This window comes from Struthio camelus, chromosome 3 (genome assembly GCF_040807025.1).
Source record: "Struthio camelus isolate bStrCam1 chromosome 3, bStrCam1.hap1, whole genome shotgun sequence".
Lineage (NCBI taxonomy): Eukaryota > Metazoa > Chordata > Aves > Struthioniformes > Struthionidae > Struthio > Struthio camelus.
In genome coordinates this window covers 59,183,597-59,327,109 of record NC_090944.1, presented here as the reverse complement: position 1 = coordinate 59,327,109, position 143,513 = coordinate 59,183,597, and the positions used below count along the sequence as shown (strand labels likewise).

The window sequence follows — 143,513 nt, the reverse complement described above, 5'->3', positions numbered from 1 at the left end:
TATTTCACTATAATATGTTAAGCTAAAATCTTTGCGATATCAGATGTTGCATATAGTGCACTTAAACCTATTATTTCCCTGCATGCTTGAGTATACTTCTAATTTAGTTTTTGATTGGCTACATTTATTATTGTTTTACTTATTAAAGTGGTAAATACGTATTTTTGCTTAGATCTGATGTGACTTTTAAAGTAGTTCATTAATACTTTACAGTGAATTTCTTTTTTTCATCCTACAGCTACGAGTTTTGGTATAGCTTTGCCGGCTTGGATTGTGGATCAGAAGAATTCAATTTTGGTGAGTTAACGTACTTAGCTTAAAATTTTAAGATAAATTTTCAAATATTGTCCTTAAAATACTAGTCTGTGCTTAATCCTGTACCTAGTATTATTAACTATGCCTTTTGGCTAGTAATGCTTCAAAGAGGCACATTCAGACCAAAGTAAGTCTCAAGAGTCAAAAATGATTCAGTAGCTTAAATCTAACCTTTTTTGAGAGTACTAATATGCTTGGAAGTATATAAGCAAGGACAAAGTGGTAGCATGCCCTTTACCTGTGCTGCAAAGTGCATGTTTGCTGTTGCATGGAAACACGTGTACAGCTGTTTCTGTCTGATGGACTTCTGTAGTTCCATTCGGCTTACAGATCCTGTAATGATACAGTTTCTGAATATTCTTTGTGTTGCATTATACTACTACAATATACTTACCTACCTACTTTGTAATGCAGTAATTATCTCTGTCCACTGCATCACAGTTTAGCTGCCAGCTCTTTAATAATTAAAGCAACCCACCCAAGACAATGTGTGGATGACTTAAAAGATTACTTACACTGAGCAGATGTTCCTTATTTGAACCCTGCCTGACTGATTATATTACTGATAAGTTGTTCTTCAGAAATAACGACAGATACTATGCAATAAACGTGGATTAATCTGCGGTAGATTTCTGGTAATACTACCTGGCTGTATTTTAGAATAAAGATTAAAGAAGAACGGTATTAAGTAACTGAAGTACCTAATGCAGTATATTTCGTAATTTTTCTAGGTTTTGCTTGTATATGGATTGGCATTTATGGTTATTCTTCCAGTTGTTGTGGTAAGTATCATCTAATTAAGAAATAAAAGCTATCTCTCTGTGAAGGGAAAAAAATGAGCAATTCTGCTCCAAGAAAGCTTTGTTTATAAAAGGGTAGAGTATTAATGTGGGTGTTTTCTCTCATTATGGAAAAAGTGTAGCTGCTGAAGAGTTTCTATTTAAAAAATAAAAATAAAAAAGTGAAGTGCCATGATAGAAATACGACTGTGAGGAAAATACTAGATAGCTACCTATATACTACATATCTATATACTGCAAGAGCTGGAGACTGTGCATATAATTTGTCATGTACCACTTTTCATTCATCACATGGAAAGCAGTTGCATGTGATGAACTTGAGAGAATATTCAGTAGGGTTATTGCAGACCCAAGACTGAGATGTCTTTAACTGGTGGTACCAGAATGATTACTGCTTGTGGAACAAATTGTTGTTTTGATTTCTCCTGACTGCCTGTTTTCATTACTTTAATTTTTATTGATCTCTGTGCACTTACAAAATACCTACTCTTGAGATTCCTTTGCCTGAGGAATCAAGTGCTAAATGAGTGATATTTCAGGGGTTTGGTTTGCTCTACTGTATTGCTTTTGAACAATGTCCCTTCTCTGGTGATGGAGATGCGTTTGGGTTATGGCTTGAAGAGGAACTCAAAAGTTGACACTCGTAATAAACCTTAGTTCTCTTGGGGAAGAAGATTTTCATTTAAGAAAGTGTCCTGGGCTCTTGACACCTGCTTGTGTCTCTGTACGAAGGCTTGACCAGACATATCCCTTCCCTTTGGGAATCTTTATGTGTAACTGAAGATTTAGTGTAGCAAACTTCAAATGCAGTGATTTCAACAGGAAGTTGGTTAGGAAGCCTAAAATCCAGGGTAAAATGTGCGCCTACTCTTCCTCTTTCCCTCTCAAGTTTCAGTTGGTCTGTGTTGATGCTTTTTTGTACACATTCACTCTTAGTGATTTATACCAGGTTTATCATAGCTCAAGTGGAAGTACACATCCTTTCTATTATGAAGGAGTGTCTTGAGCAGAGGAAAAATCTGCCTCTTCTTGCCCCTGTGCCAGATGTAGACTTTTGCATTCAAACCTGTCACTACAAATTTGTTTTATAGTCAATGAAGAGGAATAGTTATTTGTATGGAGCAAGTTATCTTGTAACTTCATTCTAAAATAAATATGTAAGATGATTCATACCTTTAATGGGCCTGTTTCTCTTTTGTGAATCAATAAAGAAGCCTAACTTAACTACAAGAGTAACCATCCTGTATCTGAGATAGGCATCTAAAATAAGGCAAGGTTAGTTCCATCCTTTGAATACAGATGTAGAAGAGGGGAAAATATTGATGTGGAGTTCTTCGTAGACTTCCACTGACCTAAATAGCATTCTGTACATGAGTCGAGAGACCTAAATTGCATCTGCAAAAGCAGATGGAGCAGCCTCTTTCATGTAGATCTGGCTGGCTGTAGTTACTTTTTTTATTTTTTTTATTTTTAAAATTTTCCTTAGCTTGGAAAAAAATTCTAATAGCTATGAGATTATGATATGAATTCTTCTGCAGAAAAACTTTTAAAAGATGTTTACTTTTCTGTGCTAGGTGTGTTCATCTATGTATAGAGAAATCAAAACTACTTAAAAAAATTTTTTTTTGTGGAGAACACGCGTTTTCCAAGTATTAGTTAAATTTCAAAGCCCTTGCTGTGCTAGAGGGATTTACACTATTGTCTATTAATTTGATAGTAGTTAGCATCACTCCCTTCTACAATTGCCTGTTACTTTCTGCTTGTGATAAGTTGTACAATAGATTGAGATATATTTTGGATGATTTTATTATGTTATTGAGCTTTGTTTATAAGGAGGAGTTTAATGAACAGAATTCAGTTTATAACCAACCAGACCATTTTTCTTTAAAAAAAAAAAAAAAAAAAAAAAGGAGTATAGTCGCTGTACAGTTTGTTATATAATTTGAAGTCATTGGTATAACACTAATAAAGGAATTCTGAAGCTTTGGAAGAATTCTTCTGTCAGCCTGACCTGAAGGATGGCTTAATTCTGAAAACGTCCAGCAAGGACACTGGGCTATCTCCAGATGCCCCCTGTGAAAAGCATTTTCTGATTATGTGATTTAAATTTATTTTTCTTTTTGAAAATTTTCTCCTAATGAAAACAGTCTCTTATTTTGGTCTTCTGGTCTCAGTCTGCCTGTACTGAATTTGATTTGAATGCTGTGTTGCACAGTAAAGAATTACCACTTAGAAAGGACTCTTTTCACTAAAAAACACCAGAAATAAACCAAAGAGCCTGTCTGCATGTGTTGGGAGGGAATCCTCTTGTTTAAAGATTCTCAAAATTTGCATAAATAACTGCATAAATAACTACACAAATATATGCCATTAAAATTTTTGTTGGCAAAGATTTCTTTTTTTCCCCCTCCTCTCTAAAATTCATTCGACCTTAACATAGGTAAAATCAGTTGGAATGAGTCTAAATTTTTTTTTTATTATGAGGTTTGTGTTACCTGCTTTTGAACAAATTTGAGGTGGTCTTGCTTAGCTGTCCTGATACTTTGTGGTAGCTGATGTCATTTTGTTCTTATTTACTGTCTCAGGGTTCCTGGTGGTATCGATCAATACGATATAGCGGAGACCAGATTCTCATTCGCACAACTCAAATATATACATATTTTGTTTATAAAACGCGAAACATGGACATGAAACGTAAGTAAAAGGCCTCTTAAAATGTCAATCGGTTAAGTTAAAATGCCTCTGTTTTTTAAGTCTTTGTTAGGTTAAAATAATATTTCTGATACTTCAAGGGTGTTTTTAAAAACTTCATTTTATTGTTGGTGAAGAGTATGCTGTAAGACGACTTAAGTATTGCAGGGGTTATATAAATAGATATCTATGTCTATTTTAAAAAAAGTGTATGTGTGTGTATATATAGAGAGAGAGAGAGAGAGTATATTGGGAAAAACAGATGCTGATCTGTGTGAAGTCCTCAGTTACTGTGTGTCTACTAGGAATGTAACCTGTATGAATGTGTTTCCTTTTGTTGTTACCACAACAAAATAGGCTTCGGGATTTTACTAGGGACTGTCTAAGATTTTTATATTAGCAAAAATTAAATAGCAGTTCCATTTTTCTGTTCTCTACTGATTATATTAAGGCTACTTCTGTTTAAAAATGTTGCTCCCTATTGATTTCGTGTGGCTGTGTTGCTCCTTCATAGTTTTTAATATATTAATTTTTCCTATCTCCTTACACTTAAAACAAACAAACAGAAACAGACAAAAACCACTGGAAAACCTTTTTTGTGGGGCAATCTGCAGAGCATTACGTTGGGCTTTATCTTGGCCTACAGTATTGTCAGATGCAGAATTGGATCTTTCAGCTGGGAGGTTGGCATGGCCTTGAAGCATTAGTGTGGTACTAGTTTAGTTTGGATGTAAATTGTGCAGATCAATTAAGAAGCAAAATGAAACAAACTCTAAAAGGAGGTTATCTTAAATAAGTACTCCTACTCCTTTGAATCGCACTGTTGTTCAGCCTTGGATTTGCCACAGTATTGCTGGAAGCATCCATTTTTGATGCATCCCTTTCCTACTGAACAGAAATGCCTCACTGATAATGAGAGGTGTAGGAAACTGCAAAAATACATTAGTATTCTAGTCGCAGCACAAACAGGTGTACGCGTGTGGGATTAGTTCAGACCCAGCTCACGCGCTCAGACTTGTCATGCTCTCATGCTTTTTTGCCTTTTCCTCCTCTGAACAGCTAGCTGTGAAGGGGTGAAAGGGAGAGTAGGTGAAACTTCTCAAGAAGTTTAGCTAGGCCATAGTAAACCCCTTCTTCTTTCTTCATGCTTGGAGTCAACAGCAAATTATTTCATCTTGAACCTGGTTCAGAACCCTAGACTTGATTTGTTTTGTGTCTCCTACAGATTGATAAAACGTTAAGCCCAAGTTTAATAGGCCTTATTTAAGGACTTGAAGTCCTCAGGGAATCCTAAGGTCAGAGGCAAGTCAGGTTGCTTCACTGAGGTCTGTTGTGCAGATTGAATGTGAGCCACGATTGAGGTGACTTAGATAAATCACATGCTGATCAGGTGAGGATTATGTTTGATTGTTGATTTCATGGTGATGAGGTGCCAGTGCCAAAACCTGAGGCTTAAGCCTGGAAAATCATAAAATATGAACGTAACCAAATTGGGCTGGAGAAACAGTGAGACTTTCAAAACTTCTTTTTCTTACGATCCACAGTTGCATTGCAAACAATAGGAAAGTATACTTCATTAAACTTTTTTCAATATGCTCTGTTCCAGAAGTAAATGGATAATCCAGAAAGGAAATGAAAAATGACACTCAGGAGCTTGGCTTATTACTAGTAGGTGGAATTTACTGAGCACTGCAAGCAGACAAAATAACTTTGGCTTACTCGGAAAGGAACTTCCTAGGAACTTCCTTGTGTCAGGAATTGGTTTATGCCGCTTTTGCAGTGTAGCAGTAGCATCTGATCCACTAAATGGAGAATGTGGATACTCATGGTCGTTAGGGACAAGTGGAAATAAGTTTTATGACGGAGCGTTGTGAAGAAATTGCTCAGTGTCACAGGATATTGCTGACATTTTATCTGTCTGCATCCCGTTATTTTTGCAGGGCTTATCATGGTTTTAGCAGGAGCATCTGAATTTGATCCTCAGTACAATAAAGATGCTACGAGCAGACCAGCAGACAACATTCAGATACCACAGGTTAGTTATTTCAAGATATGTTTTATAAATAACTGACCCCTTCAGGGGAAGATAGAGATGTCGTTTCTTGTTGACCAACCAGACAGAATGCAAGTTCTCAAGGCATTATTTGTTGTTAGAGATGCAACTGTATCAAAAAAAAAAAAAAAAAGTGATAAACTACATCAACCGGTTATAATGCTCAACCTAAATGGAATCAATTAATATTTAGAGTGCTGGGTTGTCTTTTTTACAGGGAGGGAAGAGTGAGCTAAATATAGAATTAAAATGTCAGTCCTTGCCAGTTTTGAGGATCAGTGTAAGGTGATTGCTATTTGATCAAGTTCTTTAGCTGTAATTTAAAACTAATATTCAAATCAGTAATGTAGATCTGGTTAAATATATTAATACTGAAATCAAACTATTATCTAATGTCTGAATTAATAGTCTTTTTAACTATTATAAAAATTCCTTCATGAATGTCAGTTCCCTTGTGGTGGCCTTCTCACTTTCATTCAGTCTTCCCAACAGAGATACTATTATGCACACTATGACAAAATAATTATTGCTAGCAGAATTTTATCAAGTCTTATTTATCAGAAACTGACATTCAGGTTTTAAGAACTTTCAAGCACAGCATGCAAAATGCTCCAAGTTTTATTGTGAAATATTTTGAGTTTGCAAGGTGGGAGTAGTAGTTCCCCAGATTTAAACTTTTATAATCACATAGATGCATGCACACAATTGGATTTTCAAGTCCTAAACCTATTTTCATGCCTAAGATACCTCCTTACTTGATTGTCTTTGTGTCCTTTACAAACCTTTCATCCTCTTATAGACTTCAAGAGAATTGTGGTTAGGTGAGACTTTTCAGCAGGCATTGTGCTTGGGAGCTCAAAAAGATCACTTTGATCATCAGCGCTTCTCCGGTGCTGTTGCAAGCATTGGCATTGCGCAACCCCTTCACATTTAATCATCCTTTGTTTAAAAGGCAGTCAAGCCTCCTGTAACCATATCCTATTGATAAGTTGTTCCAGAACTCACTCTTCTAGTGATTAGGAATCTTGTCTGTGACCAATTTTTATCCCTGTTTTTATCATCATTACTCTTGGGTTTAAGTAATTCTTACTGTGTATATCCTTAGTGCATTCATAAACAGGAGCAATAGCCTGTTTGTTTTCTTTTTGTCTTCATTTTGCTAAGCTAGGAAAGCTATGGTCTTTTAATCCCCTCTTTCTTGAAAGGCTCTTCATTTCCCTTTCCTGCTGTGCTGAATGGAGTACTGTTCCCAATTGAGTGTGTGGGTTTTTTTTTTTTTTAATTTTATTTTTTTTCATCTGGCCAGAACTGTCCACAACATGCAACGTTAAGTCTTAGCAGTGCTTTGAACTATGGCACTGCTATTTCTTTGTTGGTGCAGGCAATAACTTCTAGTGTAGTGTTTTCCACAAATGTATCATATGGGTGATGTGGGATAACTGGTGTGGGATCACTAAGTTTTCCAGATTTCTCTTGTCCTATACACCTCAGCTTTCCAGCTAACAGGATCTCAGCAATTCTTGTTAGTATACAAGTGCATGACCTTGTGTTTTATACTACTAGATTTTGTTCCATTTCTAAAGCTCCAGTCCTCAGTGTCATCTGTGTTCTTTTTTCTTATTATATACCCGTACAGATCTCGGAAGCATCAGTACAGAAAGGCATTGCCAGTAATTTTTGTTAGTTTGTTCTGCTTTTTCAGACATGGTCACTGTTCCCTGTCTTTATTTGACTGTTTTATCATAAGCACAGTATCAATACTTTTTGTAAAAGTTTTTTCTTATCAACGTTCTATTCTTCTTGCCTGGTCTTATACCAGGATGTATTTATAAACAGCTTCTTGTTAGAAGGCCTTGGACCAGTCTTTCCCTACACTTGAAAAAAGGTCAGTGTAGCCAGACTGTTGATATCCTAACTTCCCTTTGTGGCTGGAGATTTTGGAACCTCAATCTCTCCTCAGGTGACTTGACCTAAAAAATGAAGCTTCTGGGCCATACATTGATTCTTATAAGCTATGAGCTCCTGCTACTCAGCTTTGCAGCCTCTCCCTCTGTGGTCGCCTACAAATTCAGGTGTGAAACCTGTTTGAACTGTGCATCTTGGTCTAGTCAGGTTCGAGTTAGGTCATCTTGCGTAAAGAGCACTATGCTTTTTCCAAATTGGTGCTGTTTATTTAAAAAAACAACAGCAACAACAAAACTTGATCTTTTGCCTACCAGAGACTTTTTAGGCTTGTAACCTTCCTCTTCCTGTGGTACATGAGCCTGCTTCTGAGGAAGCAGGCTGGATCTTAGATGGAAACATCTCAAGGTGCTGCTGTAGCTAGTTTATATTGAGTTTAATATGAATATCTTACCAATGTAGCTGAATTTAGTAGACCTTGGCAGTAAAACCGTATTTTTAAAGTATTGCTTTATCAATATAAAATTACTCAATGCTCATTGAAGGCAAGTTTCTTGTATACAAATCTCTTTTTTTTTTTTTTTCCCTTCTCCTTCCTCCCATCTTTGAAACAAGGCACTTACAGATACCTTCTGGAACTGGGTTATAAATGAAGTGGCCAGTGTTCCTCCCTGTGCTCATCTGTGTTCTATACTGAACGTTCCAGAGAAAAGTTACTTAAAAGGCTTGCTTATGTGAAAGTAAACCTTTTCTCCTTGTGAACTGTTCTCGCATATTTGTGGCTCCAAAGTAGCCATTTGTGTTTAACTATTTTATTTTAGCTAATCAGAGAAATTGGTGGCATAAATTTAAAGAAGAATGAGCCTCCGCTTACCTGCCCTTACAGCCTGAAAGCCAGAGTTCTGTTGTTGACGCATCTTGCGAGGATGAAAGTTCCCGAAGCTCTTGAAGAAGGTAATGGCTTCTCTCCTAATCAAATGTTCTTGGAAATGAAGCACCAAATTGCATGCTACAATGTTCATAAATGTAATTTTTGTCTGTTAGTTGCATGGACCACTGTTCAGTAATCTATGCACAGTGCATTTAGTTTTTCAATTTGAATAAGTCTTTAAAGCAATTATTTAGCACTTTCTCGTCCTCTTGATAGCCTTGCAATACTAATATCCTGCTTTTTAATGTTTTTTTGGCTGCAGATGTGATTTCAATCATAATGTCTTTATCCGACGTAATAGAATAAAAAGCTAAATATTTCAAAGTGAAGTGTATTTGCTTCTCAGGGTAGAGAAATTCAAGATAAGCGTTAAATTGCTCTCTGTAGCATCTTTATTCATTGTGGGTTTTTTGATTATTTTTTTCCCCATTATGTATAGCAAGGGAGATTAAAACTTTCAAATGTGAATTACCTATGATCTTCAGTTTTACGTGTTTCTGTTTTTCATGCTTGTAGGTAGGTATAAAAAGTGAAATGTTTCTGAATGCAGTTTTTATTTTCATCTGTGAAACTAGTAGTTTCCTGGGCAGATCAGCAAACTTGTGATGTTCTGTATTTTAATGCAAATTGGAAAAAACCCAAGGTCTTTTAGCTCAAATTTCCTATCTTTTTTTAAAGAGGAGTGATCACTAAATGTTGAGCAACAGCTGCTCCTCTTCCTTGCTTCTCCTACTGTTTACACCTTCACAGATCAATATTTCAAACTAGATGATAGTCTACAGATCTCTCTCAGATTTTTTTTGAGTTGGGGCATTCACTTCAATTGAAATCTAGCAGGAAAAGACGTGATTACATTGTCTGTGCCATCCTGCTGCAAGTTTTTCTTCATTTGGTGCTGTGGCTGCTTGTCTGGTATATAAGACTTGTATTCCCCTTTACCCCTGGCTCTCCCTATTTTGTTAGGGAATGTTATGGATGAATATGTCATTGAGAATAAAATAAATGGGTTTTTTCAATAATATGATAATGAATAGAAATGAAGAATGCACCATTAAATGCCCAGTTCATGTAAATTATCCCTTTTTTCCTAGTAGAAGTGCAACATAATTGCAGCAAGTTATGTCTTGCAGATCAACAGTTTATCCTGAAAAAGAGTCCTGCGCTGCTTCAAGAAATGATTAATGTGATCTGCCAGCTAATAATAATGGCTCGTAGCCGTGAAGGTAAGTAAAGAAATTGTATCATTAAAACTAGTAAATACCACTCTTTGTTGTATCACTTCCTAAAGAGTCTTTGATTCTTGTGGGAAAACTTATCTGTGATACTTAGAAAACCCTGAATGCACTTTTGCTGTTGCTACTGTAATGAGGGAGCGTTCCGTTTTCAGAATTGAACTGCTGCTGCTGCCAAGTCTTGCTCTGAAATCTTGAGTGTCTACATTCAGCTTGTACTTGTTGCAATTAAGTTTCTCTTTCAATATTACTGAAAACCTTTTCTTGTTTGGTTGGTTGGTTATTTTTTAAGAGCTGGTCTATTTTGATAGCAAAGCACTTGGTATATGCCACATTGATCTTTGTAGTCATCTGTTTCTTTCCGCAGATGAGCATGTGCACTTCTTCATCGTTTCTTCCTATCCTGATAGAAGCATCTCTTTCTTTTCTTTTCTTTTCTTTTTTTTTTTGGGGGGGGGGGTGTGGGGGTACCATTGCTTCTTTCTGCTCTTTGCATTGCTCATATTTTCCCATTTTTCCCATTTCTGGTTTGTATGCCATTCAGCCTGCTGTGTAGGTTTTGTTCTGAATTTTTAGTGGCAGATGCTTTGTCATAATTGCTGTAAAAATCACAATTTAATTGAAATGTAATATTTTAATATTGAAGCTTTTCTATTTTTACTATAAACAATGATTCTTATCATAGCTCAAGATATTTGTTTTTCATGTAAAGGAACCAAGACCTGAATATAGTTTCTTCATGACAACAAACATAAACAGGGCGTGTGTGGGTATGTGTTGAGCTGGAGACTGTGTTATGTTGGCCATCACCTAATGCTCATCAGCTGGACTTTAGTAGACCAAAACCGCTTTGACAGATGTTGACAGCCTCCTAACAAGAATAGTTTGGGGGAAGATCTTTCCTAGCGCTCTTAAAAACGATGCTGGAAATTGTATTCCATAACCCAGTAAAATATGCTATGGTAAGAAGAGATGGGCAAATAGGGCTCTTACAGGTTGGTTTACAGGCTCTGTTTTATAAAGAAGTGTTGAATAAGTGTATTTGTTTCTGTTTCAAACCCTGTCTTTATCAGCCTATGAGACTGCTGGGAAGAAAGCTCAAAACCTAGGAGGAAAGAGTAGCTGGATTTTTCATTTATACAAACAGTCTTCACCTAGCATTAGTTTGTATTTATAAATGGGAATATAAATTTATGGAAAAAAATTATAAATCTGGCTGTGGATGGATATATTTCTGTGAATATTCTCCAGGCTAGCAGCATAACTATGCTGCAGAGAGATCTCCAGTATAGCTTTAAGGAAGGTAAACTAGTGCTGTGAAACTCACTTTGTTTAATAGTTTATTTCATAACAAGCTAAGCAGCCATTCTGGAAGCGGGTTGTTTGTGTGTGTGTGTCTGTGTTCTTGAAGATTTTCTAGTGTAACCAGATTGAGTCCACATATTCTAGCTAGTTTAAAAAAAAAAAAAAAGGTCTTCTATGACGACAACTTTTGTCTTGCTTATAAACTCTGCCACGTACAAAGTGTAAGTAGTTCTTTCCTGTTTATCTTGATGTACAGGGTTTTCCTATAAAAATATTCCAAACGTGTGGAAAATGATCTTTAAAATGGTTTACCTTTTATATTAGTCATCTAGCAAATACTTCCATTTTTGCAAACTGAAACCAAAATAATATGGCCAAAAATGTGTATGTGTGGTTTTTTTATGCAACACAACTGAAACCTTTTGAAAAATCACAAACATGTACATCTCTTCTTGTAAGAGCTGATATGAGATGCTTAATGGAGCACGTGTTTTTCTGCAACTTCAGTGACCTCCAAGTAGCTGTATTTTTTCCCCTCTAGTTCTCTATGTACATAGAGATACCTTTTAAATTTGTCAGTAAAGTAATTACTGATGAGTGCAATGTATTTAATAACCTGCTTTGAAGTAGTAGCAAAATTATTTTAGCATAAATTAAAATGAAAAATCAAACTGATTTTTAGAATAAAACTACAGGGCGATCTTAAATATCACTGAGTAGTTGCTTTGATTCAATTTTGTTGCAAAGAATATAACGTGAACTATTAAAAAACAAACCTAACCAGCTCTCCTAGTAGCAATTTAAAGAGATTGAGGTTGGAAGGGGGGACCATGATAATGATTCTCCAGTTCTGTGAAAGTGGATGGGAATGTATTGCTGCCATATGACTCATCATACGATGGAAGATGTGGAAGACACACTGTGTATAGTAGCAGTTACTTCCATGTCTCTGAAAAAAATCAAAATAGGAGTGCATCACTGATGCAGTTGAAGAATTGTTTAGTATTTCCTGAACAGGATTTCTCAAAATTCTTTCCAAAGTTTTAAAATGGCAGTAATCAGATGTAAGTGTACCGAAACTTTCATCTCACTTTCCTGCTGGTGCTCTCAGTGTAAAATATTGAGCTAGACGTCTGTGTGGAAAGGTAATACTGAACAGTTGCCCCGCAGTCATGCCAACAATAGCGGAGTGGAGGACTGAAGGTGAACCATTTCAGAATTTTGATCTTTGATCTAAAGGAAGACTGCCATTTTTGCATTCGTGGAAACAAAATGGGTATTATTTTTGTTTTAGCCGTGTCAGAGTTTTCTTTGCTGCTATATTTTCTCTAGCCTGGTGGAAAATGTGGTAATTGTGAGCTACCTTTAGATATACTATCTTGCGGTCTCTTGCCTGATTTGAGCGTAGTCTGAAAGACTTTATTTTACTTTCTCCTCCTGTCCCTGAAAATATGTTGCCCTGCTAGCGTGTATCCATTGTTTCGTGGCGATGAACCAGTAGCTTATAATCAGTGGGCCTGTGTTATCTTGATGGCTTCCTTGAGATCGTCCTTTAAGTGGATGGTGCCCCGACAAGCAAGGATTTTCTTGTTTAGAACATAGACTATGTTCTCGTAACGATCTGCCCAAAGGCTGGGCACCAGTTGAGCTGCCCATACAAAACGGGGAAGTTTTTCTTGAGTCCGATTGGAAGTTATAGCATAGCGTAGAGGTTGGCGTTTGACCCAGATGTATACCGTTCCCTCACAAGCAACTGTTGTTTGCATTTATCTTTGTGATTGAGTACTTTAGTGTCATACATTTTAGATGACTTGATGTATTGCACAGTGTTAAACATTTAAAACTTGGCTAAAAGTCTTGCACACTTTGGCAAGCAGAAGCTATCAAAATATGTGCAGTCATGACATTTGTTTTATGGTGGGAGCCAGGCGGGTATTGTTAAAAGCTCTAGCGTCTCTCTTCAGATGCGTTCTTTGGGAATATTTATGATAGTATTTTATGGAAGTTGCCACCAAATATGAAGTCTCGTGTTATTTTCAAGAAACGGAGATAATATTCTCCTACTTTGTTAAGATATGTACTTTGCACTGACAGATGGATGAGTCAGTGCTTTAAGAAAGAGAAGAATTTTCACTCTGTAAAGTGCTCTGTGTTTTGCAAAGCTCTAGGTAAATTTTTCTGAAGGCCGTTTTGTCAGATAATAGTTATAGTTCTTTTGTTAACTTGGTTTGCAGCGTTTTTGTGGTGGTGGTGTTTTTTTAATGCAAAAAAATCCTGTACATCCTTAGCAGCAGATAAAAAAGATTATGGGGTGGCAGAAGATAGGCTGGAAAGTAAATTTTCTGCTGTTTTGGTGTGGAAGAGAGTAAGTCTTTCCGTTATTATATTTTGAGAAATAGAAGTTAGGTCTTTGTTACTTAAGAGTGTTTTTAACCAGTTGATTTTTGTCCCTCTCTGGCGTTATCTTTTTCTTTGCTTTGCAAATAATCTTCACAGTGTTTGTTTGCTTGTTTATTTTTAAAATCCTGTCTTGTAAATTGGTCTGGTAGCTGATTATATTTATAGCCATGTGTCATTCATGACGAGACAGGCTATTTGGGGAGAAAGAGGAAGGTGGAGTAGAGGAGGTGCAGTGATCTTTCATATGCTTTTAACATGCCATAGTAGCTGCTTAGAAATTTGCAGCAAAGTAAAGATGTAAGTGAAGGAGATTTAAAAAAAAAAAAAAAAAAAAAAAAAAGGTGCCTCCAATATGTTTTTCCCCCCTCCCTTTGGTCATATTTGCTACCTCTTCATATTACCTCTGTAAAATGTTTTAAAGTTAAGTTAAGCTTGCTTTTTATTAAGGTATGTGGCCATTTAACTTCAATTCAGACATTCTGCACTCTTTGCTTTGATATCTTTTTGGTCAGGTGCTGACTATAGCCTCTCTGAGTTCTGATCCAGATGGAGGTGAATCTCTATCCAGATAAATCCAGAGCTGTAGTTGCCTTAGTACTGTGGGAAGCTTGGTTAAACAGCCCTTCCAGAGTGGGCATACGCTCTGTGAGAATAGAGATACCTGTGTGTCCCTGTTGTAGTATCTTACATATACCTGTACCACTCAGATGTATCTATGTCAAATACACACATGTGCATGCACAAACACACACACACACACACACACGTGTGTGTGTGTTTAAAAAAGTGTATGTGTATAAATATATGCATATATATAAATATATATGAATACATATGCATGTGCGTGCATGCCAAATATGCCTATACCAGTGAAGGTAATGGAAAGCTCATTGTTTCCGTTTTTTTTTTTTTTAATAGGAAAATACATATGCTGATTCTTAGATAAAATGACAGGCCTCTTAAATTACAGGCGTTCTCAGTAATGCTTGTTTAAAATTAAGGTAATTGATACATAGCACATGAAAGAAATCTAGAAAAATGTTTAAGTAGCTTAAATCCCTCTTGAGCCTCTCAAGAGGTTTTAACTCATTTTTCTCTTCTGCCAGAAAATGTATAGACAGTAACTTGAACGTTGCAGATACCAAACTTGCAGGAAGAGTTCTCTTCTATTGAGCTATTGGAATATTCTGAAATGAGTTCTCTAAAGAGTTTTGAAAAGCCAAATGAATGGACAGTTGTCTAATTAAGTTAAATAGCACTCTGTGGAAACTCTGTGCGTGCTTTGCCTTTTCACTTCTTTGCAGGCCATGATGAAAGGTACTAAATGACTTTTTTTTTCCCCTTTACTCTGTTCTGGTTAAGACTTTCTGCTTGCATCACTTTTAATTGTTTAGATTATGTAGAGCGTATACCACTTCATGCCTTAAAATATTAAAGGAACCTATAGGTAATCTCTAAAGGAAAAGTCATATGTTTGCTCAAGACACATCTTTAAACCTTTAGGTTTACTTATGAAAGCATATATAGTTTCAAGTTACATTTGGCAGGAGTTGTAAGATGTATAGCGCTCAGAACATTTTTCTCTTTTTTGCGATGAGTAAAAGTGATTTTAATGAGTAAATCAATGAAAGAAAAATACGACATGGAAGTTTTGTGTTCAGGTAACATAGTAGGTATGAAATTGATGTTATGCAAAGAACAAGTAGGGGAATACAAAGGGAAGAAGATTTCACTTAACTTACTGAAGTCCAGAAACTCTTTATTTTAAAGGAAAGCCTCAGAGTGTTCACGGATACGAATCTGCGTGAACTCAGATTTTGTGAAGGATACGGAGGATAGTCCTTTGATGTTGAGCTCCTCTTTTATTATTGCTAATGTAAAATCATCTAGCTATGACATCTGCCTACACAAAGTCCCAGCTCATTTCTTGCTTCAGAACCTCCTTGCCTTTGATTTTTTACAGCTATCTTTATTGCTTTCTAACATACCTAAACCTAAGCTGAGTATATTACGTGTACAGTTTTCTCACACGTGCTAGGGCTGCAACCTTCATGTGCTTCTCTAAAGATGGTTTTACAACTCTTTCAAATCTCAGTGTTGTGTAATAAAAGATAAATATTTAACGACAGGCTTATAAATAGACCTAAATGCAGGTTGTACTCAAATACATATAAAAATGCTAAAACAGGCTACTTTTTTTGATTAAAATTAATTTAACAGAAGTCATGGTGTTGTTATCTATTGTGAGTCGCATACATACATTGTGCCGTTATTTGCTGACACAATGTTAGAAGGAAGTCTTTCCCTTTCTAGTGTTCAGCTGTGACAGACAGCATGTCTCGAAAGGGGGGGGAAAAGCATCTGCAGAGCTATGTTACTGCAATTCTTATAATAAAATGTCTACCTGGTCAATTTATGTGCTCAACATTTTAAAGTCTATCTTTCTCTTACTTATTTGACTGAGAGGAATACTGTAATCTGTAATATAAATATACGTTGTATAAGTTTAAGAGGAAAAAAATAACAAAAGGTGTATGTTCCTTTCTCCCCAAGAAAGGGAGTTCCGTGCTCCATCTTTGGGCTCTTTGGAAAATTGCATGAAGCTTTCCCAGATGACTGTCCAAGGACTTCAGCAGTTCAAGTCTCCCCTTTTGCAGCTGCCGCACATTGAAGAGGACAATCTTAGGCGGGTCTCCAATCATAAAAAGGTATAGAACTGCACTTAAGGTATAGAACTGTAACTTAAAAAAAATTTTTTTTGTTACTCCTTTAACCTGACTTTGTCTGTAAGGAGTCAAGGTCATTGATTAACTTGGAATAAAAAAGCAAGAAGCTTTTCCGGAATTCAGTACAATACCTCCTAGATCTGTGTGCTTTTTATTTCTTTAAAGTCTGTCCCTTTTAGAAGGTGGGAATTACGATAATAGATCTCATAGCTGTTGAAGAGGTACATTTGATTTAACAAAAAAAATCACTTTTATTGCAGAGTGCTAGCTCCTGTTTGACGTAACTCTTTTTTGAGTACAGCTTGAATATATTTTTTTGCTTATTTGACTTTACGTTTTTCTTAGCTAGTTTGAGAGGAAATGTATTTTGACACTAGCACAGAGGTGTTCATAGAAGGAAAAACTATATTGGTTACGATGTCAAGTATTTCAAATTTTGAAGTCCTTTATGCAAAAGGCGATGGAGGGGGAAGCCATTGCTACGTAGTTGGGTAAGCGCTGATATTCGTGGAGTTTCAGGTCAAAAAAAGACTGTAGGATTACGGTCTGACCGCTTGCTTACATTCCTTGACTCCTGTTGCACCAGCAGCTTCCTTATTCAAGCCTTCCATGTTGGTTGGTTGACTATAGTCCATCTTCTAGGAATGCCTAATTAGAAACAAGCAGGTGTCTTCTAGTAGAATCTGTTGACTTTTTGTGATAGTCTTATTACAATGGTTAATCATGGTCACTGTTAAAAATATTCTTTGTATCTCTTGCAAGCTTAACTCCCAGCCTTAGGTGGTTTGTAAACATTTCTGTGTTAGTATTAAGATGAAGAACTCTTTTTTTTTTTGAGTGCCATACAATTTCTTTTAACCCCTCTGAAGATTTTGTTCACTGGAATCAAGTAGTCTCTTCCTTTTGATGAAGTAAAAAAAAAAAATTGCGCTCCCATAGGTTTCTTTTTTAATCATCTAGTCCTATACTACAGAGAGAGTACAGGCAGGTACACACTGTTTTAGAAATATTTTTCAATATGTGCAATATATCTTAAGTATAGAAATCAAGAATTCAGCTATGTCATAGTCACCCTTGTCCTTCCTTTTTTTTTTTTTTTTTTTTTTTTAAATGAGAACGATTTATTAGGCTTCTCAGCCATAGCATAGCACAGAATTCTCATGTATTGACCTTTTCAAAAATACATTCCCACAGCTTGGAGGTATGATCAGTCTAACCAGATGTATGGCTTTGTTTATGTTAAAACAATTACTTTTCTTAATGGGCTGAAGCAATCAAATGTTCAGACCAATCTGTGTTGCTTTATCCTTTACAATCTTCTCTGTGTGGAAATCTTAAACGGAATGATTTTAGATTTGTTTCCAAATCAGTATACAAAACTAAATAATGTATAATCTGGTAACATATAAATCTCAAAGCACTGAAATTCTCTAGTTAAATGAAGAACCCAGTTAGTAAGATTTCTTGCCTTTGGTTTCTGAAAAAGCTAGCTGGAATAATAGTTTTCTAAAAAATTATTTTAGTTTTTAGTGTGTCAATGCTCAAAGCACTATTTATTAGGTTAGAGTGGAACCTCTTTGTTTTACTCTATGCTTGCTATTCTTTTTTTTTTAAAGAATTTTTAAATAAGAATAAATCAAATGCTGATATGTTTTTGTTTTGGGTACACAAGTGATTTATTAACATGAGTTTATTTTGTGGACTGTGTTCTCTGCTACCATGTGACTTCCTCTTTCTTTCTTAATTCAGTATAAAATCAAAAGTATTCAGGATTTGGTGAGTTTGAAAGGTTCTGATCGTCGTAATTTGCTGCATTTCCTAGAAGATAAGAAATACGATGAAGTTATGGCTGTCCTTGGTAGTTTTCCATATGTCACTATGGATATAAAACCACAGGGTGAGTGGGAGGTCCTTTTGTTCTGTATATGTCATCCTTCTGACATTTTGATAATCCGTTGGCAGTAATCTTTTGGAGAACTCTGAAACACAACTCACTGTTATTTATGTGACCTGGAAATGACTGACTTTTTTGAGTGGCGGGCTCTTGTGCATTGGATTTATAGTCTGAGAAGATAAAACGCATTAACACATTTTACAGATTCCCAAGCCAGCAGTAGTTTCTCCTAGAGGAGCTTATCTGGTATTTCATCAGTTGAATTAATATTCCTTGGGCACTGTGGAATTCTGGCTGAAATATCAGTTTTATCAGCTGTCTTTAAAAAGTTGTAGTTATTCCAGAGTTTACGCTCATGTTTAACTCTAGCGTGGAGAGTTCATTTTGAGATTTTTTTGAATTGGAAACCCTGATGACTAAATATCCATGGAAGTATTTGTATGGTTTTTGTATGAAAACTTTGTAGGGTTTGTGCAGTTTTTATATATGGCAGACTCTGTCCAAGCTATGCTTAGCTACATTTCATCTGCACTGTTCCAATGTTTTTCTTCCTCCCTGGAGATGACCTCTTATTAAGCAGGTCCTGTTAGGCATCCTTTCAATGGGAGGTGACCTGGTTCTTCAGTCTCCTTTCAAGTAAAGAAGATCAGTGTTATTAAATGTGAGATATTTGAAGGGTTGTTCTTATGTTTATTTTTAATTTTACATTATTGCTGTGCTGACAGTGGTCAAATTCAGCATGTGATATATTTTGTTTGGGTTGCTTATCTTATAATTTGGTATATGCCTAGTCCTCTATATAAATGTGAGTAAGAAGCAAATATATGTTAAACTTAGTATTTCTAAATGTGTGCATTTTTTAAAATGAAAGAAAGAAAGAAAAAAATCTTTACCTTGTTATAGCATAAGGTTGTGCACAGCCCTGTTGCTCAGTCTACTTAAGATTCAGTTTTTGAGTACCTTCCCATAGTTTGGCAAGCAACCCTTTTCTGTGTATAGTCTTAATTTGTCATGGGTTTCACTGAAGTGTGAGATGGAGAATTAAACAACGTGTGTATGCTTTTCTGTTTTCTCCATATTACCATTTTATAAAATATGTATGTAAAAATAGTAAATAGAAAAACTACTACTTGAGAAACAGTTTTCCACACTCAAATATAATCCTATTTCTCCCCAACTTGGGACATTATCCTGTTCATAGACTGGAGATATCAGCTGCTCAATGGCCTTCCTGCGGGTTTTATATTTGATGCTTTAGTTAAAGTAATCATTGCTGTACTTTATTATTTTCCTTTTTCTTCTACTTAAAAAGGAATTAAATGCATGATTGTTAATGTGGCATTGAAATTGAGTTGTTAATCATATGAAAGTCAGGAAAATTGAAGTTATGATTCCCAGAACAAGTATAACAAGGTCTCTTTGGTCATATGTGGTATTTTATGTTACTAAAATTTTATGCTTTAATATATATAATGCACAATGTTATGGAATTATGGTTCCCACAGCCCTCATAACTTTGAATTTTTTAAGTTTCATGCAATTAAAATTTCAAACTCAGTGTTGCTGTAGTATCGTTTGTTGAATTACTAGTCTTCATCCTCATAATATATTTGAGGTTAAGAGACTTATTAAATAACATTTTGAGATATTTTATGTTAAAAATTCTTGAAATTTTTATGCTTATATTTAGACATTTCAGAAACAATGTTTAATGGAAAACGTTAAGGTTTCAAAAAGTTTAATAGATTTTTTTTATTTTTATTTATTTATTTTTTTAACATTAGTTTTGGATGATGAAGATAGCAACAATATTACAGTAGGTTCACTTGTCACTGTTCTGGTCACGCTGACGAGACAGACCATGGCAGTAAGTATGTTCTGTTCTTTTGGGGTAACTGCAGTTGTATGTTAATAAACAAGCATCTCTTCTTTGAGAGCTAGTCTAGTGTTTTGTAAATGTAAAGATAAAATCAAGATTTTTGGATCAAGCACTTCTGCTCTTGATTCTCTCTTATTTCCAGTTTCTGAATGAGAAACAGTTTCCATGGGGTTACATCACAGTTCCATCTGACCCGTTGCAATTGTGTAGGGAACAGTATAAGGATAAGGATATGGCAAGTGATATTGCCCTGACATTTATAAATAGTAGAGAAAGAGACATTCAGAAACTAGAATAGAACTAGAATAAATTATTCACTGAAGTCCTTAGAATAGTGCTCGCAACTAATTTAATTTGTTGTGAGCTTATAAGGAGGCAAAGCCATTGAATTTGGACGCTTGCAGGAAAAAGTCCAGCAGAATGCAGAATATGTGTCACATGGTGTGAAGGAGGTACACGTGTGCTATATGAAGCAAGTAACCTGTTTGCTGAATGAGTAGCAACATGGCATAACCAAAATCATGCTGTGTCGTAATAGTTAAATATCTGACTTGTGCGTCTTTTCAGCTTAAAAGGTAGTAGTAACTTTCTTTGGACCAGAAACTTAATACGCAGAAACTATTAGGTAAAAGCTCATTTAAAGCCTGCGGTATAAATTATTACATTGGTACTGTTCAGATCATTGTAAAGGTAAACAGGAAGCCTGAATTATGCCTCAGGGGGAGGGCACATAAGCATGAGACTACTGCTTGGGGGTCTGACTCCACATTGAAGCCAGTTCAGCTGAGAGCAGTTTGTGTGCAACTACCATGTGTTCGCGTAGTGGGATTTCAGCATGTGCGATTGCTGTGGGAGCTCTGGCTGCAGGAGGGAGCAAGTAAAAGCTTTGTGATACACTGTACTGGACCTTAAACATGAACAGTTCTGAAAATTGTGAGCAGATTGAACTGTACTTAGAAATTAGTTAAAAGGTCTAACAGTATATAGAAAGCTTATTTAAGGTACTTTCTTTAGTGAACTCTTATTAGGCAGTTTGTCATTGATATTCATGATACAAAAACTACAGCTTGCCTTTTATATGATTTTTGTGTGTGTGTGTGTGTGTGTGTTGGTGTTCCATGTTTGTCATCCTTACAGAGAGCTTTATCTGACAGAATCTTTATGCCGTGCAATACGTGTAGATGGAAGAGCACATCAAAAATTTTCATTTGTACAGAAATGATCTTGTCTGCAGAATGCTAACATTGTGTTTTGTCTTAATGTTAAATATTTCTAGCTTGATTTGTTGTCCTAGATCCTGCGTAGCTGTGCAGCTGTTGAAGTTTTTAATGTTCTTGTAACTGGAGCAGATTTTGTGTTTTACTACCTCTCACTTTTGTGATACAGAATCTGTGTGCTATAAAGCAGGTAGATTTTTTGGAAGAGGACAGCTTGTCATTACCAAGTGTCATTTTAATGCTAGTGATGGAAAAATCCTAGACCAAATGCTTGAAAACAGTATTTAATATTGATCTGTTAATCCCTTTTTGTTTGTCTTTGAGGAAGAAAAAAATACCTTAATGAATAAAACCTTCCGACCTGATGTATATTTTATATACACTTATATTTTTATAGTTAGTTTGCTCTTTTGGTATAGAGAGACATTATTAATTTTCACATCTTTCTCTAATCAGGAAGTGTTTGAAAAGGAACAGTCTATATGTGCAGCAGAAGAGCAACCAGCAGAAGATGGGGTAAGTTAAGAATTAATGTTCCTCTAGCCTGAAACAAAGGTCTCTTCTTTAGCTAGAAGTTGTTAATTGTGTGCTTCTCAAACTTTTTTTTTTTTTTCAGAAATATATACTAAGTGTCTCTTGAACTCTTTAACTTTGGTTCTCAGCTTAAAATGTTTAAAGTGTAGCGAAAATGTCTGCAATTTAATGAACAGACTAAATATCTTAAACACTACTTTCTTACAGCAAGGAGACCTCAACAAAATTAAGAGCAAAGGATGGCAGCAAAAGAATAAAGGAACCAAGAAAGCTTCAAAATCAAAGAAAAAGAAACCATTGAAGAAAAAACCTCTGCCACCTTCCTTGCAGCCACCAAAACAGCTGAAGCAAAAACAAGCTAATGGGGTAGCTCATAGCTTCATTGATTATTTTATAATTTTATGTGCAGCCTACCACTTCTAATCTGATGATTTTTGTATCTGTTTTGCGTTTCATTCTACACCTGTACTGACTACAGAAACCTTCTGTAAAGCATATCTCCTAAAATAGCTTGCTGGTTTGTTTGTTTTTAACTTATAATTACCAAATAAATTACTGTGGAACCACCTCGGTAGTGTTTCTAGTGGCCCATTAAAAGTTGTGCCTAACTAATTTAGGAGTTTGGCTTCATCATCCCTGTTTATTAGTTCTTGTTATACTGTCTTCTGGTAGCTGAATTTTTGTATACCTGGTCTTTCTCCTCTAAGAGTAAAAGCTGAAGTGAGATGAGATTTTCTTTTGGTAAGTTAAGCAACTTTAATATCTTCTGGCTGCCACTGTGTGGTGTTTTTCTCCATTACATGAGCCATGTTGTAGGTACTTTCTTATGTCCTCTCTAACTTCTGTATGACTTGTTTGCAACGTGGCCCAAGAATCAAATACTGCTTTATCCTATTTGTGTTGCGGATGCCACATAGAGAAGGAAAATTGCTTCCCTGCTCCTCTTAGGATGTGAGGTGAAAAGGATGAATTTTCATCATAGACACACTGTGGCACAGGAAGTATGTAGATCAAAATAGGAAACGAGCCCTTCAGACAGGTGCTATGAATGCTGCACACTACAATGATGCAGACAAACTTAAGTTAGAGTTGCTTTTTTTTCCCTCCTCCCCACTAGGAAGTAGTTGTGAAGGAAGAAGAAGAAGAAATTTCTGATAAAGGAAGTGAATCTGAAGAAGAAGAAACAAACAGGGACTCTCAAAGTGAAAAAGATGATGGAAGTGACAGAGACTCTGACAGAGAACAAGATGAGAAACAAAACAAAGATGATGAAGCTGTAAGCCTTACTTTTTGTTGAAGGGTAATATTGCCTCTGGGGTTGAGAGAAAAGGCATTTTCATTTTCTAGCTCCCCTCAGGCTGAGCAACGCTAAGATGAAGGAATAATATCAGTTCTCCAGAGATTTTTTTCAGGCCTCGTTCTGGCGTAAGAGCACTGTCATTACAAGTCGTCTTTAGAGAGAGCAGCAAAGGGTCTTTGCAGAATAGACAGAAACCTTAAACATTACAGGAGAAAAATAGCTTAACTTCAGGGAAAGATTGTAGTTTTTCTTTCATCTTAATTGGATTTCTAACTGCTGTGGATGTTGTGAGATTGGCCCAAAGCTTCTCTTTGAACTTTACGTTTTTTACATGCAGTAGTTGTTGCACGTTGTAGAATGCATACTATAAGCATGCAATATTTGAATGAGATTGTACGTGTGCTTAATATTTAAAAAAAAAAAATTTACTGTTTGTTATTATTAGATCAGTCATTAGAAACTGTGGATGTAAAGGTAATTGAGAACGAGGCAGTGTGGTGGTAGATGGTTTCTGCGCTAAAGGTCTTACAGTGGAAGACTTAAGAGATAGCTGGCTGGAAGCCCAACACAGTGAGAATGAGCTTCTAAAGGCAAAATGATCATTAAGTTTGTAATCAGGGCTACTGTAGGTTAGCTAGTGTTTTGTAAGCAGTGCTGTAGGAGTGAATTTTGAAGAAGAATGCCCAAGTCCTGCAGATCTCTCTTGTATATCTGCGTGACTGGTCTGTTGGTTTATTGCTGCTTGACTTTTGCTTTTAATAATACTTTAATGGGTTTTCCTTTTTGTTTTATGGTATGTAGCTTAGTGCAAGGGTTTTTTTATACCTTTTTAATCGACTAAAATTTCTTTTTTTATGCCACAGATAGCCAGGGCACAGTAACTCTTTAAATTTTTGTCCTTGACAGGAGTGGCAAGAATTACAGCAAAGTATACAGAGAAAGGAGCGAGCTCTTCTTGAAACCAAATCAAAGATAACACATCCTGTTTACAGTCTTTTTTTTCCTGAGGTCAGTAATAGAAAACATTATGGTTGCGAAACGTGAGAATTTATTTACCAAAAATAACAACTTTGTATGTATTGTTACTGCAAATACTGTGCTTTTTAGTTAAGTCTTATTTATATGTGGAAAAAAGCTAATCTTAAAAAAAGAAAAAAACTAATTTCTCAAATCCCATAAAGTTCCTTCAGTTAGCTTTCCCATATCATTCTAACTTATCCTTCCTTCTCTCCAGTTCCCAAGAACTTGCAGACTTTTATTGTTTACAATTTAAGGGTTTGTTTGACAGCAACAACACTAAAGTTTTCTTCTGCCAAGCTACTGCATATACATGAATTCAAAATGAAGCCTTAAAATCCTTGTCTTCCTTTTTGTGCTATGGAACGTGAAAGCACAGTGGTGGCTCTAATAGAGTTAAGGTTGGGACATTACTTACTCTTGATCTAACTGCGAGAGGCTGTGAGAGGGGGATGTCCTGACCCTCCTTCTGTCAACAGTAAGGACGGGAGGGTTTTGGTGTCAGTTGGATCAGCAGCTCGGTTTGACTTGCTGCTTGTCTTCTAGTCTCAACACATCAACGTTGTGGCAGCACAGGCATACAGCTGTGGCATGCTGAGAGGCTTTTCAAAGCTGCCTCTTTCCAACACAGTGTAGACTGGCAATGGCATAAGCCAGTCATGGAACAATCTTTGCTATAGGGCGTAAAAAATACAAGATTGTGTGTAGGTGGGTGTCATAGAAAGCAGAAGGGGATGTATGTGAGAGTGGTGGCTCAGTACAGTAGGTAGGCTGAGGTGTCTTTACTGCAGCCTTTGGTGTTGAAGTTACATCAGTTGTTATTTATATAAACTGCTAACCAATTAATAGGTGTCTGAAAATCCATTGCAGCAATAAAACCTTTTTAAAAGTTGAGTTTTTCAAAGCATAGGTTTTGTGTTCCGAGCAGATGAGATAGGGAGCAACCTGGGAGACACCAGGTTGGAACCGGGATGAAGGAGTATTTGGCTACAATTTCCTTCCAAGCCATTGGTTTGGAGGGTTCCCTTCCCTGCTATCTGACTGGGGAAAGAATCTAGGATCTCTTCTCCCTCATGCTGCTTCCAATAGCAGGGAAGGGATTGTGCTTCCTCTTCTGATTTTTAAAGGGACAACTGAAAGGGGGAAGAACAGGCCGGGGGGAGGAGGGGAAGATTCTGTAACTCTTTGGTCCATCTCTTCACTCTGCAACGCTCTTTAAGCCATACAGGATGTAGACTTATTGCACGTGCAAAACATATCCCGTTGACACGATGTTTGGTCATACTGTTCCTGCTGTTTTTACTCTGTTCTGCCATCATTAGAAAGCAAAGTGTGTGAGGCAAGACTGTTTAGAACCTGTACAGAGGTGAGGATGTAATGGCAAGGTTAGGGTTGGTTTGACCAACATGCATGTCTTTTGTGATTTCTCCTTGATCTAAGGAGCCAGACAACATATACGTGAAACTGCCTTCCAGAAGGCTTTAGCCAAAAATTGTGCTGCCTTGTGACATGGAGGTTTCTAACAGCTGATCTTAATGCCATATTTTCCTGATGTTTAGTTAGGGTACCCTCTCATCTCTCAACACAACTTCTGGCAGCGCACCAGCCTAAGAGCAAAAGGTGTACTAGCATTCTGCTCTTCTAGATACCTGAGATCACGTAACATGTTCAGCAGAGCCTAACACCACCTTGCTGCAAAGACAGCTGGCTTAGGTCAGCAGTATAAACTTGGACAGTGAGTATGTATTGTGCCCATTGCAACAGAGGTGCTAACTACTAATATCTGTTCTGCTGCACTGAGGAATCCTTCACAGATTTTGCTTACACTTAGCCTGTACGAAGCTTAAACGTCAGCTGTGTATAACTAAGCTGCTAATGGATTTTGTGACAAAACCTAAATATAGTGTTATGAGTAAAAAAACCGAGACTGAACTGAATGTTTGAACTTGAAATATATATGTATATTATCTCATAATAGTGTGGTTTTAAACTTTACAACCTCTCATCATTGATTTCCTAAAAGTTGAATGCAGCTGTACTTAATACTGTAGCTGCAGCTGGAGCATATTCAGGTACAGCTGATTTGCAACATCTGAAGAACAAATGCCATAGTGCTGGGCCAGGGGGTAGATCATCTGTGGTTTATAGTATTACCTGTATTGTGGTCTTTGCCTGTTCAGAGATGCAGTGTTAAGGATGAAGTGCTGTAGTTGTATGAATTTCTGTACTTCCAGAACTTACAGATGTTTGAGCTGAACCTACTATACTGGTCCCCAGGAGACAGCCCTGACGCTGCTTCGTCTAAGTTTCTGGGCGGTTGATTACTCTGCCAATGATGCATCTTTAGTTTATGCATGTTCCTAAATAATTATCTTCTACTCCCACATCCATAGATGCAGAAACTGCACAGATTGTAGTTTTGACATTTTTAGGTAGAAACTGGCCCTAGTATTCCAACTTAACGAATATACTCGTTCCCTAGCATGCCAAAGCCTGCACCCATCTGTTAAAGGGCATATTGCCCTGTTAGCTTGCCAGATTCTCACAGACGTGAACTTTAAATTCCACCCAATGAGAGAGGGAAAAATGACACTCCTGCATAGTTGTTCTGTTTTTAAAAAAAAAAAAAAAAAGAAAAAGAAAAAAGAAAAAAAGGTAACTTGCGGTCAGAAGCTTTACTTGCAAGGAGTTTTCCCTTTAGATTCCTTTGGGCATTAGATCAATGAATTTTTTTTTCCCCCCCTCCACCCTCTGCTGTTATTTTTAAGTTGTGAAAATCCAGTAGACAGTTCTGATATTTGGTCAGGAAAAAAATGTGCATTGTCATTGAGAGGTGGAAACGTACGTGGTGTATAATAAGTCAGTGTGGTATTTTAATCATATGAAAAAAATATATTACTGTAAATGCAGATCCTTTTTACTAGGGCCAGAGTCCTCATAGGCCCAAAATGGCAAGTAGCCATTTCTGTAACAGATCTAGCTTCTGTAGTCATTATTCATCTGTACTATTTATACTGTTTGTCTCTCTATTCCTAGAGTCCCCTTGTCTAAGAAATAAACATTTTCTACGGCATTGGGTTCTTCTGTACTACAGCTGTCAAGCAGATGGGCAATTTAACTGTTGAAACTTACAGTTAAAGTAACTTGTGCCTTGTAATCACATGGGACAGTTAATCATAAATAAAATCATTTAGAGCAGTTGCAAAAAGGCCTTCCTTACAGTCTTACAAATTCTGGTCGTAAAGAGTTTATGAATACTTTCCTGTCCTGTTCTTGGTGCCTCATATTCTAAACACATGAAGGATTGTGATGCAGTTGCTTTTGCTTCCATGAACTGTAAAATGGGGCATGAACATATTGAGTTAATATGCACCCCTCTGCTCTGGGACTCATCCAACAAGAATGGGGCTCATCAGGGTGTTACGGTTGCTAGTGTGAGAGTCTTGCTCTTGTAAGTCAGTAGCTTACCAGCTGAATATTTCAGTGAGATGATAGTTCTTACTAGCATAACAAATAGCTACTTTCAAGGAAAAAGAGTCGATTTAGCTTTTGTAATATTTTACCTGCATTATTTAAATTTCAGGTTCCAAATCCTGGCTTCTGAAGTGTTCTGAAATTTTTGAATTTTTAACTACTTCAGTAGAGACCAGTTCTTCAAGTTGTATGCGTTAACAGCATTTGCTTCTCACCTGCAGAATTTGGAAGGGGTGCAGCATTGTTACTAAAGATCAAAAGCCTGTGCCCTTTCAGTCAGTATACTGAATCACTGCTTCTGATACTATCAGAAAAAGATTGTCACCGTCACACTAAAAACAACCACCTGATTGCGGCTGGTAGAAACATATACAAATTGACCTGGTTTAGAGCTTAACTTATAATTGTCGGAAGATGCTGTCTTTAGGGCTCCAGTTTGTCATAAACTTGATCAGTTACCAGACTGTCAGGGGAAGGTAAAGCTTGTTTTGGAACAGGTCAGTGATCTAACATTTGGGTTGTCTAAAACATGTAGTGTTTTATTCCCTTTTTTCCCAGAAGGATAAGATTACACTCTTTTGACTATTAGCTAGATACCAGTGTATAGTACTTCGTGAATATAAGTCTCTGCCTTTTCTTTTCCTCATGTTTCGTTTTCACCTTCCTGGTAGCATACGCTGTTCTGACTTCCTTTACGAAAAGGCTTAGATGGAGGAATGGAAACTTGATTTACAATACCAAACTTGATTTACAATACCAAACCAAATACAATAGGAGGTTTCTTGGTTTTGTTAAAGCAATGTTGTTGTTTGCCCAAGATGTGTACTAGAGTTAATCAAAAAGGAGTAGTGATTAAATGAAAAGCAGTTGATGCTCTCATTTGAAGAGCTGCAATCTTTTCTCATTTGAGAATGATTGTGTCTCTGCTGCTGAACTGCAACACAATTTTAAAAATCTTGACTCCAATTCCAGGGTATATTAGCATTCTTGTGCAATGTTTCTCTGTCTTTCATGCAGAACTGCGCTCCTCACATAATTTCACTTTTTTTTTTTTTTTTTAAAGGAACTCTACTTTAGTACCTTCAGTGGCAAAATGTGGCCATGAGACCCGTAGTAGTTTTAAAACTGTGTGTAATAGGCAGAAGTATCCTTTACAGTACTGATACCAATACTCTCTATACTTTGTACTTTTTGGAAGTGAAACCTTGATTTTCCCAAATTCCAACTTTCAGTAGTTTCCCCTTTTTTCATATGTCTGAAAAAGATTGTTTTATTGGGAAGGGTACTTGAACTGTCTGTAGGCATGTCTTGCTTTATATACTGACTGTTTCATCTTTGCTGGGTTTCTGAGGACCTAAGGTATTTTTGTGTGGAGTGGGTGTTGCTTGTTGCTTTTGCATGAAGTTGTTTGTTACACCCCAGTGGACACAGTTCTTCAGAATGGCTCCATATCTCAGACGATAACTAAGTCTGAAAATGCAGAATGAAACCTTTGGAGATCCACAATTACTTATAACTTGTTTCCTTTGTGTGTGTGGTATGTACCCTTTATTGTATTCATACATCATGAAGAGTTTAAAAACAAACAAAACAAAAAAACCAACTCCTGTGTATATGCATTGCAAGGACCAGTGAATCATACCTGCCTGTTACGAAATGATGCTTCTAAAATCTGTAAGACTTTAATATTCCTTTTTTTTTTTTTTTTTTTTTTTAATAAAAGGAAAAACAAGAATGGTGGTGGCTATATATTGCAGATCGGAAGGAGCAGATGCTAATATGTATGCCATATCATGTTTGTACACTGAAAGACAAAGAAGAGGTAACGTATTCAATTTTCTTCTTAGATATTACAGAACTGTACAGAAGGGTCTTATATTATGCAAGCACATTTAATTTATTTCAATTTTAATTTTTTCATACTTTTGAGATAGGAGACAAATTTCTCTCCTGTGATAGAAGTGCACAAGAAACTTGAATAATATGAAACTGTGAAACTTGGTAATGGAGAAAATAAGTTAAGAAAGCTTTCAGCTTTTTTTTACAGTATATGAGGCTAGTCTGTCTTTCCTGATGTCGAGAACTGATGAAAACCAGCGTTCATAGAAACGGATCGTTCTTAGAAAATATTGTTCAAATGCATGGTAAATTTTAAGTGCTTTTTTTCTGTAAAACAAATTCATTAGTCTTGGGTCATACAAACCTTTCTGAGGCTGTAAGCTTTTGCTGTGTTTTCACTGCTTTCTTAAAACTGGAGATTTAATGTCTTTTGTTCTTTCAAAATAGATTTTATGTTCCATTTCAAATAACAGTAGAGTTCAGCTAATACTTCAACAGACTGAGTATTTTAACCTGTTTAGAGCTTTTGAGCTTTAGCAAGCCCACAACAGAGTGAAATTATGTGGTTAAAATCTAGAGGTGCTTTGGTTTAATTCAGAGGAAAAAATGTGACTCTGATTCTTCTTTCACTGAAGACACTGCAGATAGGTATTCTACGTCTTTTCTGCAGATGTTTTGCTATGTAGTGATTTTCAGATAAATGTCAGTTGTAAGAAACTTAAACTGTTTAAGAAAAAAAATAATACTCTGTAGTAGTATTTATTGCCTATTCAGAGTACTGTAGTCAGTTACTTGTTTTAATATGCTACCTGAAAGGTTGCTCTAGTAAGGACTCACGGAGTGAATTCTCTTTTGTAGGTAGAGCTGAAATTCCCAGCACCGGGCAAGCCTGGAAACTATCAGTACACGGTTTATTTAAGATCAGATTCATACATGGGTTTGGACCAGATTAAACCATTGAAGGTAAGGCTTACCTGCATTATATACCTATATTACATATTATATTGCAGCTGACTTCATGTGGCTATTCAAATCCAAGACCTTTCTGTTACTTTAAGAAATCATGCTGTCCTAATTTTAAAAGTAGCAGCAAGCACCTCGTGATGGTGACTGCTAAGTGTGTTTTGCCTGATGCCAATAGTGGCAAATATATGCTGCATTAAATGAGGCTCAAGTATGTGATGTTTTCCAATGCATGCAGTTTTAATACATGTTTTCTCATATCTGTTCAGCTTCTGCAATATGATTTGCTCTAGGTTTTTATACCTTGAGTTCTGCCGTTCCGTTTCTGTCCTTAGTCTTAGATGCACACAGTTACGAGAGAACCTGACACGTCGTGTTTCTGGAAGCAGCTCTTCCTCCTTGCCAGCTGTCAATTTTGTGTGGTGGGTTGGGTTTTTTATTTGCTTGTTAATTGTCTCTGACTCTTCTTTCCCCCCTGCCCCCTTTCCTCCTTTTTACCCAATCAAAGCTGGAAGTTCATGAAGCAAAACCAGTGCCAGAAAATCATCCACAATGGGATACAGCAATAGAAGGTGATGAGGACCAGGAAGACAGTGAGGGCTTTGAAGACAGTTTTGAGGAGGAAGAGGAAGAGGAGGAGGATGATGATTAAACAATATTATTAATTGACTACAATACTTGCACACACTGCAAACTGTTGTTCTGACTGTGGAACTGTACAATAATCAAGAAACACAGTACAGAAGCTTGAGAAGGCTGAGTTTAATTTTTCTTTACCAATTATGAGTGCATTATGTAACTTCTCAGTGGAGGTCAAACAAATTTGTTGCCGTTGATACAACCTTGGAATATGCTTATGGCTCATTATAGCCTTCAAGTGCAGGATGGTGCATTTGTTTCAATTGAAAATAAAAGCTTTTTTATTATAAATGTCTGAAAGCGTGGGCTATGTATTGTCTGATCAGTTTAGGGTCCAATTAAAATAAAAGGTACTATTAGCTAGGAGCAAACGTTAAATCAGTTTTTCTGCATTAGGAATTTATTTTAGAAAACACTCTGGTATATTTGACGTTTCAAATTTCTGTTGATTGAAATAACATCTGCTCAAATTTCAAACTTGATTTGTTCTATGATGCTCATTTTGCTGTGATACTGCTCACATCGTTCATAGCTTTAAAATCTGTTTTACTTAACTTGATTATTATAAATTGTCATCATAACCTATTGCCACATTCCATGTGTTCTGGAGGGCTGCTTTTTTCAGGACTGTTGCCTTTTTGTGCCCAAGATTATCATGGAGATCACAAACTTTCTTAATTCTGTCATAAGATACTATTAATGGCTTAAAACATTTTTAAGCCTTTATTTCATCAGATCAGTAGAAGATCTGAGCTTTTTGATAAACTAGATGTCTGAGGGCAGTTTTGGGACCATGTATTACATAAGTTGGTGGCTTATGTGTCGTACCTTTCTAAAAGGTACGTGCTGAAAGCTGAAATAAGTTCTTAACACTGAATCTACCTGACACTATCAGAAAACGTTTTAAGGGTAAAATACAACATGCAAAGAGGGCATGTTTTGTGTCAATTTTGAATTCCCACCAATAAACTGGACAAAATTTGATGGATGTTTGCGTTTGTAATAGTGTGCATCTCTCTGGATTTTTTTTTTTTTTTTTTTTTTACCTCACTGTCCTACAGGGCCATAAACCAGACCATGATTCTATTATCCCTCCCCCTCTTTTTAAAAAAAAACAAAAAACAAAAAACCCCACTAATTAGAGAGAAGGGGATGAGGTTTGGGGAAGAGAGGATCATGGCTGTTAGTATCTTCGTATGACTTGACAAAAGCCATAGGCAGATTCTTCCTGTTCTCCCTCTCAATGAAACAAGTGAAGGTGTTTCTTTGTAAGCTGCGTTTCATCAACTCAGAAATGCATACGCATGTTCTTAAAGTAGGAGCAGGGGTATTTCTGTTTAGTATATATTGAACTATGAAAATGCAGTGCCATGAAACATGCGACAGATTGTCTTGCAGAGAAACTTCCATCCTATGAAAATTGCCCAAAGCTGGAATAGCTGCGCACTTATTTGTGACCTTGTTTATTAAAAAGGGATGTCACTTTAAATGCAGATTTACAATGATATATTCTTTGTAATTGCAATAGTTGTAAATAAAATTTGAAAATGTCCTAAATGTGATTATGGTATCTTTCAAAGTATTTCGGAAACACATATAATACAGGGAAAAACTTGTGTAAAGCACAAGCATTGTGTCAGGTGTTCAGCACTCAAGGATAAAGACTAGATTTAAATTAAATGGCTTTTATGCTTGCCACCTTTTAACTCCAATTTTTATTTGCAAAATACAATAAAGAATGAATTTTTTAAAAGTTACATTCTGAAGTCTTTCAAAAACTGAATATTACACTTGTGAGAAGAATACTTGAGGAAGGGTCTCACTATTATAAAGTGGGCAAAATGAATGCTAAACTTGAGTTAGTCTACCTGAGCAACACATAGTAAACTTCTGCAGTTATTAAAAGTTAGGTGATTATAGTTACGAGATAAAATTGATAATAAAAGCGTAAGGGGTAAGGAAGGTGAAGTGATCTGACTATTCTGGTTTTTAATTTTCACTATTAAAATTCAAGCTATATGCTTGCAAGGCTTAAATGTAGAGGAGGGTGTGAATCCATTAAAGTAATTTTAAAAAGTCAGGTATCTGGTTTGAACGCTGAAGTATTTTCTTCTTAAAGATGAAAGCTGACAGCTGGGATTACACTGAAAGTGCAAACCAACTATAACTGTGTTGTACTAACAAGCGCTAAATCTAATATTCCTTCAAATGCGTGAGTCTTCATTTTGTCAAGGGAACATAATAGAAGATACAAAGAAAGCAGTTGCAATGATATTGGACATCTTCACAATGTGAAGAAGGTATGCTGATACTTTCCTGTAAATATTGGCTATCGGTAGTTTTGGAAGTTACTGTGAGGATGTAAGACAGCTCTGAAATGGTGCTGAGGAGGTATTAAAAGCTTCAAGTAATTGAAAATATCTCAGATTGAAAATTTTTACAAATGTTACTACGTTATTGTCGTGTTAGTTGGTTTGTCACATGTGGGGTGGGTCTTATTTATACCCTGTGAATGTGGGTAGGCTTTTAAATAGAGTCTAGCATGCGTTCTGAAAGCAATTTAAGCTAATTATGTATATAACGATGCTTCCAATGGCAAACGAGCTGTATCTCTGTAAACGTGATTCCATCCTAACTAGAACTCTTGAATGAGAACTTGCAGTCTAGGTGAGACTTTAACAGGACCAAGAAGCATTTTACATTTGCTGTTGTACGTCTCTTGCTTTTGGGTAGGATTTTTAGGAATGAGTGCACGACATTTCATGCCCAGTTCTTCTGAAATTGTGGGCTAGCAACTGAAGACTAAAAAAAGCTGCAGAAATAGAATCTGCCCTCCTGCTGCACCCACTGTTCAACAGCGGCCGATGTGCGATCTTGAAACATCTGCTACTAGGATCATTTGTTAAGTGTAAATAGACTTACTTTTTGCATGCTCCTCGTGGTCTTCTGTTGTCCCTGACAGCAGGTATAGGTCCAGCTGGACTGTCCATACAGGCAGAGATGCTACAAACACCTCCCAGGCTTGCAGAAGGCATTTCTACAGGTATGTACTTGGACTTGGCTAGAATAAGGAGTGGGGGGTGATGCAGAGCAACTGGCCCTATTACTTCAGTTCCAAGTTACATTTTGAGATGGGACATGGTAACTTGCCTTTACCAAATGTAAGCGGTACGAATTAATTTAGTTTAGATCAATACTGCCAGTTGGAATACTGGATAAATCTGGAGAATACAAAGTGTAGGTGTAAAGAACAAATTATAATTGTGATTTGTTTCTGTGTTTGTTTCTGTGTAAAATGATTTAATCCCCTTCCTGTGCCCCTGTCCCCCAAATGCTGACAGTGGTCGGTTAATATTAAAGGAAGCTCCACACCACTTTCCAGGCTGCTGCACAGTCTAATCCCTCTCTAAATTGCAAACATCTTGGGGGTGGAAAAAACCCCTAAGCTATGCAGGAAGAAAAGGTATTTCTAAAAATTACTAAATGTAGTTCCTGCTCTTACTCCAGCAGGGGGAAGCAGGGGCATAAATTTCTTTAGGAAACACTGAGATTGTTCAAGAGGATATTTAGCACGCTTTTAGCTGTAAGTTTTGTTTTATTTTCCTTCTTTTTGGAGGTGGAAGGAGTAGATGAAGGTTTCTGTTATCTATTGGGTTTTTTTTTTTCTTGAATATACTTTGCTGGTACACGTTAAAGGGTATTTTCCTATCTCTTTGTCTGTGTATCTGTTTCTTTCCCCACCTCCTTGCTGGCTACTCATTAAATACTGCTGCAGGAAACCCATTTTAAGATTGAAATGACTGTAGGGTTATTTAAAAATAAAAACCTGACAGAGAAGGAAAGGTAGAGTTTAGTAGCTGGAATTGGGCTATCAAAGCATGCATTTGGGGACTTGAATGTTGTTCTGCATTAGTTTTTAGAAACTAATTCTAGTAAGGTGAACAACTTGCAGATATCTCCAATTCAGCTATATTTTAAGATCCGCAAAGGGAAATACATCAGGTGGTTGTACCATGAGAATACCTGAACCTCGAGGACCTGGTTTCTGATGAACGTGGAGTGTGGCAGTGGCCGCATCTTCAGCATGCTCTGGTCAGCTGAGCTGTAAACTGAGCAAAGACACTCAGTTATGCTCAGTTTATTTTTAAAATGTCCCTGGAAGCTATTGTCTTTAAAATCTGCGCAGACTATGGCTTTCCCTTTTCTTAAGAGTTGTCAGAAGACTTGACAAACTACTTGAGTGCTGTATTAGACGCTGAGCATGTGCTTAAATGCATTTCTAGGTATTAAGTTAAGCATGCGCTTTATTGGCTGTGGTATGTTAGGACCTTAGCAAGTCAGGGGAACAAACAGAAGTAGTGTATGAGGTAACTTTGGGGGACTTGTGTTCAGTATTGAACTCAAGACAGGATATCAGTTTTGCACATGCTTCACATCTGTGCGACATTTTTCACGGCTTGCACTTGATTTCTCTCATGTCAATGTGTAAACTTGTTTTAAGCTATAACTTGAGCCGATACAGACACTGTTTTGTTGGTAGAAGTAATTTTCTGCCAAAGTCTTTGTCACTCAGATAAATATTTGAGAGTGGAACTCTCTTCAGAAATGAAACTTAAAATACATTGCCGTTAATAGACTTTAAAGCTAATGATAATGCGCTTATCATAAACTATATACACTGTATTTAGTTAGAATTTAATTTCAAATTTATTGAATTGGGAAGCATTTTCAACTTTTTACTGTGTATAACCCTGCTGCGTGGACCACCTTGAGCATTTTTTTTAAACTCCTTCACCTTTACTTTAAAAAAGCACGAGCACTTTCCTATGCAAGCAAGGTAAGCTAGCTGCATAGGACAAAGCTGGAGACATTCGTGTGTCGTGGGGGAACAAATGCGTAAGATACAGTTGCAGGATCAGATTCCTAGATTGAGTTAGAACTATTATTTTGGTAATAGTAAAAAAAAGCTGGCATTTTATTTTCAGCCCAAAGGATGAATATACCCCACAAAGCAAAGGCTTTCAGGGTTTTTTTTTTTTTTTTTTGCTATGATTGCAGTTAGGGACTAGGATGAAACTGAAATATGTTGGGTGAAGGGTTCCAGTTTTGATGGCCATGAGGACTGGCGTTGGGAACCCTGCACTGGAGCTTTGTTGAAGGCAGACAAAGCAGAGTACTCGTGTCATGGTGGGCTAGTGCGCATGGACTTGTAAGATTTAGACCCTCAAAATACTTTTGTTTTTCCCCTACTAGGGAAGAAATAAGGGTTTATTCAGTATGTCTTACTACCCTGTCAGATTTTGGTGTTGCTGAACCTTAGTGGATATACTTGCCTTCAGACTTAACTGGGGCAAATTCGCCCATGACAGGTCGGCTATTCCTGTAAAATCCCCACTGGATTTCCCCCGTTGGGAATTTGGCTTCCAGGCTGTGCTTGGTGTGTGCAGTCCCTCCACGGGATCGCCCCGAGGAGGGGCAAATAGCTGCTCTACTCTGCTGCAGGCCTGACAGCACCGCACATGGGAACCACCTTTAAACGAACTACTGGTAAGTAGGCTTTGCCGAAATCTGAACAGGATCCAAAAATGTCCTGGTTTAAAAGTGCTTGTTCCTGTAGTCTTGAGTCAGTGCTGTTAGCTTTTGTATGTTTACCGGCTTTTGAGTGCTTGGAGGAGGAATGTTTGATGTTCTGTTGTCGTTAAAAACGAAGCAGTGTAATATCTTTCTAATCAAATGATTTAACCATAAACCGAGTGGGGAACAGGTCTGTACAGACCTCATCTGCTGTTTCATGCTCTCATTGGAGACCATTTCCAGGAATCCTAAATTATGCCGGAGCCATGGGCTGCCTTTATTTTTCATTTTAGCTCAGCAGAGAAACGTGGAGGAGAGCAGGGCAGGTACTTGGCAGGGAAATCCCAAACCAAGGGCAGCCCGGCTGTCCTCCGGGGCATTCCCGATTTCCGCGTGGGTCAAACGAGGCATGCCTCGGCGTTACTTCCGCCTTTGCCTGAGCATGAGCGTTAGGTGTTCCAAAGACCAGGCTAGTGGGAGGCTGCGTTTGACTTAATGTGTCTGAAAATTATGTATAATCCTCACTATGAAAGGTTTTCCTGGTTTTCAGGCATGGTTTTCTGTCACTGGTGGTGTTCATGCATGTACCACAGATACAGTACATGGTATTTAATAGTCATTATGCTTTAATCCACCCTAGTCTCTCTGACAGATACACGCAGCAAATGTACACAGGGATCAAAATGGGATAATATTCACTGATAACGCCAGCCTGTTGCTTTCCACAGCTGGGAAATGGGATAGCAGTGACAAAGGGGACGCTTCCTTGGCATTTCCAAGCATCTCCGCCGATATCCCGGATTTATTTGGGTACCATCCTGCCATCAAGGAGCCCCTTCAGGAGGGTAAGAGGTGTGGAAGGCCAGCAACACACGGCTCGTTGGGCGTTCTGTTTTTATCTTCGCAGCGCTCAATCATTTGCCTGTATCTAGTTCCCAGCTATGGAATTTGTGCTTTCTAATGTATGCACATGCAGTAAATTAAGCTCGAGCTGAATGGGCAGTTTACTTAGAGCTGAAGCTCCATTAATTACTATGTGTAAATCACATTAGATGAGATTAGGTTATAATGGCTGTAAAATACACACTGCCCACGACAGGGTGGCAGGGTTTGGGGGCCCCAGTGACAATCATTTCAGTTGTTTGAAAGGAAAATATGAAATGTGATGGTTCTGGCTTCATTTTACACTGTGGTTGTGGCCTGCCTGAGTCGCAGAGCTGTGCACGTCCCCCTGAATAAATTCGGATGAGCGAGGTGCCTGGTGTTGTCTTGCTTCTGCGTACCAGCATGGGCCGAGGCTGCCTGTCGCTGCGCCCCTGCCATGGGGCAATTTGGGCAATCTCCTTTACCCTCAGTACCTTCTCTTTAAACACTATGTGACAGAAACGACTGCTAGGCATAGGTATTTCTCTTTGCTGTTAAGTTCCTTACATAAGGCTTCATCTTGGCTGGATCTTTTTATGGTTCCCTCCTGATGCAGATTTGTTAGGTGCATTTGATATTTTTTCCTTCTTTTTTTGCAATATGGGCTGAACAGTTCATGCAGATGATAAGCTGCCCCATTACAGTTTATGTTCAAAAACTGACATTTAAGATATAGTATGTATGCTGAATGCTACTGGTGATTTAAAATACAGGTATTTCTATATGCAGGCTGCTCGTATCTTGGGAAAAACTTCCCCGGGCAGGCTGCAGGACAAGTGGTGCAGCAGCAGCATTTTGGGAGCAGTGAGACAATGCAAACCTTGAAAGCCAGAGAGGGTGGGATGGTGGGAAGAGCAACATGAAGGCAGAGACCACCGTGGTTATTGGCTCTACAGGACTGATGGGATTAAAAGAGAAATAACCGAGCTGAAAGCAACTTATTTTGTCTAATCCGTTCCCTCCTTGTCTCCAGGCAGTGTCAACTCCTAAACCAGCCCTGATCAGGGCATCTCTAACCTTTTTCTCCAAAGTGGCTTTCGTGGAGATGCCTTGGGTCGTCCCAGTTAGACGTCACGAGCACCCCCATGCCCAGCCCGCCGCTACAGCTCAGAGCTCACTGCCCATGTGGTGCCCAAGGAGCGCTGCCCAACCTCAGCCACTTCCACGCTTGTTGGTGAAAGCCAATTAAAGCGCAAAATAGAGCTATATTGTTGCAAACCCTAACATCGCTTCCAGGGGAAGCGTGGCCGCCTTGGTGAGACGTGAGCTGGAAAGATAGTGATCAATCAGTCTGGTGCTTTGAATCTTTTGGTAAGTGCAAAGTGTTAAATATTACAAGAGCGCCCACATGGAGGCTGACGCTGGCTTTTGTAATCCCGGTCTCGGTAAATTTGAAGTTGCAGGCTACACAAAAATAAAATGATTCAGCCTGCTGGCTGCAGGCCAGGCTTTTGGTATGCACATCATGACAACCAAAGAAAATGATGGAAGTCTCAAAATACTAGGAGAAGGAACATATAAGGAAATCCCTAATATCTAATCTTTTATTGGAAAAATAACACCACTAGAATAAGATTAGTTTTATTATAATCACAATTTCTGAAGCATAACTTGTGAGCAATTAATCAAGAAGGTTAGGTAACTATGGCAAGGTATATTTTGTTTTATTTTTTTCTTTTTTTTTTCCTTGGCGGCAGCTATCCCACAGCCAGAAAGAAAATTCGCTCCGTCTTTAGCACTGAGCACAGGCCACTTGCAAAGTTTAAACCTCCTTTGCTGAGTTAAGTTAATTTCTTGCCTGTGACAGCAAGTGACAAGTCTTGTCAGAGTTGCGTGTAGATTAAGGACGATAGAGCCATTCTTGCAATTCCTAATTTCATGCAATTGGAGTGCTTTGGGTCTATACTATGCTAGAATCAGTACTACCCAGCATCACCAATAAAATAAAACGCAGATGTAGATCATCCTCAGAAGATAACCGAATGATAAAATGAGGACTTTAATATATTTCTGATCTCTGATAGTATTTTTTTTTTAATACAAATGTTATATGGCTAGGAAATGTTTGTTTTGTCAGCTTGACAGATGTGTTTGCAGGTACTGTACCTGCCCGGGGTGGCTGAGCATTTGCATTTAATTCCAGTCCCAGGACAATCCTTCTGTCCCCAAGCTGTGCTCACAAACACCACATCAATCTGCAGCCTGCAAGGTGGCTCCTTGCCCTTTTTTTACAGTGATGACTGATTTCCATGAAGTGTTTGGGGAGAGGAGTCTGCATATCGGTTCCGGTTTTAGGATATCCATGAATTGCCCTATGCAGGAACTAATCTTTAGTACCAGTGTTGCATTTGATACTTTTAAACGCTGAAAGAGGAAGGAATCCCACCCCACGTACACATCCTTCAGGTTTTTCTGAAGTGGAGAACTGCATTTAGGTACCTATATCCATATTTATCACCTAAGTACTCTCTCTCTTTAGGGTTTTCTCTGTTTTTCCTTTTTTCCCATCAGTAGTTTTGTCTGGAAATGTTTTGAGTGGAATTCAAGGTTTTTCTTCACCTCTCTTTGGTTTCTAGACATCCAAAAGCCCAGGCAGAGCTCTGCCCCGAGCAGCTGTAACCTTAGGCATTGTGCTACTTGTACAGATTGACCGGAAAGCAAATCTGATGCTTTGGAAAGGTGGCAGCCCTGTTTACTACGTATTTGTACATCTGCTCCTCAGCTCATCCTAAATTAAAGGTTAATCTTCATTATATATCATATCTGCTTGTGTTTGGGACATGCTGGAACAGGCCAAGAAACGGACGCTGCACAAATTTGCTCTTGAAATTGTGTTTTGAGCTCTCATCCTTGGATTTATTTTGCTGTCCAGTTAATCATAGAATCGCCGAACGGTTGAGGTTGGAAGGGACCTCTGGAGATCAGCTAGTCCAGCCCCTCTGCTCAAGCAGGGTCCTCTAGAGCACGTTACCCAGGATTGTGTCCAGACAACTTTTGAATATCTCCAAGGAAGAAGACTCCACAGCCTCCCTGGGCAACCTGTTCCAGTGCTCAGGCAACCTCACAGGAAAGAAATTTTTCCTCATGTTTAGATGGAACTGCCTGTGTTTCTAGCAGATAACAATTGTTTAAGTAAATTGGTGCAACAAAAGCTTTTTTCCTTAAATGATGACTGTCTAAGCGAACGCATTATGTTTGGTTAAAAAAAAATTATTAAGAAGTACGTGGGAAAGAAGCAAATGTTCTTTGGCTTGGGTTCCAAAGATTCCTTTCTTCCTTTTTTGACTTCATAAGTAGGAAATGGAGAGAATGAAGATTTTCTTAGTTTTTAGGATCTAAAACTCACAATTCACTAACCTGTTTTCTGCTTTAAGTGTTTTCAGCTGCTGGGGCTATGCTCTTGGACTTTGGCATGCAGTGCTTCAGAAGGCTAGGCTCATCCAGCTGTGACCACGGTGATGGGTTTTATTTCAATGATTCTTATGTCAGCTGAACTGGATGTCAATTTTAATATGTCCTGCCCTTGGATGTTCAACAGTGTTTCTGTACCGGACAGCCAGGATTTCATTATGAAGTGTCTGATTCTACAAAGGAAGTCTCCTTAAAGAAAACATTAAAATGAACATTTTTCAAAGTAGAATTTAATCTTTGTATAATGGGAGGCTTATTAGCAGAAAATGAGGAAATGCTGGAAAATCTTGAGGTACACTTGCATTACGCTAGCATCTATGGGACAGTAAGGGTAACTGAGCAACAAAACTAAAAGTCACCCATCCTGTCAGCTGGACCAAGACTTCAACACTTTGGGCAAGGTCGAACGTGGAGGAGCCCTCGGGACGTCCCCTGACGGACATGGATGGAGAAGCAGCGTTGCGCTGTGGAGACCTCAAGCCAAGAGCTGCAAACCTGGCAGGGAGGCACCTGCTGCGCACGCCAGGCTGCTCCCAGGCTCCGACAGTCGCCGCTCCAAATACATGATGCACGGTTTTCCCAAACTGCCCCAATCCTGGCACCGCTCGCCACCCAGTGATCGATCCCGTTTCTTCTCCCTAAGTCTGTGAATGGAAGAGCCGCCGCGTTCGGGGTCTCGGGTCACGACTGCTAGTGAACGGGCTGTAAACTGCACCAAACTTTGCCAACGGGGAGGGCCGCCGCTCCTCAGCTGCACAGACAGATGGTGGGTAGGAAAGTTTCTCGGCTGAGTTTGTATGCAAATGACATGCGGCTCCTGACTGAAGATGGCTATCCAGCGCCGTTTCTAATTAAAATCTGTGAATTATACCAGCATATATAATTTAAAAAACAGCTATGCTGTAGTATGATTATGCATGGGTATACACTAAAAATAGCACTTGCCAAGAGGAAAAAAAGAGATAATTACAGCAGATTTGCAAAGGGACTGATTTTATTTTTTTTCTATTGAATTAAGGCAAATGACTATGCAAACACGTCTTTTTATATATGTATTTATATATTTTACTGCTTTTTTAACTGTGGAGAAAAATCTAGGGGGCTTGCACATTTTTATAAAAAGTTATATGCAGTTGTTATTAATGGCTTTCTCTTTGGTGAGTTTTGCTTTGAAGGGGTGGTTAATGAGATGCTGCGTTCCTATTGCAGCAGTCAGAAGATGGCAGCATTGTCCCTAGCTTTCCGTCTGTTTTTTTTGGTGTGCGAGCAGGTGTTCAGTCTATGGGAGACATGTTTCTATGTGATTTTTGTCACACTGGAAAGGCCCCAGAGCAGGAGCATTGTTTCCTCCATGCCTGTAATCAGTAGTGACGGGTAGATTTGGTTTGGTGATCAAACATGTGGGAGTGAATACCTCACTAGGAATGGCTTGCTTAGCCTTCACCCCCCCCACCCCACCCCAGGGTGTGTGACATACATCAGCTGTCATCACCTCCTTGCCTACTATCTTAAGTGGTATTTCCTCACGCACCCATGGGGGTGCCAGGCTTTCGGGGTGGGGGAACACATACCATCTGCTTTCGCACGGCCGCAGCAGCCCTCTGTGCTGGAGGGGGGACGGGGCAGGCTCTGCCGGGCGCTCTGGCCCGAGCTCCCGCAAGGCTGCTGTGCTGTGGGCACGTGGGTGCGTTTGACCAGCTGCAGGAGCCTGGGGAAAGAGCTGCCCCGACGCGGGGGGAAAATCGCACCCGGGCAGCAAACCCAGCAGCGCAGGCTCGGCATTCGCAAAATCGGGGCTATACGTGCTCCCCGCGAGCGCGCTGGGAAGCCCGAGGCGCAGCCTCTGCGCCGCTGGCGCACTGGGTTGCAGCCGATGACGAAAATGCAGCGGTGCTTCTCACCAGAGCAAGATTTGCTGGCCGAGGCGACCTGCTGTCAAGGTGTTTAATTGGGTTAGTGCCTGGGGAGGCCTAAGGAAGAAAACGGCTCTAAAGATGTAAGAGTAATCCAAGGAAAAAAACTCATCTAGATGATTTTGTTTTAAATTACTGTCATCTCTCCTGTAGAAAATCATGCTATTTGAGAAAGACCTTCAAAACAGAAACTGTTTAGATTGTTACTCCTGTTATCATTTCCTTCATCCATTTATTGTATTTATTTTATTATAATATAAAAATAGATCCCTTTTGTTTTTTTGTTTGTCTGAATATAACATCTCCCAGCTCACAGCCCCTCTCTATACAAAAGCCAAAGCTTATAGCTAAGATGCTGGTTAATCGATTCCTAGAAGTTTCCCAGAATTGGGGAAGTCACGTTTGTGGACAGGCAGCCCCTGGCAGAGGTTCCCACTAACCCTTCCAGGTCGCTCCTGCCTCGCCACCGCCGAGTGGAAACAGGCGGAGGACAAAAGGTGGACATCCTCATCCTGCTGTCCGAGAGGAGCCGCATGCGAGCGTACGGGAGGCTCGCTCTGGACTTTTTTGCCTGCCCGTGGGCTTGCCACGAGCGGCCTCGGGGGACGGCCTCAGTTGCAGTGAGGACTCGCTTCCTGCAGAGTTTGCAAATTCGTGCGCTAATTTATAGCTGCACACTAATATGCAGTTAGCACAAGAATTCAGAGGGTGGTTGAGTTTAAAAGAGGAAAGCGAGGAGGGTTTCTGGAAATCCTTCTGTTGCAGCCAACTTTGCCCGATGCAGGTACGCGTCTCCCCTTGCCTCTCGAGGCAGCTATTCTAATGTTATTTAAACCATTTTGATTTTCATGGTGATAAAAGGATGATTAAATTTTCACTGCAAAAACAACGTCTAACCCGCTGAGGTTCTGCAAGGTGCATTATACGAGCTGCTATAAAACACTCACACAAATGACATAAAAGCTCTCCCTGCTCCACCGGGGCTGCAAAGGAAGGTCTGAACACCCACATGGACGTTTCGGTTTGGCAGAGCAGGGCCTTTAGTCAGGGCTTTCTGCTTCCCTTCCTGTTTTTTGCTCCTCACAGGTGTGGCTTTACTTCCATATTTATTTATCGGTCTCCCAGGCTGGTGGTGGAGAGGGGGCCGTACGGCGCTGGGTGCTGCAGGAACAGGAGGGAGAAGCCTCCAGCCCCGAGAGCATCTGGAGCAGTTTCTGAGCTCCGCTTCTGCCCAGTCCCCAGGGCGTGTGGGGCCCTCTGGCACGCACCCTGCTCTCGGCTCTGTGCCCCTCCAGGTCTGCGTCTGCTCCGGCCCCCGCTGGTGCTGGCTGTGCCTGATAAAAATTGCAATATCAGGGCAGGTGGGGGGATGCAGGAATGAAAACCTCTGTCTGCGTGTTATTGTGGTTCTTGCAATAAAAAGCTGATGTTTCAGCGGGTTGCCTCACAAATAATAATTCTGCTATGTACTCAGTGAAGAGTTTCTAAGGCAGCCTTTCGATGCCGTATGCTTGTTAGGCAGTTTTAATAAAATTAGCAGCAGAAAGTCATGCAAAAAATAATCCTGACTGCTCCTTGATCTACATGGGATGAGACACAGTAATTGCCATCCCTGTCAGCATCTCCGGAGCAAGCCCACCCTCCCAGCATCTACCAAGCTTGTCTGAAGACCCCGGACCACGCAACGCTTGTGGCGGCATCCCTGTGCCCCTGGGGGAGGCCGCTAGAAATGCCCTTTTGGCAGTCAACGTGGGACCTGTCAGTCGTACAGTGACGTTTTCTAATGCAGAAGTCCAATGCTGGCGCCGTGCCTGTGCTGGGGTATCCCCATGCCCCATCTGCCTCTTGACAAAAGTGCTTTTTGGGTTGCCTGCATGGAGGGAAAAGTCTTCAGCTGTGCCCGAGCGCCATGAAGGAGGAATTGGCTGCTGAGCAGGGAGGCTGCAGCTGCCGCTCACCCGGTGGGCTGGGAATGGGGCTGGGGGTCGAGGGGCTCTTTCCTTGCACCTTCTTCGTGGGTCGGCGCTGGAAGGGTTCCTCCTGGGGCCCTCGCTGGCCTCTTGAAGAGGTGCCGGCAGCCAGACAGCCCTGCTGCTTCTCCTCTGCCACAGGACGTTTGGCTTTAAGGAAATCTCATTAGAAACTATTTGCAAATACGCGCGTTAGTGTGTTTTTACCCAAGCCAGCGTTGACAGGGTGGCAAATAGATGACCCCCCCGCGAGTGAAACCTGCAGGGGTTCCCTTTAGCACATCAGTGCCACCGTTAACGTAGGATGGACACAGCGAGCCCACGGCAAGTCATCGCTGGCTTGCACTGCCTTAGTGGTATAAACCAGCATATTAAAAATGACCATTTGTGTTAAGCACCTTAAGCTGAGCAAGGTTTCTTTGTTTCCTAGCCGTGGCAGGTTGCTTAGCCCCGCCAGGGTTTTGGCAGTGGTTTAATACACTTTATTTTGCCAGCCCACTTCGAGTGTGGGGGGATTTTGTCCAGATACTCAGCCTTTAAGGTATTGTCACTCTTGTTTAATGCTTAAAAGAAGCTCTGACTTGAGAGCAAAGGCACGATTTCTGCAGCTCAGAGGATTATTTGTTTTATCACTAAGGATGCTGTGTGACTTTATTGCCTTGCCGAGCTCTTTAACACAGCAATAAACGAGCTGTTAAAATATTTTAAAATCAATAAGTGTAATAAAGAACCAAGCAAGTTACAAAGCTGCTCCTGATATTTAGTGATTTGGGAAATAATCATGTCCTAAAGCAAGCAGTGACTAGGAGACAGGGAGATGACCTTGCAGGGGGACCCGGAGAGGGAGGTGATGGATGAGGCCGAGCGAGTCCCCGAGCTTGCTCCCAGGAGGATGAGGAGGGGGCCTGCAGGGCTGCTGGCCAGGGCACCGCCGGTGTTGCCCACCGGGGCTGTTGCCAGTCTTTTATTTGGGACTTTCCACCTGCCGGTTCCCCAAAACGCTCAGGTGTGTGCTGCGTTTTGGGCTCAGCCTCGCGAGGAAATGGCTAAAGCGCATCAGTAAGTCTCAGCAGTTTTAGTCAACTTTAAAAAAAAAAAAAAAGCCTAAACGAAACGTGAACACCGGTGATGCGCTGGGTGAGGACTGACTGGCAGGTGATGAGGGGCCTGGAGAGAGCCGTGTTATTTATTGTTTATAAAGATGCTTTGGTACCCCCTTGGCCCATCTGTTGTGCAAACGCAAAGAAGCGGCGGGCTGAGCTGGAGCGCGGCTGATGGGCGAGAGGCTGCTGGCCTTGCAGGCTCGCAAATCTACGTGACTGATCAGAAGGTGTCCTCCCTGGAGACCTGTTTTCTTGAAAGATGATACGGCTCTTGTAATTAAGGTAATTGTTTAAATCCATTCCTTTAAACCAGCTCTCACCATATCTTAACCCACTGTATCTCTACAAGCGCTGGGGGGGTGGTGGGGGGGATGAAGGGGGAAAGGGTGGTGGGTGGCACGTGATTTATTTAGCATCTGGGAAGATTTATAGGTTGAAGTCTTGTAAAACTGAAACGCTTAGTAAAGAAAGATGCAGGGAAAATCAGACACAGAGCACAACCTGGACGTGCAGCCTCCCTGGAAGCCCTGCTCCTGCCCGCGCCTTTCGGGCAGGGCTTGCTCTCGTGTCCCCGGCGCAGGCAAACGTTTGTTTAGGGCAAAAAGAAATGCTCCGGGCCTCCCACCTCGCTGAGCCGGTGCCTACGTACCAAGTAGGACTGCACGCGCTTCGGCTGTTTTGGGGTGTTTAATTTCCTTTCCCATTTACCCTGAACGCTTTCCGATTTCGTGGAAACCTGAATGGTTAATTGAGTGTAATTGTTTAAAGAATCGAATTATTTAAATTACAGGGTAGCGCTTGAAATAAAACGACAACCTGTGGGAGTTTATTAATGCTGGTGGCGCTTTTTTGGCCCGCAACAGCGAGCCGCGGAGAGCGCCGCCGGGCCCGGCCGGGTCGGTCCCAGGCGTGCGGCCACCACCCGGCCTCAGGGCTTTGAAGACCTGCTGGGACTAACCGGAGCCGGTGCCGGGCTGGAGGGGGGCTCCGGCGGCGGCGCCCGCGGGGAAGGGGACGCGGGTGCCGGCGCCAAGCGCTGGAGGCTGCTTCAGGACGGACAAACTTGTGTCCGAACCCCGGGGAGCTGCGAGGAAAAGCAGCGGGGGAAAGGGTCGGAAAAGGTATATTTACAGGGTATATTTATTTTGTCAGTTCTGAGAGAAAGGAGTGGGCTGTACCCAGGCAAGGTGGTCGAAGAGCCTATTCGGGGAGCGAGGCTTTGGCAGCCAGAGGCCTTGCTGAGCGCAGCGAGGCCGGGGTGTCCTCGCAGCCCACCGAGGGGAGCCGGCGAGCGTCTCCACCAAACGCGGGGCGCTGGGCGCCCTCCTCACCCCTCCCCGCGTAAACGCTTTGAACCCGCTAGGCTCGTCCTCCCGTGCTTTTTTGGCCGTTCGGTTAGGTTGCCCTTCAGACCGGCTGTAGGGCTTAAAATAGCCCTCGTTAGGCAACCGGCGCGGAGTGAGGCCGGTAAGGCCGTGTGACACCGCCAGCGCGGCTGGCCCGGACGAGGCGCCGCAGCTGCCACGTGTCTGCTGAGGAAATGGAGAGAGACAGGGACGGTGGTCAGAAACCTGAGCGGCTGGGAAGAGAAGGGAGGCTTTCTTAAAGACCTCGTCACGACTTTTTTTTTTTTTTAAATCATTGCTACTTTTCCCTGTTTTTCCTGTTAGGGAACTTACTGTTGAAACGTGCATGGGTTTCCACCTCCCCCCCCCCCCCCCCCCCCGGCTTTATTCTTGTAGAGGAATCCAGGAATACCATGCCGTTGGCCCCAATTTTTCCCAAAAAAGAAAAAAAGAAGGAGAAGAGGTGATTACAGGACTTGGCCAGGATGAACGCTGGGCTGAAGAGCACTTCTGTGCTTCCTTGCCCAGCCTGTTTGCAAGTACCACAGCTTTCAGAAACCAGCAGAAGACATAAAACAGTTGTTCCGGTTCTGCCCTGCTAATACATGTTTTCACACCTACAACATCTGCTGACTTTATAGGCATAAAAAAAGGCATCCTTTTTCCTCCTGGATCTACCGAACTCCTCAATTACTTTTCATTTTCAATTTTTTTCTTTAAAGGTATCAAGTTTTCTAACCGGAGGGAACATCCCAGCCTCCCTCAGCACCTTATTCAGCCCCGGGACAGGCACCAACGTGTCCTACCAGAGCACCAGCTGCCAAGCTCTTATTGATGGGAACAGTCCAGGTTTTGGTTTTCTTTGCGTTTCCTCTTCTTCCTTAGTAAATATAACAGGCTTGATCCTCATCTCATCTCCTGCGGAGACCAGGCAAAAGTAACCTCCCCCCCGCCAAGCCGGTAAAAACCAAAGTGCAGCGACCACAAAACCGGCAGAACCGGCGATCGCAGCAGCTAGCCCATGTGAGGAAGCGTTCACAGGGGTGGAAATAAAGAGAGAGGGGTGTGGGGTACATTTTGCCTTGCAGTAAATGCTGAGGAACAGCATACGTGAGCCTGTGAAGCGGGCAGCGGCGAGCTGTGCGACACTTGCACACAACTGCGACAAACCCCGTCGCCGGCATAATTTGATCTTGTACAGTCAATGGGGCGTGACGGAATTATGATGATTGTTATTTATTGTATGTAGGACAGGCTTTTTTTTTGTTGTTTTTGTTTTGCCAGTGCTGTGCTAAATAAGCAAAGAGCCTGTGCCGTCTCAACGGCGTTCTGTGATGTGTAGCTAGAAATGCAGCCAAAAGCAACTCCCGCAGCCTGCCCAAACGCCACGCCACGGCTGTGATAGCTGATATTTCTACATACTATGAATATCGCTGCCTGGCCATACCCGTAATGCTGTCCATACACTCTTTGGGCTCCAGACCCTGCGTGTTTGCATACAGGTGTGTGTGTCAGCAGTGCCCTACAGACACGTCTAGAGTCACAAAAAGATCCCAAGCGCTGTCCGTCCAATTTCCATATTAATTATCAAGCCTCAAGCGACTGGTCCTTCTCATCTGTGGTATCCCGTAAGCTCAATATTGGGCCACATTGCTGCACGATCGGGACAAAGAGATGATGATACAGTCTCGTTTCTATGGCAACAGAGGAGGGGTAGTTAAAACAGAAATGTTGCAAACACCCGCTCTGCTCATTGCAACGCAATTCACATTACTGCAAAAGATACTGCTGTTGGGAAAAAAAAAAAGTCAGAATGCCTTTACCTTTCAGCTCGTGGAGTTGTGAAATAAAAGCAAATGGTAAATTTTTCGGAGTTTAGCTGCGAAGAGAAAGGAAACACGGCACACAGGCCTTCGCTTTCTGCGTGTAAAATGTGTGTGTTCTTTAAAAGGCAGTGGTTGGCTGGTTTTCCGGACATGATGTGGTTGAAGCTGTCATCGTAATGGAAATTCATTGCTGTAGCTATGGTAAATCGAGTTTTCTGCCTGTGCTGAATGCATTAGTCTAATGAGATGTTTGCAGCTGGAGAGCTGAGCTGCTGGAGACGTACAGTGCGCTAGCGGACAGGCAGAAGATGGCTTTTGCTGGGGTCTGTGTGCATGTGCCGAAAGTCACCTGCCCTTGGGGTCCCAATGCCCGGGCTCTCTAAAGACACTGCTCAGTGTTGTAACGTAAGCAATAGGTAAGGGGAACGCATGCTTCTTTTCCTGTGCCTGGTTTCTGTTGTCGAGCCGCGTTGGAGCAGCTCTCGCTCTGCCGTGCACCCTGTGTGCGCGCGCGCGCGCGTGTCTGTGTGTGTGTGTTAACTTTGCAGTTCCCACGTTGGAGACTGTCTGTGGAAGAGGCACGCAGAGAGCGACGCTGCTGCCCTGTCCTCTCCTCACCAAACCCCACCTTTGCTCAGTCTTCCTGGCAGTATTGTCTCCCCGGGAGCAGTTTTTGTAAGGGAAGGTGCAGCAGGTTAGCGGGTGCAGCAGGTTGGCTTTGCGGGGACGGGGGAGTGTGTGTGCGTGCACTAGTTTCTGAAGACTTCTGACTACAGCGTACTCTGAATATGGAGCGTCTCCATGCTTTCTCAAACCTAAATCCAAGTGTTTCTCTCTCTATTTTTTGGCCAGGTAAATGTCTCTTCCATTTTAAAAGTGACTTACCTTGCAATGTATGTAGCAGGCAGTATTTACATCACACAGGTTTTGGTTGTTACTATGGCTCATAAAGCAATCAGTCTAATAATATTCCTTTCATATCTTCCAACCCTCTGCTAAGTGGAATTTTTTCCTTTAGGGAAAACTGAAGGAAGCAACACTGCTTATATGCTGGGATTGTACCTTCAAAACTAAGAGGCATCTCACTTGCGAAGGAGGCAAAGGAGCATACTGTAGCAGAGTTATTTATGTTTGTCTTCTCAGGTGTTTTAAAGATAACTTTGAGAAAGGACAAAACACCTGGATGAAATGCGTGTGCGACACCTGCTAGCCCTGCCGGTTCCTCCCTAACTTCCCAAGCCACCACCACCTCCCTCCGCCGGCTGCAGCCCGCGACTCGTCTGAAGAGGGTGAAGTCCGGCTTGCTTCAGTGAGTAATTCAGCAGTCGATGTGGGGAAGCTGTTCCCTTTCTGTAGCTGGTAATGAGAGCGGCTGCGAGCGTTGCTTTCTTTGCCTCGGTTTCATCTGAAAGCACCGAGCGGGCAGAAAGAAGTTGCTTTTGGTTGTGGTGCGTACGAGGCTTGCTACAGGAATATAAAGTTAAATCTAGCAAGCTGCAGAAGGAGCGCAGTTTAAATTCTCTGCTTGGAGGGAGATTTCTGTTTAATCCTGTTTTTATTTCAGGCGGGTGCTGAAGAAATTTTTGCTAAAGAATAGACCAACGGCTTTTAAAATTGCATAAGGGCACTGGGAGAAATGTAAAACACACTAAAAGAAGGGACACCAAAAAACGCTTGGAAAGAGCAGGGATGTCGTTTTTTGCGGGTGCAGGGTTGTGTTCTAAAAAGTGTCTTTGTGCTGCAGTAATACTTACAGCTTCTTCCAAAATCCTGTGCTGTGAGTCTTCAGCTCAGGCTCCACATACTGGGCTAAATCAGCAGGCAGTGAAAATCAGCCTGACCCCAGCCTCCTCTGACACCAGCTGAGGGTATGACCTTGAGATTTGAAAATTCAGTTTTTGCAGTCTTATTTAGATTAAATGTCTCTCAGTTCTTTCTAGCTACAGGTGACTTTTTTTTTTTTAATTAAGATGTCACATTGATTTTCCCGATAAGCCAGAACCCCTCCACCCCATTATAAAAGTTATTTAGCCCAGGCACACGTTCTCCAGATTAGAAAGCTTTGCGGTGACATATGCTTTTTAACAATGTATTCTGGAAGAGTGACAAGAAAAAACCTGCCACCAACAAAAAAAATACGTTTTCTGAATTAGATCAGACAATCTGCAGTGAATATACCTTGCCAAATGCCATGTTGATTGTAGCATAGTAACTCTGATATTTCTGTTATTTCTTAGAGCTATTGGAAGTGTTTTATTTAAGTACTTCTGTGTGTTTTGTGGAAAAGAATGGGAAGAAAGAGGGGATTTTATTTTAAAGCTGGGCAAACAGTGTCTTACCCCGGGGTTTCTCACACGCCAGTACAGCATAACTGTACAGATGCTTCATGTTGGCTATGTTACTTGAAAGATGAAGTTGCAGTTAAGATGCTTTTTTTCCTCAGCCATTCCCTGAGCTCTGTGCTTGCCACAAAAAGTGTTTTCAGTAGTTAAAAAAAAAGTTTAAAAACGAACCCCCCCCCATTGAACACCCTGTTGTGTTTTGTGGGTGGTACCCCGAGCCTCAGGAGGCTGAGATCTGATCTGACCGCAGATCTTCCTCTGACGCACCCCTCCCCTCACCCCAAATTTAAGGTAACATTAAAAAAAAAAAAAAAGGAAAAGAAGACGACTGTGACCCTAGGCTAAAGCTGGAAAGCGGGGTGCTGGATCGTTTGCCTTTCATCGCCTACGTACGCAGCTCACGTCAGCCCAGCTTGCGCAGCCTGGGACGAAGCACCGGGCTCTTGGGTTTGCAGGCAGCGCTCGTGGGTTTCGCAGCGGCTCCCAGGCCAGGTGGCCGGGAGAGCTGTGCTGGGGCGAGAGGAGACTAGTGACGGGGCTCCCTGCTGGTCAGCTCCCTTGTCCTGTCCCAGGCCACACCAACCCTGCTGTTAAATAGCAGTGGAAAATCAGGAAACCGCAATGTCATTTCTGTACTCCACGCAACTAACTTGTTTGCTCCCTCCACCCTTTCGTCCTTTCTTTTCGGGCAGTCCGCACAATTGCTCTGCTCTTGAGAAGGCACCGTTCCCGCGCTGGGCTGGCACAATCCGGAGGCTGCTGCTGTGCCGGTGACGCCCTGGGGTGTCCCGTGAGGAGGAGCCACCCCAAATAGGGGCACCCCTTAGCATTGAGTCTCAGCAGGAGGGAGGCAAAAGTCCCGCAGTAGAAAAGGGGAATATACCTGATTTCTTTGCAGAAAAATGCGCTCTGACTAGTAAGGTGCCCAAGGACTCCTGTCTTCCTGTGGGCTGCATTTGTGTCACTGAAGCTAACCCAATGAGCTATTTAACTATCACTAGCATTAGTCTGAAAACATAGTAGGTGCTTTAAACCAAGACACACTCCCCTCCTGCAAACTGCTGGGAAGCTGTGTAAACCAGGTGAATAGAAATGCGGTTCAGGTAAGGAAGACCATCAGGACATAGTTGATGAGAGTAAGACCAGAAGGATTTTTGCTGAAGATGGGGTGAAGCAAAATTTTTGTATTTGGTGGATCTGAATCAGGAACACAGAAGTCAAAAAAGCCCTGTTATCCCGGGTGGAATTTAGATCATTTTCATAGAGCATATTCAGTGGCATCATGATGTTTCTTGATAGAAAAACATAATAGCGAGAAGAAATGTCCCCCTTTCCCTGAAAAACCTGACCCAATTCTCTCCCTAAAGCTTTAAAATGGTGCAAAGGAGGAGTCAGCTTTATTTACATAAAACACTCCCAGCTGAATTCCCCAGCTGACCATTAAGAGCAGCTATAGTATTTAACAGGTGATGGTCATCACAGGTTTCCCTGCAGTGTGAATTAACAATAATTGGTTTGCTCATACAAAGAAAAATATTCTAGGTTCACCTGAAGTGGAAAAACGAATTACTTATATTATTTTTGTGATAACAGGCTGCCTTATAAGGAATTGGTTTCCTGCGCAAAGGAAGCAAAATCTTCTCTTTATTTTGCTGTGTCTAAAAAAAAGCTCATTCAAAATTGTGCCTCTGGGTGCCAGGAGATTACACGTTGCTCTATAGAAACAGAATCACAATATATGGGTGCATTAAGCTTACTTGTTAAATTTGCTATTGACTGATAGATTGCAAATTATTTTCAATGTTAAGCCAGCATCTTTGCACTAAGTTTTCCCACTGATGAGAATGAAGGAATTGTCAAGAGAAAGGGTCACGTGCAGTGAAGGTAGGGTTAAAATTTACTAATTAAAGATCTAAACTTCTGATATTCTTCTTTTTAATAAAATCTTATAAAGATGATAAAATTGTAAGTCGTTCATTAAGATTGACTGCTCCCTTTAGGAACTTGTGTAAATTTGACCAGAATAAAGAATTGCCCAGGGATGATCTGGATGTGTAATTATGTTACACTGAAGGATGAATAATTCCTCTCGAGCTGAAAAGCTCGTCGTTGCCCTGCAGTTTATTCTGACCCCATCGTTGAAGGTGATTCTCATCATACAGGAGAAATGCTGCTAAAAATGCCAGCCTTTTGCTCTCCACGTGTTTGGGTTTGTTGCCCTGTTCGTTCGTTTTGGGTGCAGGATGGAAGGGACAGGGTTTCCTTTCCATCCCTCCTTCACTCTCTTTCTCGCCTTAATGTATTTGCCAACTAGCAAAGCATGTTCAAAAGAGGTCCCAAAATGCGGTGCTTCCTGAGCAGGCTGTTTTCCTCAAAATCCTTTGCTTTTACACTTGCTTGTCCACGTACATTAGGACTCTGTGTAGTTCGCTCTCAAAAGGGACCTGGTGAAAAGCAGCCATTTGTGCCTTAATAAAGCAGCATCTGGATCCTAAGGAAGACTGATCAGTGCTCCGGTTGTCCGCCAGTGGTGGGGCCGGGGACAGGCCTCTTACCTGGCGTGTGGGATGCGCTTGTGCACGGGCGTTCTCCTCCCACCCGAAATGTCAGGCTAACAAAAGGTTTCGCAAGAGCCAGCTGCCGGCCTTGCTGTTTCAAACATTTAGGCACGTGCTCGGTGGGATTCCCCTGAGTATCCCCTGGCATTTTCTTGATTTACTGCAGGTGTGACTAAAATTGAGCATTCAGAGTTGGGTCTTAAATTAGTCTCGGCGCATTTTTTTTTTTAAACTATATTCCTTGCAGAGAGTCTGCTCTCACCTACATTTCTGCTTGTATGGACCTTGGGCATCCTCATAACTCTAATGCAGGTCCTGAGCTGCGATGCCCAAGTTTGGGATGGGGCAGGAGACAGCCCAGGGCTTCGCTCCTCCATTAACCTTGCATCTGGGCACCGGCACTGTGCACCTACCTACTGCTGTCCAGCAACCCCCAGCTCCCCAGTCAGGAGATCGGGAGCTGCTGAAAGCTGTCTTCAGCTTCCACGCGGATCCACACCTCTACCCTGAAGGTATGCCAGTTTGCTTTTCTCCACACATTGCGGCATTTTCTGGCAGGTGGAGTTGAGCATGGCTCTGTACGCAAGCTCATGGCGCAGAGGTGTCACCTGGGCAGATGGCTGAAGGTAGTAGAGGTTGTTTAGATGCTGTGACTGCCACATGGCTCTGCTAGCAGTGTACAAGCCTTGCTTTCTGGGAGAGAGTGGTAAAGGGTTAATTTGGCAGCACATGAAGTGATATATGCAATTCCAGTGTGACCTGATGCTCACAACATCTTGTGTGATCTCAAGCAGCACAAGTAATTTGTAAAAAATCAGTTATATTTCTCTTTGAATTGCTCCGTGGACGTGAGGAGCATGTGTGCATGCTTCTTTTGCAGATGGACCGTACTGCAAGTGCTGCCGTACCTCTGTATTGTGTAAATACATTTTCCTGCCACTTGCCTCAATCTCTCCATGTTTCTGATTGTGTGTCAACGGCATGAATGTGGTACCACAAAATATGGCTTGTTTTACTGGGTGGGAAGTGCAGAGAAGGTGCCAGATGCTTTCTTCTTCCACCCCTGCATTCCTGCTGGTGTCACAAGACTGACATTTCAATCCATAAAATTATGACGAGTGTATTTGTTTTCAAGACTGCAGCTAGATTTAATGTTCATAGCTAGCTGGAGACCTGAGAGTATGATCTTAATGTCTGAGGCAAAGGAAAGACATGAGCCTTTTCAGGCCATCCCCTGGGTGGAGGAGATGAATGTCAGGGTGTTTCAGGATATTCAGACTTCACCGCCTCCACTTCTAATGTATGCTGTGTCAAAGGGGACGTTGTCCCCTTCAGGGGCTGTGCTGTTGGGGAAAGAGCAAGACGCAGACTTTGCTTACGCAGCCGTCTCTCCCTACTTGTAGCAGTGTCCACTGCACGAGACAAGTCTCTACTGTTGCACAAGAGGACGCACCGTCAGTGTCCCAAGATGTAGGAGAGACGACTTGAGCGAATTTCCCCACAGCCATCACGAAGAGTATCTGCACGCTGCAGTGTGCATTTCCCACAGGGTTTTAAAGGTGAAAATATTCTAGCCAATTAAGGTCCCCAGAGGAAAATGCCTCCCTGAGGTTTCTACTGAAAAGAGCAGGTTGGCTTGGTGGTAGCTGTCTTTGAGCGGGGTTTTCTGTGGCACTGTGCCAGTTCCCTCCAGCTAGCAGGAGGGAGAAGCGATGTCCCTGTAACGTAAGAAGAGTGCTTGCTGACACAAGAGCCTTTGAACTGCATTGGCCTCCAATGATTTCTTCCTGTCAGCATTCCCGGGAGGACAGCACGAGCAGGTAAGTTTTTAACTCAAGACCTTGCCTTGCACCACAGACAGATTTATTAAGACTTACGGTTGCCATCCCTAGAGGCACCAGCTAAGATCTAGGAGCTCCATAAATTCACAGGCAGAGGGAACCTGTCACTCAAACACTTCAAGTCTATCTAGACGAGAGAGATGAAAGCCAGGAGAAAGGGACTGCTATTCGTCCCATTTTATAGGTGGGGAATCCCAAGCATGGAAGGAAGAAATGACTTGCTCATGGAGCTTGTAGAAACACTGAGGTAAAAACTAGCTCTCCTTTTCACTTCATCCTCAAGACAGACCCACTTACTGTGAAGTTCTCCCTTATCTCTGCCCCTTTCCCCTTGCTAAATACCTAAGTAATTGCATTTTGAATGTATTTCAGTTGCCGCCTTGCCTGTATCTCAGTCCCAGACTGTTTTTTGGATGTGCTAAAGAAGTACAATGGAAAATTTGGGGAATTTCTACAGACACCACTGTTTTTCCTGAGACAGTTTCCCTTCGAACCATATCCCTATCTGAAAAGCAAAGCTGGGCTAAACATAGTCCCTCCAGGTCTCTCACTGACCCTGTTATATTACTTCTCTGAAGGAAACCACTTGTCTCCCTGTGCCGATGCCACAAAATCACTCCCCCATGCGCTGTCTGGGTCCCTCAGCGCCTCTCAGTGCTGCCGGGTCCCACAGCACCTCAGGATTTGGGTCAGAGAGGATGCATTTGAGCATCAGACTGGGTCGGTCACACTGCACCTGTAAGTGGGGATGGAGACACTTTCCGGGGGGGGCAGATAGGGACAGAGGGGAGGGACTGCCAGCACGCATCAAAGCAGCCCTGCTTTGGGAGTTCCTTTCTATAGATTTGTTGTGTAAAACGATCTGATTTCCAAAGTATAAATCATAGGTTGACAGCTGTTTGCAGCTTTTGACACAACCAGGAGAGAGAGAAGTCTGAATCAGGGGAGAGAGAAAAGACTTAGGGAAGAGGTTTTCAAACCTAGCCAGAAATAATATTCAGACATAAGAGATCCTTAAAATGTGAAGTAATCACTGGATAGGGGAAAAGAGAGCTCTAGAGTCAAACCTGAAGGGCAGTGATCTGGGGAGGGGGAGGGATTCCCCACTGGGGACAGAGAATTGCTTCATATTTTTTTTCTTTTGCTGGCTACTTTTGTTTGGGGTGGAGCGATGCAAGGACCATTACCAGTCCAGGAGGTCACTCTGGCCTGCCCGTGATGCCTGTGGACAGCAGCGCCTGAGGGGACAGTGGGGCTGCCACCATCCTGGCCACCTCTGGTCATCCCCCCAGACAGCCAGGCAAGCACCTCAGCTGGCTGATGCAGCCGTCAGCTGTGGTGGGGGCTCAGCTCCCATCGCTGGCTCTGCCTAAAAGCCGTCACCACTATGCCCTCAAGCTTGGATGAATTTACTGAAAAGGAAGCTTTTATTTCTAACTATGTAGCTTCTGGAGCATTTATCTCCAATAAAGTGCTTTGAGAAAATGGTGAAGGAGTGTAGCTGTGTAGGTGGGATGATGTGTTTCTTCACCTTGTCCCTGACACCTGCCCAGAAATCCTGACTCGCCTGTGCTGCACTTATGAGACAACTGCTTCGGTCCTGTCACACAGGGGTGGGCAACCTGGTGGGACCAGCTCTGCAGACCTTGCTCCCAGAACAGTCACCAGTACCTCTGAAAAGAGCTCAGGGCTTGGTTGGTGATCCCTATGGGAAAGTCCTGCAGCATGCAATAGGGATAGCAGAGTGCTATGGAATTTAATGGTAGATGAGGCCTTTTAAAATAAGTATCTCCATGAGTATGTGTGTGCCTACAAACCATCTTAGTGAACTGTGTCATAGGGATACAGGATTTTTCCTTGCTTTCTATCTGAAAGAGTAAATGAATCAATCTGTGTTAGTGGATATATTGCCCTTAGGAAGACATATTGATTAGCTCCATGTCTTGTGGAAGACAAAGGTCCATTTGGCATGGCATCTTCAAGATCTTACATAGGCAACTGAAGGGGGACTTCAGTAATAAGATACTTGATTCATTTTTAAGGTCTGTTTACTGTAGAAGATGTCTTTCCTCTGCCTCAGAAGACCACAGACCTTGCGAGGGCACTACCTTGAAAATGCCAGGTAAAGCTTCTCAAGATAACATCCTTGAGAAAAATTTGAGTGAAAGGTGCAACTTCATTTGCACCTGGGCAAATACCCTTTTTTTTTGGCACCAGATGCGATCACAGGAAGGGCTTACCTTTTGGTGCCAGGAAAACGGAGGGTATAGGGGGTGTATCATCTTTTCGAGGTAAGCATGGTCCATTCCATCCTTGGGAAGCTGCCAGGCTGCCGAGAAGGCTCCGAGTTACTCAGTGACAATTCGTAGGCCTGCTCTGTCTCCGGGGGTACAAGGCAGGGGACGGGAGCGGCTGCAGTGCAACAAATAGGGAACAGCAATATAACAAAGAACGACCTGAATACGGATAAGTGGTACACACTCACACAATGAAGAAATAAATAGAAGGGAGAACATCTTCAAGAAACTGTTTATGATCATTATTTATGTATATGCAGAGACTCAGTACCCTGGCCCCTGTTGCCTGAGAAAAAATCGTTCATAGCATTTATCTCCTGATTTCATCTGGCAGCCTCCATCTATTTCCCTATAAACGATGAATGAGAGATGTGCCTAGTAACTGTCTCTTATGGCTCAGTAAATACTTGAATTTATTTGCATATTAAGTCAGCCACGTTTATATTGCACTCGCTAAATGCAGCAATACACAATACTACACAGCGGAGGCTAGTCGGCCATTAATGCGCTCAGGATTTATGTGAATGACTCCCTTTAACGTTAATGGAAGTTATCTACGCAAATCGCCTGCGCTTCCAGTGGGGGAATAGCCCGTAATGTATGTAAATACATATTACTCGCTGTGGTTTATTCAGTTAAAAGGACACCCCAGCAATCTGAAATATCGCTCTGGTGCTGATACTCGCTTTTCCTCAAGAGATGGGAAGGGAGGGGGTGCTGCTCCGATCGGAGATGGGGCTCTCTTTTCTGTCTGACCCGCATGCCTGTTTTTGCCCTCTCCTTTCGGGGGCTGCCCTTGGTTCTCGCGCCAGGAGTGAAGGCAGGGGCGGTGTGGCAGCGAGCCGTGCCGAGGGCTCGGCGGCCCCGCGGGGCCCCGGCTGGCTGAGCCCTTCCTTGCAGAGCTTCCCCCTAGCACGGGACCTCATGCCGTGGCCGAACGGGGCTCCGCCACGCAACCGATGCAGATTGCCAGCGTGTTGCGGTCAGGCCGCGGGAAACCTTTCCCGGTGCCTTCATCTTGGGCACGTTTTACTTGTCAGCTCCTGCGCAGGTATGCAAAAATTGGATCTGTCGTGCCCTGGCTTCGAGAGCTTTGCAGAGCTGAGCACGGCTCCGCCAGCCCGCAGCCCGGCTCAAACCCTTTTCACTGCAGCTGCAGGAAACGTCTGTGGTGCAGGCTGAAGCCACACGCAATTAGCCTGCCTTGGGGACACAGCCTTTTTGTTATGAATCTGTCACTCAGCCCTGCCACCCGTCCTCAGAGTGGCTCCGCGGCTATTTGTTTTATTTCCTTGCAAATGCACGCCTGATTTCAGGCCGGGCGCCCGGGCCGGTTCGTGGCTTACTCTCAACGTCAGGTGAAGTGTGGTGGTTTTGACCGAGTTTCGCAATGAGTGTTAGAGGCAGCCCACAGCGCTGAAACTGAAAATCCACAAATCTCCGTAAGGTGAAGCTGCATCGTTTCTCAGAGCTGAGGTTTCGATCTCAGCTCGCCCTTTCTGCCTCTCTCGGGGCCAGCCCTCCTCCTGGCGTTGGGTCAGAAACGATGTTCTCCCCTTTCGGTTGTGCCATCCTCCTCCGTCAGCTCTTTCCAGCATGGTGCTGCTGTTCGGGAACAGCCTCCGGTTTTCCTAACCACCAGGGGAAACATGAGCAAGGGCAGGGGGAGACATAAGGTAGGGTGCAAGAAAACCTTGTGGTAAGAGGATGCGCTCCAAGGGAGCCTCTGCCCACACGTGGGTGCCCGTGGCCCAGCTGCCCCCAGCTCTGGAGGCGCCGTGCAGCTCCTACGGTCCTGGGAACTACTTGTTGCTCCTCCTTTGATTGAATTGACTGGACATGTGTGTTTTGCTTCCGCAGTTGCATTAGGCCGCTGAAGTTAAACCTCCCTCTCAGGACATGGAAAGAAAAAGCAGAGAATAGACACCTCTTGTTTTTTTTTAACAGCTGACTAGAGGAAGGTAAATTTGATCTGAAACCAAAAATCAAACCATTAGGCTAGTGGGACCTATGTTATTGTTATTGTCTTATGTCACAATGTTATTGTTTCAGCCTGTCTTGGGAACTCCGGCTGCAATTAATTCACGAAAGGGCAATAGTTTGCTAAATTTCAGGAAATGAGGGAGGAGTTCCCAGCAAGAGCAGGAGCAGCCTAGTCTCTTTGCAGTAACTGGCGCTGAAGGCAATAGCAGCGCTTTGGTTGACCTCATCTGCACACCTCTGCGCTGGCACATTTGGGTAGGGATGTGGCAGGAGCGCTGGCTGCCTGGTGCTGCTCGCGCGTCATCCCTCTTCTCATCCCTCGTATCCCAGCCGGCCACAGCCATCGCTTTAAATCGCTTCCTAATACTGGAGAGGAGCTTATTACATGGCTTTACGTCGCTGAGCCGCGCGTCTGTGCCAGCATGCCGGCGTACGCAGACGCAGGGCACCAGGGAAAGCCTTCTCTACGGCCCGGGGATTACGTCTGCGTGCAGACAGGCGGGATAAAAACCAAATGTTTGGAGGGAAGGTGGGAGATATGATCGCTAATGATCCTTATCTCAGGCCAGGCCTGGGCACTTTGTAACTCTGGGCAGGGCCATTTAGGCCTAAAAGGTGACATTTCTGTGGCACGTCTCTGTCGGGCAAGGACAGGGTCCCCCAAGGTGCAACTGGGCTGGTGGGAGCGCCAGGCACAAACAGTATATTCAGGCAAACCCCGAGCTTTGGCTGGGTGACTTTGTTTTGCTGTCGCTGCATCGTGATGCAGCCTTGGAGAAACACCGTGGGCTCCAGCCTGGCGGCAAAACTGCAGTCGTGTCTGAATCCCTCCTCCCAGGCCCAGCCGGGAAAACTGGGGAAAAGCCAGCAAAAATACGGGTTTGCTGCTGCCGTCTGGCCCTTAGGCTGGGGGACGTTTGGTCCGCGCAGCTCTGTCACCTCACAGTGCTTCCCGGAGTGGCTGCAAACGTGTGTATTTGCGAATACGGGCTCTCAGGACCCCCTTCACGCCCGGGCACAGTGACGGAGGCGCGAAGGAGCTCCGACGTTTTACGCCAGCTGCAGATTTAGTCCTGCGAGACGGCGGGTTTTGCGCAGCGCGGTACCGTGTGGGAGGGAGCCGTGCCCGCAGGGGCTGGCGAACGAGCTCCGAGGCTGCACTTGAAGCTTTGGAGGTGTTTTTATTAACGAGAATATTAGAAGCAGCAATATTGGCGAAATCTCAGGTCTTTCAGGTACCTATATTAAATTTACTTGCTATGGCTGCCACATAAGGTTTCTAATTAAATGGGATTATTAAATTGGGAGGCAATATTGCGGATAGAATTATTGATATTTTATCCTTACCTGTAATTTTTATAAAATCAGCAGTGGAAGTCTCTGTTGACAAGAGGGACCCAGACCGAGCCGACAAAGAAACGAAATTGCTTGTCACTGCTAAAAAAGAAAGATCTGGTCAGGTGAGCGTCCGTTAACCTTGTACCAGGCCTTTTGTCTCTCTGTCATTTTAGATCACGTGGAATAACAGGGTGTCTCAAAGAAATGACTGATGCAAGTATTTATTTACTCTGGGAGGTGAGGGAGGCTTCATTGTGGTTATTCATAAAAATGACTGTAAAAATGTCATATCGGTTTTGCTGCATCTCTTCTCTCCCCTTGAATAAAACCCGCTCGCTTTGCAAGTCAGAAGCGTTTTCACCTCACTGCCAGCGTTGTAAACCCAGCCTGAGGTCTGAAAATCCAGCTCCCTCCTGCCAGCCCTTCCTGTCGCCCCTCACCAGTTCGCAGCCCGGGCTCACGCAAGGGTTTTGCTGGGGTGCAAGGGGCAGGCAGGCAGTTTTCCGGACGCGCAGGTGTTGAACGGGAGATGGGGGTCCAACTCACTGCCGGGTCTGCCCGGTTTCCGTCAGCGATCCCCAGCCCGTCGCACCGCCGCTGCGCTGACGGGGAGCGGCGAGAAATCACACACGTCCCTGCCGGTGCCCCGCGTTTTCCCGCTGCTCGTTACAAGGTGGCGCGTGCTGAAATGCTCTAGGCACTAGAAAGACTTTGCTGAATGTCCTGAATTTATATAAGGAGATTAAAATACTCTGGGTGCAAATAAACATTGATGCTCTTCACAGAGCCAGTGTAATTTCAGCTTGGGCTGTGGCGGCAAACATGCACCGTGGAGTTATCCAGGGCAGCTACCGTCCCGTTTTGTGTGGCACGGGGGTCTGGGGAGGGTATGAGACGCTGGCACATTTCCAAGGAGGAGACGGACTCCAGAATTTGAATTATTAGCTGATGCCCGCTCCACGCGTGACAAGCCTGAGGGATGCACGTGGCCTCTAGGGCCTGGGCTGGGAACAGCAACTCATTGCTTCCAACCCAGTAGGCAAAAATAACATTTTGCTGCCGCCAAGCCCTCGTGTTTCCCATCGAGTTATCTCTATCAGCGAAGGCGGCGTGTGGCCGCGCGTGTTACCACGAAGGTGGAGCTCACGGAGACCTCACAGTGGTGTTTCTTTGTTTTTTTGAATGTTTAAAACGCTGGTTTTAAAGACATTTCATTGACTCCTCTGTTTCTGATGCTGTTAAAAGATCAAAATTGCAAATTTTTCTTTAACCACATTGCCGCTTTCATTTGCCTCGGTACCTGAGGTCTGTTTGTATTTTTTATGCTAAGTGAAAATCCAGAGGAACTGGAATTGGAAATGACCGAGCGTGCCTTGGGCTCAGCGCTGTGTCCCAGGCTGTGAGTGGAGCTTTACTTATTCTTAGATTAAGCAGTGTTGCTGGTCAGAGACTTTTACTGATTATTGTTTGTAAGTAAGTCTGGGAAACAGAGCACAACCTTTTGTTATTATTAGGCAACAGAGGAATAAATGCCTGAATCAGCCCCTGAAAAAGTGACATTTGCATCGTAATCAGTGCGCAGGTTTCGTATGCTAATTCGGGGACAGTGGAAAGCCTGACACTTGTGGCCCTTTTGCCTGGTGACTGCTAGAAAGGGCAGCGCACTCTGGTCAAGGTGAGGATGTTAAAGCACCAGGAGAGAAATGATGCACTGAGAAGGCCAATAGTGTGCTCTATAAGGGAGTGCAAAATAAGAGGCAAGCGGAGGGACTAAGGGTGGTAAATGAAATAAAGTCTGAAATCCCTCCAGAGATGTGCAAGGCTCCATTTATCATACACTGCGGATGGCACCATGCCACAGCCCCTTGCGAGCTGCGTGCTAGCGTGGAAGACCTCTCTGAATGAAGTATGAGAATCTGATTGAAATCATCTCTTCTCAGAGATGATAAAGGAGTAAGAAAGCTTAGGGGGAAAAATAGGATAAACTCTGAGCAGAAGAAAAAGCTTGAGCCAAAGAGTTTGGGGCGTAATGGTGACATTGATGGTCATGGGTCCCATACGAATTACCATGCCAGAGAGGAATCTGACTCGGGGCTTTAAAATGCAGGGAGAGGAGTTTGCAGTGGTGCACTTTGCCTGTCTTACTACGGCTATCCTGAACACATTCGATCCGCTGGCATTTAGAGAAGACCTTTGCTTTCCGAGAGGGATACAATGGGCATTTTAACCTGCTGGGTTTTTTTTCCTTTGCTATTTCACAGAGATTTCATCAAGAGATAAGAACTAATCATCTTAGGCACTGTACTCCCCCCCCAAGAGCTTATAATGTCCCTGAGTTATAAGTGAGTGACGTGAGTACACACACAAAAGAGAAAAGGGAAAGGTAAAGTAAGGTGTGCTGGGTTACTTATGTCCGTGCAAAGTTTCCATCATTGGCAGGCAGACTGAGCTGTAACACTTTTGCAAAGATAACCCCCACAAATATTTTACCCGTCTCATGATCACCTGTGTTTTCTCACTGGCAGAAGAAAGGTATTAATAGCTGAAACATTTCATTGAACAATTTTGAACTTATTCTGTAGCGGGAAGATGTGACTAGAAGCTGGAGGCTTTTACGAAGGCTGTTGAGTATAAAATGGCTAGAGGTATTTTTAGGAATGCAGAGAAGAACACACCACCTTTCTCACCAGGGCACGTGTAGGCACCTTGAGCGCTTTTAAATGAGCAAAAGCTGAATTTGGCACGTGGTGGAGGTCTCTTTTTCCAGAGAAAATGGGGTGCTATCAGCTGTGACTGTGCTGTTCCTTCTCTAGTGATTTACATCCCTGAAGTGTCCTTAGATATACTGCGAGATCCTCCACTGCCACAGAGGCACTAAATCAGGATATGCCACAAGTGGTTGCCTGGTGTCAGGCTCAGGACTGCTGCGTGCCCGAGTCTGTGCATGAAGAGATTTCTCTTGGGGCAGCGCCAGGTATTTCTGTGGAGCTGCGGTGAGTTGTCTTCACTACTTGAATTATTGTCCCAATTAGCTGGAAGAAATGTAGCCAGGAGTGAAAGACACGGCCAGTCTGTGCTGGACACATGCTGCCAATTTGACGATAAAGACACAGAAAAAAAATGAAATAATGATGTCTCGGGAACCACTAAGCATTTCCGTGTGTCCCGGGAAAAAAAGCACAACACTCAGGGGGTGAGCATGCAGTATGATCTCTTCTCTGGTCACACAGAGCATTGTTTTGGAGGCTTAAATTGGATGGCAAGAGTGTACATGCCTTCTGTTGGTGCTCTCTGTTGCTTTCAGCAACCCGTGGTGGATTACATGGGGGCTGAACTTGTGAACGTTTTCCATATTGTGCCTGAAAACTTTCCATTAGCTGCTCTTTGAACTTGTTTGGAAGTATTCCTTCTACTAATTGGCACTTGGAAGGACTAACTAACTGAAAATTCATTCAAAAATACCTTTCATCTGTTCTGTAGTTTTTTTAAGGCGGTCAAAACAGTGAACGCAGACATTTACTCAGTAAAGTTTTGCAAAATATATTGCTCAGGGTGTGCACACCATGATGCACAAGCCAGCTGGAGTGTTTTTGTTCTGAGTATAAAGTTTCTAGGTGATGAAAACAGAATTGTTGCCAAACACAGTGTAAAACCAAGCTAGAAAACAGGAAATGGTGGTTTGTTGTAGGGGGAAAAGGTATCAAAACAATTCTGAAAAGTGAAAGTAGCGTGCTTATTTAGAAAATGAATTAGAGATGTAATCAGATTGCCTGACTGTGGCAAACTTTACTCTTGCATGACACCTGCTTTACTAACCAGCCAGAGTTAGCAAAGCTTTACTCCCCAGCCACAGTTAGTTACACTTTGCTAACAAGTCACGTTGTATGCTCTTACTTCAGTCTTCGTTCCAAGATATTTTGCAGTTTCCCAGCGTGTTTTTATCCCACTTATGTCTACTCTGCATCTTGGGGGCCCCCTGCAGCCTCTCTCAAGGACGGATTGCCCACGCAGACGCCCAGCAGCCAGGGCTTGCGTTCCCAAAGAGGAGGTGCGTTTGTCCTAAATCACAGCTGGTGGCCTGAAACACCATCACCAAGCTCCCCCAGTTCACCCAGTCATTTGGGTGGGAGGGATGCTGAGGAGGAGAGGGGTGACAAGGGCATATGGTGTGTGTGTTGACAGGGAAGGCAAGGCCCTCTGGCTACGCTGAGCACGATGAAGCAGCCGGGACTTTGTCACACCAGTGGCCCGAGCCCTTGCTCCGCTCCTGGCCGCTGCGATGGGCATGACAGTAGCACACGGCCTCACCTTGTTGCTTTTGAAATGAGCTTAAAAAGTATCTCAGAGAGCCCTAGTCAGGTAGTTAGGTTAATTTAGGTTACAGAGTTAGGGGGGGTGCTGTGTTTCCATCCTGAGGTCACTGTGAGTTTAGCCACAGATTTCAATAGCACCAGAGGTTTTCCTCTGAAGAAAAAATGACGGCAGCGGTGTGACTGTCCAGTTCCCTAGCAGTCCTGTATAACACATTAGACTCCAGCAAGTTATACACGTGCTTTTCTTGTTTCTGAACTTAATCATTAAATCGTTTTCCTTTCAGTTACATCGTTCAATTTCAATGTTAAAATGTAGTTTGAATACAAACATTTCTCCCGTGCACGGAAATAAAACCCTAGAAAGTCTTCAGAAGCTGTGGTCCCTGAAGTCTCTAAAGACAGAAATATAAGAGCTACTCCAGTCTGTGTGAGAAAAGAATGAATCTTTTATAAGTACTATATCTTGAAATGGAATATAAAAGTACACCAGGTCCCTGAGGAATAAAGATAACCTTATGTGAGAAATGTGTGAAATTCCTGCCCTATGTTTAAGGATAGATATTTCCCTATTGACTTTTGCAGTGTCATTTCTTCAGATTTAGGGGGTTAATTTATTTCCTGGGACAGATCTCCACAGTAGGCGTTATCAGCTGGTGCGACTGACCTGTCCAAGCAGGTTGGCATAGGAGAGCAATGGTCCTGAAGTCAATGGTGGATATTACTGCTGGACAGCAAGGAGAGGCAGACCGCGTGGCAGCGTGGGAGCAGAGGGACTGGCCACCCCACCAGCCCGCGTAGGGGCACAGCTCACTGCCGATAGCGTCTCAGGGCCAAACCTGACATTGGGAACCAGCTGGCCAGCAGGGGAGAGCCTCTGAGCTTTGCTTTTCCACCCTCATCTCAGTGATCCTGCAATATTGCATCTAAATTGATGGAGAGACGTTGACTTGTTTCTAAAAGGCTGCTCTGTATTCTGTGAAATACCTGCTGGGGCAGTACAGGGCCCCAACAAGAGTCCAAACTCCTTTGCACCTGCTGAAGACCTGAAGTGAGAAACCAAAGCCCCGAAGTGAGCAGCTCTAGGCCTCGCTCAGTTTCAGCGTTCAAGGTTGGGAGCAAAGTGGCTTAATGTGCTTTGTATTGGGAGCGATGCGGGAGTAATTAGTTACACCTGTGCAAACCAACATACCGCTGCATGTGCGTGTGGATACAGTTTGTGTGGGGTGGGAGAAGTAGTGGATGGCTGCTTTAATGCTCAGACTGCTTGTAGGGTGAATTTTAGTGGGAAAGGGCTTTCCCACTTTTTTTTTTTTTTTCAAAATGCACACGTTAGCGCTGGTAATTTCATTCAGCAGGCAAAATTTAACAAGGAAGGAAGTACAGAAGTTTTATTCCATATTGACAACTCGTGTAAGGCAGGGGATGATGGGAGCTGTACCCAGAACCAAGGCTATCTCTGTGTTAAAAATGTATTGAGTTGGTAAAGTAATTGAGGATGATACTAGGTAAGCAATAATAAAATGCTTAGAGTAGCATAGGAGGCAATATATGCCAGCAAAGAACATCCAGGCCATCTCAAGCTCCTCATCGGGACAATTTTCTCTCTCTACTGTAAAGTTTGCTCATATTCTTTGTTACGCTGCTGGAGGTCCTTTGGGATTTCCAGGGAAAAAGAGAGACTTTTTTCAGCTTGACTCCAGTTTTTCTGCCTCCTCTGACTCTTTTTCTACTAATTCCCGATCATTCCAGCCAAGTTCCAGGCAAGGACAACTACTGGCATTTGTGTCCAAACTTTATGTGATTAATTAAACATTCATGTTTAATTACATATCAATTACATTCATATATTTCCTCCTATGCTGCTCTATGTTTCTATATCTCAGGACCAGGCTGGGAGCACTCACCTAGGAAGACTCACTGGTAGCGTCAGACTTGGTGAGACTGCTACTGAGGGAGGCAAATCCCCTTTGCATTTCAAGCAGCTGTGAAGCTTATAAAGCCAAGCCTGAGGTAGGAAATACCAGGACTACGATCATCACCTCATGCTCAGTTCAGCCCACCTAGGCAGAGGCTCTGTTGCTCATGGGCATAAATCGCTAACGCCCGCAACACTCACAGTGGCCCTGACATGGCAAGTGTTATAGAAAGGCTGGGGACATTGTAGGCAGGGCCGGATAGGAAGCAGACAGTTGTCTTGCCAGCATTTTTGAGAGGGAAAGTGCTCGTTTTGCATTGGGCTTAAATCATAGCCCTTTGGATGCGTGCATAAGAAAGTGATCTAGTTAGTGGACACGTATCCAGTATGAGAGATCGGGATGGCGTCTCCCTGTAATGAATATGCACAACGTGGGGCTGCCGTGACGATGAGAAACTAGAACCTCACATTAGATAACTATCTGCTATCAAGGGGCCACCTGAGCACAAAAAATGCCCCTTTAATAAATAGAAAAGGAGGAGAGCTCCCAACCTTGTCCACTCTGCTGAATATTAGCATCCTGCCTGGCTCTCTTCTAGGCTGCTCCATCCAACTCTCCCCAAGGCAAATCTGCTACATGGGGCCAACCTTAGCAGTGTGGACACAAGCTATGCAGTGCCCCTGAGCCCTGGAGATGGGGGTTAGTCCCCCAGTCCTCTTTTACTTAGTAGTATAGCTGTAGTTAGAGAGACTCCTGTTGCATCCTGAGTGTGATGGGAATTCGAATTTGGAGCTCCCATGTGCCGGGCAGTGCTCCGGCAGGAGATGTTGGTCACCCTGCATGAGGGAGCCTGGTCAGGAAGTCTGCCTTCTCTCTGCTTTGCAGTCAGGCCACATTGACACAAGGTAGCTTTTCCAACAAAAGTTTTGTTGAAGGCAGCGCTCGCTTCCAAAATATTCACTTAGAAGAATTTTTGTACCTTGTATTTTCCAAAAATTTCCATTCAGCTCCTATTGCAGTGTGCACCAAACAAGTCAGTGTAACCATCCTAAATGCTTGCACATCCACTTTTTTGTAACACATCGGTGAGACTTTCTTTCCACTGGCTACTTCTATTTTTCCTTCTCCATGACTTCCTCAGAAATGTATATACAAAATCCCTCCTCAACTTCTTCTGGGCCAAGGACACCGAAGACGGATTCTGTGTGTTGAGAGGGCGAATAGGATCAAGACAGAGGGGGACACGTTGGGACATGGCCTCTTTTCCCTGTCCATCTATCTCCATCTGACTTGAACATGTTGGCCCTCTCCAAGTTGGATACCCAGTCCTTCTGCTAAATATAAGTGTTGAATTCGCGTTCCCTGGGAAGGGACAATGGGTAGCTGGTTCAAGGAAGTATTGGAAGCAATTCAAGGAAATTATCCAGGTATCTGGATATTTCTGTGAAGTGAGCTGGCAGCTTTGTGAGGCTTATCCATTCATCGTAGACACCGTCTGAAGACGTCGTATAAATGTAAAAACTATAGAAAATTGTAAAAAAGAAGAAAAAAGTCAAGCAGTCATAAAAGATGAGCATTCCAGACAAGGCAAGAGGGAAAAAATATGAGTATCAGGCAATTACAGACTCAGCTGGAGAACTGAAATGGCCATAATATAAATGTTGTTCATTTCACATTCATTTGTTCCAAATCTTTGCCCCTGAAAATTTATCAGATAGCAGAAAGGCTCTGTGGCTTATCGGTGATGAAAGCGTCTGGCTTCTATGTAACGTACAGAGGATGAGAAAGAAACTAACTGCTTTTAAAAGAGAAGCTGGTGCTTTCTTTGCTGGTCGAATGGTTGTAGATAAATAAGAATGCTTCGGGTGCCTTTAGTTCAAGGAAGGTTAGCTTGTTAAGTGCGCGAGCTACCTAGTAACAGAGCTAATGGCAGGATGGGACTTTTGGAAAGCAACCTGTAAATTACGCAGGCCACGTGTGACCAGTAACAACGGTATATGAACTAGCTGTTGCTTGACTAAATATGCGAAACTGGACCTGCTAAAACACAAATCCCAGTTTTGATTTAATTGCGTCTGCTACGGAATCATTCAGTTTCAGTATCACAGATTGAAGTCCCATGAGGACACACGCTCACACGTTTATGGAAAGATCTGTTCCAATGTCACCTAATTAATTAATAACAGATGTCCTGGGCATGTTTGCATCTCCAGCATTCAGGGTTTGATCTGAGCAAACTGGGGCTGGAGGGTATTGGAGCTGGAAATCATGCTTGGTAGTTCAGGGAGAAAAGAGGGATGAGCTTTACATTGCTATCCTTCCTGTCACTGGAAAAGTGATTTGGTCCCACACCAAAGATAGCCAGAGGCAGGAGAGTGACGAAGCATGTGGTGGGCCCTCAGGAGGTAATTTCAGCAGACTGCAGCCCTCCCTTGTCATGTGAGGATCTCCCTACACCTGGGGAGCATGCTGGTGTGCGTGGCAGTGTCCCATCTATCTCCTGAACAGAGGAAACATAACAACCCATGGCGGGAGCAGGGAAAGGACCTACCTCCTTCGGAAACTTTGCAGCTGTCAGCTGGGAGGGGAGGACTCTCATCTCAGAGGGAGCAGGTGGGAGATGAAGTGGAGGTAGGCCAGTGGGTGAGACTGGCAAACAATAATCTTGACATAGCTAGTTTGCAGGAATAACTACACTTACAGTAAGTATCAAACTGTTAATACTCAGCCCTCAGCCTCAGCTCTCCGTGCTGCCCCACCAAGTTTGCATGGGCAGTTTTGCACGGTTCCTGGACTACTCCTCCGTGTCATCTAGCAGCCTCCATTTTACCACCTTCTAGGATTTCTGCACAGAGAAATCCTCTGCGTCCTTATGAGGCTCTTTTTACCAAACTGAAATGGCACCTCTGCAGGCCCAGAAGCTGAGGCAGGAGGCCTCGGGGTACTGAGGGGAGGGACTCAGTAGTTTTGCTGGGACCTTATCTTGCAAGTTGTAAACTGCTATCTGAGGCAAAGACCTGTGAGAGGAACTCCACCCTCCCTGCAGCTTGTCGAGGTGGTAGACTTGACTACAAGTACTGTTTTTCTTCTCGTTTCTCTGCAACGTTACAAGTGGTACTACCAGTTGCACATGTTTGTGTACCAGTTAACATGTTTGTTTAAGAGAGACAAGCGGTGAATCACCTTTGCTTTCTTCCCAGCTGTTGTGCATGAGCCTGTTTTGCACGCGTTTGGTTTGACCACCACAGCGGAGCAACCCTTGCTACTCACATGGCTGTCTCACGCCTATTCTTTCCTTTGGTTTTCTCTCTCCTGCGATCTCTTGATCTCTTCCTCAGTAAAGTTTCATTTCCTCGACTGCCCGCCACAGGCTACTAGTCTGCAACAAAAGTGTCAGGCCAAATGAAGAAAGGCAAGCTTGCGAGGAGAGGCTGGCCTCTGCGGCTCCTGGGGGTCCCATTCTTGCAAGGATTTTCAAGTTCTTCTGGCTCATTAAGCAAACCTGAGTTAGAGGGGGCACACAGCTACTGCTCTACCTGCTGTCACCAGGGTGCTATCCTTCAAAAGAACACCTCTGCAAGGACAGCACTGTCACTACTGCTGAATTTAACTTAAAAAAAAAAATAACAACTCTGGCTGTAAGATGACACTGGCAACCATTTTTTTCTTTCTCTTGCTCCTAGTAACAAGGAGAGGGGCAAACACCGTTGGTACTTTTTATCTGGATTTTAAAGAAAACGGTACTTTTTGTCTTGATTTTGAAGAATCCTGTGCTATTTTTTCACCAGCTCCCTATCCCTTCATTAAGGCACACCGACCACAAGAGAAAGATAAGGGAAGGGTAGAGCACCGTGCTCTAATTATATTGTGCCTGATCCTTTCCCAGCCCCAACACAGTGACTGTGATAGGACCAAATGCACCTATGTTGGATCTGTTTATAGCAGTTAAAAAGGAAGCCCGCTGCAGAGCCCATTCGGTATGAGCGCTGAGACTTGCGAGAGTAAAGCAGCCAGGAAAATATTGCAATAGAAATGTTCCTGGTTTTCTGCTTCACCTGGAAATAGTTGTGAATAAAAGTAAATGCAAGAGTAAAAAGTTTTCTTTTTCCTTCTGATCCATTGGCAAATTATTTACATGTGCCCTGCGATCACCCTTACAATGTAACCTGGAGCACAGGCTGTCGTTTGGAGACAGGTGAGTAAGCATGGGCTGAAGCTAGCTGCAAGGTGGAATGTGATTTTCCAGAGGTGCAAGTATCGAAGCAGTGGTGTGCAAGCCATGTACACACTGGCTTGTGCACCTACTTCAGTACCCATGAAGCAGGTGACAAGCACAAACATGGAGCGATTAGAAAACCAATCCCAAGCAGTTTCCTGAGCAGAGGAATGGAGGAAGCTTGGTTTTCTATAGATCTGTGTCTTGTAGCTGCCCGATTCTGGTGTCTAAGAGGGTATTAGGCCTGATAAGAACCTTTTCCAGGGCTGAAGTATTTATATTCTGTCTTCTGCTCTCACCTGTGTGCATCCTCTGACATCTGATAAGTCAGGAGACTAAATCTGAGGGAGCACAAGTATGGGCCTTGCATCTCTGCTAGTCACATGTTCCCTCTAAACCTACAAACCTTTACACCCCTTCCTCTCGTGCCCAATCGGATTTGGTTGAAATGAGCCAACAGGTTCAAAAGTCATACTGGGAGCAAAGAAGAGAATGAGACGGTGGTTGCATAAATTCTTATTTTGCAGGAAAGGAGGCTGAAAAAATGCACACCACTGTTTTGCTCAGTGTATTTCAGGCACAGAAGGACTACACTGAAGGAAATCATCCCCATCGCACCCTTCAGCAGCACTGCCATCGCCCCTTGTCTCGCTCTCTGAAATGATAGCTCCAGGGCAAGGTAGACAAACAGAGTCTGCACGGTAACGGGTGCTGGTATATGTTGTTTTGGACGCTGCTACTACTTTCAGTTCTATCAAGGAGAGTTAAATCTCTACTGTGCTGTGGGGAGAAAATGATATATGGCTACCAGCTCCAGCAGAAGATTACAGCTCATTAGAAATCCATGTTTTTACAGCCTGTGAACAGCCAGAACAAAAACACATTCATTCCTCCTTGTATCACTTGCAGGCTTTGCTGCAGTACTACTCCGTATAGGAAGGAAGTATTCACAAATGCCTCTTTGCTAAAAGGATCATTCTCCTTGAGAGTGGCTCCAGTAGAAAAAAAAATGCAGCTATTATTTTCTCCAGCCTTTTCTAAACTCTTTGTGAGAATTTTTAAAACATGAGATAGCTGGCAAAATTCCACCACTCTAGAAGCTAAGAGGGGAAACTCACTTTTTTGTCCAAGTTAGATATGCCAGGATATTTTTCTCACTTTTCCTTGAGAATCAGCATGTGGCAGTGGTTGGGATTCCTACTGCAGTGCAATGCATGTCATACCTTTGTCTCATTGTCTAAAGGTCTTAAATTGTCTAAAATTGTCATTTAGGTGTCTCAATCCATTATTGAATTCTCCCCTATGGTTAAATCCAGTCACCTGAAAGAGTCACCCAGTGCCATTCGAGTTGACCTGAGGTGCCCAAGACATTTTGGCAGATGTGACACAGTATCTAAGGGAAATCACATCTGAAATGACAGGAGGCACCTGTACTGGGATGACTGATGAACTGACCTTGGGAATTAGGTGAGGTGAATCCCACTCTTGGTTCCTACAGCTAACATGGATATTTGCATTTTTTATTTCTTTAATGCTTGGCTTGGGAAAATGGGCCCTTCTACTCAGATCCTGTTGGGCAGACAGTCTCAAGGTCTTTATGTAGAGCGTCTCTTGGTGGGGTCAGGGAGGGCAGGAGAGTCCCTCAGACAAGCAGCTCCCTCTCACTTCCATCCCCCAAGGCAATAGGCAAGAAAAGAGGGGAGTTTGCGCCCTCACCGTAGAAGAACCTCATGCCAAGCTAGACATTATCCGGACCTTTCTCTGGTTAAGCAGTTGTGAGATGGGTGCTTGCTCTCCGTACAACGTCATTAGGCAAGCAAATCCAGACAAGCAGAGGATACGGGTTCAGTGCTTTATTAGCAAAATTTCCTACTGTCTGCTTCACTGAACTCCTACCTTTCATGTACTGTGCCATGCTGCTTTGGTATTCAGCATACACCATAATGAAGACGTGTAACGCCTCATATTCCTGAAAGCTATCCAAGAGGAGCGCTCAGGTATAAAGCTCTGCTTCCAGATCAAGCAGCACTTCTCATTTTGCTCCCCTGCTCTGCAGGCCATCCTCTCCAAACGGTCACAGTCAAAGAGCTGCCCTGCTGAGCACAGAGAAGGAGGGGCAAATATTCCCCTCACTAGCTGAAAAGTATTCACTCCCTTCCATTTAATAATGTGATTCCCCCCCATGCAGCTTTCCTGAACTGTTCAACAGCTGAAGGAAATCCACACAAGAGTTATGATAAGTTTATGTCTTTTCTACGTATATATATTGAGAACCTAGAACTGGGCGACAAGAAGCTCTGCAGGGGTCAAGAGTTGAAAGAAGGGCTACGAGTGCTGCCATCCAAGATTTCAGTGCCTGAAGAAGACTTCTGCACACAGCTTCCTGCCATGCTCAGCTGAGACTTGGGGACTCCTGAGTCAGAGCCTTTTGCAGCAGGGAGCAGCAACTGTACTGGGAGCATAGGGAATTCTCCTTCAGCTGCTGTGACATGGCGTATTTTCTACTTGACCATACCTTTGCAGCTTGCTTTAGCTTAAGGCACAAAGAGCTTGTTTCTTCCCTGAGCCAGAATCATCTCTGTGCCAATCCAGGCACAGGTCTGTGTGAGATCTGGTGTACACCAGGTTTAAATGATCATCCTCGGGAATTACCGATATAAAATTTAATGTGGTATTTTTACCTTCTGCCCTTGCAGTTACTAGAGCACAGATTAAAAGCTGCATTTATTGCAGGCTTTTATTTTTATTAAGAAAGTGTCTTTGCAGTCCATCAAACATACTCAGCTTAAGAGGAGATGTGCTGTAGATCTCTCAGCTATCAGGTACGGTTGCCAGTACAGTAAGTTGTGGTTAGTCATACAGTATACATACTAACACATGATGCAAGGCAAGTACAGTGCAAAGCACGTGCTGTTAGAAACCTCTATCAGTGCTGGTCTAAGGCCTGTTTTTCTCTCCGTGCTTACCTTCCACCAGTGGAGATCAGCAGAGGCACACAGGCTCTTCTGGCTCCTCTGCAGGCACCAGCAGGACTTCGGCTGCCCAGAGTGGGTAAGATCTTACCCTTTGTGCAGTGCTTGCCCGGGTGGCAGAGTGGGGAGAGGTGTTTTTCTACTACCACCTGCCTGGGATCTAATAGGGGAACGTGGAAGGTAGGGCTACAAATGCAATTGTCAGATTGTAGTGTCTAAAAGACAAGTAAGGAAAAGTTACTCTACCTCTAGTCCTACATTAAGTGAAAAGAAACCATAAACCTCTGGCAGTTTCCTGCTGTTATTTTTAAACTAAGAATACAAAAGTGATAGACTCTGACCGGGTTAGGCTGAAGGGTCAACGTGCCCAGGATCCTGTCTCTGGGAACCATCCAAAGCTAATGCCTCAGGAAGAAAATAAAAATAGAGCAAGAATATAGGGACTTCACCTTCTTTCCCAGCCTATTTGTACCACAGTGTCTTCCTGAACTGAAGGTGGTGTCTTTGTTAGTAGCCTGTGATTTGTCTTCCTTGATTTCATCTCTAAATGGTATCAGATTCTCTAAATTTGCCTGGAAGCCACCAAGCTTTCCAGAAGTCGCGCTGTGGGTTTATCAGAGGTCAGAGCAACCCCAGTTGCCTCTGGCACTTGGGAAGCCTTGCTGGGGCAACACTTTGGCTTTGCTGAGGTGCAGTCACACAGCCCTTGTGGCATTAGTCAAGTGCCTCAGAGGTTGCCACCGCTCAGCTGTTAGCTACTAGCCCTCTGCCTAAGCGTTACCACCATTCGTCTTTGGTTCTTGGCTCAGCCACTGACATGCTGCTGGTTCATGTTACTGAGAAGCAAGACACATTTCCGCAAATCCCCCACCCCTCTATGGGGTACAGCTATTCTGTCAGAGGAGAGGAAACGCTACTTTTTTGAACTATGTCCTTGTCCCACCATGGCTTTGGGCCAGGAGTCCCGTCCATGCTATTCACTGATCATGGTGCACTGACACGGCACTGCTTACCAAGCCTCGCTGTGAAACCCAGCCATGCAGCCACCTCCCCACGTTCCCCCACCACCTAGATAGGAGGTGAGTTTGTACATGATCTGTTCCTGGCTGGCCCAAAGGGAATAATATCCCCTAAAAACCCAGCCCAGGAAACAAGCACGCTCACCGACAGTCCTTGTGATCTGTGTGCAAAGGAAAACGCAGAATTGACTCTTGAGAAACCAAGGGGGCTGGTGCCCTGCTCCTGTCCCCATCTGGCAGGGAGGTAATCCCTGCTGAGTGGTCCCCTGCAGCTCCTAAGTCCCAGCAGTGGGTCACAGCCCCCAGCCAGCGACCAGTTTGGGAACCACTTCTTTTTGTCCAAACCTTTATTCAGGGAAAACCCAAACCCCTGTAGCGCGGGATGTAGGATCACGCTGGCATTGTCTGAGCTCACACAGCAGAGACTATATATAAGGAATACCTCCAAATACACCTCCAATACACCTCCAAAGCAGGAGGTGTACCAGGACGGATTCGGCTCTGTAAACGTAAATGTCTGGTGCTGTGAAAGCAGCACAGGGGACGCAAGGTGCCTGCACAGGGCAGGCGGGTTTGGCAGAGGGACTGACAGGGGAGCTGTGCCCTTCTCAAACAGCAGCTGGAGGCCGAGCAAGGTGTGCTAGGCACCTTAACGCCAGCAGGCACCTGTGCTTTAGCAATGAAACCGTGCCTGTGAGCTCAAAGGTTTCCTGCCGTTTCCAGAAGCAGGGAGCACTGGAGGGAACTGGCAAACTGTGCGGGCCAGGGTGCACCTGCAAGCACAACTGCATGGCCTGATCTGTCCTTCAGGGAGCAGGTATTGCTGCTTGGGGACTTCTCGACTCTTTCGTGAGACCTGAAGGGCGTCACTTATGGTCCCATTGGCACCAAAATGTGCCACATTAGGAGGAGCAACCTTCCTTGGTTTTGCCTTCCTTGGTCTCTGTGAAGCTCCTCTGCAAAAGCTCATGTTACCAGACTTGCTTTAAAGGAAACCAAAATGAAAAGTCGCGCTCCTGGCACTGGCTTTTTTTTTTTTTGCATCAAATCCAGTGCAATCCTTGTGCTTCCCAGCTGAGCTCCCTGCCCACAGCCAGCTGGTAACCCTCCAAAGGATTTTGGTTTTGGGAGGTGGAGGAGGCATAGCAGCCATCCCTCAGAAAGCGGTACAGAGAGGAAAATACACACCGCTCAAGAGAAGGGAAGCCACGATGCTCAGGACATGCAAAGCCTTTCCATTTGACTCCTGCTGTGTTAAGCCTGCTGCTTTTCACCCTAAAAGTGTCATCTCCACACATGCATGAGACTTTTACTTTGGTAGAAATCAAACCCACGTGGCAAGCTTTCACGTTGCTGCTGAGCTGGCTGAGTCCATCGAGGCAGCCTAACCACCACATCCCCGGGCACGCTGGTAAATCAGGTGCTGCAGATTTATCATATGGCACTTGCTCCAATCTGATGTTAGACGTTCGGCGTTTGCACGAGTGTTTTAGGAAGCCGATGTTAAAGACCAGACACTTTAAAGTCAATTTATAACTCCTGCCGTATGTAATGAATCTGTGTGAGCTGAGCAGATATCTCTAATGATATTAAAAGATCAGTTTTTAACATGGTGTAAATACATGCATTTACTGGAGGGTAGGGCTAGGAGCACTTTAGTTTTCTTATTCGCCAACAGACTGTAGATGCTACTGAAGGGATAAGACTGGAGAAATGAGTCACTCATCAGCCTGTCACGCTTGCAAAGTTTTGCCTAGGCACAGCATGTTTGCCTCTGAGGCACAGAGACCCCCCAGCTGCAGATACTTTTCATCAGGCGGAGGCCCCCTATCAGGCAGTTTCCCTTCACAGTAAGCGGGAGCACAATAGTATTTTCATTACCAGCAATGTCAATGCTGATCAGTCCGATCATACTGGGTTCTGAAATTATGAGATTTGAAAATGTAGTAATAAATTTGAAGATTTTGCAATTTGTAGATGTTGTAAACATTTGTAATTTTTTTGTAGTAATAAATAAACCTTTACTTGCCTTCTGCTTTTTGAGCTTCACAGATGCTCTGGGCTCACCTCTAAAGGTTTTTCTCTGTAACCAAGAGGGCTGGAAACCTGCTCTGTAAAAACGAAGAGCGAGGAACCCTCCGTTATCACTGGCCTGAGGGAGCATGAAATTGAAAACATCAGTTGTTGCAAGGCTTATCATAAAAGCATGAGAACTGGTAATACCTTTGCGTTTAGCAATGCATGCATACTGGGGCTGGGACTGTTCTTCTGTCCACAGTCAGGTAAGCAGATGCCCGGACAAACCAACATTTGAAAACATCCGCGTTTTTCATTTTTTCCTTTGTTAGCATGTGCCCTTTGCCAGAAGCCATGAAGAATGCTGTATATTCCCTTGATACTCTGTATGTGTTTGTATATTTGTTTTCTTTATTAAAACTTGGACAGAAGAAAATGGACCAGCTTCCACTCCATTACCCCTGCTCGACTTCATCAGCTGCACGGAGCTGTGATGAAACAACAGCTCTTGATGGAATACATCCAAAAGCCCACCACTAACACGCATGGGAACAGATGCTATAAAAATTGCAGAGAGCGAGTGTTATTGGCCGTTCTCCTCTAACGCGGCTCCCCTTGTGCAGGCAGCCTTGTGGCCCTGTGGTGCCCCCAGCTCAGGAGAGAGGCCTAGGAAAGGGAGGGAAGTCCATTTTGGTATCAGTAGCGCTTCCAAGGTGAGGAAGGGTTGCAGGATCAGACCCACGATTGCAGAATCGCCGAATCCTAGAATAATTCAGGCCTGGAGGGACCGCAACGGGTTATCTCCTCCAGCCCCCTCAAAGCAGGGTCGAAACATTGAATTCAGACCAGGTGGCTCGGTGATCGTTCGGGTTGTTCATCAGTTCTTTGGAGATGGGAAAATAAGCACGCACTGGAGACACAGAAGCGCTAGCTAAAGGTGATGGGAAGGTTCCCACTGATTCTGATCAGGACCAGATTGTGCCTTCATTGTTCCTACCTGCTGGATGCAGGACTAAGACGGCAGCTATGGGATTCACCTAGTAGACATCTGCAGTAGAGATCCTTCCATGCGAGCTACTTCCCTGTACTGTTTTTGCCGTCAGCAGAGAGAAATGGCCATGACTAGCTTTTGTCCTGCTTTGGAGAAGCTGAGCTGAATGTGGTCAGGTGGATCACCCCCAGAAGTGTGTGCCTACAGCACATTCGCTGCTGCTTTATGATAGAAAGCAAAAGAGAAAACAGTAACTTGAAAAAAGGCTTGTGTTGCTTTGCCTTCAGATTAAAAAAACAAAACACAAAAAAAACTCAAAAAAAAGCTCTTTCTTCCCCTGTTTTGTGGTTGATTTGTAGCACCTGCACAGATGAGTCACTTGTCATCCCTGCCGCCGAGGCTGGACCCCGTTGACATGCAGTCTCCCAGAATACCAGGGAGGAAACGAGGACGGCCCCCGCTCCAGCCTGCTCCCATGAAAATGGCTGTTCACAACCTTTACTCAGCGCCAGCTGGCTCTTTGCCAGGAGTGAAGATCCCAAAGAAGAGAGGGAGAAAGCCCGGGTACAAGGTAGATATATTTTTACACACCTGCTCCATCTCCTGTTGCGCTTAATGAATTTTGTCCTAGGATTTCAGATGAAACGCAAGAATTGAGACAAAGTTACGAAAGCGTAGGGCAGCAAAAGGAAAAGAAACTAGTTCCTCTTCTATTTAAGCTGATGAAAAAATAAATATTAAAAACAAACATTAAAATTATTTTAATTTGAGCTGTTTGAAAATAAATCATCTCTCATTGTGTTTTGTGAGATGTCTGCACATGTTCTGGGAAGCGTTTCCCTTTGATTTTTCACTTCCCCCTTTTTTTTTATTCTGTCTCGCTAGAAAGGATGAGAAATGGAACAAAATGGAAGGAAAAGAAAAGGACAAAGAGGGAAATGGGGAAAAGAAAGGAGAAAATAAAGCCAATTTTCATAGAAAAAGTGAGACATTTTAGAAAGTACTGAGAATTCTGTTACTAAAGGAAAGGCTATTTTAATTATTTGTCTGATAACTTTGATGGAAAATTGCAACCAGCTCTCCATAATACCCAGGCGGGGAAGCAGGACTGACGAAATAAATAAACCATGATCCTAGTGCCAGCCTGTGCAGGCGGGGGGCTGGAGCTCTCTGCCCACAAGGCAACCTCAGCGCAGGCGGGAGCAGGGCCGGCGTCTCCCAACCCCACTTCTCCTTGGAGAGGACCTGCTCTGAGGGTCGGAGGACAGTTTGCTCCATGCCCTTGAAAGAGCTGACAGTGCTACTGGCTGTGACGGTACATCAGTGTCACGGGGATATTTGCCCAGCAGAAGTTGGACAAAGACCACAGACCTCATTTAATCTGGGCCAGGAGTGTAGATTTAAACGCTATCACCAGCAGTGAACTGGAACAAGTTTCTTAGCAAGGAAAATGTCATCCTTAGCTTTCATTGTCAAGATAAGAGGCCAAACTCAGCTCCAGCTCATGTGAGGCTGTGGAAGACACAAGCCAGGGCACAGCACAGGCTGTCATTGCTCCTCAGACCAGGCAAAAAAGGTGATCGTGCTGCTGGGAGGAGGGGAATTTATTCTGGAGAGTGAAAATGAGGCGCTTCATTGTGACTAAAATGCTTTGTTATTCTCTCCGTCTATTTCTGCAGCTAGGTAGGTAATAGTTTGTTATAGTACATGTTTGTTATTCATAGTCTTTGTTTTTAATGGGAGCAGTTACAGATATGCAGTCTGTTTCCCAAAGATGGCAAATTGCCAAGTGCTAGAAAACAACAACCTCTTGAGTTCCCAGCGCCTAAACAGAAGTACAAATAGCACAAATGGTGCCTGTATAGGGCCTTCCCCAGCCTTCCTTAAAAATTAACTCGACCCTGCATATTGCTAAAATCTGCACTTTGTCCCCCGGTACTCGGCCTTACCAACAGCAAATTTCAACACCCTAAGTCCTGCTGCTCCTCATCTCCATATTTTGTTCTCTGAAACCATACTCATAGACATGCTGGCAGGGAATAACCAGCCCATCCCTTGGCTGTAGGAGGGCTTTACCCTTTCCTGAGATAGCCAGGCCATGGGAGAGAGCAAGGTGCTGTGCTCAGTGCTGCCTGCTGAGCTCCGGACACAGGGACCGAATTTCTCATCTCATCGGGTCTTGGCTTTACCTGCAGCTCGTTATTCTTCTCTTTGCCTGTCCCTCCTTCTCATCCCCTGCCAGACCTTCTTCTTCCTCCCATCCTCCACCTTCGCTCTTCTCACTCTCTGCCATGCATGGTGGAAGTGTCTGCCTAGAGCTCTGCACGTGCTGAAAGCAGATCTTGCATGGCTAAGGAACGGTTCCAGCAGTAGTTTCCCATTTCTTCTGAAAAAGACTTCTAAAGACTTCTAAAAAACTTTAGCTTTGGTAACATGAATGATATAACAGCAGTGGCCAAGCAGAGCCAATCTGACAGAAGGCTCAGATGTCTCTCGTGGGATTCCTGCAAAGATTTATAGCAGTAGTCCAAAATAGGACTGCATGCCCAGGCTAAGACTGGGGGCAATTATTCCAGTATTTTATAAAACATGGGATATGGAACTACTTACTAAGAAACTATTTTTCACTTTAGTATTAGATTAAAACTCCGGAGCAGGAACATCTATAAAGTTTTACTTTAGTTCCTTTTCTTTAGCAGTAATTTAAACTATTACCAGGAGTGCTGGGTGACTTGCAGGATCTTTAGATCAAAACTGTCCAAATGCTTTCCAAGCCTGGCATAAAAATACTTTGGAGATGTGGTGAAAGTGAGTCCCTGAGACAATTAAGTGATTTGCCAAATATCACAATGAGCTTGCGTGTAGAGTTTCAGCAGACCCTGGCCCTTCCGCCCCTGCTTGTCTGGCTGCCCCCCATTTCTTATTCCTGCATTTACATTTCATCTGTAATTTGAAAAACATTTCTGGGAATTCATTCTGTTCCACCTCAGATGCGCTCACCCACCTGTGAAAAAGCCTTTCACCAAACATCATGTTATTTGTACACTGGAGAAGCCAACAGGGACAGTTAAATTTGTTAAAGCGCTGCAGTAACATTGCACTTTGGACTTGGAAAATGTCGGCAGCCCAAGCAGCTGTGATTTCCATCGCCCCCTTCCTCTTTCAAGGAGAATTGTTTTTTGCAACACTCACGTGCACCCAACGTCACAGACCAAGTCTGCCTGTCTTCAGTGAACAGGATTGGGAAGTCGGTGGTCCAAATCATTCATATCCTTTGGACTTTAATTAATTCATTCATTAATATGTGTCCAGGCATATCTCCAGCACCCAGAGGGCAGCAGAAGCCCAGCGCTCGGTCCCCACCAGCTTACAGATGCCAGGGCCTGCACCGATTTCTGCTCTGGGGCTGCAGAGATTTAACAAGGAGGCGATAGTGTGTTTCCCCTGGCTGCAGTGCTTGGCACTCTCCGGGAGCAGGTGGTCGGTCTTCCCGGCCGAGATGTTTGCCCAGTGTAAATCATCGTATTGCTGCTGGCTCTGCAAACCTGACGTGGTGTCAGGACCTGCCGCCCGGCGCCTCGGCACCATTGCATCCTTGCAGGAGCGGGGCCCCGTTTGCGGGCTGCGGTGGCACTGTGCTCAGCGGCAATGCGAGGGGAAGGGGGAGAGCGGAGGGAGTCGGTGTCACTCATTATTGATGGAGTCTGCTCTAAGATTGTAAATTCCGGCCTCCTGCATGTGTGAATGGCATCCTCAGTGGCATGGTGCTATTTCTTGGTGAGTGAAAGCTAGAAAAAAAGACATCCTTTCATAAATGATGGCTTAAGTTTCTGAACCTGACACTCATGATCTGTAACATCTGAGACATCAGGCCTCGTGCTATTTATTTGCATTATAGCATTTCTACGCTGTGGCAACATTTTCCACTAGGAGTCTTTGTGCATGGTGCACTCAGCTGAAGTGAACCACTCTCCATAAAAAACAATTTCTGAGCATGAGTCAAAGATTGCATTTTTTGATGGCTAACTGTAGCTTGATTTAATTAGCTCACTAATTGTATGACTTTCAGATACCATGAGACTTAAATGTGTTTTAAAAAATGACTCCACACCCAAGTGGCAGACAACCAAATTCTTTATAGCAACCAGATAGCTGAATTATTACAGAACAGATGGAAAAATACTTCTGAATTTTTAGCAAACTAGGAATTTACAGCCTAGATTTAAAATTATTTTGACCGAGATGTATATAACAGACATTTTTAATCACATGCTCTGTACAGCCAGATGACCCATTGCCTGTTTTCATTGATATTAAAAGCAAATATCTGTGTCTTCCTAAGGTGCTCATCAACAAATGGCATTTCACCATGCCTCACACCGGAGTAAAGACCTTTTCCCGGCTATCCTGTTTACAGCTCTGGTTATAAAATTTCATCAGCTGCTTTTCCAAAAAAATGTTTTATATTTGATGTAGAGCTATTTGCCATAAAATCCTACATTTGCCTTACATACAGCATTCTTTCTGACCGTCTAAATCTCCTTAGGAACATATCTGTTCGGGCAGCTCAGGAAGGGTTAATAGATGGATTGGTTTTATTTCTCCGGCTGTAGATAAGGGGCAGCTCCTTATGGCTGCCGGGCAAGACCTGGCACCCGGGAACTGCTGTGGAAAAGTGCTGCAGCTGTACGAGCGAAGTCTGCGCTCGGTTTTGTATAGTACTAGGGCTCTGTTAGCAGCATTGGAAGAATTAGCTGCATTAGAGGAGGTCACAGTGACAGAGACACCTGTGGGGCAGAGCTGGTGGGGCCGGCGCCGCAACGAAGCGGACCACATTCCTCCCTGTGGCACAGTCCTGAGGTGCAGCTAAATTATGGCCCCATCAGAGCAGCCCGAGGGCAATTTGCCTACTGGGGCTACTCCCGTATCATGACAAGAGCATCTGTCTGGCGAGATGTCTGTCCAGCCTGGGCTGAATGGACAACTGGGACCTTGCAAGCTCCCTACTGGGTTGGGTGAGGAGTCAAGCTTGCCCTGTACGGGACTGCACGGGTGGGCACAGGAGAGATCAGCAAATTCCCTGAAAGAACGAGGCCGGGATCCAGGAGACGGGAGAGGCGACTGGAAATTACCAGACTGAAGATTCGTCATAAAGATGGCCATAATAGGAAGGTGCAAAGCGGGGCAGTCTGAAGTTGCCAAGACCTCTGTAATCTTTGGTGCTTGATCTAAAGGGAAAACAGACCCTTTCTGGCAAGAAGGTGCTCTGGAGCTCTGCAGTGCTCGTTTCAACTCCCTTCTGATGAAGACCTTCGCTGTACCCCCAGGCTAGTGGTGGCCCCCATCCTCCAGGGAAAGGTATGAAGTTGAGTCCTTGACCAGACCCGGTGCATGGGCCCCACAGCCTGTGGGGAGGCTGCAGTTGTGCACCAGCTGCCACCTCATGGGCCTGGTTGCAAATCTGGAACATTTTACATCGTGGTATTGATCTTTTCTGGAAAGATTTCCCCCAAGACTCCCATCCTGTGATAACTGCTCATCCCAAATAGCTAGGGCTTGGTGCTGACCAAGTTCTTCCGGCCTCAATCAAGTAAATGGCAAGAAATCTCTGCACTTCTCTAGGTGCAGGTATAATGCAATGAGGTTTAGTGCTACCTTTCTGCTCAGCTGTTGAAACCCTGCATGGCAGTACCAGCCTGGCCCAGATTTTCATATCTATGTGTTTCCATTCACAGCTGAGGTGGCGGGAGAGGGTTTTCTGTCCAACAGTGAAAGCTAGCATGGCCTGAATGCACCTCTGCCCTCCTACCTAGAAGGATGCAAGCCCATGGGGATAGGGGGAACCCCAGCCTTTTCATGACTTTTTGTCATGACAAGGGACATTGTTCTACAAGCTGACAGAGAACTTGTTCAGAGAAAAAAAGCTGTTTTGAGAATATTCTTCCTCCTCTTTCACTTTTTTTCAGTGTGGGATGATAGAAATATCAGCTAGATTTTTCCTGGCTCCTCAGTAAGGGGGTGCAAATCATAGCAGAAGCCCCCACATGAGTTTGGAGGTACCTTCCCCATCTGCAGCAGCTGCCTACTGGAATAGGGCATCCAGGCAGCAGCAAGGACACATCAGCCCAAGTCCTCTCTGCATCTAATGTGCTGGGCCTGTACTGAAGTAGGCACACTTATTTTCTTCCCTAGATCCCCAATCAGCATTCTCTGATCTATTTTCCATGGTAGAAGGTCCACAAGACTCGGGGGGGTGGGTGCACATCTTGTCTTAAACCAACCATCGCCTTTTTTTGATGCTACGTGCATGAAAACCTGATGACATTTGACCTTCAAAAGCTGATTTGAATGCCGTACTGCGAGGGTGCCCCATAGTACGCTGACAGATTTGCTCTGACTCCTTCTTTCTCTCTCTCTCTCCCTCTCTCTCTCTCTATCTATCTTCCCTGCTTTTTTCACTTTTCTGCGAATGTGCTCTCTGTTGCCAAGCTCTCAGTCAGTCAGCTGGTTGACTGGCTTGACTTTCTGATAGAGATAAAGCAGTTCAAGAAAAGACATCTTTAAATTAAATACTTGGAGATTTGCGCCTAGTGATACTCAACAACCGCTCAGAGTTTCAGTGTCCAGAAGTTATTTTAGCAGTGTTTGTTACGGTACTGTCTTCTGTAATCAGGCATTGTTTTATTTTGTTCTAACAAAGGAATATTCTCTGCTAACCCTAATAAAAATGGCATTTAACTGTATCCAGAGGCTGTAGAGCACATACTGTTGCAATTAAATTTGCAGTAAACTGTTCATTGAAACAGCAAACTGCCAAGAAGGGGCTTCCAAGCTGATGAGTTTATACAAGCCTTGCCCTGTGTTTATTTGCTCTTGAGCATAAGCCTGACTATGCCTCCAAGAACCAAGAAGCGGAAGAAAGCAGGCAGTCTGGGGGATGCTGTCAAACCTGCACTTCCCCTTGGCCAAACGTAGATGGTTTTTTATATAATATATACACATACATAGATGCACATACATGTATATATTATGTATAAATACATGTGTGTATATATGTATATATTATATATGTATGTATATGTGTGTGTGAGCAAAAGTGAGCCCAGAAGCCTAGCATAAGGGCTAGTCAGAGTTTCATAGTGTCAGCCCACTTCCCCATGGAAAAATGAGTCATTGCATGTTGCTACAGACAAAAACATATCGTGCTGCCTCTCACCTTCTCACATGTGATAAACCCCAAACTGGATTCAGGCCTTGATTTTTGAGACACCTTTTTCCTCTCACTTACTTTAATCGCTTAAAAAGCAAACCAGCACCACCTCTCTGCCTCTGGTCTGTCCCGACCCCAATCTGAAGACAAGGTAGCTCTCTAAGGCCATGGCAGCACGGGCAGGTTGAACTGCTGTCAGCCAAGGATCAGCTCAGGGTCTCTAGTCCCGTATGGCTGCCACGTTGCAACCCTATGCCTAAGCATATACGTTTTCACAGAGCCGTGCACCTTCTGGCTGCAGCTGCTGTGCAGCTGGTCAGCCTGAGCATGGCCATGTTATTTTGGGTGTCCCTGCTCATTCATGGGGATGAATCCCAGCACAACCCCCTGAGCAGAAGCCCTGTGCCCACGTGTGTGGGCATCACCTCGCCTACCTCGGTCCCCTCGGCCTTTGCTGGGCTTAACTTTGCACTGGCAGGTGCTACATCTCTAGTGTGATGCTACAGCTGATCCAAAAGCAATTATTTTTAAAAAAATGCTCCATGCAAAAGAGGAATTTTTAATAGCCATGAACATTTAACCTGCAGAGCTCTGTATCACTGGCTATCTTTGAGAAAACAAACTGGGCATAATTCAGTAATGGATTGAATGGTTCACCCTGGGCTTGGCAAAGTATTGAAGCCAATTATTAAGTTTAAGCATATTCAGTCCCCTCTTGCCTTTCCCTGATTTGGACCCCTTAAGCTTCTGCATCTTACTTGCCTCAGCATGGAGTATCCTGAGTAGGAGCGAACAGGACATACTAGCATCACAACTACCTTCTGAATAAGTAAACAGGTTGAGCTACTTCCCCAAATGCTGGTACACAGTATTTCAGTCCTGCACCATTCCGCACCATAAACCTTAACAATTTGGGGACCATTGCACCCACCTTATTTCTTGCACCCATTAGGGAGGTAAAATCTATTGCTTATCTCAGGTACACCTCTTAAAAGTTTGCTCCCTTTCAGGCTTTTAGCCCCAGCCAAAGAAATTTCGCCTTCAGTGGCAGGGAAAGGGAGGCAGTGTGCATACACCCTGCTCAGCAAAGGAGAAGCTATCCTGAATCCCTTTCCATTTCCCAGGGGAATCAGATCCTGTGCCTGGGAGTCACCTCAGCCCGAGCTCCCAACTCCTGGCATGGGTGGAGGGGCCCGAGGCGGCTGGACCGATTCGATGGGAGAGGCAGAAAGTGGTGGGCATCCTCTTAGCCACAGCCTGCCCCAGGCAGACCACCTGGAGCCGACTGCAAAGAGACGGAAAAACAGCAAAGCCAGTTTAAGATAATTTTGCCAGACTCCCACTGAGAATTTGTAGGGGCTCTCTCGGGGCCTTTGCTTTGGAGACCTGCACGGCAGTGGTGGAAACGTGCCTTGAAGCCCACGTTGCCTTTGTGTGTCCTGCTTATCATCCTGGTTTGATACCAAAAGACACTTACTTATAGTACCAAATGTAGAGACTTTTGCTGAACGTCTTCATGTTGGGTTTGAATAAACAGTATGTGGAGTCTTTTTGACCTGTACCAGCAAGCCTGGCACTTCTAAGACAGTTTGGAAGTAGCCTGCCCCCGACAGCTAGCAGGGTCCTACAGGGGTCGGTGCCTGGGCAAGGAGACCAGCTTTTATTTCCATTGGGGTACACTGTACTGACCGCTCAGCAGATGCTCCTTTGGGAATACCCTAGGTTGCAGCTGCCGTGTAGAGCTGCAAGTTTGAGGAGGGCTTGGGGGAGATCTAGCAGGTAAAAATCACATCTGCCTCAACAAAGAGGGCATTTCTGTTTGTTTGTTTGTTTTGAGGGGTAACGTCCCAGCACAGGCTATTATGCTACTGAAAGCAAGAGAAACCCTGAATTCTCTCCCATTGAACCGTTGCTGGAATAAGCCGGTATCGGGGGAATTATCCAAACTCCCCCAAATTTAATGATAAAAAAAAACTCTTGTAGAAATACGTATGGTGCAAAATCCAACAGCCTCTCCCTTTCTTCAGCTTCCAAATTTCACTGTTAGACTGAAACAGAGTCACAATTATTTTAAGTATAACCATAAATCATTGGACAACATAAATCTTTATCCAAAATTACCTCTACTCTCCGCCAGGACTTGCTCAAGGTTTGGGTTTGTAGCTGGTGGTCTAGCTTCATTTCTGCCTAAAATATACTTTCTACATTATTTCCAGCCTGGGTGGATCTTGCTCTTGCTTCTGAGAGAAGCAATGCTCTTTTTAAGTTTAGCAGGCCTAAAAATTCATTTGCATTCTTAGCTTTGTCACTTGCAGCATTTTACCTTCGGTCACTGAAAAACAACAACAAAAATATCACCTGCCAGCAGAACAGCTTGACGTGGAATATATAAATATATAAAATATTCACTTGTGTGCCTGACTCTGCTTTCCCCTCACCTCCTTTTGTAGCAAAAGGAAAAATGAGGGTAATACTTTCAGGTCACGTTCATCATGTCAGCCTTTCATAATTATGAGGAACGGAACATCATTTACTGGTGAGACATGGCCAGATATTGGCAGTGTAAAGACATAGTAGTATCGGACAGTAAATTCTCACTGTGTTTGATTTTTCTAACCCAAACTGCAGGTTGCTAGGATTACTGGGTGTAACAGCGCAGCAGTTTGTATTTACTACCTAGTGATAACACGTTATCGACCACGGTCTGAGCTGAATCCTTTCCTTATTTACGCATGTGGCAGCCCAAAGTAGCCCCTTGGTGCCACTGAGTTTGCATGAGATTTACACCTTTGTAACCAGGAGCAGAATTTGGCCCTAAATTATGGTGTACTTAAAGACCCAGAATTTCCCCCTGCTCTGAGTCCTGTAAAATTGTTTACACCCGCATGAAATGGGTTGTAAAATGCCACTGCTCTGATTTGTTAGAGTTTTACACCCAGTTTGCTCAGGTGTAAAGAACTACCCAGAGGGTGGCATAATATTTGCTTCCTGAAACTTAGGGCGTTGCTCGCTGCTGCGAATCAATGCCAGCCTTCAGCTCCCATTACCCTCCACCGAGCAGGAAGGAGACGCCTGGCCTGGGAGAAAGTGATACAAGAGCAAATTGCTAACGAGTGGGAGTTCGTGGCGAGTGAGGTGCATGGAGCAGCACTGAAATACCTGGGGTATATTCTCATTTCCCAACCCGCTTATTTTTTGCAGCTGAAGTCTCGTGTGCTGATGACGCCGTTAGCAATCTCTCCTCCGAGAAGCACACCGGAGCCTGATATTAGTTCAATCCCTCAGGACGCAGCGACGATACCCACTTCAGCTGCCCCACAAGCTCTCACAGGTACGCAGGCCCAGGCGCTCCTTGGCAAAGGAGTGAGCGGGTACCTGGGTATACGGTATATGCAGATACGTGCTTTCCCGAACAGGCACAGCTCGTGGAAACGGGATGTTTGCAAATTGGACCGAATGCCAGGCACACAGAGCGGAGATGCTCTTCTGCAGGACCCTGTGTTTTGACTGTGCGTGTTGGAATAGACTCAAGTTTAGGAGAGACCCCAGATCCGTTTCTCTTGAATTATGAACAGCAACATCGCACGAATGCTACCATTTCGCACCTCACACTCGTGCTGCAAAGTGTGTTGTAACAGCCAGAATAAACACTGGTGTGAACATGAAGTATCTGTTAACCATTTGGGGGAAAAGAAGAGTGGAGGACCCATGTAGGCCAGACCGTAGCCAGGGTTAACAGCACGTAAAATCCAATCACTTGTAGCAACAGGAGACCTGATCCTTTCAAACTGCGTTTAGGGAAAAGTATACCAGAAGTGACATAGGTCAATGGGGTTAAACTGATGTAAATGAGAAGAAAATCAGCAAATAATTCACAAGAAATTTGGTTTACCCTGAAATTTCAATACGGAAATGAATTTGATAATATTAAGCACTAAAATAACGTCTAAATCCCATTTTTCCTTAACTGAGACGCACAGAGGGGAAGTTTTCCAGCTGCTCTGTTAGCAAAATGATACCAAACGTAGCGACAATAGTAATATATCCTGTTCTCATTTATCCCTCTACATTCAAAAAGTGCAAACCGCGCAGCAAACGTTAACCATGCAGCCTTTCCCAGGGGTGCAGCTCTCCCCGTTTCGGGAGGGGAGGACCACGACACGGCCCATCCGGGGGGCTGTGACAGAAGCCACATCCTGCAAATGTGGTGAACTTTGGCATGGCGTTATGCCAGGAAAGCTGCACCCTGACAGCTCCCTACAATTCATGCGTGCTGCTGCTGATTTTAGCTGTTATTTTATCCCTTCGTTTGTTTGGCACTTTGAAGGTGTAAAGTGCTAGGTAATGATAAGTATGATTGCTATTACACTCCTATTTACCCAGGATATACCGCTTGAGCCCCTTCTGCTGTTCAGTAAGAGATGCGGTAACGGCGTGTGCTGTGACATTTGTACTAGATTTTCATTATGGGGATGCAAACTGTAAATTATTTCCAACTTCACACAGCTGTCATCATGTCCTCCACTCCGCTTGATGTTTTTTGTCACATATCTGATTTCTGTCAGAGGATAATGTTATATTGTCTGGGAGATGACAGCTCTAGCGCACTCAGCCAGCTATTGTAATATGTCTCACTTTAGCCTGACTTTAGGCTTTGTCTTAGTCACCCTTAGTTACGGCTACGTTATCTCCCCTTCCTCTGAGATGGAGCTGGCCTCAGCCAAGCTTAAAATAAGTTCGTGCTAGCAAGATGAGAACACTGATGTTTTTTTGGCTCTTGCAGCCAGGCATTAGCAAAACTGCCTTCATGCAACTCTACCACCCAGAGGTTAAACGTGCTGTTGCCCAGACTGAGCTTTTGCCACGGCGGCGGTCCCCCGCGGCGCTCGCTCTTGGGGAGCTCTTGCAGCTTTGCCAAGGAGGGAAGCAGCGAGCAACCACGGTCTTCCATAGTGTAGCTCAGAGCGCTGCTTCTCAAAGCGGGGCTCAAAGAGTCTGTCTAAAACCACATAGAAACGAAAATCTCAGGCTAGAGTTTACCAGTTTGTTGTAGGGTCACCCCCAGGTAGCCGCTGCCCTGTGCTCCCTGGGGATTTGTTTTGGCCCTCAGTCACATGCATAGAGGTAGCCTGCAAGAGAGTATGGCCAGACTGCGCCAAGGGGAATGGCAACAATTCCTAAATGAATGAAAGAGCGCATGAAAAAAAATGGCAATGTATAAAGTTCGCATTGCCTGGAATGCTCTGCTCTGTAGGCCACTTTGTAATAACTTTGTCGGGCTTTTGTGTCCACAGTCTGCATTTATGTCAACAAAGAGGCTAACTTGGGGCCGTACCTTGACAGAAAAAAGGTGCAGCAACTCCCAGAGCACTTTGGGCCCGAGAGACCTTCAGTGGTCCTGCAGCAGGCTGTCCAGGCTTGCATCGACTGCGCGCTCCAGCAAAAGGCTGTCTTCTCCCTCATCAAGCAGGGCTACGGGGGCGAGATGGTGTCAGGTAAAGCATTTTTGTGAAGGGTTTGTGACCAATCGGAAAGCGCTAGAAATCTTATCCTGATCGCTAATCCTGGCTGTCCTGCCCATCCTGTTCACAGGAGCAGGGTGGCAACCAGCTTTGAACGTTGCTTACACCCCTGTAAAATGAACTGCTAAGGGCATTGCACTGGTGTCAAGGGAGGGCTGAGACTGCGTTGGTAAAGAGCAGTGGTGATTCAAGGCGGGAATATGGCTGGATCCAGAGTCCTGCACTAGTTATTGTTCTTCGAAACAATGCTCCGGTCAGCCCTGTGGCCTGGGTTTTTAATGCTGCTATATAATGATAAGCAGCATCACAAGTCTGCGTGAAGGCCACATATTGCTCTAAAGCAAAACTCGCAGGGCTGAGCTCGTATGCCCCCTGCCTGCAGTTCATGAGCCAAATCTGCTCTCAGCTGTAGGAACTGCAAAAGTCCTACAGCAATTTCCCGTGCAGCAGGACTACACAAACACATCACAGAGCTTTTGGTTTGGTCCCTGGGGCAGCAGGACGGGAGGTCTGGGTGACCTGGAGCTGCGGCTCTCAAGCTTTTCTCTGGCCCCCCTCTCTTTCTATGCTAGTTTGCTTCCCCCCAACCCCGTCCCTCAAACATGTAGGATATCGCAAACGTCGGGAGTGCACCAAGGTCCAACCACCCAGGCACTCCTGTCTGTGTCAGCTGGTGCCATCTGTTCCTGCCAGACAAAGCCACACCTATCCAGCTGCAGCAAAGCTGAGCCCAGCCTGCTTGCCTGCCCTCTTGCCATCCCTTTTTGCTCAAAGCAGGCACTATTTTTCGCAGTCCTGCCAGGAAGGAAGATCTTGGGTGGGCAGGAGGGAAAAACGGGAAGCAGAAGTAGGAGAGACAAAGGACAAGGAATTTCCCAGGAGCTTCTCATCCTCCTGGAGGGACAGTCCTCACTGTGCCAAGAGGAGCGTCCCACGTCCCATGTCTCCCGCGTCTTGTGCTGAGATCCCCGACTGGGCTCTCAGAGTGAATGCAAATTTTTTTTTCTTTTAATCACAGCAAAAGCTTTGCTTCACAGCACTGTTTTATCACGGGGGATGCAGTGGAAACGAAACGATGATGGGAATGCGGGTTCTCCAATGAGCTGCTGCGGACAGGCATGAACACGAAGCCCAGCACTGCAAGTCCAATCAGTTCTGCAGGGACCACATGAGCTTTGCTGTGCCATTGGGACCCTCTTGGGTGGGAACCCAGGCTCTGGCTTGCTGTGCAGCATATAAGTGATGCTTCCTCCTTTCCCTTTGTTTCCCTTTTATCCTTTCTAATCCCAGGTGAGCCTTCCCTAAGAGACATCAGAAATATTCTAAGAATAATCCAAATTTGTTCACAGGAATGTGTGACTGGTGCAGTACACCACAAGGCTTCATTTTTGCCTCTCTCTGTGCTGCATATATGATTTTCATCGTCAGTAGGAGAACCATGATGTGCACCAAGACTGCCAGACCCCGTTGTCTCAGTTTCTCTGAGCTGGCTTGGCCTCCAGCAACAGAATTAAAAGCACCCAATCTATGTTGCTCCAAACCCCCCATGCCTTCTAATCAGCCAGGAAGTCCCTAAATATTTAGAGGGGGTGAACAAACCTTAGGTCACTGAACGGCTCTGAAATTACAGCTCCCTTCTAGCCCAGCAACAGCACAGACAGATTTTGTTATGGACTTTTCCAGTTGCAGCACCTCTTTCCACGGTTCGACTTGCAAAGCTCCCAGCTAGGTCTTATCGCTGCTAGTGTCAGGCTGACTGGATGTGAAGCGTAATCCCTTATGGCAACTCAGGGCAGCAGGAAATCTCTGAAGCTATCCCAGAGATTATGGGGCTAAGGTTGCAATTTAGACTCATGACGACTGGAGGAAGTAGGACAGGAAAAAAAAAAACTTCTGGGTGATGGAGTGCAGGCAGCTTGTCATGTAGGCCTCTCTGCAAACTGTTTGACGGCTGAGCACGAGGATATGTCCAGCCACAGTTGCCCCTTCTGATGGCTGGGACCTATGCCCTTTCCAGTTCGTGGCTAAATGTAGTCACTGCCTGCATTGTCCAGGAGTTTTAATTTCCCTGCTCCAACCCTTGTTTTTACTCTTAGATGTATTGATAGAGTCCAGTCCCTCATTTTGTTATGCTGAAATAGATAATTTCTCTCAGATCCTCTCTGCATCGTGAAGATCGCTGCCGTGTTAGTGAAAGTCCTGGGTGCAATTGTCTTCCCATGGCACCATATAGCCAAGATAGTGGCTCAGGTCCTGATGGCTGCAATGCCCCACCTTGTAAGGGAAATTTGGTGTTCCCTAAACACTCCTGTGAGCTGCCTGTGCACCTATTTAAGTGTGAATTCACCTTTCTTGAGCATGAAGTACCAAAATGGCACCCGCCGTTCCATAACTGATTTCACCCGGACCGTGTATCCTGGAAGTGACACTCCCTTGCCTCTCCCGGTGATGCCTTGTCTGATGCCGCCTAGAAATACATTTGCCTTTTTCATCACTATGCCATTCTGGTGCCTCATCTGAGTGTGTCTTTCTCCCCCCATCAGTTCCTGTGGAGGCCTCCCCCCTCCGGTAATTATGCATAGCCTTGTGCTTTAAACTGTTATATTTCAAATCATTTTTACTATTCCAGTGCTCAAGAGATCATCCAGTCCTTTCTGTGCAGTATCCCAGTCCGCTGCTCCATTGACAATGCCTGGCAGTTTACAGCATCAACAACATCCTTTTGGATCCTCCTGGCCGTGGGGCCAGCAGGAATTGCCACTGCTCACTCCTCTCCAACACTGTGGCTCTCCTGCTGGCAGAACCTGCTCTCCTTTCTTGACCCACCTTTCATATGTAATCGTTTCCAGTTTAACAAAAGATTTCTCATGCTTTACTGAATTCCACATAGGAATTACAACTGCAACTATCACCCTTTCCTTGCCTATAAATGCAATTATCTCAGCAAATAAAGATCCCGGATTAGTCTGGCAGACCTCTCTCAGGTAAAACCTTGCTGCCTTTTATTCCATTCACAGTCACGTCTTTCATTCTTGTCTCCCAGGTTTTTTTTAACACCTTGGGCACTGCTGAAGTCAGCCTAATCACCTGTCATTGGCAGAACGTTTTCTTTCCCCTTCCTTAGACTAGGGTATTGTAATTGCTTTCTTCCCATCATACAGCACAGTTTTCAGCTGGGTGCACGTATCAGAAATCCTTGCACTGCTGGCTGTGCCAATCTGCATCTTTCAGCGTTTCTGGGGGAAGGTGATCTGGGTCACACAAACTCAGCTCCCTAAGCACTTTCAAATTGTTTCTGCTTCAGGTGGGGTAATTGTATGAAATATTTTAAGACAGGCAAACAAATACTTGTGTTAAATCTTTTTCCCTGCTCTCGGAAGACACCCATCCTGTTCTTCCTCCTGCCATGCCTTCCTGGGTATTGAATTGCTCTTGCTTGCTTTCCAGTTTCAGCTTCCTTTGAGGGGAAGCAGCATCTCCTGAACCTGCTGGTGGTGAACAGCATTGGATATGTCCTGCGCTTCCTGAAGAAGCTCTGCCGCAGCCTCTTGTGCGACAATCTCTTCAGCAACCAGCCTTTCCAGCAGTATAGCACCATGCCGGAAAGCCCAGAGGTGTATGAAAACAGACGGATGGAGGCAGGTAGGCTGCTTGATCAATTTGTGCTCTGAATTTAATAGGGCTGAAGAAAATATGTCTTCTTTTGGTCCTACGCTGCATATTCTAGAGAGCTGCAGGTCCCCATGGGATCTTTTCAGAGGGATCTTTTCGGCCAGTTATGGCTGATTTGTAGTATTTTTCCCTAGTGGTTAGAGAGGAAGACTTCAGCTGAGATCCACTGTGTTGAGGAGCCCAAGCAGTGCAGTGATAATTTTTTTGATGATTTTTATATATCTGTGTTTATTTTATTAATTTTCCTAAGTAAATAAGGCTTGCGTGGTCGTGTTGTCCTTCTCTCTATCAGTACTCCCCATAACTTTGGGCCTACTCAACCATACTTGACCGCAGTGCAGAAGTTTCAAAGACGTTAAGTTCCTGCAAGTTTCAGGCAGGCAGGTAGGCAGAGGGGAAATCTGTCTCCATCTAACTCAGGCCCTGTATTGGACAGTGAAAAATCCCCACAGACTACCAAGCTGTTTCTGCTTGCAGACCTACTGCAGAGCGGTCTTGGGGATGTGCCACCACCAGCCAGGTGTTTCCTGTGTCCGCTCACCCTTCTCCCCTATCCCCATGGAAGCTGTTCATTGCATTGACTTGCCGTCTCGTCTCCAATGGGATGTGATGAGGCTGGGCAAGCGAGGCCTTCTGCTGCACACGTGTGCACTGGTGAGCATAACCCAGCCCATGCTCTAGGGGCTACCTCAGTGTCAATAGGGAATGACCATCACACCTGGTGGGCTCTGACCTGGTACTGCCCCAGCACTTGGTTACTGGTGTGCTCCTCCTAACGCACATTGCTCGTTGGAGAGATAAGGTACAAAGCAGCACGGCCTGCCTTTGCTGGAAGGCAGGTCTCACCAGGTGGGGTGAGAAAGCTACTCAAAGCAGAGCTACTTTGGCAGCCCAGACTGCACCTGAGAGTCCTCAGCTGTCACCATCCTGCAAGGCACCTGCACTGAGCAGTCGCTAGGCTCCCATTTCAGACACACGCCCAGCCTTCCTTCGTGCATAAAGGAGCACCTCGTGCTCAAGCACCCAGTGCTGGGGCCCGTCTGCGGTGGCAGTGCCATGCAGAGGCACCGCTCTAAGGGAAGACACACAAATTTAGGAAGGTCTGCGTGATCCCTCGTTGGGGAAAGCTGCAACTGTAAGCAGCATCCAGCAAAAAGATGTAAAATCAAGGCCCTGAACCTCCACTTCACTTGCAGTCCTTCCTCTGACTTAAAGGATTTTGCCTTCTCTTCTATTAACAAGAATGCTGGTGTTTGTGGAGCGCACTCTCTCTGGTGGCTGCATACGGCTCTCGTACGGTCTAGTGGCACTTACTTGCTGGCAGCTGAGAAAAAGATGTTTGAGTGTCCACTGCTGTGATCCACAAATCACTTGTTTGCCAGGAGAAACTTAAGCGTGTGCGTTACACACCAAGGCTGTGAGTGGGTTGTGCATGCACACATACTGCCTTCCCTCTGCTGGGGAGCGGGATGGGAGAAGCGGCAGCGGCTCTTTGGATCTGTGAAACAGCTATGGGCCGTGGCCCATACAGGGCCCATACTGGGTTAACACTTGCCCTTCCAGGCTCCAGCTTGCTATGTTTAAGTGCAGTTTCTCTGCAAGAGACTGAGCCAAATCCCTGCGGGTGGGAGCAGCGGTCTGAGACATGGCAGTCTGCTCCAGAGAGAGCAATAGCGGTAGGGCAGCACAACCTGCAGTGATTTGGCAGGGGTGCAGAGAAAGGGAGTTGCCTGCTGCACCAGGGATGCAGGAGGGGGAAATACCTTGGTCCCGCAGTGAGCGAAGCACCGGTGGGGAATGGCCGGTGGGGAGGACGCTGCCAAAAATAATAGCAAGCACACATGTGATTTGGAAAGAGATCTCTCACAGAAGTGGTGAGCAACAGTTCCTGAACCAAACCCTTATTAGTGCAAAATCTCCAGCCTTGCTGCCATGGAGGGGTGAGGATTTGGCCAGTTACAAGGGCACCTCCCAGGGGAGCATCAGTCCTGCCAGGAGCTCAGCTATGCTCCCTGCCCTGGCCAGGCAGTGGAGGATCCCAGCTCTGCTGCTTCTGTCGGCTGTGGTGCTGCTAGCTGGTGATGAGCAGTGTTATTCCCAAAGCAACTCCAGCAGCTCTAGCAGCTTGCTGAGCTGGTGGTCCCAAGAGGTGACTGTCCTCTCACTGAAGGTTAACGGAAATACAGTAGGACGGGACCGAGGTCTAGACAACTTGTGCTTGCAGTTAAGGCCCGAGGTGGTCCTAGGCTGGCTCTGGCGTATCCCCCTCATGCAAATGTCACAGCATTTTTGCTATGACTGGTGACTTCCCTGGTTTCCCTTTGATTTTTCAAGTGCTTTCAATGTTTGTGCAAGAGCTAGGAGGCAGAGCTGCAAAGTGAAGTTCCCTTCCAAATTCAGAGTGTTTTGGTAGGGTGAGATTTTTTTTCCTTCTCATGCTGGACCCCTTCCCTTCCTCTCCCAGCCCAAAGATATGTCTTCAAGGTGGAGAGAGTCTCAGGCACAGCCCGCTCAGGCTGCCCCAGAGGGACTTGCAGTGGTGGGCTTTACGGTGGAGACACTTGTGTTCTCAGGGCCGTGCTGGGACGTGTTGTCTGCTCTCATACAGCCTGCCAAAGAGGCTGGTGGCAATGGATTATGGGTTTTTAACCCCCTCCTCCCCCCGCCATGAAACCCAAAACCGAGCTTGCCGTTTTAGCTGGCACATTGTCCTCATCAGCTGGCAGAGAGAGAAGGAGCCACCTCTGGAGAAAAGACCGGAGGTACTCTGTGTTGCTCTCTGCAGAAGCCTGACCACAGGCCAGGGGAAGACCGGCTGACCTTTTAACCAGCTACCTAGGTATCTGCCTCCCTGTGGTTTAGATACATCCAAGCACGAGGCGACAGGCGCTTGTCCATTCCGCTATCCTCATCTTTCATCTGCGGTTGCATTAGCCCTGGCACTTCCTGCGCAACACAGGAGGCTGACAGAGCATAGTGCTATTATACATCAACCTGTTGCTATTAGTTTGCAATGGATAATATTAGCTCCACATGAATCATTTCCAGCTCTTCAGGATTGAACAGCTCACAAAAACACACTTATATCATATTCGTATAAGGGACATGAAGAACAGCTAGTTGAGCCTGTATGCTTTAATCCTACTCCAGAGTCACTGGTTTTAAATTATTGTTTTGTTTTGCACTTATCTTTTCTTAGACAATTTAGATTTTTTTTCCTTTTGAAAAAGCTTTCTGACATGTCCAAGTTGCTGGACTGTTGAGTGTCAAATTCTGTCAACATGCACACTTCACATAGCAGCTTATCCCAGATTGGCTGCTAGTCTCGTTTGGTGTTTTAACATGAGCAGGATAGGGAGCTTAAAGTTAGTAAGGGGGCAGTCTGGTTTCAAGATGTAGAATATTTTGCACTGTGCCCCAGGGTGTAGGTTCGAGGGTTGGGGGCTGCTTTTGGTACAGTCAGTTAGTATGTAGTTTGGGCAATCTGCAAGATTACTGCCCAGCCCCAGGGCAGGCACAAAGGCAGTTAAGGAGATATTAGCTCCACCGCGGAAAGCCCTTGACATGGTGAATTTTGGAGACAGGAAAACCTCTCTCCTCTCCAGGGTGCTCGTGCCCAGCTCAGGAGCTGTTTGTTCACGGCTGTGCTGCCGTGAACATGGACTGGCCTACCACTCTTCACGGGGTGCTCACCAGGAGCCAGCCTGATAAGTTATGTTCCTATTCATAATGACATTCAATAGCTCCATTGACACCAGTGGAATAACTCCAGTTTTAGGCGCCAAGGCTCGAACCACTGAGTTTATCGTCAATGCTGCGTTGCCCGAGTCCCCTTCCCATCTCCATGGGAGTCTGCATTTCCCTGCAGCGAGGTCATGCAGGCAGAAAGAGGCCCTCTCCCCACCGGCGTGCGGCCAGCACAACAGGTGGTTTCCCTGTAGCTGTAGTAGTAAGAAGGACCCTGGGAGCTCTCCACACGGATGGGTTTGGGAGAGCCTCTGTTTCTGGGTAGATCTCATGTGGACAGTGCAGCGCCATAATGAAGCACCACAAGAAACTGTGCCAAGCCGCCACATTTTTCATTGTTGCTGTTCTCTAGCTTGTAATAGAGATGTTCTTTCTTTCAAAATCGTGTGCCTTTCAGCTCCTGTGTACCAATGAATTTAATACATGTATTGACTGCAGCGCAGTTACTCTTGATTTACATTGGCAGAAGTGAAAGGAGAAGCCAGCATCGTGTCCAGTCATATTAATCCACTTACACCATCCAGGAGGCACCTTTTAACCTTGCCCTGAAGCATATGACCCTAAGCCATTATTCACCTATGCTCACAGTAAACTGCCAGATGCTAATTGCTACATAAAGGCCAGGTGGGATTTGTTGATGTATGCATATATCACTTAGAGTGATGTTTTATGTGTCTAAGAACAATGCACTCACCAGGCTGCATGCAGCACTAGGCTCTGCAGTTGTTTTTGTCGGTGGCATGTCGCCCTCCTTGCACCTAAGCCTCCTGCGTTCTGCATGCCCTGCTAACGTGTGTGGTAATCTAGCAACCCTACATGTGGTTCAAGTGTCCCTCTCTAACCCGCTCCTAAAGGCAGTGACTTGCCATGTCTGGGGACATATTCCATGGCTCCTTCTCCCAGGCAACTTTGTCAGCTGTGAGAGGTCTTTTTGGCTTGTGAGAGCAATGGTGGGGAGCAGCTGTGGGAGGACTTCTGGGACTTCATCCCTGGAAATACCTGGCTTCATATCTGAATTTCAGTGATGCCTGAGATGTCACCTGGCACCTGGATTCAAAGCAGCTCCAGCCCTGCACCCCAAACATCTGTGTGTGAGTGGCAGTGAAGTTGAAGCTAAAATGATGGCAAGATCAGGGTTACTGCTACAGTTACTGCTGTAAAGTGTACATGTCAGGTGCTACACGGGTAGGAAGCCAACAGGGTAGGGATCCTCTGAAGTGCCCCCATCTGCACCCTCTGCATTCAGCTTTTGTCTCTCCTCCCATGCTGAGCCAACAGAGGTTTGGGTGCATGCAAGGAAAAAATATACTTCTGGAGCATGCACATACTGTTGATGTGCGCCTATGCAATGTTAGACTGTTATTTTTTGGAGGGAGCTATGTTTGCTTTAAAACTTCCTCTTGCCATCCTGATGGTGCGCACAGAAACAGAATCAGTGTTTCTCACAAACTCTGAGATGCCCCATGTGGGAAGCACCAAACCTGATAAGCATCTTCTGCTTTTTCCTTTCAATCAGTCCTTTCCTTGCTTTGCCCAGGGACTCATGTGGCCACCATCTCTCCTTGTCCTCACCAATGGGGAAGACAGGAAGGCCTGTGAATACGAAGTGCTCCAGCCTTGCTCCTCTGCCCAAGGCCAGGTCAAATGTGTATGCTGGAGGGAACTATTGTATGCTTAGGTACTGTATGATACTTCTGTCCACAGCAGAAAGCACCTCTTCCTCTGCTAGTGGCTGCAGGTAGGCCCCCGTACAGAGCAGAAGCATAGCAGGAGGTGGAAGCACTCTGTGCTACAACAATGCCTGGATATACAGGAGGACGATTTCCTCATGTATATAAGCGCTTGAAAAAGCTTGTGTGAGAAGTGCCATGGCAAGGCACTGTCAGAGTGGGACTAGCAGGCAAGACATCAGGTTGGGAGTCAGGAGCTGGATTTTGCCAGAGACTTTCCCACTGACTACATGAGCAAGTCACTCTTTCCTGCCATGCCTTTCTTTCAGCATCTGTCCAATGAGGGCAATGATTCTTGCCACCAAGTGCAGAGCCCTTCTAATACTGTGCTAGAAAAAAAGAATAACATGATAGAAAACTAAGTATTATTAAAATCAATACTTTCTGCTCAAAGCACTAAATAAACAGCAGCTCAGAAATTTCAAGCCCTAGGAGGGCAAGAAGAATGTTGTGTTTCCCCTTCCTAGTACTGTGAGTTGTTTAATCTTGTCTTGTTGCATGCTATGAGGAACAGTGCTCCTGGCTTCACAGCACACTCAGAATAAATGGCTTTTACGGCTATCAATAGCTTGAGCTCTCTTCAGCGTTTAATTACCTGCAAAGGCCATTTATTGCCTCATATATTCCCCTACCATGAACATTATCCCTTAAACAATAAATAAAATATTAAGGTCACACTTAAAGAGGGAGCAGAGGAACTGCACGAGCCATTCAGCCATAGCCAAGTCTAATATAGAATGTTTATCTCGTCTTTGGGGCACTTGAATTGACTGCAGAGCTTGCAGTGGGGCAGAGGAAGGGGGGGATGGCTGAGGGCATTTCCTCCTTCCTTCCTTCCTTGCATCAACCCTTTGCAGACCCAACCCCAGCGAGCTCAGAGAAGGGCATCCTACTGAGGAGACCCCCCCCTGAGGTCCCACTGGCAGCAGAGATGCAGCTCCATTCCCAGGACTGGTTCCCTGACAAGAAGTTATCAAACATGGTAACTCTGTGGCAGAGCAGAAAGAGAGGTGGAAATCAAGCTGGAGCTGCATGTTACCTGGTCATTCAGAAATCCTGAGGAGGGACAGGAACTGCTTAGGATGGTATGAGAGGTAGAAAGCCAAAGCAAGAAGGTAACTTAGAAGAGGGAGTCAGGCAGTGCTCCCTGCAGTGAGAAGATCTGTTAAGCTGTGAGGTGATTTCCCAAAGGTGGTAGTAGAGGGTAAACCCTTACCGGCAAATACCTTACGGCATTTGGGCCCCTTAAAACTAGACCAATAGAAACACTAATGAAATGTACACTAAGGGGCAAATCCTGCCCTGGCAGGAAGAAAGATAAGAAATGTATGGGATAGATGAAGTTCACCTATGGTATAATTTGCCTGAACTCTGTAGAACTGACAGAACAGGATGTGTTGGCCTTTCTGACCTTCAAACTGTATGATTGCTGTTTGTTAATCCCCAAATGAAGAAAAAAGTCCCTTTCTGTCCCTTTAAGTTTATAAAATTGTGGATCCCAAGGAATAAAGCTGTCTTACTTCCTTGGATGAACAGATAACCCTCCAAGTGACAGTCCAAACCAAATCCTTCTTCTCAGCCTCCTTCGGGCTGCTTTACCTTCTCAGTCTGCGGGGTAGGGGGAAAATACTTTTGAAAAGCTTCTCTTCAAAGTCAAGTGGTTAAACACTTTCCTCTCAGCAACCATGAGGAGAAGCACAAATGCCCTTCTTTATTCAACCAGCATTACTTTCAGAGCGGTGGCTTGTGCGGAGCGGGGCCAGCACGGGACCAGCTAACACAGGGAATGACAATGCTAGCGATTTCCCTGGGAGCAGCTATGGAGATTAGAACAAAGGAGCTAAACTGTGAAGCAGAATTTACAGAAGAGAAAAAAGATGCTTTTTTTTTCTGTATAAAAGGGTATGTACAAGGAAAGTGGATGAAATGATGGGTGTAAATGCATGGAGCATGATGGATGGGATCACATCCACTATTGAAAAGATACTTCTTGGTACAAGCATGTAATTCAAGCCTTACACGCGTAGTCAGATGGAGCATGCATAGATGCCATTTAGAGCCCTGGTCAGTGAATCACGGTGACTCTGTTTTAGCTTGACAGGATTGTAAAGACCTTTTCTGCGGAGCTATATGAGTCCTTTAGGAGGTGTTTGAAGTTAGGAGTTAGTAGTGAATGCCTTGATTTTAAATGGTTTAAATGAAAGTTCAGATATGAATTTCCATTTGTAAACTTGTTCTCAGAATGTTAAATATTGATACAAATATCTGCGGACAGGCAACAGGCCACAACTGGTGATGAAAAATTTAGCACCTGTCCAAGTGCAAGATATATTATCCAGTATGACCTACCAGATTTTTCATAGATGTGAGGGAGAAAAAGATGATCCTGAAGACCCTTACCTTGCGCCAGTTCATGCCATGTCAGATAACATTGCTTGTGAGCTGCATGCAATGTGTCACTGTGTGCTCTGAGGGCCCATGAAATCTGCGGGCAACTGGATACGTAGTTCCTTGCTTCAGGGTTGCTGTTGCAGCCAAGATAACAGGAAAACTGGATTTGGGAGTGTATGAGGGGAGCTATGAGGGTCACCAAAGCCACTGCTTGCTAAGTGAAAGACAGAACTAGGAATGTTTTGAAGGAGAGATACAGGCTTACTGGTGTTTCCTGATTGTGGATACGAAGGCTCAGGAGTCTTGTCGTATTGCGCATTCTCTAGTCGCTGAGATTGCTTGCTATGCGCAACCTGCGACAGGATTTGGGTTTGTATCTCTATGGGAAAGGAGTGCAGCCAGTTGAAAAGAGGTAAAGGGGAGTGTTGCGCTTAAACCATATTTATTTGACAGGTTTCAAAGCAGAGTTTGAATTTTTTTCCGGGGAGCTTACTGATTTCTTCTTGGATGTTCTTCAGTTTTTCAGCTCAGTTTCCCTCTTTTTTAACCTTTCTGATCAAAAGATGAAAAGTCTACTGCTCCTTTACCTTCTTTGTCTTTCCATTCCCATTTTGCTACCGAGCGAATGGAAACCTCCCGCACCACTACATTTCCAGTTCTGTGGAAATAACACATCCAATTTTTCTTGAAAAGTCTTGGATCCTGTTAAATCAGTGGTGCTCCCCAGCACCTCAGGATTTATTTATTAGCAGTAATTATGCAGAGTGCATGAAAGTGCTTTTTGGAACACAGTAACATGCAGCATCTGCCTTGAGATCATTCATCTGTCGGCAAAACGAGGGCAGAGCAGGAGATTAAATCAATTAAGCGAGTCACAGGAGCACATCACATGGCCACGAAGGCAGGGAGCTCGGTGTTTCTGTTGGTAAGGGCCACAGGGTGCTGGCAGCGGTGAGAAAGGTAAGGGTGCGAGGTGATGAGTATTACTGCTCGGGAGCAGGTCGAGTCAAGTGCGTCTTCACCTCTCACTGAAGTTAAGTCACAACAATAAGTTTGGGGCAATGAAGCTCTTTATGGCGGGCATCAAGGAAGGAGTGAGGTTGGAGGAGGGATTTAAATGAAAAGGAGGCAATGGCTTTGTAGACTTGAACAGGGAAGTCGAGGTGAGGAAAATTAGGAATTAAGGAATTAATTAAGGAATGAGCCCAAGGCAAGCCCAGCTTCCCTGGCAGCACAGGAAAGTCACAAGGAGCCATGGGAGCTAAGGGAGCTAAGACTTTAGGGCCCAGCCATATTGTATCTATACAGCAGGATAAACCCCAGCAGAGATATCAGAAAGACCAGCTGTGCTGCAGCACTGGACAGAGAGAAATGAAGACAGACTTTATCAAAAATCCTATACCTGTATACTAAAACATGCACAAGCTTATATTTTATATACACGCTACCTAATTTCTGGAGGAGGTTATTAGTTATTAATGGGTAACTAAGGGGTAGCAGTTTATTTTGCAGTTACCATGCTTTGCCCCAGACATCTCAATTAATATGTCTCAAATAATTTATTTTTCAAGCAAAAAATCAGTGTTAAATATTTTAAGTCAGTACTGACTAGTATAACTCAGGGAAAATCATCGTAGTGATAATAGAGCAAAAATGCGTTAAGTACTTAATCTGCACAGAATCCTAGTATATAGCATACATAGGAATGCATAGTTTCCAAATAACACAGTAGTTTTCATATAGTGTATTGTATACAGAGCTTTTTTTTGCTCCTATGTGTACATTGCTAATCAGTGCTGATTTGTAAGCATATGGGGTACATTATAAACTACCTGGCTAGAAAAGCACCTCTAGCTACTGCTAGATGCTGGAGACAGCAAAGATCGATTGCAGCCTCTCTTGTCTCCCTCTGTCAGTGCAGAGCAATTGCTATGCTAAAACACCAAACTATATAACCCTGATAAATTTCCTTTTTGTGATGTGCACTTTGGTGTAAAATAAAGCTAAGGGAGAAGGAAGGAGCATGAAGGAGTAGGTCTGAAATCAGGAGGAAGAGACCAAACGAAGAATTTTTTTAAATGCCACATCTCTAGGTCATTGAAGTCCCTTTGCCTTCACTCATGGATATTCAGTATCAACAATTTGCTTACACTGTTAGATAGGACTAAAATGTCTCCACTGCAACACTAGGCATTTATTCAATCATCCTCAAATACTTTCAAAAGATCCTCTATGGGTTATTTATACACACAAACACCTTTTATTATTAAATTTAATTTACTTGTCACCAGCTAGCTTGCAAATTTGCTCTACCTTTGTACTAAGTTTGGGCAATAAAACCATGTTGATCTGCTCCCAGCCAGTTTCATTTCCCTGTTCTACTGCATTAAACACAATGTGCTGTTGTCTAGGCTGCAAACACACAAGGGAAATTGTTTAAATAATGAAAAAAAAATTGCCTACGCTGAAGTCCTTGCAATCAGGACAACATTGGATTTTGTAAAATTTAGATTCTTGATGTTAACTGACTGGCAGCCTCTCTTGGGGGGATTTTGCATTCCAGTTACCACAGAATATTTTTTAGCAGCTAGAGCATAGCAAGATGATGCCTGTTTCAGTAAAGTGCTGAAGAGCATCTGTATGCACCAGCGATAGACACGGGGGTGCGAGAGCCGGCGCTTGGCTGGCTGTGCACAGCGGGGGTACATGCACCAGCATGCAGTGCTGACACCCCGCAGAAATGCCTGTGAAGGGGCCACATCGTATTTCCACTGTATTGCATGTCTGAACTGGCAATGGAGCTAAAAGAAAAGGGCCAGTGCTGTAATCCCAGAGTAAATCACAGCAGCCCGAGGCTGGAAAGTCTTAATCCATCACAGGAGGCTCTTATCTTTAGATAGATACATGTAGGCTTACTCTACGAGGACGATAAGATGCATGGTCCATTTCTGACTGAACAGAAATGCATGAGGGTGGTTGACAGACACAGAAAAAGTTATTTTTCAATCTTTTAAGAGCTGAGGTTAAAATAGAAGATAGCAGTTCAGAACCAAGACATGTCTTTCTAGTAAATACCATTTAGATCTCTCTGCTCTTTCCCTCTCCATTATCTCAGGTTTAGACGAGATCAAAAGGATGGTTAAACTCCACTGAAGTAATTCTCTCTGCATTTCTGCATTTGCTTTTTATTTTTTCCTCATTTTTTTTATTCTTACATGAAGGTTGAGATGCAGGTTATCTAACCCTTGCTAACTGGAGCTCATTAGACAAAATTGTCGCATGTCTTCTAAATACAGGCACGTGTTGTATCAAAAGCTTCCTGCTGGACAGTTAATACAACTTTGACCCTCTCCCCAGCACACATAAAAAAAGTAGGCATTTGCTTGGAGCTCCTCCTTGAAGCGTATCGCTCATTGAGCCACAGAGCATCTAGCGACTCACACAAAGCTTCCTAACTGAAGAAAAAAGAAATGGGCATGAGGTATGATGAAAGAGTTGCACAGTTTTGTACAGCTATGCTCCTAGCCATCTCAATGAAAGGAGGAGGAATATAGCTAATTAGGGAGCCTATTAACAAGAACCAGAACGATTAGAGTGTTTCTCTCCGTCGAAACACCAGAGTGAGAAACTTCCTGGGTCAGACCCTGCATCTCTTTTACTCGCTTCTTGGCAAGAGCGCATCAGTAAACTGAAGTTCAGAGTGGGGGCAAAATGGGTGACACTGGCCAGTGGGACTCAGTCTCTTTTCAGACTCTCAGCAGCTGGTTAAAACTGTCCCCTCTGCTGGCTTATGACTATGACAAATACCATCCTCGTGCGGGGAGCTGGAACCAAGCTTGGGAAGTATAAAATATAGGTGAAAGTAAAAACGTACAGGAACCTTTTAAAGGGATTTTGACGCTGCGGTGAAAATGACTGGGAGATGAGAAAAGACTGGCCCCAGCTACAACAGAGGTCTGAGGAAGCTATGATATCATGCTGCTTAAAATATAGAGTTCACATCTGGTCAACCCATTATAGAAAAAATAGGGTAGCACTTAAAAAGGTACAGGGAAGGGTCGGAGGGCAAAACCCATCACTAAACGCTATGAGAAACAGGAGACAAAAAAAGGAAGAGCGTGGGTGGAGAAAAGAAAGAAAGAAAGAAATCTATATTGGCTGAGAGGAAAAGACATTAATGGGAAATTTAATTAGAGCAAATAAAATGATAAAGCTTTGCAGGTGGTGGAGCAAGGGGTTATGAAATGACATTAGAGAAAAGTATTAGTCTAGAAGTAAAGGCAGGTGTCCCAGGAAGCTACTGGTGCGTTTAAGACGAAATCTCTGGTTTATCTCAGAAGTGCTGGTGAGAGTTTCCACGAGCATTCCCCATGCAATGAGTGCGGCAGGAACAGCACGAGGAGGGCACAAGCCCCGCTCCCTGGAGCACCGTGGTGGGTTACAGCGTTGCCGAGAAGCCGGGCTGAAGGGCTTTGCTTCTGAAAGGTTTTCTTGACGCTTCTTGGCAGATGTTCCCCTGTGTGGCTTCAACCAGAGCATCTGTAGATTAATAGCTGGCATTGTGGAGACTGAAAGGCAGACTGAAGACGCCCAAGTCTAGACACAGCTCATTAGACCGAGCACGAGGCGTTGAGCGTACATGCCCTGGTCTCCGGTCTTAGGGATGCCTCGCTCCCGATGTCTGCAGTTTATAATCCAGCTGTAACACTTAGGTTGGTGACCTCAGACAGATGGTTTCTGAGCTGTGTTGCAGGCTGGTTTTTCATCATTGTTATTAAGAATAACTAAAAATAAGGTAATTGTATGCTGTGCAAAACTGCTAACATCACTCTGAACACTGCTCCACAGAGGTTACTGCTTGCCTCAGCACAGCCCCTGCCAGCCGTCCCCAGGCTCTGTCTGAGGCTCAGGATATGGAGTTAAGACACTGCTGTAACATGTGATGTGTAAAAGCATACGCGGGTAAGCTGATCAGTTCTTTCCGTCTCACAAAGAAAGATGCAGCCTCTGGCATCTGTCCTTTGCATGCCCTGATGTGGGCCCCCCATGCGTATCTCAGCTGTCCCACCATGGGAAGGCTGGTGGGAGCAAAGTCAGGGAGAAGTTAGTGAAAGAAAGGGATTTATCCTCAGCTCAGCCTTCCTGGGCAAGACGTGATCAAGCTTTACCTGGATGCAGCTTCCCTGTGGGCGTACAGAACATACTCCGTTAAATGGGTATGGGCATCTATGGGCTTTCTGGTCCAAGTTTGCTGGTAAATCTGCCCCAACCTTAGGTTCTGCTGTCTAAGCAGCAGTCTGCAGGCAAACCCAGAGAAAGGCCTGAAGGTTTCAGGAAAAGCATAGCCAAGTAAATGAATAGGTGAAATGAATTGAATGGGAACTGTGTATGGAAGAAATGGATATGCAGGTCAGCCTGGCAGGAGGGAAAACAGAAAAAGGAAATAGAAAAGTAGCTGGCAAAATAGAACAGAGTTATGTTACTGACACGGGAAAGCGACATTAGAGTTGGTGCAAGGTCGAGATGTGGGAATGTGATGGAAGAAGCAGTGGGAAGGGATGATGGGGAAGAGCAGAGGGAGGGGAAGGAGGTGGGGGATATAAGGGAAGCCAAGGGAAGGGCCTAAGTCTGATATGTCAAGGGAGAGAATGATTTAACACAAGAAGAAACATGGGAGCAGGAGCAGGTGAGGAAAGTGGCATGAGACCTTGTGTTTGGCCCTCCTGGGAGGAGACAGGACAGACTGGAAAGGACAGGAGCATCTCTGGAGTACAGATAGAGCTTTTGCCTAGTGGAGGAAGGACAGGCTTTAGTTGATTTAATTTTTATTTTAGCTAAACTAAAGAAAAAAAGTGAGAGATTAGATCTGCCTAAGAAAATGTCAGCTAAGAATCATCCTTCCTGGGTATACTGTGCTCTCCATTTCCTGCTTGACTTGAAATTGATTTATCTAATGGACACAAATTTTTTTTTATGTTTCTGGATTGTTGCTATTCCCAGGTGCTATCGAAGGTCCCAAATATATGTTCTGTATATACGCAAACAGTATACCTCCGTGTGGCACACTGTAGTGACATACGAATGCCCCCAGAGGCAAAGGACTTAACATGTCACAGATGTGAGGAATAGAACGAGTATTCTTCATCCCAATGGAAAACTAGGGCCCAGAAATGATGGCTAACTTGCCCAAGGTCACCCCAGAGGTCTGTAGCCAAGCTGGGATTTGAGCTCCTCTCTCCAAGCTCTCAGGCTGTTGTTTAAGTCTCAGTGGTCCATCTTCAGGAGCCTTGCTGGGTTGCTACTGCAAGTATCCCAGCTAAGGAAACTTGTATGTTAGATTGGGAAAGCAGGTTATTTTTCTTTCCTCCTTTGCTGAGTTTAAGCTATGCTGGATGTAACAGCTTTGGACTTTCCAAACCGACCACCTTTGGGCCATTTATGGAAAGGAAAACTAATTCAAAATGACTTGATCGTCTCAGGTTGGTGCACAGTTGTAATGGAGACTACTGTGCTCAAAGCAAAGGCTCCAAGCAGGTCTTTCGTATAACCTGCTATATGACATTGCGTACTAATTTTTGGGTAGTACGTGCTCTTCTGCTGACTACCTAGAAGATAAAATACAGAAACGCAACAGAATACAGAAGGCTAAGCTACAGATTTATGAAACTGTTGCATTGTACACCGCAACAGAGAATTATATTTTCTTCTATCGTCTTCAGAAAATATGTTTTTCCCTAATTGGTCAAAGTGGGATTAGTAGCTGTTGAAAGCCATGCACTTTACAAGGCCCTCTGGGAGCTTACAAATGCAGATACTTTCATACAGATCATTGCTTAAGCCCTGATTTGTGCAGCTTCTTCTTTGTGATGCAAACTAACAGGAATATAGAGAAATACAACCCCAAAAGGCTTCCACAGTCTTTTGTGAACTTCCAGCCAGCAGAGCCCGTCCCTCCTGCTGCCTCTTGTGCCGCTGTAATGCAGGCTCTGGGCCACAAGCATGTGCCATCACCGCAGCCCTCCCTCACCCCATGGGGCTGCTTCTTAGAGTGGATAAGATGTTGATCAGAGGATCAAGGGTTAACTGAGGACCCCAGGAGGCCTCTAGTCCAATGTCCTGCTAAAGCAAGGTCAGCCATGGGATCAGACCAAGTTATTCAGGGCTTTGTCCAGTTGGGTCTTGAAAACCTCCAGACTGCACAACCTCTCTGGGCAACCTGCTCCAATGTCTCACTGCCCTTATATGGAAAACATTTCTCCTTATATCAGTCTGAATCACTCCTGTTTCAATTTTTGCTTGCTGTCTCTCGTCCTTCCACCATGCACCACTGAAGAGCCTGGCTCCCTCTTCTTGGTGACCTCCCTGTGGGTGCTGCGGGGCTGCTGTTAGGTCCCCCTGAAGCCACCTCTTTCGTAGGCTGGCCAAGTCCAGTTCCCTCAGTCTCTCCTCACAGGACAAGTGCTCCAGCCCCTGAACTCGCTCTAGTTTGGCAATGTCTGTCTTGCATTGGGGAGACCAAAGTGACGCAGTATCTGGATGCGCTCTCATGAGTGCCGAGTGTAGGGGGGTTAATCACTTTTCTCACTCTGTGGGCTGTGCTCCTGTTAATATAACCCTGGATGCTGTTGGTCTCTGCTGCCAGCGCTTCCAGCTGACTCACACACAGCTCGCTGTCTGCCACAACCCCCAGGGCCTGAGACAGTGTTGAAAACCTGGTAAGATCAAGGTAAATGATGTACACTGCTCTCCCTCTGCCCACAAATCCAGTCATTTTATACTAGAGCACAATAAGGTTGATCAGTCATGAATTAGCTCGGTTAATCCATACCAACGGTCCCCAGTCACTTTCTTCTCTTTCATGTTCCCACACGCTCTCCCTGCTTCTGGGATGGGGGCATGAAATGCACCTGCCTCCTCCTACCATGAAGTGTCAGTGGGATAATGAATCTCTCTGTGCAACAGAAGTCCCCTGGGCCTGCTTGCCACATGGGGAGCTCAGCTGGGGGTGGAAGGCCTTCGCAGAGCAGGGCTTGCAGGGCAAATACCTCCCTTTCCTACTGCTCTGTGGTGCAGTCTTCCTCTCTGAAAATGATTCATTCCAGAGGAATATCATTTATTCTACCGATGGAGAGATGTGAACAAGCATCACTTGCATTTGAGTCATGATGTCAAGCTTTGAAGTCTAGAGATTTCTTTTCTTCAAGCAATGGCAGTGCAGATTGCAAGCAACGCCCGGAGTTGGCACCCTGGCAGGGTCCCACAGTGACCGCGCGGTGGCACAGACCTGCAGGGATGGATTGCAGTCTGGTCCTTGAGCTCCTCACTTGAACAAACCGAGGGAAAGCGGTGCTGGGAGGAAGACAGTGTGGCAGGCACTTCTCTGTGGCTCCACAGAGAAACCACCCTTCATCCCACCCTGTCTGAAGGCAAAGAGTGGAGCAGATGTAGGGGGCAGGACGAGAGTGAAGGAAGCATGCACAGGAGTCGCTTCTCTCCATCACCGAAAATACACGGGTACAGAGAAAGCCCACAGTGAAAGATGTGCACTTTTAATCTGTGAAAAGGGGGTTAACCTAAGGATTGCCATGGCGGGCAAGGAGATGGTAGTATTACTACTTTGATTGTAGGTAAGCCCAGTAATGCCAAAGCTGTGAAGCAGATTGCTACAGCTCTCCAGGGAGGTTGTGAGAGGGAGGTAGAGACTGCTGCGTAGACAAGAGACCCAAGACATCCCCACCTGATGCCTTGAAATATTCATCTCTCACCAGTGTCTCTGCTGGAGCCTGCACTTCTTTCCTGTGAAATGCAAAAGTTTGACAAGGCAATGCAGTGTTAGAGAGTGACTTTTTTGACAAAGCAAATCTCTCACTTGCTTAGCCACTGTAAAACCACATCTTTGGAGATACGCAAACCCTGACTGCGCACTGTCCTGAGCACCCTGCTCTAGGTGATCCTGCTTTGAGCAAGGTGATCCTGCTTGGAGCAGAGGGACTGGGCTAGGTGATCTCCAGAGGTCCCTTCCCACCTCAGCCGTTTTGTAGTCCTGTGATTCTGCAAACTGACATTGCATCTTGTGTGTGGAGTTAGGCTGTGCGCATGGAGGCTTTGAGCATGTCCCACCCCAGGGTGCCCTCCTCTGGACATCCCAGTGCACAGGGCTTGCGGGGAGCCCTGCCTGTGAAGCATAGCTAGGCCAGGGGCAGCCAGTAGGCCAAGCGCTTTGATGCACACGTGACTGGTCACAGCCTGGGCTGCCAGCTAAGCAGTCTATTCTAAACTAGGATCTTTAGCAGGCAGTAGCCATCCTCAACTGTCTGTCTGTGCCTTGCCTTCCATGCCATCATCCTCTCCTTCCGGTCTAGCTGCTCCTCCAGCTTCCTCCTGCTCTGTTAGCTGGAGTCTCTCCATCTCTTTTTGAACTGAAGCACTTTAATGCTTTCTCCAAGCTCAGTTCCTAATGCTGGTCGAAGCGCTATGTTTTAGGTAATTTTGAGGCATGGCCGCTCTGGTAAAGGCGAGATTGCAGGACCAAGGAGTGCTTCCCACTTCCCAGGTTGTGGTCCGCAACCCAGTGTATCCTAACTCCAAACAGGAGGAGACAGCAGACCCTCTCCTCTCCCATCCCCACATGCCTTTATTTCCATGGAATAGCAAATGCCGGTGTGTGTGACCTGGGTACAGGCTGCAGCAGCTCCCCCCCAGACTGGTGACTTTCTGTGAACCAAGCAGCATGTGAGCGTGGCCCCAGCTGTTGACTGGCACATCCCAGCTAGAAGAGGTGGTTGCTCAGGGTGCATCAGCTGGTGCAGTTTTACAAAGCAGCCCGTGTTCAGTGGGGAACACAGAAGCTGACCAGCACTTTCAAAAACTCTATCAGTTAAGATGTTTAACCTCACATAGTTGAAAACACAGTCTATTTTTCCTTAATCTAACCATGACCTACATTTCCTCAAGAGCTCCTCCTGGTCAGGGAAGTGACTCTCTGGTTCATTGCTCTTGTAGCCTACTGATGAAACATGTCAACTTGAAGATAAGGAGCTCGTAAAAAGCTTGTTTTGAAACCTGGCTACTTGGGACTGTCCCTACTGTCTAATGCCAACATGAATGTCACTCTTCAGATTTTCCTTTCTTGAGGAACCCAAGGCACAGACAGGTGGAATTAATTGATCTAGCTCAAGAAAAGAGTCTCAGGCAGAGTAAGGACAGAACTGACATCATCTGGCTCCTCGCCATAGTTTCTTACACAACTCGCAGGTGTCCTTCCATGGGGAAATTCATCAGTGCAGGACTTATTTTATACATGCTACTGAGTCTGCCGTGAGCCAAAAAATCCCCAGTGTCCACTTGCAAATTTTGGAGTCATTTATATCCATAGTAATAAAAGCTGTATGCTGCTTATTTAGCAGGGCTCTTCTAATGTTCTGTTTGTTGTTTTGATAGTCTGTATCTTCTTCATATTGTAATCATATTAAAAGAGCATTCTTTTCCTGGAATAAAGAGGTAATGATTCACAAGAGGCATAATTATTCCATGTGGTGCAGGCAGGATGCTACCGAAAGAGCTGTCTTCTTTATGTGTAAGAGGCTTTTATTGCAAGTGTTCTACACAGTAATTAAATTCCTTTGAATGAGAAGGCTTGATTGGATTTTCTTTGGTTTACTGGGAGGAGTCTGAAAAGCAAGGTATTTAGCTCAATTGCTATACAATTTTGGCATCTGTTAGGGGCTAGGGAGAAAGGTTCAGAGTGTCTGATCCCCATTTCTGTTATGCTAGTATTATGTTAGCTGAACTCAGTATTATATTAGCTGAATTCAACTGAGTTACATTACATTTGTATTTGTGTGAGAATCAAGCTCAGAAAGCTCTGCTGGAAAGCAGCAGGATACCTGAACATATGCTGTAAGAATTCAAATTATGTGGGGGGAAAATGTTGTTAAAGGAAAGTTGCTCGTAGCTGCAAGGCAAGTACCTGATAGTGAGAAAATTTCATATTTAAGATGATCTGATGTTTGCTTTGTAGGGAGTCCAGCCTTGGCTCAAAATGGGGCAAAGCTTTAAAAGACAGCAGCAAACAAATGAAAAGTCAAGTGATCATGCAACAAAAGATTATGGCATGACACATGAGCAAGCATGGACCAACTTTTGAATATTTGACTTGTCAACCTAAATCATATTTGTTTAATATCAACTGTTGTATACAGCTGCCAAGGGTTTTTTAAGGGAAAAGAGTAAACATGTAAATTGAAAGAAAAAACATATAATATACAGCCTCATTGTGTATTAGCCATATGGTTTGGGGTCTGAAGCATAAATTATGCTACTCATTACTCGAAAAGGTTATGCAATACCTCAGAAGGAGAATGTGAACCCAGGCAAGGAAAGACACCTGACATTGTGGAGGTGTCACTGGGGGGACATGGAGGATGCCAGATTTTACTCTTGCTCCCCTCCGAGATTTACAGGACCCCCAAATTATGGCCCCAAGGGAAAGGCAAGGCTTCGAGGCAGGTCAGGTTGTTGCAGTGGGGAGCCTGGTGGGTGCTTTTCTTTCGCCTCTTGCCCCTGGCCACAGCTCCCCGGTAGTAGGGAGATGACGTGCATCCCACCTGCACTGGTGGGGGTGGATATGAGGCGGGGTAGGCTGGTTTGGCAGGGAGAAGGGCAGGGTGACTGAGGTGGAGGAAGAGCTCCAGGAAAAAAAGACCGTGACTATGCTTTGTAAAGACAAAAAGTGCAAGAAGGAGCTTGAAGAAGTCCTGTTGGGAGGAGGCTGGGACTGGCCAGGCATGGAAAATGGGACAGAGACATGGAGATTCTGCAAGGACTCTTCTCGACTGGATCTCAGTCCAGCCAAGGGAGGTGGCAGGTTGCTGGTGGTAGCATCCAAGTCTGAGGGGAACAGGCAAAAAAAAATTTTTGTACTGCAAATCTTCGGGTTGGACCTGTGACTCCTGAGGCTCTTGTGTCCTCATGCCTGTCTGCAAGACCCACGAGGAACGCACATGCCTCACCTCACTCTGACATCAGGGGGGCACCAGCGCTTCGCCAAGGAGAGGTCAGCAGCATTTTAATTTCAGTTTTAGCATTGCAGAATAAAGCACTTCTTCCTTCCCTGCTTTCTGGAAGGAGCTGAATGATTCTGGCTGAAAGTCTGCAGACCAGTTCAGCCTGAGGCAGGCACCTGGCATAGCTCAGGCCAGCCCAAACGGATGTATCTTGACAAAGACGGAAGCAGTCAAAAATACGTCTACCAGTGGGAAACGTTATACCTACCCCACCTACTCAGTGTGAACAGTGCCACGCAGGGGGAGGAAACTCTGAGATTAAATGGTTACCATTTCAGAAGTACATAGCTGAAGAGGAACAGATAAGAGCAATGGTTTGCATTTGGGATGCCGACGTGCGTGTCTGAACCTGAACCGGCTCTGAGCAGCTCAGCCATACATCTCTGCCGGTAATAAAACTTGGGAGTGCTCATGACTCATCGCGCCTCTTTTCCTTGTGGAATACAGGACCTGATGGATGTCTGGAGCTGAGTATATTTTCTGATGAATTTTGGTAATTGCAGCCAGAACACTTTGGTTTATTACCTTTTTTTTCTTCCTATTGGCTGGCAGGCATTAATAACCGATAAATTGTCTGTCCTGTTGTCCTCTTCTTTCTTACTTTCAACTTTTATGTTTTTACATCAAAGACAGAGAGAGCAGTAGCTACAAAATGCTCCAGTCTCTGTGGCATTCATGGAGCACCATTAGGCAAATGAGATTTGTCTCTGTCCTCCTTTGGAGCCTGCCGGTCAGTGCCCTAGGACTGTACAGAGAATATCGTTGTGAACCAACAGGGACGCCAATGAGTCACATCAAGCCCAAGCCTTCCCTGCTGTCACTCTACTGACTTCCGAGTGGTTGTGCCTCCCTTTATGACCTATTTATGCTCAGCAAGGATCCCTCCAGGCTGTATGGGCCACTGGAAATGGAGCCCAACGTTTTGCCAAAAAAAAGGGACTATTTGCAAAAAATATATGTATTTGCAAGGATATAAATAATAAAATAAAAAACGGATTCAATTTGGCTGATCTCTCTTTCTCTTTCTTGGCTTCCTGAGCAGAAACAGTCACACCTGAGGATTACCTGGCTGATCCCACGAACATGAAACGCTACAGCATGGATCCTGCTGACTCGGCCTGCAGCTGCGTGGGCTCCGTGTACAGCATGCGGCCAAGCCCTGCAGACGGGCGTCTTGCCGGGGGCTCTTCGTCCGCCTGCAGCCATCGTCCTGCCCAGATGTCTTCAGGAGGATCGTCCTCTACAGGCCTGCGGCATCCAACCTCCAGCCCAACTAGGAATGGGACCTATCCTGAAGGAAACAGAAGTGGTAATAAAATGTCTTCCTATTAGCAGTGTGTGTTGCAATGCTGGTGCCACACCAGAGTCTTTACTCACTCCCAAACCCCCAGGAAAATTAGCGAGACGGGTCTGGGTTAACATCCATCCAGACCACACACACTTCCACTTAGAAGGAGAAATAATAACCTGTGTAGACAGAAAATCAATCTGTTCATCATTAGGTAAAAAGGTGAATGTTTTCTAGTGTTGTTATTAATTATGTAAACAGATGTATTATGTATAATCACGTAGCAATCACAACTGGCTTTATTGACTTACAGATATAAATATTAATATATAAAGTGTTGCTCCCCAAGATTGATACTGCTTAACCGTATGATACCATCTGTGCAGAAGATAGGATGCAGGGCAAACCCAAATATCAGTGCCAGCTTCAAATCATTTCAGCAAAAGGTTTTGCTTCCTGGACGCATAGACCACTCTGCCCCTTTAATCATAAACTGGATCCGATTTTGTTTGAAAAAGACTGCCCAGCTGAACATATATTTTTAGGATCCATCCAGCTCTCTGCTCAAGGGTCTGCTATCCTGCAGGGAAGCAAAGTCACAACAAGTATTTCCACTGAATGCAAGGGATGCCATGGGGACCACTGCGATCGATGTCCTTTCTTTTCCTCCTCCTTTGTATTTTTGTCCCAGTGCCCTGCTGGGATTTAGGTTTGCTGGGTTGGTTGCTCTGCCCATTTGTGCTGCTCTGCTGGTGTGAAGCTCCTTTTAAAAATGGGCTTGGTGGCCTTGCCTGCAGGAAGACGTGTCCGACAGTTGAGGGGCCCAAAGCCACGGGGCAAGTGGGACCAAAAGGGGAACCAGGCGCGTGTCAGTGCAGCTTGCAGGACCAGGCAGCAAGCAGAGTAGAGGCTGGGGGCTCACAGAATCGGGGGAAAATTGGCTGTAGCAGTTGTAAATGTGGTCTCGTAGCTCAGGCAGAGCCCACTTTCCAGGACCGAGTGCAGCGATCAGAGCATTGCTGTTACTTCAGTTTCTAAATCATTATTGTACTCGCTTTTCCTCAGGTTTTTGCTGTATCTCCAGTTCTACACAGTTTCTTTTTCCCCATAAATGACCTGAGTTCATCAAATTTGTTAGCTCATTCTCTCAAATTCTGTTAACTTTGTCTTTGTTTGCATTTTCCAAGGTCTCCATTAACATGTCTTTATCGGTAGTGATTCTAACAGTGTCTTCACCCCTTACTAATTATTCAAGCTTCATTTATGCATTCCTCATCTTGAAGATAGATCTAATAAAAGAGTTGAGAGTCTCAGCCATTTTTAAGTCATTAATTTCTTTCCCTTCCTCATTTGTTAATGGAACCTACTGTCACTGTAGTATTTTTTTTTCTTTCTATGTATTTGCAGAAGCCTTGCTGGTTCCCCTTAGCCCCTTTGTCTAGCATTCACTCATTACACTGCCTTTCTGCCCTTGCATTTCTCCTGAAAACTGCAAGTGATTTTGCATATTTTTGCTTGGTAGCCACCCCAGCGTCTCTCTCCAGCAACCTCAGATTTTTGCATAATTCCTTCACAGTGCTCTCCTCCCCAATGTCTGTACTAGTTCTTGCTCCTGAACTTTTACTGGCTTCGTTTAATATTTTAGAATATTATTCTTCCAAAATATTTTTTTTTCGTTTTTATTTCTGAATTTCTTTGTTTCCCTAAGTTTGCCTTCCTAAACATTAAATACCTGCCCCAAACTGTCAATTTGATACTTTTTTTCGCATCCCTGTTGCCTTGGCTTATCCCTGATTCCTCTATTATACGTAACACAGGTAAGCATTTGTCCTCATTACTTTTCAGTACTTACAGGGTCAACTTTAGCCAAAGCAAAGTGGATAGTATGGAAATGCACTACTGCAAACACATTTTAGAAGGCTCTTGCTAAAAACTTGGGGCCTCAGCTACAAAGAAAAGGAAATGAAAAGCTACTTTCTTTCAGATCTTGCTTAATGCCTTAAGGGTCCACACAATCAGAGGCTGGGGGGCAAAGAGGCTTCCCACACATGCAGATTCGTTTTGCCTCTCCCATTGCTTCCCTAGGACCTCCTAGGAGAACCGGGACCCTGTGGTCAAGCTTTCTAGCCGGCAGCTGCAAGCAGCCAAGATTTAACAATGTTGCTGCTTGCTTGGTTTGAAAGTCTTTGCCATTCTTGCCGAGATGAATTGTTATCTCGTTGTGGACTGGTCATACCACGTCCAATCAAAGGTCTGCCTAGCCCAGCCTCCTGTCTCCTGCACGAGACAGCATGTAACGAAGGAAGAGACAAGTGCAAAGATAGCGGTGCTGCCCCGTATCCTCTCCGCCTTCAGCAATTCGTGGCTCAGAGACTTCCTGAGCCAGATGTGGTGGATCCACATTTAGTAACTCGTGATAGATTTTTCCTCCCGTAATTATCGAAAGGCTTATTGAATACTTTGCACATTCTCAGCATCCATAAAGTACAGTGGTAAAGTCGCACTGCATAAAGTTGTGTTGTGTGGAGAAAAGCCTTGGTCTCAGGGGTTTGAATCCATGTCCAAGAGACTGAAGCTTAAAATCATAGCTCCTCAAGCTCACACCGCATTTCTTTCCCTTCTTGTTTTTGATTGTGAATGCCACTGTTTCACAGTCTTGGACATGGACATGGACAACGCCTCATGACAATTAAGCAATTTCCTGAGTGGGAAGCTGAGTTTCAAGGGACAGGTCCATCTCTTTCATCAGGACTTCCCACAAAACTTCGTCTTTACAAAATGAAAGCCTAAAAGACGGCAGGTCTTTTTTTCTTAACTGAACCATCAGAAAAGTCGTTGACTTGCCATACAATAGGCTTTGCAGATTCCTGTATTTCTCTAGCTTGGAAATTATGAAAGCAAACTGAGGAGCAAAGAGGAAGAGCTTTCTTTGGGCCCAGGCACCTGTGATATTTAAGTGCTTTTGAAGAGCTCTAAGTGACTTCGAGCTGCTACATAAGACACTTAGGGGTGAAAGGACTCTGCCCAAACCACTTAGTATTTTTTCAGGTGGCTCATGCATTTGATTCTTGCAAAGACTAGCTCATCTTGGACCACTGGGACGTGTGGGCCAGCTCAGGAAACAATACGGTCTCTCTAGAACCGGTAGTTATGCAATGAAGATCACTAAAGCCGTTACTAGTTTGTTGATGCTGCTTATTTATAATTATTAGCAACTTACTGGTCCTGGTATCATCCGCTGTACATTACGGCCTGCACATAAAAGCACATGCAAACCCATACAGAGATGGTTTTGCCATCAAGGGCTTCAACAAGAGGAACAACAATCTCCTTCTGTATCTCAGGTGCTCTACCAATATACACTGCTGTAAATAAGCTCAAAGGGCTAGTGCACATCTGTGCCACTACCATCCACTGCATTTCCTCCAAACTCCCCAGCTGTTTTCTAGAAATGCCAGCAGAGAGTTTCCTGCAGTCCACGGAGGGTGGTTTACTCTCCACTACAGCCAGGTAGTTCTCAGCGGCTGTGATTTGCAACGCAGTGACATCCATGAAGTCCAGGTGCCCACAGATTTATTATGACATCATTTCTAGCATTAAAGAAACTGTCCTGTTTGCAGCCACAGCTTGGTTTCGTCTCCTCTTCTGCCTGTGATAGCATCAGTTCTGATGTGCTTCTCAATAGCACTGCAAGTTTTGCCACAGATTTTTACAAAGCATAGACTGTGTCTCCTTAAATATAGAGACCCTATCTCTTCACAGCTATTGTATTTGTCACCTAACATGCTTATTCCGCTTCTACTGGCGACGCTAGACTTCTAAAATATGCATCCTTCTGAAATTGCCTTAGTGCAGCTATGCTAGAGTTTGATTACTGTCTTTGCAAAATCTCTCTTACAAATGTCTTGGAAATCTGTGCTCTCACTATGATGCTTCTGTGTGTGTTTTTCTTTTTTCTAGAGATAATTTATATGCTGCTGAATCATAAGCAAGCAAAGATGAGTAATTGGTGCATGCTAGAATCTGTTCTTATTCTTCTCACTTTGCATACTTACAAGGCAGGGATGGGCAGGGCTCATTAAAAGGAGAAAGAATTTGTCTCTGGAACCTCAAGCCAATCCTCTTTATTTATGGATATTTTTGAAAAATAGCATGCCTTATCTATCATGATAGGCAAATATCATGGACAAAATCATAACTATAGGACATATCACGGTGCCTAGCAGAACATGTTTTTCAAGCGAAATGGATGAGATTAAACCTTAAAGCTCTCATTAATACGATTGGAAACTCGATGCCTAATTCTCCGTGATTATGCTAAAAAATTCCAAACGAAAAGAAAAAAAAAATCTCATTTCAGAAAGCCAGTTGGGGCTGCTAACAGACAAGCATGCACTTTCCTGTCATCATTTGCCAAATTGAAGCTCTTAAATCAGGGAAGGAATAGTCAAGGACATCATAAATCTTTCCAAGCCCTGCTTACGTAACAGACAAACAAACCCTTTGCTTCGAAGTAGGAAGAACGCGTATTTAATCACAACACAATAACCTTAACCTTGTGCTGCAGCTTGTTGTTTTTACTTAGATTTCATCATCTAATATTAGCAGTTAATTATTATCACCTGAAAGCCTTTGTTAATGAGGCATTACTACTTGCTAATGTATTTATTTCCTGAAAATATTTTGGGGTGCAGGGTTTGAAGTTTCTTTTTTTGCAGAGTAGTGCTGCGAGCACATTACAGGGGCTGAATCCAGCACCTTCCTGGGGCAGCGGCAAAGGAGGTCCCGACGGCACTGCTGGGCTCACTGCTGGGCACCACTGCTTCGGCAAAAGCAGAAACGTCCATTTTGTAGGACATTCAGAACCTGAAAGGTTGGATGCCTTCAGTGAGATGACTTTTCTCTTCTCTTTACAAAAGAGAGGCAAAACAAGAAAAGCCTAAATGAATATGTCATGCCGATTCACGACTGCCTTTCCCTCAGCTGGACTTTGGGCTGCTCGCAGGGCTGCAGCGCTGGCCACCGCCGTCCCCTTGTGCCGAGGGGCCGTGCCCCGCGTGGCACCTGCGGGAGCCAACAGCCACCAGCTTGCATAGGCTACGCTGACATATCAAACATGATCTTGAGCTCTCTGCTGATTACAGGTTAGCAAATCTTGCAGTGCCTGTACATATTCTGTAATTATATTCCCCATAGTCCCAGTTTTCTGATGCCTTCTCTGCTAGTGACACCATCTCTTTCGGTTGGTGTGCTCCCTCCTTTTAGGAAAGTCTCTTTTACAAAGCCTTCCGCCTGTCCCTGTTTAGAGTGAGAGGTTTGGGTTTTTGGGTTTTTTTTTTTTTTTGTAATGTTTCCTGTTTCTCTGCGCCTCCGAGGGCCTGCTAGTTTTGTTCACTTTCAGTAGATCTGCTTCTCCTTATTATCTGCTCCAGTGCGATCAGAGAGAACCTTTTAAAATTTCATTCCCACCCCCTTCCCCTGAGGCAAAGAAATCATTTAGGCCTGCAGCAATATTAAAGTTCATCTGTCACTCCCTTTCCACTCTTATCTATCAATGACCGTGCTCCCTCTGGGGTCTGTTTGTTTGCCAAGAACATATTTAAGGAGTCTGTTATTTATCTTTACTCTGTTCACAGGTTTAACTCCATTTTAGCATCCTATCTCCTTGGCATGTCCCTGCATCAGTTGGGCTGCTGGCTTTAGCTCTTTCCAGCCTCCTTCTCAGGACAGCTCCAAAGCTGGAGCCTGGGATCAGAGGAAAACCCGCATGGGACGAGGCGCCTCAGCTCAGACCGAGCCAGGTCATGTCTCTCTGCTGGCTTGGGCCGTGGTGTTTCGGGGCTGAGCCAGTGTTTCCGGCAGACGCAGCTCCTGTTGCCATGCAGGGAACAGCCAATATTTCTGAAGCGTTGGGACTTCCCGTGAAGCCACCCCCCAAGGAGAACCCGCTCCCCCTCTTTTCTCAGGCACCGTTTTAGGTAGAACGGAGAAGTGCTCCCCTCTGACTACCTAGATTTCCATATCCCCTTCCATTAATTTGAAAATTTTTTTGCCACCTGTCAAAAACAGGAAATTGGATTTGACCTAGATTACGATCTCTAAAAATAATTATTGGTCCTAAGCACTCCCATCTCTTTGTAATCTGAGTATTCATTATCATCTTGATTAATTCTGATGACAGGATGGCATAGGATACCCGGGAGACGTGCAGCTTCCTCATTTATCTAATTCTTAGGTTAAGTGTGAATACCTTCAGATAGGAAAAAAATGTATAGTACTTGCTCTGCTGCCATCAAACACTTCTGTGCTTAATATAGGAGTCTTTTAACAAAGTGATGCTATTGAAACATAAAACCTAGGCCTTTGTGTAGACGTGAAATTATTTATTTTTCTTTTGTAAATAAAGAGGTTCCACTTAAATGTGTAAACTAAGAAGCTACTGAGCCAGAGTAAAATAAACAACAAAATACATTTTAAAAGATACGGAAGAGAAGATTGTTTCCAGACTAGGAAACGAGTTCAAGAGTCTTGTCCGGAGGCTGATGGTATCCCATTTTTACTAACGAAATTTAAATACAGCTAGGTATACACAAGTAAAATAATACATCTTCGTTCATGAAAAAGCAGTAGAGAATCCAGCATTTAATTCTGGCTAGGTAAACGATGATCTTTGAAGAGTTAGTATCTATGCATAATTCTTGTTTTTAAATCATTACATGATACCTCAGATAGAGATATGAAAGGGTTATCTTAACTTGTTGGGGCCTAGAAAAGTTCTAGCCGTGTAGTCTCTTTAGAAAGGTCATTTGTATTTTTATCTTTAAAAAAATCAGATTTATGCTATTGATCGTTAGACTGCGAAGGAGTGAATAGAATTCCCTTGTCATTTCAACCTTTTCTTCTCACCCCCCCCTTCCCTTTATTGCAAATATTTCTAATACCTGTAAAGGCTCTCAGGGGGCTCTCTGTTCCCCTTTGCTCTTTCCTGGCATTTCTGGAAGCAGTGCGTTTCAGGCAAGAGTCATGGGGCTAAGGACTGCTCTCTCTTAAACAGGAAACCAGGAGAAAACACCTGATCTTCAGCTGGGGCACAACATCTCCTCAACCATATCACGGCAGTAGCATAGAAACTTGCCTCCGCAATTCTTTGGGCACAGCCAAGCTGTTCTCTCTCCCCTCTCTTTTCCCACTGGTTTGCAAAAGCTGGATTTTCTTCCTGCCCATTGGGTTGAACTGCCCAGGGGCAATATCTCCACACATTAGCTGGCATTCAGACCACCAGTGGATCCAGTGGGGGAGAAACACTGCTGTTGCCAAGCCAGCCCACAAGACCCTCTTTCGAGGTGCTTGTGCCTCTTCCTCCAGGAGAAGTCGTAGTTCTCCGCTTGCCCCGACAAACTTACTCAACGTTACTGATGATGCAGGGGTTGGCCGAGATTGCCCTGTGTGTTTTGCACTCTTTGTCTTCATCATTTCATGCCAAAGACTCCAGATGGTCTCTTTACCATTGTGCATTGCGTGTATTCTGTGAGCAGCGCCCAGGGTCGCGTGGCTCCGTACGAACACCAATCCTAGCTGCCTAATTAAGAGGACCTGCAGCTATTCCTTGTCCGTTATATGCAGAGCAGTGACTTAGCAAATGAGAGTGTAATTATCATGATATTTACATCATATCCCATTATGAAACCCATCGAGCAGATTTGCACATTTGTAGTGCTGCTGCTTGCTGGAGTTCATCCTTCATAATTGCAAAATATACCTCATTGCATTATACTGTAAGATGAGGATGATGGCAAGAGAAAAAAGGACCAATACGTACATAAAGCAGTTATTGTGCATATATGGGCAGATCTTCAGATAATATAAATCAGCACAGCTCTATTGAAGTCATTGAAATGACAATTTACATAAGTCACAAACCCAGCCCACTACATTTGCTCACATATATTATGATGTTTTGAGCCATGCATGGTATTCTAATATATTTTAATCTATCTTTACAAGCTCAGTATTTCTCCAAAGAGCTCAGCTCTGAACCATTCTAATTTCCCTCTTGTCTACTTGGGGTTTCTCCAGGCTCCAGTTTTGCAACTAGTCAGGTATCTCTGATCTCCCTCTACTTGGCACTCTTCTGTTTTTTCTCCTACCTTCTGCAGTGTCTGCTTCTTAGCGTTTGCATCTCTCTCATTAAAAATTGTGCCTTAACAAAAAGAGAGATGAGTAGGTCTGAGCAAATAACATTTTATAGATCTGTGTACTGCCTCCTGCTAACACAAAGTTTGCTTTGTGTAGATATAAACAAATATAAACAGCTTTCCTGAAATGCATAGTATAGTACTTGCAATAGTGAAGCAGCTTGGGGGGGGGGGGGGAAGGGGGAGAATGGCACACACATGGAGGCTGAGATTTATAATTCTGCAGAGACTAAGAATAAAAACATAAAAGCGCTTTCATTCCAGTGTGCCTTTATTCCCTTGATTTAAAGCTACAGCAAGCTGAAGTGACCTTAAATCATCCTGGGCTCATACCATTAAAAAGTCACATGTGCAATGTTCATCTTAGCATGTTTTAGTAGCTCTCCAAATAGACATTCATTGGGGACCCTCAGCTTGGTGAGAGCCTAAGATTAGGCAGATATTGACTAGAAATGCTCCTTTAAGCTCCAAGATAAGTCTGAAAATCTGAATGCTAAGAGAAAAACTATTTGCTAAATCCCCATTTTATCCTCTAGCCTTGGCATTCAGTGGCAATCTCCTTTGTTTAGTGCCCAAGTGCTTTCTCTCCAGGTGGGAGGGTGGTGTCTTCTTGAGCCAACATCCTCACTGCTTGCAGATCAGACAGCAGGGGCAGCTCAGTTTAAGAGCCTGGCAGCTGGCACATTTTTCCTTCCCCAGCAGGAACCTGAGGGTTTCATGTTTTTTAACACAATTCACCAGCTGGGATCGTGTCTTCTGGTAAGTGCTCAGATAGGAAACTGCCAAGTCCCCTTCTCTCCCCGCCTCACCATCTCAGGCCAATACCCACACATGAGGATCTGAAGTCCATGGCAATGTAAGACTGCCGTACTGCTGCACACTCACAAATCAGGGAAACCACTGGATGCCATTGTAATGTTGTGGGCTTTTTTTATACCGATAGCCTCAAGTCCTTCACCTGAAAGACAAGAAACGGCTCGGCCATCAAGCAAGAATCCTTTGACCTGGACTGTGGATGACGTGGTTTGGTTCGTGAAGGATGCAGACCCTCATGCTTTAGGTCCCCACGTGGAGCTCTTCAGAAAGCATGTATGTAGAAAGCTGCCCTTTGTGTATCTGGGTAATTTATGCCAAGTGCACAGGCGCTCCCAAGGGATGGCCATCACACATCACACACACGTCCTCAGCTCCCTTCAGATGCAATAGGCAGCGTTTGTGCTCAGCCAGGTTCAAGACAGGGTTGTGCAAGGAATTCAGCACCACTGTGAGGTTTGGCCTGAAGAAAGGTTCACTTACCCTTTGATAGGAAGACCCCAATAATGTCTTTAGAAAATGCTTACTATCTGTTCATAGCTATGCTAGCATAAATTTTCTGTGCCAAGCCTAAGAGAAAGCACAAAGGATCTGGTGCTCATTTTTCATTGTCGGATTGGCACAAAAAGCCTGGCCTCAGTGACAATTATTTCCCAGAGCACCCATGATTCTCCCCTGAAGAGCATTTTTTATGTGTCTCTGGATATTTAGCAGGAGAAACCCAAAAGAGCCACGCTTTTCATTCTTTTCACAGTATTATATAACAACATAACTGAATTTAACAGACCTGCTGACTCACTGGGGAATATGACAGTTGCTTTCGTTAGGCAATCTCCAGTAGTGGAAATGATATTATCCTCTAGTATTTCAATTAGTACAGGGAAAAGCTGTAAACATACATCTGACCAGGAGTTTCTTGTTTTCCTGCTGTATATGGAGTTGGTACCCCTGCATCTAACAGTATCTTCGTGCATCCCTTCATGCTTCCTTGATCAATTCAGTCTGACTCTGAAAATGGATTTTACCCTAAAAGTGATTCACCTGTGTTCATTTGGCAGTCATACCTTCAGATGTAAGTGTCTGGACTTCGCTCTAAATGCAGCGAGCTCCCCAGCTCTGACCCCGATCAGCGTTTCAGGTTGTAAAGCAAGCGAGAGCGTTTGATTGCCAGGTCCTGCTCCTTGCTCTCCAGGCCAGCAGGGACTGGTGGGAAGGTGGAGCTGCAGACAAGGGCCTAGGGAGACAACTGAGGACATCCTGCTACACAACAGTTTAGGGTTTCCAGATATGGGGAGCGGGTGCACCTGAAGAGCAGGGACAGATGGACATTAAGATGTACTAATGAACATAAGTCTTGACGTTTCCTCACCCTACATAGATTTCAAGACCATTTGCCATTCTGCAGGCAGTTCAGCAGGATGAGAAGAGAAGGCACGAGAGTGCCAGGACCAAATCTGTGGTTATGGGTCAGGTGCTAACCTACTTTCCCTGTCTACTGCTGATAAGTCAGATCTGCCTTGTACGTTACTTATGAAAGTGTGGCACAGTTGGCCGTGAGGACACCAGGCAGATAACTGAGCATCTGCAGATTTAAAGAAACTTGCTCTGGCATAAGACTGTCAGAAGGGGCTGTGCATCAAGAGGGAATCTGCACGTGAGGGAGAGAGAATCATCATTGTCTTCAAGGCTTGCAGGTGCATCCCAAAATGGAGTTCAAAGTTAACATTGTAAGATGCATACCGTGCAAAAGCACCGCGTTTGTCTAGTTTGCATTTCTAGCAAAGGACGGAACAGCGTGCTTTTTATACGGCACCAGGGCTGTGACACACACTATGCAGTTACTGGGCCAGCTGCACTGAAGCATGCTACAATACTACAGCTGCTCTGTGACCAAAAAGACCAAGCTAAATTGCCACTAAAAACTGTACCTGTCATCCTTTGTGAAACACCCAGCACCTACTGCTTCTACTTATCACTGGTTTCCTTGTAAAATATGCAGTAGTCTGAGAACTTAGGTAAAATTACCACACAACTCAATTCAATTACACCTTCGAGTTATATATGTCCCTGCAATTTTTCAGCCTTCAAATCTCGTCTGGATTAGCATGGAGACCCCAGGGGTGAGAGACAAGTGATTAGTCCATTAACCTTAGCCATATCTTCCTGTATGTTCAATCTTTCCATGAAGCAAGTGCATAATTTACTTGGAAGCACTTACTGTCATTGACAAGGCCCAGCTATCACCTGAAATTGTTGCCTTGGCCATCAACTAATCTGAGCTATGACACTGGGAGGGAGAGGATGGTGGGACCACAAGGAAGAAAAGGGTCGGGGGAAGAATACTGGATGAGGACAATGCTCTTTCACGTCATTATATTAAACAATGGCTACCACAATTTGGGTGTTGACTGTAGTTTCTGGAGCGAGGTCTCCCAGTGTGCAGTAGGAAGCTGTAGTCTGCACAGGCTATAGCTGCAATATGCACTAAGGGATCACTGTGGTTCTTGCTCTGCTCTTCTCACCATGAGCAGAAGCTTTTCCTATTGCCAAGGAGCTTTCACAAGTAGCTCCTGAGAGTCCACCAAGTCCATGAAACTGCCCACCACCTCCCCTCTGCCGTTTCCTTATTCCCTCGGCAGGGCCGTGTGCCAAGGAAAGCCTAACGCATGCTTGATAGGTCTTTTGACCTTTCACAAAGGAGCCATCGGCGTGGCAGAGACCTTGTAGCAGCACTAGGGCAAGACCTTTTCTCAGCAAGACACAAGTGATGGTTAAAAGACTGGGGGAAGGGAGACAAAGGAGGAGAAAGAGCTGCAAAGAGAATTAATAGGTAGAAAATTCAAGCTGGAAGAGATCAAAGCAATGTTATGGTCTGATAGTTTAATTATGGCCAGTGATTGGCAAATGAATGTATGAAGGAGGCAAAAACCTTTGAGTTTAATGTAATTAATCCCATTTATTCAAATAGCAACCTGCCTCTGCCCATGCTAGACATGAGCATGCATCTTTTCCTAGATCTTCTTCATATCAATTGTTTTAGTATTGTCCACTGAGGTGACCACTTGCTTCACTCCTGTTGCAGGTGGTGGCCTAATCAGGAGATTAGTACCTATTCATGAGATTGCAGAGCGGAAAAGAGGGGGTTCTAGTTCTGTTCCGTGCATCGATCTTCAGGTCTTTGATTTCACTTGAAATTAGGTGCTTAAATACCCGTAAGGATCTGGACTTTCATCTTACTCATTAACAGCCTGACCTGGGAGACATCCACAGCCAGCTACAATTCTTGCTTGCATTGCCCAGGGCTTGTTTAGGAGCTACTTTGCTTTTTGAATAGTATCCTCAGAACAAGAGCTGCAGGAAGCAAGAATGAACACAGTAATACTCTTTGTGGCAGGCAGAAGCTGTATGCTTAATTCCCCAATGTACCGTCACCTTGTGGCTCCTACCCTGGACACCATTTGTTGCTCCCATCCCCTTGCAGGGACATGGCAGCTTCCTGCAATATTCTGACTTGCAGTGGCCCAGATCTCAGCTCATGAGAAACAAGCTTACTGCGCTGATGGCACTGAATTTCACCAGTTCCAGATCTGGTTCAAGATCTTCTGGTAGGGCTATCGCAGAGTCATGGACCATGCTGTAGAATCCTTCTTTTTTAAATTATATTTTTAAAGGGCTGACACAGTACTACTGTAGTGAAGTCAAGCCAACAAACTGCACAGGTACACAGCTAATGTGGGACACTTAATTGGATATGAATGCTCCCTCTGGCATATTCCTGTCCTGGAGTTTAATTTTGACCCCTACATAGTAATAATAAAGGAAATAATAAAATACTGAAATCACCATTTAGAAAGAGTTGCGTTTGCACCAAACCCTTGACAGCATTTTACCCTATAGCATCACGGTTCTGGGAGTTTGTTTTCCTTTCTTATAGAAATTTTAATTACATGTAACACTTATTATTCCTTTCCCTCAGCTTCCTTGAAGTGATGAGAAGGAGCGAGAGAGGGAAAGAGAGTTTCTGTAACGAATGGAATAGGGGTTGCAGAATGAAGAGCATCAATTGATTGAGTTAATCAGAAAGTGACCTTAACTGCTCATCAGCTAAATCACCTACTGAATGGAATAACAACAATCAGGGCAAATTAGGATCCATAGTATTACTTAATTAGTAGGCAGTGGATCACAGGGGAAAGATCTGACCATCAGAAACACAGAATACAATATATACTACATTAGTGTGTGGGTATATGTATGTGTGTGTGCATGTATGCATGCATGCACATACATGTGTGCATACAGCATGAGGTATGTTTAGCTCTGCTGGTCCAAGGATGTAAGTAAGTGAGGTGGAGATCATGGGGAAAGGTAGTATTTTCTAGCAGATCCACTAATATAGTCAGAAAAAACAGATAAGCTTCGGATCCATGGAAGGACAGTGTCTCTGCAAGCTTGTGTGTTTTATGGTCATATGTGAGTGGGTGAAACAAAAGAGAGTCCATTTCCCTGCAAATGAATGGTATTCTGTGCTCAGTGCAGCAACCTTGTAATTTCAAAAAGGTTTTCAAGCTAACAGGTCTGGGATGAAAAACTGAATTTGGTGGCAATTTCCTCCACTTAGATGGTGGTTAAATTAAATTTGGATAAATGTTATTAATAAATCCAATGAAATAAGTAAGTAACTGTTATCTTCAATTTAAGAACAAGAAATAAAGATACATATTACTTGACAGAGGTGAACTGGGGATATGTGAAATATGCAGACCGTTAGTGACAAAGCTGGAACAGAGATTTGGTGGTCCATTATTAGTAGTTCATAAGGCCACATCTCTTTCTCACTCTTCATCTCTTTCTCCTTCTTTCTCTCGAGGTTAATTTGCTCTTCTCAGAATTAGAACTGAGCTTGCAGCAACCCAGATTTTTATAAAAAATGTGTTTTTATTGCAGAATAATTGAAAACAGTCAAAGCTTATGATTGCTTGAAAAATAAAAAATAACATTGATTAAAACCTCCTTTTTATTTTTCTTTTTCCCTACCTTTTTGATGAAAGTTCAAAATGCATGACATTTCAGCCAGCTCTCGTCTGATTGCAGCATCTGATTCACCTTTTTTAATGTGTCAGGACGCAGCTCTGTTCTCTTGCTTTTGCAGCACTGATTGGGGAGGGGCAACGCATTCTGATTCTCTTTCTCTCTTTTGAAATCAGGAGATTGATGGCAATGCTTTGTTGCTGCTGAAAAGTGACATGATCATGAAATACCTGGGCTTGAAACTGGGACCAGCGTTGAAACTTTGTTACCACATCGATAAACTCAAGCAAGCCAAGTTCTAACAAGTTCTCCAACAACAGCAAAACCTGACCTAAATCTAGACAGCAAATTAAAGGTAACATGTTGCCTTACAGACATGCATTCGTTTGCGGATTGTTTTCCTCCTCTTTTTTAACAAAGACTTTGTCTTTTTTAACATTTGTGCATCTTCACCTTTTTTTAATCCAATGAGGCATTTCGGGCTGCTTTGTGTTAATAATTTGCCAAAAAGTATATAATTACAATAATTATTTTGTATCATTGATATTATTATGATTATAGTAAGTCCTATTTTTGTAATCAGAAGTGGGAAATCAGAAACAAATACCACTATGACATATATTGAGGACTGCTGGAAGATGATCAAAGAGCCCCTCACTTGCTATCAGTCCGCCTCTGAGGAATAACTGCTGGCCTGCATCAGCAGGGTTGTGGCGAGAGCGCAACGCTGGTGCCACCACGGATGCACAAGGCCTGGAAAAAGTCCGGACTTTGGTCAGCTCTTATCTTATGGGAACTACTCCATGTCTTGCACTATCTGGAAAACTTGAATTCTTTAGTTTAAAAAAAGAAAAAGAGAGAGGAAAAAAAAAAAAAGAAAGTAAAATGAAAAAAATGAAAATAGGGGAAAGAAAAGGGTTTCTGCAAGCCAAAGTACTCTTTTTCCCACTAGAGGGAGCAGCCCTAATAGACTTCAGGCTGGAGCTCTGAGGACACGGTGTTTCTGTCTGAGGCGCTTTGGCCATCATGATTCTCCTGTCTAGCACATCTCTAACACTGGTAAGGAATTGCAGGCTCCCAGTAGGATGAGCCTGTCACAGTTTACAGATAATTAATTTAAGAAAAGGCCAAACACAGAAAGTGTTTCTGACAGGATGTTTCCTGTTAAGCTGAAGAGGGGGTGGACGGCTCCCACCATGGCTGGCGTTCCCAGTTGCCGGTGTCCTTCCTCGAGCCATTTCTCTCTGCCACGTAGTCTGTGGCAGTCTTTAAGAAAAAAAATGGAATTTCTAGTTTTGTTTTTTTTCATGTTTTTAAGAAGCAAGAGACCAGGGTGGAAGCGTCCCCTGCAAGGAGCTGGCAATACCAGGCACATTGTGCTTTTGTAATGACAGTCAGATCTGGGGCAGATGAATGCTCCGGGTTTGTTCCCTGGCCGAGCTGCAGTGGAGGGCAAAGCGCCAGGCTTTAAGTCTCAACTAGATTAAAAATAATATCCTTCTGTCTCTTATGCAAACCAAAATATGCTCATTGATACTTCACGTAGCCAGGCCAGGCGAATGGCAGGTCTTAGGCTGAGGAGGGGATATGCCCTCATTTTCATCTTTCAGAAATGAGGATTATGAAGGGACTCATCCATTCACTGAGTTTCAGCCCTTAGTGGGTGGCAAGAAGCAGTAGCAAGTGTTTGTAAGTCATGCAGATTATTTTAGAGCCAGCCTTGACTGAATTGGGAAATGGAGTCCTAATAATATGCAAGACATCATACCATCTGAGACTGTTTATGGAGAACAGAATATTACCAAAAATACCTCATGGAATAACACTCAATTTGATGTATGTTGCTAGAATAAAACTCCTACAAAAAGATATCAGTTCAAGAACCAATCTTGAAAGCACTAAAGAATATGAGCAACCACATCCCACAAGACTTTGACTAAACTCTTGGGGACTACTCCTCCAATTTAATAAAGTTGTCTATATGCGCTTGCAGAATTGGATCTTCATGTGACTGACCAACTTTCAGCAAATCATGTCTGCACATCGAAACACATCTAAAACGAATAGCTGAACGAGTGTGTTAAGTGAGAAGTCCTATAATATCAAGAGACGTAACACACCGAACCCTAAACACGCAGGTTCTTCAAAATTAAAACCCATTTGCATCCGTTTGTATCCATGTTGTACAGAATAGAAATCTGCTCAATCCAGCATCTGGTTGAGACAAAGGTAACATCAACATAAAACCTCACAACATGTTGATGGGAACATCAACATGAAAACTGTACAGTTCATTTTTCACTCCTACATTTTTTTAGAATGAATCTTTCCTCACAAAGAGCCCCAAAATATGTAAAAATATTGCTGCATTAGTAATGTCATGTTCAGAAAGTCCTCAGACAACCTTTTTCTTTTTTTTTTCCATATATTTTTGAATATAGTTAACTGCTCTTTCAGAAAGGTGATTTTAATCCCTCCACTTAAAACCCAGCTCAGTCTAGTATATCAGTAGTCAGAGCTGGTTAGAATTTATCAGACAGTTTCAGTGCTGGAAAACGCCACTTTGTCAAAACCGAAACTTTTCATAAAAGCCTGTTGCTTTTGAACATAAAGTCCTATTTAACTGAAACTACCTTTCTGGTAATGTCAGAACACCATTTTGACATTTTGGGTATGGAACTTTTTATTTCAAAATGATTTTTTATTTTATTTTATTTCCTTGGAGATCTTGTAACTACACATTTTTGTTTTGATGAAAGTAGAAAAAAATCAGAACTACAGAATTCCTGAAAATGAAATGTTCCCCTTCAGCTCTACCTCTCATCTTCTCTGTCTTTCATCTCCCCTATCCAGACATTACAGCTGAGAAGCTTGGTAATACCTACACAGTATTTACAGACTCTTAAGAGGCAGCGATGTTCTTACATTTAATATGCTGAAATAATTTTCATGTATGGGTCTAATACATACAGTCAGTGGTGCTATTTCATTTTATATTAAACTTTCAGGTATGACAGAACTGTTCAAGCCGTGATATTTAATGCTTTATTTTTTACAGGGCAGGTTTTGGGTGGATTCTTTTTAAGTAAAGCTTATAACAAAAATTCCTCATTGTATGTTTTTCAACCAAAAGGCAATTAGGAGGCAAAAATTATTGCAGTAATATTGTAATTATAACTAATTTTTTCTTCTCAAGTCTTGTCAGTGAGGGTAGTTAAGCAGCTCTGCTGTGCAGAGTGTATCAGGCCATTTCCCCAGAACAAGCACTGAAGAGTCAGAACAAGCATGTCACTCGTTTCTCAATTAGCTGCTATTTCCGACATTACTTGTACAAATTACTTTGCTTGCAATTCTGTTCATAGCTCTTGCTTCGGACCGTAGCCAGTCACGTTGCAGTTTTGAACTATTCCAAATGAGTGGGTGGGTATGCGTACCCATAAGAGCAATACATGTGGCTGTTTTCTCCTTTTAAGGACTCACACAGCTGGATCGACAGGCATTTCTGGTGCTTCAGGTAGTTTCAATACTTAATGAGAATTTGCTTTTTAAAAAAAAAAAAAAAAGTAGGCAAAGTCTAAGGATGTGGGGAGAGAGCTATCCAGTCCCATAAGTGTCTGTAGGAGGGGTAGACCCCGAGGTTGCGGACCGACCGGCTACACGCACCCCAAGTGGCTCATCAGCTCAGCCCCTGCGGCCAATACAGGTCTGTCATGCTGTCTTCTCACGGACTGCTGTCCTGGCCTCTTCCTGCTTGCTGAAAAATGTCTCCTTCCCAAGCCAGACCTAAATGAGTTTCGAGAAGTGCCCATGGGGACGCATTTGGCAAAAGCCGCCACCTCCTTGAGCCCCCTTCCTCACTCGGCAGGTTGGGGAGAGCGGCGGCCTTTGCACCGTTAGCAGCTTCGTGCAGCATGATTAATGCCGGCAGGCGCCCTTGAGACTGGCGCATCAAGCATCACTCTGGGCTGCTATTGCCCTTAAACCAATCACTGAATTTCTATAGGTTGTCAGCAGGCTTCAGGAGTTAAAGAAAGGATGGCTGGGAAAAGTTAAGCCAAAGAGTTCTAACAAAAAAACAGCAATAATCAGCAAAACGATAAGAAAATAGTCAACGCGCTCTTGGCGTGAAAAGGGCCTTCCCTTGGATTAGCAGCAAGAGCATAAGCCATCATCAGGTTCAATTAGTGCCGCTCATGCAAGGGAAGATGAAAATGGCAGTTTAGGAGCAGGTATATGGATTTGTAGACAGAAAGGATGGAAAGCCTGCCCCTGACTCCAGTAGCCACAGGTGTGCTTTCAAGTCGTGCAGCAGCCCCTTCCAGAGAGGGAGAAACGGGCCCACACTTTTAGGGGATTGCTCTGTTGGCCCCTACTATTTCCATATCAACACACTTGGGGTTGCTAGGAAAATAATTCACAATCAGCACTTTGGGGGCAAAAATTCAGGCAGGTCAGCAAGAGTCCCATCCCTCTCCAAGCACTTCTGTGCACAGAACCTGAATAAGACAGCTCCAAAGAGGGGCCCACACGCCAACACTCCCCTCATCACTGGTAACCAGGTCATACAGACTTGTACGAATTTTGCTTCTCTTCCTAAGAAATATAGTCTCAAATTTGCACACCTTTGCCAGAGAAAGCAGGCAGGTCGCACATTGCCTTTGATTCCTTGCAATAGTTACATGCTGCTTTCTAATCCATGCTCCCTTCATGGACAATTGGAAGCTGATTCCCTTGGAAATCTAAAATTTTGCTTGAAAAGGAATCACTTTTATTCACTGCCATGAGTTAAATATTATGGAAACATGTCTGCTAACAATTTGCTTTGTGTAATTTGTGCTAATGCTAATAAGCACCAGCTGCATTACTTCCTGTTGCAGATTCTTTTGTGGTTGCAGTGGTATTATCACACATGTACTTCACAAATATGATAGACTCTAGCATAACTCACTCATTCTGGCACCGGCTCCAGCAAACTCCCTTGACTCAGAATTACAGCTATGCAAATCTGAATTTACAGTCTCTGTCTCCCTTTGTTCCCAGAGTCTCAGCTCTCCACCAGGTGCTTGGAGCAAAACTGCTGGGTGGGGACAAGGGACCCTGGAGATAAGTCAGTGCATGTGCAATGTGGTTAGAAGGGGTTGCTTTCAGCAGAGATGTCATTGACCAGTTAGGTTCACTGCAGTTCAAGTAGAGAGGGTTTTACAGAGGCGAAGTGGAAGAGAAATGCGATTTCTTAAAGAAAAAAGAAAAGAGAAAAATTAGGGTGTAATACACTGCCACCATAATTCTTCATCTGAAACCCAAGAATCTTTCAACTGTAACATAAAGAAAAATGTTTCCCTCACCTAAGATGCTAAATGCAGCATGTCAGGCCAAACCCAGGTCCCGCTGAGGTCCATGTATGTTTTATTATTGAATCCGTAAGACCAGGACTTGGCTCATAAAGCAGGTCAAGCTTCAGCCATGTCCAATAGTAACTAGAACCTGACAAGCTATTTCATCTTTCTTTACAAGGAACGGAGGCATTCTTCTGCCGGGTAGCCCCTTTCCCTCTGCTCCCAGGAAACCTGTTAACTTCTTAGTAGAGAGCTTTACCACCTGCAGATCCACCCGATTCTGACACTTTCTCTGTTTAACTTCGTATTTTAGTTGCGAGTTCTACAGAAGGCAGTCTGGGTTTTTTTACTTAGCAGCAAACCAAAGCCTGTACACTGAGAATTTCTACCATGTGACTAAGCAGAAATTTGCACTGATTTGAACATGACTTCACTGAGAGATCTCCACACATTCCTGAGGTGAAGCCCTCAGTGGAATTTAAAAATAAAACATGTCAAAATCAGTCCCAGTGACCCACAGTTATTGGCTCCTCTAGCATCCGCGGCACTTCATCATACTTCAAATGCTCAAGTCTCTCGGTAGTGTCATAGTCAAACAATACAAACTGAAAGGACTTTAGAAACAACTGCATTGTCTTTCTTCTCTTGGTTAATGGAGAGCTGCCAAAAAGCAGCATTTCAAGCTGGATAGGAGAGTGTGTGTGTATGTGTGTGTGTGTGGCTGAGTGAGACTGGCCTGGTTGCACAGCCAGGCTGTGAAGTGAGCGCGATAAAGGCCAGGCAGAGCAGCTGGGAAGATTGGGCTTCAAACAGGGGGAAGTCCCAGGTTTCTCTGGTGGTCCCTTGTAGTTGGTTCCCTTTTTCCAGGTTTATATCAAATTCTCCCTGCATAGAGCAGCATGTCTTTATTAACCAGAGTTTTCCCTTGGCGTTTTGAAGGACTGAGATCGTACTGCCCTTTTCTTTTTGAACATGCGATATGGGCCACCAACTTCATATTGTCAGAGGTCTCTAAAGGAGCGGGGAATAGGAAGAACCTGAAGCCCAAGTGGTAGAAGAATGAGAGCCTTTCAGAATGGAGCAGTTTCACAGCTCTCAGTGTCTTTTGGCTACAACATAGGAGAAGGAGAGAGAAAGGACTCTTGAATTGCACTCAATCCAAGCCAGTGAAAGACTAATGATTAATTTCATTCCTCACTTTGATGGTTTCCTGATCTGTAATGTGTTTTATGGCCCTGAGCATTTGCTGCAGTGGCAGTATTGTGAATTGCCCCAAGTGTCCAGGTTCCACTGGAACCAAATGACTGTGTCTAAAACCTATCTGTCTTCTTCATGGCATTTCTAATGTGTTGTAGCATCCAGAAGGCTTCTGATCAGCTTGGTAAGAGTCAGTATTTAAAGATCTTTTTTTTTCTTCTCCTTTTTTCTTGTGGCACAAAGAGTTCAGAGAGCAGCTATAGCCACAGCTGTGTAGCAAGTCAGTCTTGGTACACACTGACTTTTATTTTTCGCCTTTTAGAAACTCAGTACTAAAAGAAAGTCTCTTGCTTACCCAGTCCACATGCATATAAGAAGCCAGTTTAAATTCCACTCTTCCACTGTCCCTGCTGTTAATTTAGTAGAGTTATTCCACATTTTACCAGTGTAAATGTTAGGCTGCCATTATTAAAATTCACCATCAGCATTTGCATTGCAGTGACATGTACAGATTGTGGCTGGCCCTGTGCAGACCTGTTATGAGGAAGACTCAACCTGCACTTGAGAGCTGACAGCCTAAAGGGGCAAAAGAGACAACAGGAGGAGAAGGGTTTCCTAGTGGCAGTTTTCCTTCCTGGTTGCAGATAAAGGTTGGAAAAGGACAGAAGTCCACTGCATGAATTTCCCATAGCCGCATGAGGGAAAAACAGAAGAACAGTGAGAAAAATCTAGCAAAACTTCCATTAACATGTGTATGAAAGCACAGAAATAATTTTTTTTGCAAAGATCAGAAATTCTGTAGGCTGGTCAAAATAGTCAGGAAAACCTCATCAACCATCTCCTTCACAACGTCGTTAATCCTGACTTTTGGTGAAGCCAAAAGTTTAAACCCGGGCCTCCTGGTCTTAATCTAGTGCCTTATCCACAAGACCACCTGCTGTCACAGTATTCCAGCCTTTCTCCACATCTGACTTATTCTTCACACAACCCTTGCCTACATCTTCCTTAATACCTGACACGCCCTGAATGAAGGCTAGGGCCCCCACGAGCCTCGAAAGGTCACTTAGTCCTCTATGCTGTCCTCATTCATTTGCCTTTCAGCTTTCCTCTGTCCTCTAGTCTTTCTCCCTGAACTTCCCACTCCTATTCCCCCAAGCAATGCAATTGCTTTCATTTTTCTCTCCTCAATTTCTTTCTTATAGCATCCCTCACCTGTTTTGCAACTCTTTCTCTACCTTTCCACATCTTCTGTCTCTTCTCAGTTCTTCCCTTCCTCTGTCTTTGTCTTCCCTCTCTCTTTCTCTACAGTTTTCTGCAAACTTTTCTTTCCTTTCAACAAAGTGCCCGCACAGGAGAGTCTAGCACCAGTTCTGCCGTGACTAAGACTACCCCCCGCTGACATCTTTGAATTAGGTTGTCTATATTTTTTCAGCCTCCTCTTTGTCTTGCACGGAAAATCTTCCACTGCTTTCATTCACCAGCATGAAAGGCACTTTGTGAGGAAGGTTTTTAACTGGCTGGCTAACTACTATTTGCAATAAATACCTCATTAAAAGGCTCAGCACTTTTACATAGGATGAGTGCAGTTTCCCCCTCCTCCTTCCCTTTTTCTTTCTGCTGCCTCTTGACATTCAAGTTGTTTAAATGCTCATTGGCTTGAACAGTCCCCATTACTTTGCACACTGGGATGAACCCTTGGGTCCTGCCTCGTTGCTGATGCACGTCAAGGCCACGCGGGCCAAGCTTGGCTCTGCAAACAGCACCCCGTTAGGCAGGTGCAGACATCGATGTGTGCTGAGCACTGAGTTGCCAGTATTAGAAAGTTGGTTGGAAAGAAGAGGTGCTCGGGGGGGGAAATGCCGACGATAAGGACAACGGGAGGTGGGAAAGAGCCATCGGGCTAGAGAAGGAAGAGAAGCGGCGATGGCCAGCTGGGAGGCAGTGGGGGGATAGACAAAATCAGCCACGAGGGAAGGCCATGTCTGTAAGCCTGCATTAAGCACTGTGAGAAAATCCATGTGGCAACTGGCATCGCAATATTAACGGCATCATCCCTCATGCTGAAATACGTGCAATAACGCAGGGCAGATTCACACATGGATGCGCAAGTGTGCGTTTAGAGTAATGACTGTAGCTTCTGTGGGGCTACTGCATACTTCTGCGCTGGGAATGAGATCAGATTTTGGCTCTCGGTGTCTGTTTCCAAACAGTGCGAAGGATGAGAGCAGAACAGTTTCTATCCAGCTGGAAAGTGGCAGCCTTAAATCAGGCCACAAAATAGCACAACTCCTGCTCGCACTTCTTTTTTTTAAATGCTGCTCTGAGCTCCCTTCCAAATCCTCAGTAGTAGCTTCCAAAGCTAGTGAAGCATGTACAGGGTTGTTTTTTTTTTTGATGTATGTGCAGCTATCAGTTTTTGTATTGCTAATTGGGCTCAAAGTGTGCTAGCTTTGATTTTTAATGTACTGTAATTTGCTAGATAAGCCTCAGATTCTGCAGCGACTGGATAAGTGGGGCTGCTTTCATCACTTCACGCAGATATTTTACAATCTTAGACTTTTTAACATATCTAATATATATTAATACTGTCCACCTTGACCGGTGAAAGACATCTTCTCTTTCCTGGTACTGTACAACCTTAGGAATAGCCATTTTGTAAGGGACATCAGATATCAGGCAACTATATAGAGAGCTATTTCAGATTTTCAAGTATATGTAAAATCTGCCAGGGGGGGAAAAAACTGAATTCACAGTTTGGTTAGAATCAAGATCTCAGACTCACAGTCTTACATTCAGTTACTCCCAAATTTAGTAAAGTCCGCACCACGTACTACTGATAGACTTAACATCTCCACATCTCATGTCTTTAGAAAAATACACTCATGACTGCTCTCATCCAAACCCCAGAAGCGCTATCAGAGCCTGTCCAACATGCGTCACGGGCTTCTCCTCTGTGACTGGTCTCTAAATGGAGAAATCAGCTAACGCACACGAGCTCACCAGGCTTCTTTGATCAATCAGTGCATGTATTAAAAACAGAATGTAAATAATGAGATTGCCTTTTTAATAGAAATTTCCTGTAGTGGTGAGATTATGGGCTTGAATGATACTAACTGCAGTATTGTGTCTTGTGGCTCAATATAAGGTGTATATAAGGTTAATTTATCCTGAAAGTCCTTGGTCAGATTGTCCTAATTGTTTTCATCGTTCTGCTTGGTTTTATTCCACCCCATGCCGCTACACTGGTGTCACCAGGCTCCCTACTCTCCTCTTGACAGCGAAAGGCAGTTTGATTTATTTCACTGGGCAGCATAAAGTTGTTACGGTAGCACCATGGGCTATGATGTTATCCAGCTTCACAAGAAAACTCAGTGTCTGCTTCTCTCGACGCATCAACCACAGCCCTCAGATGGTCCCTCCTGCCCCCATCCCCAATGCATATGACCATCCGGGGTACTTCATTCATGCCCTGCGGCATAAATCTTCCCAAGGCTGTTTCTTTTCTCACTCTTTCCTCCACAAGAGTCAATGAGATGGCACACTCACTGACGCAAGAAAAGTCAGAGTTTCTGTATTCATATTTTATATATTTTTGCTGTAGCACTGTTTTGTTTTGCTTTCTTTCGGTGGGAGACAGAGAAACAGAAAAGCATCTTGTTCTGTGAACTCTTTAAGGTCCCAAACCAGCAAAGCCCTTCAGAGATGTTTAATGTTGCGCATGCACCTGTGCATCATTGCCATCAGTGTGTCTTGAGCTTTGTTTACACGACGATTTGACGTGCTTTTCTGAATCTAGGTAATTTCTAATTCTGTGGAGCCTTAGGAATTCTTTCACTTAACTTTTATCCTACTGTTCATTTATTTCAGTGAGTGCAATATTTTAGCATTACTTTATTTTTGTAGTATTTTCAGAAGGTGCCAAATAATTTTGGGTTACAGAAATGACTTAGAGATGCTTATCATTTTTCTTAATGCAAGTGTTCTCCATTTTTGACCAAGAAGAGTTATTAAAGATGACATATAGCATATATATAAATAATTATGCCAGGGTTACCATATGATACTAACAATAATTAGGGAAAGGACACCTGCCCCTTAGTTCCACTCATTGGAAATGCAATGCCCATCGAATATTTCCCTGTTTCTCAGCTGTCAAAGCCTCCCATACCAAATCGTCTCCAGAGTGAACATTGTATTATACTGAATAGTTTTGTATTCTCTTTGCAAACGCACAGACAAAGGAGTGCTGAGGTAAAAACGAATCTGGAACTTGAACAGGGTGAGAATAGCAGGAGAAAAAAGTGTCCGGAGTCCCAGGAACAGCATAATTACGACAAACGGCATCTCTTAGTATGACTCTCACCCGCCTCAAACAGTTTCATTGAAGTGATTCGTCTTCAGCTTTGGAGGTGTGTGCCTTTCAATGTATGTGTACATATTGGTCTAATGTATACACACAGATACACACCTGCCCTCTACATGTACATGCGTTGTGCATACACACTTCCAAGCGAAATAAAAAATCTTCAGTTTAGCATGCTCTGTGTGGGTGGGTCCAATATATCCATTCTTAATATGCACAGTGTTTCAGTACATACACTGCCATGTAACAAACATAGTGTCAAACTGTGATTCGTTTTTTTATTCCTCCAGACAGTGTTCTTTTCATTATTTGTAACTTCTTCCTTCCAGTGGATTCTCTGTCACTATTTAGAGGCATGTTGTAATGTAGACTGTATATTGACTGTTCTGTGTGCTGTATGCTACTGTTTGCATCTTAATTAAACTGAATATTACCAGTCTTAATGTTCCTAATTTTGTACAATGGACTGTTGCTTGGGTTTCACAATTTGATGCAGTACGTTTAAGAATGTAGTATAGAGGGGGACCAGCTGTGATAAAGCACAGAGGTCCCAAACCTCCACATTTATGTTTCATAGGGAAAGCCAGTACTTTCTTTTACTATTGCAAAATGATTTCTGTATTTTTAATAAAGAATTGGATTTACTTGGTTCTATGTATGTTTTATCTAATAAACTGTATTTTTTAAATAAGTGCCTGGTCTCAGTCTGTACACACTTGCAGTGTTTATAGACACACAAAGCATTTTCACCTGCTAAATTCCCTGTGGTTGGGCTTGCAGCTGTGCTAATGCCAGAATTACCTCCCATCCTGTCCAGTGCAGAGCTAATCTCACGTTTTTATTCATGTTTCTCTGGTATGCAAATAAGAGATGGATACTGAGGTGTCAGCTTGTTGATAAATCTCCACTGCAATACATTGGCATCAATGCTCATTTGCAGGGCAAGCAGGTTTTTTTGGTTCTCCACTGAATTAAGGGTGGAGGTGTCAACTTGAAGCAAGGGTGCAATGCACAGGAATATTCATAATCCCTCAGGCTGCAACTACATGGACAGACCCTGCTCTCATTTATGCTCATGTAAAACTGGCCTGGGTCAGTTGAAACCATTACGGTTACTCTGGATTTACACTAGGGAGAAAACAAGAGCAAAATTTGTCCCAAGAGCATAATATTTCAGGGTTGATCTGCCCACTTTACACCCTGGCAGCTAGTGGAATACTCCAGCAACGACTTAATAAAAAGCCTGAAAAAGAGCCAAAAAAATCTCAGCTCAACTGCCATTAAAAAACTTCCCCTAGAAAATAAGAAATGCTTTCCCTGTTATGTAGAGCGGGCCCTAGCTATCCAAGAAATACATTGCGTTGAATGATTCCCCTCTTTTTTGCCCTTTAATTACACTTTCCTCGATGATGCTATCAACACTACAGCATGATGAAGTTTCCCTTGAAGTCAATTTGCCATCCACGTCAGTGAAAGCGAGAATAGGCCCCCAGATAATAGTCTTTGGGTCCTATCTTATTATTGCTTTCTGCAATCTGATAGAAATCAGGTGCAAAAACTAGCATTACAGAAAAGGCAGATGAATCTATCCAAGAAATTCCCCTAAATAAAAGTGGCTTCAGATCACCCCTTGATTTCATTGACTCTAGCCCTTCTTTAGGAATCCTGAATTTAAGGTAGACCTTAAAAATGTCTTAAAGTTGTTTTTCCTTGTGCCATTCCTTGCCATGTGAACACTAAAAATGAAGGCTTGTGACACATGTAGCAACCCAGCTGCTCCGATGCTGTGTTTTGCAGCTGTTGCTTGTCACCTGGGCTTCCCTTCAAGGGACGAGAGAAAGAGCAGGAAAGCACTTGGCACATGTCCCTGCGCCAAGCAAGGAAAGACCCTTGACAAAGTCAGAAGAACGCCCTGGGCCAACTCCTGCTGACGACCAGAGGGTCCTTTCCATCGACACATGTCCTCATGCTCC

At 43.8% G+C, this 143,513-nt stretch overlaps 2 protein-coding genes across 6 annotated transcripts in view; both read left to right on the top strand.

Moving 5' to 3' along the window:
• Positions 1-31,402, top strand: part of SEC63 (SEC63 homolog, protein translocation regulator) — a 61,034-nt gene extending 29,632 nt beyond the window's left edge. Inside the window, exons 6-21 of the mRNA XM_068937966.1 lie at positions 239-297; positions 1,047-1,097; positions 3,701-3,809; positions 5,747-5,841; positions 8,583-8,715; positions 9,823-9,915; positions 16,183-16,337; positions 18,105-18,252; positions 20,034-20,116; positions 21,802-21,861; positions 22,087-22,245; positions 22,997-23,155; positions 24,086-24,187; positions 29,394-29,492; positions 30,368-30,472; positions 30,981-31,402. Coding sequence (XP_068794067.1) covers positions 239-297; positions 1,047-1,097; positions 3,701-3,809; positions 5,747-5,841; positions 8,583-8,715; positions 9,823-9,915; positions 16,183-16,337; positions 18,105-18,252; positions 20,034-20,116; positions 21,802-21,861; positions 22,087-22,245; positions 22,997-23,155; positions 24,086-24,187; positions 29,394-29,492; positions 30,368-30,472; positions 30,981-31,124 — 1,754 coding nt within the window. The 3' untranslated portion in view covers positions 31,125-31,402. The remainder of the gene's footprint in view (positions 1-238; positions 298-1,046; positions 1,098-3,700; positions 3,810-5,746; positions 5,842-8,582; positions 8,716-9,822; positions 9,916-16,182; positions 16,338-18,104; positions 18,253-20,033; positions 20,117-21,801; positions 21,862-22,086; positions 22,246-22,996; positions 23,156-24,085; positions 24,188-29,393; positions 29,493-30,367; positions 30,473-30,980) is intronic.
• A 17,832-nt stretch (positions 31,403-49,234) lies between these two features.
• Positions 49,235-132,659, top strand: SCML4 (Scm polycomb group protein like 4). 5 transcript variants are annotated; one of them, XM_068937963.1, is made up of 11 exons: positions 49,390-49,594; positions 50,322-50,487; positions 74,959-75,033; positions 78,018-78,255; positions 79,340-79,551; positions 89,392-89,521; positions 91,485-91,685; positions 95,160-95,354; positions 116,360-116,626; positions 125,744-125,889; positions 130,821-132,659. In XM_068937963.1, exons 4-11 carry the CDS (start codon positions 78,180-78,182, stop codon positions 130,944-130,946), a joined length of 1,353 nt encoding a protein of 450 aa, XP_068794064.1. In that variant the 5' UTR covers positions 49,390-49,594; positions 50,322-50,487; positions 74,959-75,033; positions 78,018-78,179; the 3' UTR covers positions 130,947-132,659. The 5 variants fall into 5 exon arrangements, with proteins under 5 accessions (XP_068794066.1, XP_068794064.1, XP_068794063.1 ...); XM_068937962.1 differs by lacking the exon at positions 74,959-75,033 and having other exon boundaries at positions 78,026-78,255; XM_068937964.1 differs by lacking the exons at positions 49,390-49,594; positions 50,322-50,487; positions 74,959-75,033 and adding exons at positions 59,100-59,892; positions 61,568-61,659.
• The last annotated feature ends 10,854 nt before the right edge of the window (positions 132,660-143,513 follow it).

Excerpts from the sequence above, each read along its gene's own strand:
- SCML4 (XM_068937962.1), top strand. The coding sequence starts at position 78,180 with ATGAGAACTGGTAATACCTTTGCGTTTAGCAATGCATGCATACTGGGG. Across the intron at positions 79,552-89,391 it reads GGAGAAAGCCCGGGTACAAG|CTGAAGTCTCGTGTGCTGAT; the intron begins GTAGATATATTT and ends TATTTTTTGCAG. Across the intron at positions 125,890-130,820 it reads TGGAGCTCTTCAGAAAGCAT|GAGATTGATGGCAATGCTTT; the intron begins GTATGTAGAAAG and ends TTTTGAAATCAG.